Below are 144,179 nucleotides of genomic sequence, written 5' to 3' on the forward strand. Positions count from 1 at the left end.
CGGCGTTGCCAGGCTATACACTGAGGCAAATTTAAGTAAGCGCCAACTTATTAACAAAACACTGTACTTCTATTTCTGGTAGATTACAAGGAACTTGATAAACTGAATGTACAAATAACACATTTTAATTAATTATTAAAAACCCTGATTTGGTCTTTATAAGTGCTACGAATTTTTTATAGTGTTTTGCTTAGTCACTGACCTGTGCAGCCCTGTGCTTAGTCAGCAATTTTACTTTGTTGTCAGAAACTTTCCATTTTCTCCAATATCCATCCCTTCCAGTGCTTACTATGTCGCCATTGTGGCTTGTTAGTGACGTCACACCGTTCTTGCCATGGACGCCGAACGCGGTGCAAAGTGCTTCAGGTGTTCCTAAATAAGATTAAAATATCATCCATAAAGTTTTTCCATAGTTTATTTTTACAAAACATGTTTATTTTAATTTTTTTTTCAGGAACACGGTAAAATGATTTCTCGGAAAAAAGCTTTTCGGAAACACGGGTAAAATGATTCGGATGAAATAGTACGCAGAATTAAAAAAAATTATATATTTTTTAGGTTACCAACTTTTTATATTTAAATAATTGTACAATGTATAGGTCTACAAAATCGGATTGTTGGGTCTCACCTAGTTCGACCACATTGTTTATTTTTTTTGATTAAAAAGTAATGCAAAGGCAGAACACAATTTATGCTGTTTACAATGTCAATGTTTGTGATATTTAACACAAGTTAGTCTAAAAAAACAACAAAAATAATTACTCTCGGCAAACAGATGAACTGAGCCCCTTCTATCACCACACAATATATACAAAGATGTTGCATCCTTCACTTTTATTACGTCAATATGCCATCTGTGCTTAGCTTTGGGCAAAATAAACGTGCATCGATTGACAAGTTGATTGTCTCTAACTGTGAACCATTTCAACTGCCCATCAGGACCTAAAAAAAATTACAAAACCATATGATTTACTTAACAAAGGATTGTGGCAAGCCTTAGTTTTAAAAAGGAAATTTATTATCAATACATAGAAATTTAAATTGAAATTGGTAATTTTCTATACCTGATAGAAAAAGATCATTTTCAGACCATGATAGATTTTGAACTTTTCCATCAAAAACCTTAGTTTCTTTAGAACTTGTAACTTCATGCAAGTCATCCAAGCATAAAAGCATTACATCACCTATACATAAAATAATTTAAAAAATAAATAAATACTATTTTTTATAAACTAATTTTACCCCTTTTAACAAAAATCTTTTAGCATTCATAAAAATTATGATGGAAGTATCTTTAAAAATGTAGTCTATTTCATATATCTCAACAAAATAAAATACATACACCCAAAGGATGGTAACATTTCAAACACTTAAGTTAACAAAAATATACAAAAAAATTAAACATGTGAGTGTATTTTGCTTTACCTTTTGTATTTCCAATAGCAACCATAGACTCTGTTTCATTTAAAGTCAGTACGGTGTATGATGAATAGTTAGAACTGTGATGTAACAATGTCCACTGTGCAGAAGAAAATTCAAAAACAAACAAAAATCCCTTGTCAGTGTGAACCAGGGCAGAGAAGTTGCCATGTTGCAATATCTTGACAACTTTTGGGGTTCCAAAATCCTCTGTAAACAATTCAATTACAAAAACCACAATTGGGTTTAGATACGAAACGGAATCAATATGTGAGGCCCTTGGAAATTTTTTTTTAAATTTGAGACAACTATATGTGAATAAGAACATTTCGGTTTTTGTAGTTAGGTATTTTAAATTCAGTAGGGCCGGACGTATATTTCCTTATAACAGGCAAGTTAGCTTTGCCTTGCAGCATGAATTTCATTGTTAGTTCAGAAGATTTAAGTGGGTTTCTCTAAAGGAAACTTTTATTAGTAATCGCAGGACTCAAGTTACAATCACAAAAAGCTTACATTAAACAACTCAGTTTTGTTTTATGCTTGGTTACATAGTACTTCTTACCTTTAGAGAAAGAATCAACTTTAACTTCAATTAAACCTGGCAGAAGATTTGTGATTGAATACTGGTATATTGCTCCACTGCTGCATCCTATTGCAAAGTTGCCTGAAAACAGAATTAAATATAAAATATTCAACCATTTAAACATCTGAACCATTGCTATACACTTGCTTATCTGTGAACCAGTTCTTCTAATGTTGTACTGAACAATGAAAACAATTTTTTAAAATGATATTGTTTTATAGTTTTAGAATTAAGCCAGTCGTTTTTGCAACTGGTGACAGTACTAGAATGCCTGTTAATACAGTCTTTTTGTGAACTGTTTTTTTTTAACTTATACATTTTAGAAGGAATGTTTTTATTCCTTAATATCATTTATTTTAAATAACCTTTTCCATCCAATGAAAGACAGAGCAGATTTCCTCGCAACTTTAGTTTTCTTGCAACTGCAGCATTGCAGGATTCTTTTAAGTTGAGTTTGAGCTCCCATATAATACAACAACCATCCTCCGACACACTCACTATGTAGGGTTTGCTGTCTGTAAAAAAAAAATTGTAGTGGTTTAATACCATTTGTTTATTTTTACTTACACATATTAGTATTCAGTCTTATAAGACGATAAGCTCTAAATATGCAAACGTTAAGAGTGGTTACCCAGATATACTATGTTCCAATGAAAAGGGTATTTTTTCATAATATTTTTATGAAATTTGTGCCTTTAAGCAATTTGTGGACTGCAGCATGATCAACTTGCTTAACAAGCAAAATAATGTTCTTGTAAATAGGTTTACTAATAGCCACTGCTACTTTTAATTTAAATATCACTCAACGGTTTTCTAATTTAATTCAAAAACGAAACAGTATAAATGTAATGGTTAACAAACTAAAAATTACTTTAAAAAAATATTTTCTTAAATTGGTATTACTTAAGACATAACTTAAATTTGCATATAAGACTTTTAAGGATTTTGTGGCAACCATGTTTAAAGATATAATTTTTTTACACTTCACCATATTCAAGAATTCTGACTTTCCAAATTCTTGCTTCATGGGCGTAAAGCACACACAAGCGTCGCCATGGCAATAGCTTTTCCGAGGGCTGGTCAATAGTTGGACACGACCACAAACGGATGCTACGGTCATCGGAGGCAGTCAACAATATCTGTGAAAAAATGATTTTTCTATAAACTGTTGGAATTAAGTGTTGTTAATTCTTGTACCACATACACAATACACTTAGATTAAAATGTTTTTAATAAACTTTCAAAACCAAAACACAACCGTAACATGCAAATACAGTTTAAAGTAGTTTTTTTTTCACCTTTTAAACCTCTTTTGTTAGTGTTTTTTAACTACAGAGGCTCATCAATTTGCGTCATTTCAACAATTGTTATTTGTGCATTATATACTGGTAATTTTAATTGTTGATCCACATAATATGTAAATCCATAAAATCGACAAAAGGAATTACGATAATCCAGCCCTGTTGAAGTAGGACAGACCAAGAAGTACAACATACTTAATAATATACCAGCTTAGCAATTTTGTTAGGTTATGCCTGAAAATTACCGAAACACATCATGTGTTCTTACCTTGTGTTTCTCACAGTAGTAAATATCAAAGATCACCCCATCATGGCCGTCAATCCTATCAAGTGGTTTAACTTTTTCCAGCTCATTTGTCACACCTGGTTTCCATACAACAACTTGATTAAAGACAGTTCCAGCACAAAAAATAAGATTGTCCCAATTGGTTTGTCTGAATAGTAACAGAAAATGAATCAAGCATACTTAATAAACAACCGTGATCCATTTTTTTGGCCATTTTGAGAGACCTTGCAATTGGCTGAAAATTACTACCGAAAGAATTTAAACAACATATGACAGAAAGAAAAATAAACTGAAATAATTTATATGACCGTTGAAATAAATATTGTTTAATATTTTGTATGACAAACATATTAAAGGCCCAAGCAAAAACACAATTTAGGTCAAAGTATGTTTAGAACAGGTGTTACAAACCACGCTGTAATTTTAATTTTCCTAGTATTAGCTCCTGTATTATTCATCAATCTCGCGTTACATATCAGGGTACACCGAAAGCCTTCAAAAAACTTATTGAATTTGTCAATTAAATAAAGCTAGCTGTTTTTTAGCCTGGCCTTGCTTGCATCATTGATTAACTGGTTCAGTTATTTTGTCCAAGGCTTTCAATGTAACAACAGAAAGCAGTTTTTGCCAGTTTATTTTAAGATTTTGTGTTTTAAATAGCATAAACACTTGAGATATTTGTTTAAAGAGATACTGCATCAAGTAAATCACAAAAAGTTTATTTAAAACAATAAACATAGGTTACCTTGTTATTTTCACAAAATGTGCACAATACAATATACATTTCTCGGAGCAATGAACTTCCAAAATCTTGTGATTATTTTTCCAATCCAATAATGCACATGAGTTGTGAGAAAGAGCAATTGCAAGTTGTGTAGTGGACCTTGGAAAAAAAATAATGTTAGTGAACTAGTAGCGTAGGGTGTTATTATAGCATGTTAACTTGTGAAGTATATAATTAATAATCTGTTATAGTATATAATAAGTGGCGTATATTCGAATTCTGTTGTAGTATATAACCTAATGATTTTTTATTATGATGATCCCAGTAAGATTGTAGTTAAACATTACTTTTACTACTTGCCAATAAACATACTAAAACAATAATTCTATACTAACGTAAAGTTTCACATATAACATTCAAAAGTTAACGCCACATACTAGACTGGTACCAAGTCCAATTCATTTGAAAGTGGAACAACTACCAAGATATGCAATGACAAAAATAGTTATATCTAGGGCGAATATTTTTTGACCAAAAAATAGGAAATTTTGACCTGAAAAATTAAAATTCTGTTAGAAATACATTGATTTAAATAACCTAGGCGTTGTTAATCACACGTTTTTATACCGTATATTGCTCTAATAAAAATATAATACGGTTAAAATGACTTTGAACTTATATCAAAACTAATTTTTTTTTGATAAAATGAAAGATAAATTTCAAAATAACCGAACGACCAATTTCAAAAAGCTGACTTTAGTTTCAAAAAGCTGACTTTTAGTTTTTTTTTTAAATTTTGTAAGCGATTTATGTGCAATTTTATTTGATTTTAACTTACAAAAATATTGACAAATTTTGACGGACAAACAATATTCGCCCTAGTTATATCCTAGGCATAGACCTAAAATTTATATCAGATAAAAAATGATACTTTTAAAATTAATAAATAAATAACACACAAAATAAATTCCTGAGTGTAATTTTTAAAGCAATAAAATCTTTGCATTAGGTAGTAAACCTATATAAAAAATAATAAGCATTGTATTTGATATTTAGTTACTTGTAAGTTATTGGAGCAACGTCAAGAATCCAATCGTTTGCAGCAAACTCACAAACAACTTTCAAATCTAAACAAAACCAATAGTGAAAAGTTATTTTAAATTATTTTAAGGTGATTATAGTTGCTGCTAGCTACTTAATCAACAAACCTTCAATGCTAAGAACAACCAATTTCTTGCCACCGAATACAATCAAATATTGGTCTTTTTCATGTTTGAATGTCTGTTAAAAATCACAGTATGTTTAATAATAAAATAGTTCCTTATCAGTAAGTTTTATCAATAAAATACAATTTTTGGGAAAAAAGCATCAATATAAGAAAAACATGAAAATATGTACTATAAAAATGGTTACAACTTACATTAAGAGCAATTTTAGGCATTGGTCTAGAATCCTATCACTTTTTTAACGTACCAAAACTAGTTGTTAAAATTGAAACTGCAAGGAAAAAATAAATATGTAGGAATAAATATAATAATCATATCCACCCAAACCCAAACTCGCACCCTAACCCAAATAATGTTAGCAATATAAACACCCGGACAAAAATGTGTAGGATTCTAGACCAGCGCCCTATTTCATTTACTCTACAAAACAAACCTTGATAGCATGGATTACGGCATGTTTAAAAATAATTATCTGTTGCACGAAATCATAAGACTCATCTTTAGTCTTAAATATTTTCAGATTTCCACCACAACCTGAAGCAAATAAAAAACATGTGTCGTATTAACAACTTTAAACCAGTGTTGTAAACAATTTTTTTTAAAAAGACCAAGTCCCAGTATATTCATTTGAAATACAATTTAAGACAAGTCAAGTCTTTCTAAATAACAAGTCAAGTCCCAATCAAATCATAATTGGAGCCAATCCTAATCAAGACCTTGTCATAAAAATAAAACGTTAAACAAAACGCATTTAAGGAGAAAGTAGGTCTATGTGAAAAAATAAAGTGAATAATCAATTTAAAAACAATGTTTAATGATATTAATTTATTTTAATCCGAATCATTTGTCAAAAGAAATTCACGTCATTATACAAAAACTAAGTAAAGTCAATTGAAAACAGTGACTTGTGTGCACTTAAGTCAAGTGATCGATTCAGGTCATTACAACACTGTTTGTAAGACTCTAAAACCTATATTATTTAGTGCTTTACTGCTAAATATTAAATACCTGCATATATATGTTCGTTGTAGAGAAGTAACCCAGTAACAGGAACACCAAAATATTCAATTAAACTCATATTTAGCTCACATTTTACAATTTCACAATGCTGGATTTGAAAAATGCCTGACTTTGTACCGATTAAGGGGAATAACCATCACTTAAACTAAAAAGTCAATCATGCGTAACATTGGATCGGCAAATTTATTTTACTATATTTGTGAAACATAGTGCGAGTTAATTTATATCGAAAAATTGCCTGGTTTTATTTGTAACTATGAAGTGCACTTTTTCTTTACTTATATTGCTTTTATCGTAAAATAGAAGTTGTTTGTTTTCTGTGTAGCTTAAGTTGCTTGTATTTCTTAAATAATTTTGTTCATATTTTTCTTATTTGTCGCCATAATCTTGTGACTTTTTACATTTAATAAATGATCAATGAAGCGTGGAGGGGTCGTAGGGAGCTATAAGAAGGCTGCTGACCCTATAGACGAGGGCCGACGGCTGGCTAAGTCTCTTACAAGTTCTTAATCCGACTCCAAAGGAGCAGGCCGCTAGAATACCTGTCCTTAACTTCTTGTACTCTAAGCAAAGACAATCCACTCAGTAGATAGTTGCTCTTAGAGTATATTCACAAACCTCAGAAATACAGCGATAAACAGAGCGGTGATTCAAGCCGCTAATCAGTAAGACGTATCAAGTAGAATGAATTGTCAAATGCGGAAAAGCAATTCGCTAGGCGCGTCGGTCACACATCAGTGGACAATGGTCACGTGTATAGTGACGTAAAAGTAGGCTAAATGCTACAGAATTCCCCTTCCAATGAACAAGCCAGACGTAGAAAGGGTTGTTCATTAATTTGAAAAGAGATCTGGAAGATTGATATTAGGATTAGGTTTGGGTGCATGTCCGAAAGCTGTGGGACATGAAGAGAAATAGCATGCAAAAATGGCGAGCGAAAAACAAGCGTGGCGTTATAAGAAAACAATATATTTACAACTCAAGAGAGCAACGTTTTATGGGTGTTTTTATAATTTTTTGGGGGGCGATTTTGTAAAAGATTTTTCTCCGTGATATATTTGTACACAAACGATTGGAAATGCAATACAGGAAACAATAAATGTTTGGCCGGGCTCTTTCAAGCTGTGGCAACTCAAATGAACAGCTGAAGGCTGTCTGTTTTATAAACAAAGTTTGAACGATTATTTTTCTTGGTCGCTCGGACCCTTTGTGACACAAATAAAGTTATGACGTACATTGATGAAATGCGATACATCGAACAATATACTTGGCGATAAATTTCATGCACAATTCGGTAAGCTTAGCGTTTGGCTTTGAAGTATTTAGCAAACATATAATTTGGGCCTCTGGGTCGCTATATTAGCGCTGTCAAACACCAACTCTGTCAGCTGTAACGCTACAGTTGTTAGTTTGTTAGTAAGGGGGTTTTGGGTTCGTTAGAGGCAAGGAGGTATAGAAAAGCGTCGTCTAGCAAATTTGCGTAGTCGAATGCTCCCCGGGATATAGTCCATTCCCGAAGGATCTTCATAGTTAGCAGGGCTGTCTCACGTAGCTAGAGATTTCTTCAGTAAATCGACGTGATTCTTCAATAGAATTCACTTTACTGAAGCTGGTTGAACGGAAGCAAAGACGTGACATCACGTATTCTTGTGCTGTGAAGTTCAACGAAGTGTTTGATGAAGTGCGTTCAGAGTTGCACTTAAGACTGAGATCACATTCGATCCCAATGAGCGGGCGGAAAGCTGTTCTCGTGACGAGCTGGTTCCGATGCGTAGTTGAGCTGTGAGGACGCCTGGAATCTTTTGAAGCTGGGGAGCATGTTGATGTCAGTTTCTGTCCATACGTGTTGATTGGCGTTCCCGTTGTCGTCGAAAAGTCGTTTTTGTTATCTGGCTTTGCGTGAGGTTTTGGGCGTATGAAGGAGAAAGGGCTTCCGCTGTCGATTAGGTACCGTTGACCAGTCGTTTTGTCCATTACAAATGGCAAAGTGGCTGTATCATTTCCTGTGACGTTGTTAACTGATTTTTCTTTCACAGGGTGGTCTGTTTTCCAAGCGCAGGGCGGTATGCAACCTCTTGATTCGGCGCCGAACCTGTTGTGCTTCCAGCAGTAACGAGAGTTATTTTGGACTTTTGGGCGTCTTGATGTCTGTGGCTGATTCCAACTGCTGTTTCTTCTTGTTTGGTCTTGAAAAGTTCTGTTTCTTTTTGAGTTCCAACTGCCGCTTTTCGAGTTCCAGTTTCTGGAAAATTGTCGATGCTTCGTCTTGTCAGACTCTGGAACCTGAGTTGTTGTTTTCTCTTCTTTTATTCGTGAGAGCTCTAACATTATCTTGGAGAATTGTTTTTGTACTCCTTTTTGTTCTTTTGTCTTTGGTTTTGCCTCATTGCTGGTGTCGTCATTGGTGTCGTCAGAGTCGCTGCTTTGTCCGCTGCTCTGATTGTTCCATATGCGAGATTCCTTGCAAAGCTGGTCCGCTTTTTGTGCTCTTGCGGCAAGGTCTTGTGGATCCATTGCGGTTATTGTGGCGCGCTGCCATTCGGGAATTTCGTCTATGAATTTCCTGTTGACTGAAGCTTTGACTTTGTCGATGTTTAATTCATCTTCACCTCCAATCACCCGAATCAGCCTGTCAGCAAAAAGCGAAGGCCATTCCTTCTTTCTGCGTCTTGTCTTTTCCAGTCGATCCATCCAACCTGATTCGTCTTCGAAACCGTAGGCTTTCAAAAGTGCTTTTTTTAAAGTTCCATATTTGTCAGTTGGGTGTCTTCCTGCTTTCCTCACTTGCTCGGTGAGTGTCCAAAACATAGAGCTAGGGATGGCATCTGACAAGTCTTCGTATCGCATTTGGTCCGTTGCCTTGTGACGGTCGAAGGTGTCGTCTGCGATATCAAACCATTGTTTTACTTTGCCTTTTTTCATGTCAGGCACTTTGTAGTCGCGTTTGAGCCTCTTCTTGTGCTTTGATTTCTTCTTCTTCTTTTTCTTCGCCTTACTTGACTTCCTTCTTGTCTCTGATGATGAGGATGAAGACGAGGATGATGAGGCGGTGTCACTGTCTGCGGATCGGGTGTCTTTGTCGTTTTCTCCTCCTTCAACTCTTTGTCTGCTTTCTTCTGTTGATGTCGTTGTTCTCTCTGGTGTCTTCTGCTCTTCTCCTAGTTTCTCCCAGTTTGGTTTTGGAAGTGACTGCTGTCCCGATGTGCTTGGTTGATCTTCGTGGTTTTCCTCTTGTGTTGAGGCCTTGTGTTCAGGAATTTGTGACTTTTCCTGTTGTAGCAGCAGTTTGCTCATCTTTTGTGATAATTCTTCGGCTTCCTTTTCTCTTTGGAGTTGAGCTTGTTGGAGTTGTTCAATTTTTTCTTCCAGCAAGCGAGTTTGTTCGAGATGGTCGGCTTGCTGCTTCTTTTGGTTCATTTCCAATTTGTGATCTTGTCTTTTCAATGTAGCTTCCACTTCTGCTTGACGAACTTGTGCCTGCTGTTCAAATACCTTTGTTGCTTGAAGATTCTTTTCAAGTGATTCAACCTTTGCCTGTAAGGTCTCTTGGTTTCCAACTTCATCAGAGGGCTTTTGTTTTGGCATTTTGTTTGTGTGGTTAGTAGGGGGGAGGGGTTAGTAAGGTTTATTGGTTCGAGTTCGATTTCTGACAGAAAACAGAGGTCTTCTCAGTTAGCTATAGCGTAAACAAGCTTTTATGCCGGTCTCGGTTAAGCGCGGTTTAGAGCGTGAGAACCGGAAGCTATTTTGGTGTTAGCCAAAGTTCGCTGTGCCTGCCGTAACTGTTTAAGCGCTTTATATTAAGCAGTTTACTCGAAATATAAAAATGCCAATCCAACAGTCATTCAGCACAACACACAACACTCAATGGGCGTAAACTTATTAATGCAAATTATGCGATAAATTTACACAATTATTTTGCAGGAAAATTCGACGATTTTTATTTGAAAATTCGACAAGCGAACTATCAGTTATTTTCGAACGAAAATCCCTTGTCTATCTTACTAATTTTATAGTTGTGACGTGAAGAAAATCGCACGTCCTTCTGAAGTTCCCTGGGGACAAGGTCGTACACGAAGCCGGTTCCGTTCCTCCAAAATAATCCTTTGACGCTAGGTGAAATAATCCTTTTGACGCTATGTGAAGGAATCCTGGGCTGTTCGTACGAGAGGATCTTCCCGGGGGCCGTTGAAAGAGCGATGTATCTTCTTCGGGAGAGACGATTGACTGTCGTCTCTCTAATTGTCGAGATTTTTAGTCCGTTTTTTCTGAGACTTGCCTGCTTTTGATTGCAATGTTCTGTCTTCAGATATCTTCCGAAGAACAAGGGGGTCACCAGTGAAGCGTAGAGGGTTCGTAGGGAGCTATAAGAAGGCTGCTGACCCTATAGACGAGGGCCGACGGCTGCCTAAGTCTCTTACAAGTTCTTAATCCGACTCCAAAGGAGCAGGCCGCTAGAATACCTGTCCTTAACTTCTTGTACTCTAGGCAAAGACAATCCACTCAGTAGATAGTTGCTCTTAGAGTATATTCACAAACCTCAGAAATACAGCAATAAACAGAGCGGTGATTCAAGCCACTAATCAGTAAGACGTATAAAGTAGAATGAATTGTCAAATGCGGTAAAGCAATTCGCTAGGCGCGTCGGTCACACATCAGTGGACAATGGTCACGTGTATAGTGACGTAAAAGTAGGCTAAATGCTACAATCAATGAAAGATACACACACATGTGTGCAGATTCTATTGATCTGTCAATCAATAAAGGATTATCTCATGCAAGCCAAACCTGACTAAAAAACAACCCACCTCTGGTGAAGTTCCAACTCATAAATTGACCATACCGAGAATATGATATTTTATTTTAGCTTAGCAATACATTATTAAGCTAAATTTTATTTATTTTTAAATTAATTCATCTTATTTAATTTTTAGTGCTAGTCAGTGTTTAGTTGTGGTGATTAAAACCCATCAGTTTTGTTATATGTGATATTTTCTTGATATGCAAATCATTAAACTGGTGGCAATTGGTGATGATAAAGTTGGAAAGGAAACTCTGCTCGAAGCTTTTATGAAAAACAAGGAAAAGGTGCTGCAAGAAGAACTTCCTGTAAGTATTTTGGGCTATTGTTGAAGCTATAAAAATACTACTACTAACTACCGTACTGTTAAAACTAACTTAAACATTTGTGTCTACTGTGTACATGTGAAATGTTAATAGCTATCTTTATAATGCGTAAACTAAGTATTATTAATGCAATTTAAGACGTGATTGGCAATCAACCATACAAAGTGGTTCTATCCTGAACAGGTAATTAATAAGCCTTAAAATAAAACTGTTCCTAGGTGGGATTCTTTAAGTTTGGCCATACTGGTCAGGGCTGCGGACTCGGGGCTCAACGTAGTCGGTTTGTTTTTCTGAAGTCGGACTCTGGCCTAAGTAAGAATACATAAAACTATCCAGAGTTTAACGTGTGCATGCTCTGTACCAAAATCTAAAACTGATAAGGCCGCCCAATGTAAACTGTAAAGGTGGAATAGCATATGGTGGATAGGTCATACTGGGACAGTCACCTTAAAAACCTAAAGAGCCACAAAGTTTTACATATGTTTGCAAATGTTTTCTCCAATAAACAAGTTAATTTCCCTTTACAGTTGGAGAATATTACTATAGACTAAGAGCCTCTGAAATATCCACACACTGATGTATTTCTTGCTTGCTTTTCTGTTGTCTCACCTTTATCATTTGGAACATTTAAAAGAGGTAATTTGTAACATGACTTTATTTATCAATGTAAATACTAAGCCATGTATTAGTACGGTAGATATTTTCAAGTTTAAAAACAAATTTCCATATTTTTTTTCAAACATTTTAATGCTTTACAAAAACTCCAAAACAAGTTGTTTTTTGGTTTGCTTTAATATGTTTAAGACCAATTTTGTCCAGAGCTTTTTAGACAAAGTTTACATCATACAATTTTTAAATATTCAGAAATGAGAGATTGATATGTAGGTGCGATCCAGAGGTTTAGGAGTCTGCCCCTTAGGGGCTTTTGATTTGGGGACAAAAAAGCAATAGTGTTATGTCATCGTATAAGTTCTTTGTAGCTATGTTCTCCCATATAGTTTTCTGTTGGTTTCACCTGTTTTTTTTTTTATGTTTTATATTTAGTGGTTTGGGAGATCAATATTTATTGTCCCAAGACTCCATTTCTCCTTGTTGGAACACAATGTGATTTACATGACGACCCTAAAATATTAAAAAGATGATTAAAAAAAAGGAAAAACAATCAGCCAAGAAGTTGGAAACAAACTTGGAAAAAAGGTAGTGAAGTACCTTAAATGTTCTGCTATAACTCAGGTAAATAACTGTTTCAAATTATTTTTTTACTGTGTTTTCATTTTATCAATGCCTTATGTTAAAGAAAAGGTATTTTATATTTAAAAAAGTGTCACCATTACCGGATTCAACCTTTCGTTTATAGAATGATAGTAACATAACCTGTTTACATTAAACTATTGAAAACTGGGCTCTAAATATATATATAGTTTCTAGAAAGTTAAAATGGTATTTTGTCCCTACAATCTAATAATCAGCTATCTGGAAAGCCCAGTGGGTACATCATTTAATATCAGTGACCATGTTAAAAAGGACATTTTTTGTCTTAGACTTTTTTATGTACATTCACAATTTGGCTGATTTAATGTAGAAGTGTTTTTTTTTTTTAATAAGCTTTAATTGTGTTAGAAATAGTCTGTAAAACATTTTTTATGATGCTAGTGGTCTTCTAAAAATTCTTTAAGCACCAAAGTAAAAAGTTCAAAAACTTTTTACAATTCAGTAACTTTAAACGATTTTATGAGAATGGAAAACCAGATTTAGGTAAATTACAGTTTGTATTCACTTTGCAGTTTGAAGTTGATTATGTGAACTTTTATCTACACTTACAATTTGACTTATTTAATGTAAAAATGTTTTGTATTTTAAACAGACAATTTCATTGTGTTATAAAAAATGTAAACTTACAAAACACTTTCTATATTGTGGTAGGCTAAAAAAATGTGTAGGCACCTGGAAAAATTAGTAACTCCAGTAAATATACAAACTTTAAAATATGTCTATTAAAACTAATGTTTTGTTTAATTAAATTCGTCTTTGAATTACAGGAGTGGTTTAATAAGGTATTCGCTGAGGCCGTTTCAACAGCAATCAACCCCCCAGAACCTAAACTTCGACAAAAATGTGTCTTGCTATGACGCAATTATAAGTAAGCTATTTGGAGCAACATTTGCAAACGGAGCGAATAAATCAAAGAAGCGTTAACCAAGTTGAATAATATTCAATGACACAAAGCATTTACTCAAAACTGGTTATCAATACCTCAAACAAACTTTTGAAGTTGGTGAATTGTGAAAAAGCAGCCTTAAACTGGTGTAATCCACAATTTGGAGCAATTTAAAGCAAAAACTGTTTTTTTTCAAATTTGTAAAGGCTAAAGTCTTAACGTTTTAGGTTTTCATCTATAGTTTGAAGCATAAAATTTTGATAATATATTGTCATGATTTCTATAAACTATGTCTTTTCAGATTTGTTCTGTTTAATTGATTTGTAATCAATCCAATGAATTGTTTTAAATCTATCTCGGTTTCCAAAATAAACTTTTTAATTTAAGTTCAAGCTAATTCACAGTAAAAATAAAGTTAAAAATATAAGCTCTATTTATAATCAAAGTTTCGAGCAGCCATTTCATTTATTTTTAAGAAGATAGTCTCTAAAATGAAAAAGTAGAAAAATATTTGTGCACACGCTGCCCTGAAAATTTAATGTACAGAAAAAATGTCATCAAACCAGAAATGATCTTTTATTAGTTGATCACAGTTTTTATCCAATGACATATTTTTACGATGATATATTCTTTGAGCAACGATTTGATCAATTCAAAGAGAGTCTTTAAATTTAAACTACAAAAAATTAGAAAGGTGTCCAGTGAAATTAAAAAGTAAAACATCTCGCTGCACAAGGAAACAAGCGCACAAAAAGTTATGAATAATAATAAATTAAAGAGGGAATGCGTTCTAAGTTAACGGAAATATAAACAAGCGCTAATTTTCAATATATTAATTAAAAATACATCAGTCAAACCAATCTTTTGAAAAGAAAACGAAGTAGTAAAGAAGCGTAAAAATCAAAATATATTTTAGAAGCAAGATTAAATATAGAAATTTGAACGAGAAATTAGTATTGTTAAGGGAAGTATTAAACAAACAAACTTTAAAAAGAAACAATATTGTGTGACGATATACTTGTTTAAAAACAAATAAGCATAAAACGAAACTGCGTTTTCTTGTAAAACGCTTGAGAGGTACGTAGTTTTACCCCTTTAGTTTTACCATTCGTGAAACCCCACAACCTATAGCTTGTTACTGCCATAACATATACTTTTTGACGCAAAAGACAAATTTTATATGATTGCTTCAAACTTTAAAATTTTGAATTCGAATTTATCAGGTCTGAATAATGATTGTAAGTGTCAGTTGTGCTGAGTCAGATGAAATCGTAGGCGCTTTCGTCTTGCTGATTTTTGCTCGAGTGTTGGTAATTACTTCCCTGTGGTCTGGATGCTTGGTTGTGGTTTGGTCTGTAAGGGTTGCCAACAATTGGAACTTCGTAGTTTCTGAAATTTAAACGAAGAAAATAGTGCCAACTGCCACAACTGTGTAACAATTCATCAAAAGTATAAAAATTCAAAGCAAATGATTACGAAGGAAATAGTGTTAGGTGTCACAACTGTGTAACAATTGTTTAAAAGGGCTAAAAGTGAAAAATGTTAAGCAAATGAGGACGTATAGTAATTGGTTTAACGGGTTCATCAATATTTTTTCCTAAAGGGCCGGATACCTGTTAGGATTTTTAATCGCGGGCCGGATTTAAATTTCTGTCGAACTTCATTGACTGGATTGTCGTTAAAGGAAGGAAATATAAATAACTATGCAGTAAAATCTGTAGCGAGCTTTAATAAATTGTCGTAACGTTTAAAATGTCATTGAAATTTAGTTTTAAATTGCATCGGAAAACATTTTAAATGAACTTCGTTTTCATTCAGAAAATTGCAGCGAGCCTTAATGGCTTTAAACTAATAATTCAGTTGCATATTTATGCGCTACATCGAAGGATAACCTCAGTTTTCGTAGGTTGCTTGTTTTAGACGTACTGTTGTTATGACGTAACTTTAAAACAAATTTTCAAGTGCGTTTAAGTGGAACTTACCCAACATTCTCAACTTGACCCGGAATATCAGCATCTTTGTTGAAATGAACTGAAGGTTCTTCGGATTCTGTAACAACATTGCTATAGTTACTTCATACAACAACAAACTCATTATGTTTTTATACGTTGGCGTGGCAATTAACGAATAAACTGGACAAAATACCAGGGCTGCGGAGTCGGACTCCGGACTCGACGGAGTCGGTTTGTTCTCATAAAACTACCCGAGTCCCGAGTCCTACGTGCGCATGCGCAGTACCAAATTTTTTTAACTCAACTGGAAATTGTGAAGGTGGAATAGCATATGGTGGAATATTTTCAAACAATGTATTGTGAGTGAATGAATTATACGACACCTCAATCAGTGGATTGCTGAATTTCAACGTTATTTTAGTTACGTAAATTGGTGAAATACTGGCTATAGAGTGCCGGATTCGGAGTCCACAAAATCGCACATTTGACCGGAGTCGGACTCGGGAGTTGAGAGTCGGACTCGGGTTTATTTTTTCGGCTGGAGTCGGACTCGGGTTTATTTTTTTCGGCCGGAGTCGGACTCGGGAGTTGGACTCTGGTTATTTTTAACCGACTCCGCAGCCGTGCAAAATACGACCCAACAAGCCATTTGTTCGGCTGATTTTTCATAAACTTGTTCAAAACAAAAACACAGGCATAAATTTTTTAATTATTTTTATCTGTTTTTTACTAGAATATTTCATTGAACAATTTACTCTTGTCACACCCTTACATATTACTACTCTAAACTGACTAAAACTTACCCTTTTCTTTGAAGCAAAGAACCTGGAAATACTTCAGGGCTACGATAACCAAAATGACCAGCGATATTATGAGCAGGATACTGACAACAAGCAGCGATGATAGAGGCACAGAAGTGTTGGCTTGTGGGGGAGGGACTGCCGATGTTAAGCCACATAACGAAGTACTTGGCGCTTGTGGAATTCTTGCGCTGACTCGAACAAGGAAGTGCTGGCTTGTGTGGAACGGATGTCCCGAATTTATTGTGACGTTGTACTCGCCCAGGTCTGAATGTGAAGCCTAAAAATATGCAAAGCAAAGTAAACCGAATTATTAGATTTAACCAATCTTTATATTTTATTCTATGTTTCTAATTTAAAAACTAAAATTCCCATTTTTTTTGCCAAATATACGCATTTTTTTCGCAATACGTGCGATTGGACCTTATTTCAGCTGCTTATTTGCGCACGAGTTGACTTAATAACAACACGGGGATTGATTGTTTTATGGGTTTTTATGAACTCTGAAATCCCTAAAAATTTCCAAACCCTTATTCCACCCAGTAACTTAACTAAACAGCACACCAAAATGTGTTAGAATTGTTTGCATTTTTTGAAAGAAAAGGCAATGGATCTTTGTATTGTAACAATAAGATTTTACTTACGTTTCTAAAGTGGATTACGACTTTGTTCAAATGATCCTCATACGTTTTGTAGATGTTTTCAATATTTTGATCTAGACGTAGCAACTTTGTTTGCGACTAGTTTTATTATATACAAGTTTTATAACTTTATTTCATACCATGTTTGGTGACGATGACAGCACTAGAGCCTGAAATTGGTGGATTTGATTCAAATCCAATCTCCATATATCCATCGTGGTAAAGTAGAATAGATCGTTCGTATACCTTGTCAATAATCGGGGGATCTGTTTAGAAAATACGAATTAAACACAAAACACTTAAATTAAAAGAAGTTTCGTAGTTGTGTTTGCTGCAGTAAATTTCTCGGCTTTCTCGGTGACACAAAAAACTTAATGGCTGTCGTCTTGTTTGTAAATGAGTTATATATATTGAAAAAAAACTTTCCAGAGAAATAATTCTCTTTTTTAATAAACCGACTCAATTCAAATTCAAGTCAATTTGGTTGATTTTAAAATCATATCTTTACTTTTACTATCTTTGCAACTTACAAAGTATGTTCAGTTTTACCGATCTTTGATAACTCTGCTGTGACGTAACAGTGCTTTGATAACACGTCACTATCCGATTGTTATCCGCGTTCGAGAAGTAAACATAAGCCCACGCCATCTGTGTGACGTAACAGTTCAATAAACAATAGCATGTTCTATTTCAAAGCACACACGACACGTATTCTTACCTTTGTGCCATTCGATTTAACTTTTTCACCCCCTAAAATCGTAACTTTAGCCATTGTTTGATTGATGACGTCACAAAACATAAGTACTTTTACTCCTTGCTTGAATGTTTGGACGAGATTGCCTTTTGTTAAATCGAGAAACCAACCTGGAATCATAGTAGATGGTTGGTAATGATAAAAGATAATGTAGGTTTTTAAAAGTAACTTCAAGCAATCCATCAACAATTTCCTAATCCAATGGTACTTTTTTGTGGCGTTATTCCTGGTCATAAAAACATTTAATTTACGACATAAAACAATTAATCATTAAACCTCCTGTTGAAACCCAGCCGAATCTTGCGAAGTGCGAAAAAAGTGCGTTTATTTAGCGTCGACCAAACTTTTAATTTAAAAGTATACGTGCCACATTAGCAAATAACATTTACATATTGCTCAAAATAACAGTAATTATAGTGCAATGGCCTGATTGCCCACCCTGAATTTGTGCCTTAAGACGGTTTTAACAAATCTTACCATTCCAGCATTGTGGTTTTTGCCCAATCCACTTCGCTCTAGCTCCACATGTGAGGTTAAAGTTTCTCCCAATAACACTTCCATTCACATTATCAACAAACACAGTGTTGTTGCACTGAACAGAAGCCTGGTCGTTGTATCGGAACTGTTGCGTAGTTTTAGCGTCAACTATATCATCAGGCTTCGGACAATCTGGTAAACCAAATGTGAAAATGGATTAGCATATTTTTAGGAAATGTGTGCAGCTAAAAACAATTAAGCGAATAATATTTTCAAAGAACTTGAACTGCGGTCTTTTGTACCAGTTTATTTCTAGAAAATCTAATTTCGTTTTTTGTGAAATTCATTTAGGTTTTATGTAAATAACATTAAGTTCGCTATTTTGTTGCCATATCTGTGTTAAACACATCGACTATTAATTATCATTAATATTTAACTTACGTTTAAGTTGTATCGGTGATGTAGTTTCACATCTATAAGTTAGACCATCAGCGCTAATATTATGGCCGTCTATTAGGTCTGGCTTGAAGAAGGTCATAGTCAAGTTGTACATCGTTGAGTTCAGCACATTTTTAGAAACATTAGCGAGGGTTGCATTGTAGTTGCTAACACCACCGAAAGAGGACACGAATGCTAATATTGTGATTTCGCCAAATTTATTTAAATAAAGTCGTACATCGTAAATTCCACTGACATTTGATACAATCACAACCGTGATATTCGGAACACCAACAGCCCAAGTGAGAGATTCCAAATCTTTGTTGTCTTCAGAATAAATTGAGAAACAAGAGGCTGTCAAGTAAAGATGAGTTTACTTGATTTAATACATTTGCTTTGCTTAAAAAATGACGTTTTCAAACTAAACGTGTTGTGAGAATATATTAAAAAGTATGCTGCATCAATATGAATGCTATTTCTTAAGGTTTCATTAACTTTAATTGCCTTTTAATGCAGTTTAATATTCGTAAATTAAATTTCCACCTAGAATGATTAAATAAACATCGTGGTAGGCTAGCTAAACTTTAGTGTTATGATTCATATCAACTGTATACGACATGCACTATAATTATTTAACTGTTTTAAAATGTAAACTTACTTTTTATAGTTTGAACCTGCATAATAAAGCTCACACTAATAATCGTAAGTAACAGAATGATAAACATCTTTCAGTATTTCTCCAAACCCAGCTAATACTTAGGCTACACAGCAACTATATAAGCATTGTCTGTACGGTGAGATACCTCACATATAGAATTATATCATAACCACTGACCTAAGCAAGATAGTTTTTGGAATAGGCCTACATAAAGAGGCAGTTTATCGTGGGTTGTGGCTTGCGTGCAAAAATAACAACAACCTATATCTTCTATTCAGGCGTTTTAAAAAGCATTTGTAATAAGCTAAAGGTAAGATATCTTCGCACATGTATTCTATCACTTTTTTAATTTCAATGGTTGGTATTAAAATACTTTCTCGGAAATCAAATTTCTACTATCGTGCCGGGAAAGTGGAAAGAAATTGTTGGCAACCAACCAGAACACACAAGTAAGATACGAGTGGGAGATCCTTCTCTTGTTGAAACCTCCCTTCACTACTTCTAGATCCGTTCACTAAATGTACGGTATATAACAAATAGATATATACTAATTTTCTATTGAATAAGTAATAACTTATAACCATTCCGCATTAAACTTTGGTCATAATGTTCTGAATGTACTACAAAACTTTGTTTATTGCGCAATGATTAGAACTTATTACATCATATTTTACATTTCAATGGCGAAACCTTCAGTTTCATCTTAATTTGGTGTTGATATAATAAAACTCGCCGGTCTACGCTAAATTATAGTTGATATGATGATACCAAATAAATCATAAACAATATATATATCTGACAAATTTGCCGAAAAAAAGACAAAAGCTACCACAAGGACATATAGAAGAAATCCTTTTTGAATTATCAAATCCAACATTAAAAGAAACGAGTTGTCAGGCAAAATCGTGAAACGCCCTTCTTTAAAATAAAGGCAAACAGATGACGAAACGCCGGGCTGCTAAGTCTAAAAAGATACGACTTTTACTTTATCTTTCTTTTATGTTTGCTAATCTGTGTTTACAGTTTTTTAGATTCAACATGACGACACAATATTTCTGCGAAGGTTATTCGTCTTCTAAAAACAATTTTATTTTTCTTAGAAGCTTAGAAGATCTTAAAAAATAATGTAACGACATAACTCAACAAAAGACTTCACCAGGGCAACAACATACAAGAGAATAACCATCAGAAGATACGCGTTAAAAAGCGACATCAACCCTAAGAAAATAAAAGCCAATAGTCCAACTGAAATGCAAGCCAAAGTAAACCAAAGCACCACAAACCCAGAAAGAAACCATAACCAAGTCAACAAAGGACCTATATATTATCGTGGAATGTGCAGCGTTCGCTTTTATGATTTTTAAAAATATAAAAAATATGGGTAGCATATATTTATTTTGTTTTATAACCAAAAGTTTTTATTGTGATTTTTTGCCTATACACAGAAAAAAAGAGTATTGCTATATACTTGTCCTCGACATTGAACCTAACTTTGTGTTATTAAAAAAATAAAATGCATTTTGCGTCGTTTACGTGAAACGTTGTAACTATAACAATAATATTTAAATTTAAATTTCAACAAGAATCAACCAACAAACGAAAGTTTAAACGCAGATTACTTCATATCGAAAAAGTAATTTTTATTCATTTCTTTCGTGCCCCACACTGAGTATGTTGACAAATGAGTGTGTTGACTTTGTGCAGTGGCGATATCGTAGCTGGTTAGGTTTATGCGAGGCGCGATTCTTACTAGTTAAATTAAAAAAAGATAATATTAGTTGTTATACGACCCATTACATTCTAGACATCAAAAGGAGTGTTAAAGAGTATTTGTTGAAGTTTTTAGTGAACTATCATTTGCTTCAAACTGTGAAAGCTGCTACTGCAAAAATTTAGATGCGAAGAACAATAGAAACGAAATAAACAAACTTTACATTCTCACTGTCTGCTTCCTCTTACTAAGAAACTAAGCTCGTTGTCTGCAACCAACAAACGAAAGTTTAATCGAGGATTACTTAAAAGAAAATTTAAGGTTTGAAGATGTCTTCTTCAAGATCTGACGAGTCGTGCTGGAGGTCTTCGGCAAGCCTTGAACCTTGTGCTACAGGAGCTCGTCTGATCTAAAGAGTTAAGCAACTTCGAGCTTGGTTTGTACTTAGAAGGGCGATTGGAAGAAGACCACTCGTAGATGGAAGTGTGATTAAGGTTGGTTGCAGTTTGAATAAATTTTGTGGAGGAAGGAGGATGTTATGTTACTAAATCGTAACGAGCACAAATTGCAGAAAACGGTTTTGTTTTTTCATAAACCATTTTCTAGACATGCATCCGCCTATTTCTGTTTGGCAGACCACCGTACCACAAACATCGCGCCTACTAATTGCAACTCTAAAAAACACTACTAAAAAAAGTTAAAAAAGGACTCTCCGAAATAATCTAACTAAACATATTTTAGAAATAAACAAGTTTTATAATTTAAGAAATTTTTAGCGAGCCGAAATATTGGCAGTTTGTCCAAACACACTTGGAGAAACCGCGAAATATCATTTATTCATTCTGAAGTCATTTTCTCAAAAACAGTAGCGTTTGTGGATTCTGAAGATTGGTGTTTAAAAGACTTCTGGTAAATATACACAATTCATCTTAGGGGAATTAAAAAAAAACAATTTCCCAAAACGAGCTGATTTCTAAACAGGTTGACGATATGAAGCTTATCGCAGCCTACAAATATTTATAAGAACGAGATTTGTCCGTTTGATATAACGCTTAACTATTTGTAATGGCGCATTTCACATCATCAGTATTCCCTATCTTATAACATAGCGCTATATCGGCAAAATTGGCCAATTTCGACGCTCATATACCAGCGATTTTTTTCGAAATTTTTTCGACCTGCTTCGATTTGGCTGAAATTTTCACAGTAGATGAGCTAGGACAATATGAATCTAATGGTGCCACTCTTATAGTCCAATTCTTTATAATTAACGAGAAAATATACATTTTTAATAAAAAATATTCGAAAAAACGCGATTTTGGGTAATTTTCAAAAATCGACCTTCTCTGATTTGGATGAAACTTGGTGTGTAGATGCGCCTTGGGTGTAGAAACAACATGGTAAAGTTTCAGCCTCCTAACAACTAAAATAAATCCAAAAATCGACTTTAAAGATTTTTCGATTTTTTTTAATTTTTTTGGAATTTTTAGAAAAAAATACCCCCGGGAATTCCCCGGCCAGGAAAATCAAGATTTTTTTTCAATATTTAACAACAGATAATTTCATTCAGTATTCATCATTCAATCTGACAACATCAGATTTCCTACGTGTAGTTCACATAGATTAATTCACCGCCAAAACCTACAGCAATGAAGCAACAAGTGACAATGAGCACTTAACCGAGTTGCCAAATAAATTCCCATCCAGTGAAGCTCTTAACGGGAGCAATTTGCTGCGCCCAAAAGCCACAAGTCGGGTGTAATTAGCTGGTTACAATGCAAAAGCTTTATGTTAAAATAAAATCATAAACTGCGTGATAAAACTTTCGTTTGTTGGTCGAAAGTGTAGCAATAATTAATTGAAATACTGTGTCTTCTTTTTTTTGATGCATTAGATAAATTGTGATTAATTCAAAGTAAACCATCTGGTGAATTCAGGCCAAGATAGTTACAAACAAACCTCAGCTTACAGTTACCTCCAGTTTGTTTCAAAACGAAGTGCATTTTTTTATTTCAACTAGCTAAAGAACGTAAAAAATATTTTTTTAGCAATGCTGAACTTGCTGATAGATTAAGTAAAAGTGAGCGTTTTGGCTAAGTTTTCTCCATTGGCCAAAAAGAGGCCGCAATATTAGGAACAAGGTTAGAGTAATGATCTAAGCCCAGTCCTCTGACAACCTGTTTCCACTAGTGAGCAGCTACTCACGGAGGTAAAGCTAGCGCTAAACTGCGTATGACAGGTTCTTTGTTTGTGCTAGGTTGAGTATTAAGTAATTAAAGAGGTAAATGTTTCGACCTTTTGTTTGTGGTGGTGGTGGATAAGTTTAAGTAAGCAAGTAAGTATTCGGTTGTTATGGGTCCCCGTTTTAAAATTTAGTTATGCTGCCCCCAAAAAACAAGTTTCCCGAAAAAAGGCAGGATTCTACTCAATCATGTAAGACTCAACAAGGCCCACTAACATCACAAACAAAAGCTTAATATGTTTACCTTCTGCCTTGCTCAGTTTTAACTCGGGCTTAAACGAAACCTAAACGTTTAAATATATTTTTTCATAGTTATTATGTCAAAGTTTGCTTTAGCGACAGGAAGTTTAGTTACCTCCAGTTGTTAACCTATTTTTTAATAATATTATATTTTATGTAGAAATGACTGCGTTGGTTGGCAAATTATCGCGGAAATTCCAATGTCAATTCGGTATCGGATCGTCTCAGATCTGATATTATCGGACATCCTATTAACACTCACTTGGAAAACATGCCGCGAGTTGGAAAAATTAAACCAGCGGACAAAGAAAAGTAATCCAGTTACAGGAACGCCAAAATATTTAGTTAAACTCATATTCAGCTCACATTTTAAAACTTCATGTCGGATTTGCCTACATTTGTATCGATTGTGGGGAATAACCACTAATCAAACTAGAAAGTCAATCATGCGTAACATCGGTTCGGCAAATTTATTTTATTGTTTTTATGAAACATAGTGCGAGTTAATTTCCATCGAGAAAGTAAAACAAAAAAAGTTCTTTACAAAGTAGCGGCCAAAGTTTGGTTGTTGATCGCTTTGGCGTGTTTGGAAACTGGTATATGATGCTAGGGCCGTTTGTTTCGATCAAGCTGTCTACATATTGTCTAGCGCGTTATAGCTCATAGCTGCCTGATTTTGTTTGTAACCTGTTAACTATAAACTGCACTTTTTCTTTACTATTATTGCTTTTATCGTGCAATAAAGTAGTTGTTTGTTTTCTGTGTAGCTTAAGTTGCTTGTATTTCTTAAATGATTTTGTTCATATTTTTTTTCTTGCCATAATCTTGAGACTTTTTACGCTTTATATATGATCAATGAAAGATACACACACATATGTGCAGATTCTATTCTGTCAATCAATAAAGGATTTTCATGCAAGCTAAACCTGGCTAAAAAACAACCCACCTCCGGTGAAGTTAAAAACGCATGACCTTCACCATACCAAGCCCAGCGCGTTTTATAAAGTTGTTTTGTTCGCAGAATTTCCTGCCTGTTTTTTTAACCTGTATGGTAACCAAATAAATAATTTGTAAATGTTTTTAGGTGTAGGTCGTATAAGCGCATGCATATCAAGATCGGAGTGTTTACTTTTGTTTTTATGAAGTCAGATGTGCGTTTGTTCCAGAGTGGATTTTACTGGATTTATTGTGGGTTAAGTCTAAGTAGGCACTACTGATTTCTCTGGAAAATATTTTGACCAAGTGTTAGGCATGATAAGGTATGACGACTGACGTATTGCTAATTGCAGCTATTTCTATGGGTTGGGGTGGGTCATGTATTATTATATTTATTTTCCTAGGCCAATGGATGCTTAAAAAGTACAAGTAGCTGCATGTTTTGTATGAATCATTAGTTTCAATATTGCCTCCATACTTGCATTGTAAGTCATAATGTGAGACATTGAATGTAAAAACGTTCTTAGTGTTAACTGTTTTCTCAAGCACCTTATTGCGTGGCTAATAACAAATGATAAGTAGGCCTATATGTATAAAAAGGTTGGTGAAAGTAAGATGTTATACGCAAAATATATTAGGAACCACTGAACATTCGATGCTCTCTTAAAACTCTTGAAAGATAAACTTTTTTGCAACAAATTCCACAAATAACTACAAACTTCTCAGATTATCTTCTGTTTATTTCATTTACCTATTGTTAATTGAGTTTAAGGCCAAAACTTTTTTAATTTTTCGCCACCTAAAATCTTCCAGTTAAAAATTCCTGCAGACAATCAATCTTACAATTCTGATAAATATAATCATTAATCAATCATAGCAATTTCTCAGTCTTGTCGTTTCATTTGGTACGGACACGAGAAAATGAGAGTAAAACGAAATATAAAACGTTAAAAAGTGGTTGCACGGTGGCAGCACAGCGCACGATATTGTCACACCGCTTCATGCAAAGATAAATAACAAGAGTTGAGCCGAAGTATATGTTTGTGTTAATAGGGTGAGGCATTTAACTAAAACACAACGAAATAACGAACGAACGAACGAACGAACGAACAAACATAGTTACTAGGGATTTCCGATACTTGACATTTTATTTGGATACCAATACCCAATATTTTTGACAAAAAGGTATTCTCAAACGAGAAAAAAAGATGAAATTGAACGTTCAAAGATTTTTTCCAGGTTTTTCGGCGGAAATTTTCTTGCGCGATAAGTTAATTTAAATCGAATTGTTAACTGACCTTACAAGGTAATGGCTAATTTGTATCTCAAATCATGGCTGAAAAGCCCATTTTAAATTGGTATCGGACGAGTACCGATACTACCACTTGGTATCGGGTATCGGCTTCGATATTATCGAAAATCCCTAATGGTTACATAACGAAATAACGAAGATACAGTCGTGCAATTGCTACCTCTTTGAAAAAGAGCAACGCAGTGGGTAAAACCTTTACAAACACAAGATTATTGCCAGTTGTACCGATTATATGAAGAGCGTACAGAGTAGGGTACAGAAATAGTTTAACAATATGAAATATTTCGTTGAAATAGTGACGGTTCAGCTGTAAAAACAAATACAACTTGCAAAACAATATTACTTGGAAAGTTTTTTTTCATGCACAGGTTTATGTATTTTAATAGAAAATCTTGGAAGTCAACTGTCAATCACAAATAAGGTAAAAACAGGTTGTTTTACTAACAAGCTGAAAAACCTATTAATAGCGGAGTAACATAATTGTAAACAACATATTAGTGAAAAATTATCGGCGTTTTTCCACTGTTAGCACAAATCCAGTTGTTTTATGTTATTAACATACAAATATCGTTTCAATACAATAGAATACATCGCTCTATATGACAGCAATAACTTAACATGGACGGTTACATATCTAACACAGTGACAAACATACTATAACTTACTGCCACACACTAAGGACCCTATAAGGTCATAGGGAGATAATGGTTTGCCTACTTAAAAAATGTACCAAGAGTAGGTTTAGATATTTGAAGAGGTCATTTTTCAGCGGGAATCAGCTTCAGTGAACATTTTGTTAAATCTAACCTAGCTTTGAGATTTCAAAATAAAAGGGTTTTTCAAATAAAAGTGTTTTTGATGCCCATTTTTTACATGGAACTCCTATAAAGAGGTTACGGGCAACCGGGTTGGCATAGTTTTCAACTTCAGGAGTTTACGAAGTCTGAATTTAAATCTTTTCAATATTTTATCTACCCTGGAAATTTGAGTTTATTACGTACCAACCATATAAGAGCTACTACAAAATAAACATTTGGCTGTTTAGTAAAAAAATGCAAAACTATTTATATTTTATGTGATTTTCATAAAACTGCATTAATACAGAATGTCCTATGGACATAAAAACACCCCAATCGCATGTCTGTATAGCGACTAGGTATCCCCAAATTATAACCGATACCTGAAACATAAAAGTATCGGTACTTGTTCGATACTAAGGTGGTATCGATGACGACCCGATACCAAATTAGGAATTTTTAAATTTGGCAAGCGACCCAAGAGAAAGAATATGAAAAAACGTATATCGGCTGTTACATCGAGGTTATAAATATGATAAAGGTGACTGAAATGACCAAGTGAGACTTTTCATACTTGGTCGCTTGTCACGTGAGAAAAAGTAAAGCTGCAGGGAATAGGAGGTTTTAGAAGAACGGCAAAAAAGTAGTGGCAGTGGTAACAAGTGAACATGCATGATATTGGTCAATTGCAAAATATTCGCAGTAATTATCAAGCACCATACAGAAACGAATATTTCTATTAAAGTGTGATATGCAGTTTCCGTATTTCCACATAAGATAAAAAGTATTAGCTGCAACACTAAATTTTAAACCACAAGTTAAAACGAACGAGGCGCATTTTTTAAACAAAATCTAAATTTCCTGTTCGAAAATCCACCTTGCTTCTACAATACTTTTGAGAAATTACTTGCTTGTTGTATAAAGCACAGCTACAATGCCTGGCATAGTATCAAAATAATTGCTACTGGGGTCGGTTAACTTGCTACAAGACCAGTCACTGCAAATGCACGACATCAACAAGAAAAGTAAGAACATACGTACATTATTACTTTTTAAGGGACGGTATGGGAATACGGGAAGGGCTGTTAACACTTAACGCATGTGTAGTGCAGTGTTTCTCAACCTATGGGTCGAGACCAAAATTGGTTGGTTGTTTGTTTGATTTGGTTGGATCACCGACTGCAGTAGTTTTGTGGTTAGATTTATTGTGATTGGCTCTAAGCAAGATTTCTCCGAAATTTTGTGGACAAAATTCGAAAACACGGCTCTTGATAATTAAATTTGAACTTTTCTAATGCCTAAGTTGGCTTACAAAAAATTCAGTGAAGATAATTGTGTCGCCAAAGCTTTGCTTTTATAATAATGGTTAGTATACGGGTAACCGCGAAAAAAGGTTGAGAAACCCTGCTATAGGGAGCGAATGCTGGCCATACATCAGTCGTTTGTCGCTCTGCAGAATATAACACAGGGGAAAATGGTAGAAGGTAAAAGGTCCAAAAAACACGTGATTATGGCAAACCAATAATGCAAATAACTTCTAAGACCCCAAAAACCCTAACTTGCAAAAGAAAATACTTTAAAAATTGCACTGAGGCAATAAAAAACGGCTGTATCAGTTCAAAAGACGCAGTTTAAAAGCAAAACTGCCGAATGTGAAAGAACATATGAAGTAATCTGTATGCACCAGGCAAAATGTGTACACGCTGTCTGCTAGAAAGCCACAGTGCGAAGGAACCACTGACCATAGAAGTCCTGGAAAACAAGCTGGACCTAACAACACGCAGAGTAAGAGGGCAAGATTAAACGGGAAGTACAACCTATGGCCTACTGCAAATACTGCAAACCAGGGCCTTACGCCGAAGATTTTCGCGTGAAATGGCTAAAATTAGCCAGTGACGTCATCTGGGTATCAAATAATGCAGGCCGAGTGAATTTACAAGAAATAGCTTTCTGGTGTTTCTTTTTCACAATTTTGCTCCAAAAAATTTGGCGTGAATCTTACAAGTTATGGAATTCAGTCGGGAGCCTTGAGCTAAAAATACAGTCGGTAACGGACAAAGGGGTCTCCCTGGTTGTGGAACTCGTGGCGTTCGAATAACAAAGAAAAACTTTTGAACAAAATTGAAGTCGAGAAATGTTTTGTTCGTAAGCTTGATCGCGGCAGTTTAAAGTTTGAACAAACTGCAACAGATTGAGCAGGAACCGCTGGATTTATACCTAAACGCTCCCAAAACATGGAGATATGGAAAAAACTACACTTTGGGCACAGAAATCCTAAACGCTGCTCAAAAAGAAGAATTTTTTGAGATTTTTGTCCAAATCGGTATGACGTCACCTCCTGCAAAATCCGTCAAAGGTCACCACGTTGTTACGTCATCATCGCAGTCGTAACGTCACCAGAATGTCAGCAGGTGTAGGAGCGAACCTGCGCATCGCTGCTGGGCGCAGGCGTCGCCGTGGCAACGGTTGTCGTGGTTACAGCGGCGAGCGGCGAAAGTCCTTGGCAACCTGAAAAAATAAAAGTTGCGATTTTTTAGTGTTTTATTTTTCATTGTGGTAAAAAAGCACACGAACCAAAATTGTAAAAAAATTAAACGTGTCAGTACTGGAATGCTGTCAAGGTCGAAGGTCTTTCTTGCGGAACTACTGCGCTCTCAGGTAAGTTTGTTGCTTTTGCTTAGGTTTAGCCAATTATTTATATGCTCTATAATAGTTAATGATTATTTACCGAAGAATACCTGTATTTTTTTTAAACGCAAGCCTGTTAATTTAAATCCTTATTTAAAATTATAGGTCATCGAAGTAATGCTAAACTGGCGATATTAAACGTTAGAGCCTCCCGGAAAACTGTTTTAACTACAGACTTGGGTAAAAATTGCTTCATTCAAAAACTCCCAAGTTTTCGCGCTGAAATGTAAAACGACAGGTCGATGAACGATTTGGTTTGCGTGCTTTTGCATCACAATAATACGTCAGTGCTGTAGGGCAGTCAATGACTTAATTCAAGTAAACTAAAGTTAATGTTATAAAATACTTTGCACACGAAATAATCTGAACACAAGTATTTCTGGTAAATTGTCTTAACTTAACATAAGTCAATTAAAAGGCGGTTTTGACAACTTTGCAACCTGGAAAATTATTAGTATTTTTATTTTTTTTACAATTTAAAGCGGTACAAACTCTGCCAGCGTTTGGCTGCGGTTTCCTGCGATGAATTGGATTTCAATCAACAAATTACAAAGTTTAGTACAGTGGTTATTAAACATGAATATCATCACTGGGAAAGCTTTTTAGAGCTTAATGGTGAAAAGTGGGTTTATATTTAGCCATTTTGAGGAAAAAAACTAATACCAACTCAAGACTTATTTCCGTTTTCCGTTCTGTTCTACAATTCTTTTCTTCAAATTGTTTATAATTTAAAAATTAATTATAATTAAGAATATTTAAATTTGAATTATTTAGCTATTCTTATGGTATTTCCTTTTTTTAACTTAAAATTTGTTAATTTTGAAGACAGGTTGTACTTAGGCAACGAAATAAAACGTTTAGAAACAAGCTTAATACATTATGGGCACGAGCAAGCATTTCAAGCGTAACACAGGCAAGCAAAACATGTTTAAAACTAAAATTACATCTAAAAAGCAAAATCTTATTAATTACGACTTAAGCATCAATTAAATAATTAATTTGAGGTCGGCTGAGCCACTACCTGTTTGTCGACCAATCGCATGCTGACACGCCATCCTAGTGTCATCTATTCTTCTTCTTATTGGTTCCTGAACATGCAAAGCGTATGACGTCAAAATGTTACGACATAGAAACGTTATGCTGCGATGCAACGATCATTCAACAAATAAAGCTACAACGATGTGGAAAGTTTGCTGATTCGTTTACTTTCTTGGTATGGGCAAGAATTAATGTTTTATCAAATTAAAAAAAATGGTAAGTAAAATAAATTAAAGAAAATTGAAAAAAAGGAAATTGAAAAAAAAAAAAAGATATAAAAAAAAAACGAAACTACCAAAGAATTATAAAATAAAAAAGCTATTACTTGGAAAACAGCTTTATTTTTTGACTTAACAACTGGTTGTTTTTTGTTTTCACAAAACAAACACTAAATATATTTTCGTCTAACTTTGCAGGCGAATATTGAAGTAAATAGCTCAGCAAAAAGTCCACAAAAACAAGGTATTTTGGCAGGCAAACCACATTAAAGCATAAAACTAAAATAAAATAAACAAGGGCATTTACTAAAAATAATGGCACATGCCATAGCAGTAGCAGCGCCGCGTATAATAAAGCAGTAATTATCTGCGCTTAATTTGCGTCGTTATGATATGATTAGGGATGTTTTTAAAAGCATTGGAAGGGTTGTAACACACAAAAAGTTTCGTTATATTCCAAATATTTAACGAACTCAAGATAGTTTGAAAATGAATACCAACGTCAATGACTTCATCTTGATAAAGACATTTCGATACGCACTTGTATCATTATCAGTTAATAAGTTAAATTCAACCTGTTTTTTTATATCTTTAAGATAGGATTTATAGAACCATATTTATTATTCACCTAAAAAATGCCATAAAATAGAATTTCGACCATCGTTAGTTAAGGTGGAAATTTTTTTAACCTTGTCTTGTAGAAAAACAAATTGTCTCTATCTCATTGATTTTTACGCATTTAAACCTTTAATTCTACCCTAAAAACGCCTCCTGGTTGCCCAAACCATCCCTGACAAAAAAAAATTGCCTTTGATTCATTACAAAACGCCTCTAGGAAAAAAAACCCAAATTAAAAAAACAAAAATAATTGATTTTCCACAAAACCTCAAAATCCTTTTGAAATCGAAATTTCACATTTTACAAAAACAAAAATCATTTTATCCCTAAAAATGACCCCACTTTCTTCCACCCCAAAGTCGCAAGATTCCCTTGAAAACAACAAAACACCCCAACCGGTGGGAAAGCCCCTAATTTTACCCACCTTCTGTTCTCCTGCCCCCTGTTTCGATCACGTGGTGTGGGGGGCGAAAGGGGCTGGCGGGGCGCAGGGAGGACCCCCCGAAAACAGGGGTACTTCCGTGGTTCTCGAGTCGCTGCCCCACCGCAGCAGAATCGGAGTTAACCCCTGCTAATGTGGACGGTGAGGTGGTGACCACTGAAGCGCGGCCTTTCTTCTTGCGCCAAGATGGACCTCGGCGAAATCCTTTCCCGTCAGCCTGTGGTAAGCGGTGTTTTAAAATAAATAAAAAAGCTAAAGATATAGTAACCGTCCGCCTGTGATTGTAAAAAAATAGTAAATCTTATGTATGTTTATAGCATTTTAAAGATGTTCTATCGTGAAAATTAAAAAAAAAATCTTGTAAAACAATCAAAAAATGCCGTTAGCCTGTGGGTAAAGTAGTAAATGTATATATAAAAAAAATAATTAAATACTCGTAGCCATCAGCCTGTGTTGAAAAATATAAACTTATGTATGAATATAATATAATGCACTTATATAATACAGAGTTAAAGGCATGAGCTAAAAACCCCTATAAATGTAGAATAAATATCAAAAGCCTTTGCCGTCCGCCTGCGGTAAATGGTTCTTTTTTACTATTGCAAAATTTTAATAAGTAACATTTCATTTACTATTTTATTATTCTACTACCGTATTTCCACCTTACCTCGTCACCCTCTAATTGTCTTTCCGTGCCGAGAGCGATCAAGTTGCTGAACTCACGGTCGAGAATCTGACGAGCCTGGAACAAAAGAGAAAAATCAGTATTCCAAATAAATTAGGTTGGTCTCAGGTGCTTCATTAAAGAGGCTAAGAACCATTTACGTATCACGCTATTAACAGCCTGTGCATATTTAAATATGCTTTAACGGTGAGATTATACGGAAAAGGTTCCCTGTGCCGTTAATACAGGGCTAACCTACAATTTTATAAAAACAACATTAAAAGATTTTTTAAAGAAAATCAGTAGGTGTTTTAAAGACCTTAAAATTGGATAGCTCGAAGTTTTCTCATAGAACTCAAAAACAATTCAAGAAACATATGCACACACATATGTGTGCTAACAACTGAAATCTAGCCCTTTCTGAAGCTGATTTTTGACCAACGATTACGGCTTACATATCATTAGTATACCGAAAGCCATTGTAGACTCACCGAATCTGTCGATCAATGATGCAAGCAAGGCAGGCTAGAAAAACAACTAGCCTGCAGTGAGGTTTGAACCCACGACCTCCGGTTAGGCCGGGACCGTCGCTCTACCAACCGAGCTATGCAAGCTCAGAGAGAAGCGAGTCGAGAAGTCGAACAGTATAAAAGCCATGGTTGACACAATAACAAATATTTAAAAAATGTTTTTTAAACCACACTTACTAACACATAACTAACAGCTGCACATAAAATAAATTCGAAGATGAATCAAAGAATTCGGGAAAAACATAAGGATTTTCAAAAGACTTTTCAAAACGTAAATCAACTCAAAGAAATTTTAAGACTTTTAAAGTTTAAAAAATTTTGTCGCAATCCTGGAATATCAACAAACAAGCATTTACCTGTGAGCTCTTACCATTTCTAACCAGGGTACCATGTTCGGTTTAAATCAACAAACATTGGGCTTTTAAAATACTTTTTAATACGAAACCATTTCAACGACATATAAACATATTTAAAGTTTAAAAGACTGGTAAAAACGTACGTTAGCAAGGTTTATCAACAAAGTGTTGAGAGTCCATCAATTGGAGCCACCAATCATGGAAAGTTGACAATCACTGCACTCGCTGGTTTATATCAACGGCCACTCACCTGTGCATTTTGGTTTGATATCTGCAGCGCCAGCGCAAGGGTGTCAGAATCAAAGTCGCTATCGAGCGCTATAACTGCTCCGTGGATGCCAGAGTCGGCCAAGCGATGCGCGTATTCACGCAACCCAACCCCCTGCAACCAACGTATTACGCGCTGGTTGCTCCACACCAGAACGTCTGCAAGCCAAGGAGGTTTGTTACACATGGTTGCGTTAGGGATAATTCTAAGTTTAATGCAATAAAGCAAACATAAATATATTGTCGTCTGATCAATAGCAGTAGATTTTAAAGCAAATAATTTGAAAAAAAGCGTGTGCAAGGTTCGAACTACAGACCTTCGACACCTTGGTGACCGACTTCTGGCGTTTCTCAACCCTTTACGCTGAAACTTAAATACTAAACACTAAGTGTGAGTACAACAGAAAAGTTTAAACCAGCCAATTTTCTTCACTTTCAATTCTCTCGTAAATAAAAAATTAAAAAAATTAGTTCGAGATATACAATTGTATTGAAAAATAATCCTGTAACCATTACAACAGGGGTCGGCAATATTTGCTAGTCACAGGCCAAAGCGGAACTCAGAAAGGCTTATGCGGGCCGGTAAATTTCAACTGTGTAGACTTTATCCTATTATAACAACGGCAACTGGATCATGGATGGAACTAGGGTATTTCGCAATTTACACCCGATGGAGGAATAAGATTTATGCAAAGCGCAAAAAAATGCTTTTACGTTGTTGAAAAAGCCAAAAAAATATGACGAATGAAGTACGAGCAGTTTGTGAAATAGGCCGCGGGCCGCATGATTTGCGTTGGCGGGCCAAATCCTGCCCCACCGCACGTCAGAAGGAGATCCAAAGGTACGAACAAACTACCATATTGAGTTCTGGATGATGTTTGCCAAAGAAGCCAACCACTTATATATAGTTGGGTATACATAAACTGTTGCTACCAGGCATGGTAATATAAATCAAAAACAGCTCCTCTGGTAATTGTAATTGTTAACCAACGTTTCGGCAACCTATACAAGCCGCTTTCGTCAGGGTGACCCTGTTTTTGATTTATATAGTTGGGTATAATTGTGTTCTCACCTTTAACTTCGTCAGCCGACTCGTCCCTTCTTTGCTCGAGTTCCTTCTTGTTGTAGTTGAGCCGTTTCAAACTCAGGATTCCGAACTGAAGGCTCGACCTAAACACAACACAAAACACATTGAATAATAGATAAAGTTGGGCATTTAATCAGATTTTGACAACTGGAATGATAACTCGTGCAAATTCCTTGAATTTCGGTTGAAAAAGCAAAACAATAAATATAATTTTGGAGCATAATGATTGGAGGCAGACTTGGACAACTAGATAATTCTAGTTTTCTAATCCAATGAATTAGAGCAAAATGCGGCTAATTCTAATTCTAAAATAATTTGTGAAATGCTTGTTTGCTCTAATTCTAGTTCTAATCTAATTCGGATTTTACCAAAAATGCTACTTTGTCCAACGACATTCTTAGTCTCTTAGTTCAAACAAAGAATTTGAATTAAAACTCTTTGGTTTGAACTTAATTTTTACAGTCTGAAAAACATATGTTAATCTAAAAGACATGGAACTTAGCACAAATATATTGACCATTCACACTCTTACTAGAATAATACTCGATTTAAATGGAATTGATTGCAAATAATCAAATATAATTCTAATTCTAATCTAATTTGAGAAAACTCGAAATGATCTAATTCTAATTCTAATCTAGTTTTGAAAAACCGAAATGATCTAATTTTAATTCTAATCTAATTTTAAAAAGCTAAAATAAATCTAGTTGTCCAAGTCTGATTGGAGGTTCTAGTAAGACGGAACAAGAATTTCAAAGCCCATACAAAAGTAGGTATCATTTTGAACGTTTCGAATAAATCTTTACTCATTTCTAACGATAAATTTAATATTTTTAGATGTCGCTGAAAACTGTAAAATTGAATATAAGACATTCATTTAATTTAAACAAAATTGTCCAGTCAAATCACGTGTTTAAACTAAAGAATACAGAGCAAAAAGTATTTTTAATAACAGTTAAAGCCAAAGCGCATTTCCTGCAAGCAAGACAAAAAACATTTTTCATTCATTTGCCACTTAATGTCTTGAATAGCGCACCGCTTCGAACAAAAAACAGTCAGCAAGGTCTTAAACTTTTAATGTAAATGGACATTTCGCCATATAAAAAATGGCATCATCAGTTTGGTATGTGTTTCCACAAGAGAATCTTTCCCTCCAACAGAACACATAATGCCGACAATAAAAGTTCTAAAGTTCTATTTTTTTATATGGCGAAATGCATATTTGTATTAAAGTTTTAGACCTTGCTGACTGATTTTTGTTCGAAGCGGTGCGCTTCTCAAGCTTTTATTAATAAATTTTAGAACTTTTATCGTTGACATTATGTGTTCTGTTGGAGGGCAAGATTCTGTTGTGGATACACATGCCAAACGTTCATTTGCCACTTATTCCATTTATTCAAACATTTTCCCAAAACCCTTTAAACAGTGGTATCCTGACCTGTGAAATCCGTCGACCATCTTTAGGTGTTGTCTGAGGTCCTTCTTAGTGAGGTGGTCCAGCATACGGGCGTCCACCAAACACTCCATGAAGTGGGATCTGTACTGAGCCAAGCCAAGACTCGGAAGCCACTCGTTGCCGATCCATTCGTGGTTCATGTCGCCGTAAGCTAGCGTCTGTTCAACAAGAAGTAGTCGTTACTTTGAAGCACAATGGTTGGAGGTTGTAGTTAGAAGTAGAATGAATATCAAAGCCCATACAGAAGTAGGTTGCATTTTGTGAGCATTTCGAATTAAACTGAATATAACAGTTGGATGTTGTAGTTTGGCGTACAATAAATGTTAAATCGCATACAGAAGTAGGCAACATTTTGTAAGTCCAAGAAGACCAAATTCTAGATATATCATTAGATTATATAGTTTATTTAAATAACGGGGCAAATAAAAAGCAGATACGTCGTTATAATGACTTTTGCCGGAGTAACTGTGCGTGTAAATATGAATACAAATAAAGGTGGGCATATATGTATTTTTTACCCAAAAAAAAACATCCCGTATTTTACTTTACTAGTTAATCATTTTTGTTTAAATTACAATCCAATCAGTATTTGTTCTTTTATATTATCTACAGTTAACCATCGTCAAATTATACCGGGTACACACATGACAATATGCATCAAAACATTTTAATGGTTGGTGGTTGCAAATTAACCACAGCCAAGAGCAAAGATGCAGAAATCCAATTTCAACGAACAAAACACGTCGTCATATTGAATTATAATCAAATTAAAACGTTGTCCACTTATGGAAGCGGTTGTAAATAACGTTCGAGCAAAAATTAGAATTGCTCACCTCGGCCCAACCACTGCCATCGTCCTTCTTGGAAAGCAAAGAAAAATATAACAAAAGTTTAGCGCAAAATCAGATATTAAAAAAAAAATGTAAAAAATATTAAAAAACAAATATTAAAAAAAAATGTTACTGCGCCTCATTTTTGCATTTTGACGAAAAGTGAGACACTTTGTTAACTAACCAAAAATTTGATAATAAATTGCAAAGCCAAAAAGGTCGAGTAGATCGACATCATCTTGACTAAGACGTTTCGATACGAGCTTGTATCAACTTTAGTTAATGTGATGCTGTCGATTTACTCGACCTTTTTGGTTTTGTAATTTATTATCAAGCTACATTACAGAGCATAGTGGACCCAAAGTGCATAGTGTACCCAAGAATATTGAAATCAAAAAAATATATTAATATTACGCATTAAACCTTCAAGGTGTTAAATTAATTTTGTAAATTTACAAACAAAAAACAATCTAAGTAACCAGCAATAAAACCAAACAACTTTGTTGTTGCCAATAATACAAAACATACAACACCATCCACTAAATGTGCAGGTTTTAACATATATAAGCCAACCCGTCTTGTATACGCTTTACTTATACAACAGTTCTGTCAATTGTACAATTGTTCTTCCGGCAAACGTTTATTAAAGTGCCAACGTTTCGACCACCTGTTCGAGAAATCTTTTTCAGGGCAATATAATGTAACTAAAGGCGAAAACATATATATATATATATTTATATACCAGGCGAACAAAAAACACGACAGTGAAAAACACGTGTTTAAAAATTTTTGCCGGAAGGACAATTGTACCATTGAAACAATGTCTGGCAGCAACAGCATACTCAGTTCTGTCTATTCCAACAGAAAATGTTATATCAATGGCTATTTTTAATAACCTGTTGGCAATGAGAACGCATGCATTATAACAAAATATCTACAGACAAATTCCATTTTCCAAACTTTAACTTGGACACATGAAACAAAAGTGAACAGATAGGAATCTTTGCGATTTAAAAAAAGCAACATCCCTCTAAAACTTGCTGCTTGTCTTATACAGTTTCAATAAGAAAACAACAACTTTGACAAAAAAGTTGTAACAACCATTACATCCATGCTGCAACTTTAACCTTTGCAAATTCTATACAGATACAACATTTTAAGCAAGCACTAAGTGCGTCATACCGGCATTGCGATCTGATTGGTCAAATTATCAATTTCCTCGTGCGTCATCCAAATATTTCCCGTCGTCTTGTTACGCGTGGAATAAAAGGTTATTTAGAACTAGTTTGCAGTCACATATTTACTGTAGGTATCATAATGGTATGAGCTCTATACCTCGTTGCTTTTATTGGAAGATAGCTTGCATATTAAAATTTAATGGCTATGATTATAAAACATTGAATTGGAGTACGAAAATCCTATTTTAGATCAGACTTTCAGTCGTTTCTTTGGGATTTTAATTGATTCTTATTGGTTTATATGTAACGTACAAAAATCTGGGGTTTGCGTAAGTTTCCAAAAACTGAAAAAGGTTCGCAAAAAAAATCATTCAACGTAAAATTTTTTTTTTATCTATTCTGCCTTGTCTACAATGGTATGTTTTCCCCTTCCATATTTAATCATATAATACAGTGTTTCTCAACCCATGTGTCGCGACCCAAAAATGTGTGGCCGTTTTATTTGCTTAGGTCACCGAGTGCAGTAGTTTTGTATGGTTAGATTTATTAAGATCGGGTATGAGCAGAATTTCTCCAAAATTTGTTACGCGTGGAATAAAAGGTTATTTACTAAAACTGCTTTACATATCTACTATCGATTACATAATACATGTGTAATTATGAAATTAGGCATTTCGTGCGCTTTAATTGTCGTTGAAAAACGTAAAAAAATTGTTAAAATTTGTTATACGACAATCTTGCCTAGTTTACGTGGCCAAACTCAATTTATTATGATTTATGAAGTGGTAATTCTGTTGTTTTTCTCATTTTGAAATAAATTAAGAATGGGAGCTTTTGTCAACGGACTACCATAGTTGATAAATTAATAAGTGGTACACTAAAACACACAAAAAAAATATATATATTCCCCATGTTATGTTGTTTAAAACTTTTCTGATTTTCCAAATTAGAGTTTCCAAACTCGTTAAAACTAGAAATTTAAGTACAATCTGAATTAGAATTGCCTTTAGCACTAACCGAAAACCCAATTAGCTTTGAATTACCAAGGCAGACCGCCCCGTTTAGCAATGTAACAACTGTTGTACGTTGTCACTATATGCTTAAATCCTGCTAGCGACCATAAATACTCACGGTGCGTGATGTAGGTGGAGCCGACGGGCTCGTGAGACTGATCATCTCGTGAATGGCGAGTCTCAGCTTGAGTCTGTGAAGCGGGTTGCTGATGCCGATCTCACGTTGGATCTCGGTGTCCGATAAAGCCGACATTATCGCTCCTGACTTGACGTTGGCTCGACACGCGGCAACATACCACGCTGGCATGCCTACCCATAACTGGGATAAAAAATATTGTCAGGGTTAAGTGTATTATTAACAACTATAAGTAAACATCCTGCATCAATACCTACTGGATACAATATCCAAATATACCACGCTGGCATGCCCACCCAGAGCTAGAATAAACAATGTTTAAGTTAATATTTATTACTAACAACTTTGTAAATACTTATATTGAACAATACGTAAATATACCACATTGGCATGCCTACCCACATCTGGAATAAAATGTTTGGGTTAGTGCTGTGCTACCTAAAAAACACTTGTGTTCATAATATAGCAAAGCTGCAACAAAATGTTAAGTTTATATTTCGAAAAACGTTAAAAAAAATAGTCTTGCGCTCATCAAACGTTACGTCACCATGAGTGTCCTGAACAAAGCTTGAGCAACAAACCAATTTCCCTCCACGTCACAATGCTTATCGGATCGCGCGCGATAACCAGTTGCAGGGTTAAAAAAAAGTAAAATCAACAAATATACTTCACATTTGTTACAATTTGTTACAAGAAGACATGAGCTTGTGTACTTTGAAACTAGTGTGTGTTACCTCGAGCCATGCGACCACAGTTGGTCCACTCCACGCTGCAAACGGGGTTCCAGCTCTTCGCACATCTTCCAACATCTTGTGTCTGTGAAAAGATAACCAACATTTTCATCCCAGAACATCAATTTAATGGAAAACAACGGTGATAATACAGACTATATGCATATTGGAGTTCCACAAGAAAAAATCATTTTCAATAAATTACCAAGATATGTCCAGAATACTTTTTTTTTGCACCATATAATAAATATTATGCTATCATTTAAAACATTACTTTTTTTTAATAAAAATTTATTAAAATTATTAAAAATGCCTATTAAATCACTATGTACTGAAACAGTTTTGAAAAAACATGTAAAAAATGCACCATTAAATTATAAGCCTTAGTTTAATGTCAAATTTAGCAAACAAACAACATTACATTAAAGGTGCCTTAAAATAATTTACTAAAAACGCAAAAAGTAAGTTGACCATAAACATACATAATTTATCTGGTTATATAAAGAATAAATCACAAAAAATGTCAATCTTAGCAAATGAACACACTAAAGTGCATATAAACGGGTGTAACTGATGTGGCCTTCACTGATGATGGCATGAGCATCATTTGCCGAAACGTTTGAATAATAAAGCAGGTCGCTTTTAACGTCTATTTGGGCCGTTACCTTCACCATTAAACACAATACATCTTCATAAAAACATGCTTTTTCTAAAACCCCAATTTAATAGATCTAATGAAAATACCTAATACTGGAACACTTAAAAAAATGTAAATAATACACCATCGAATTAACAGGTTTTGTTTATAAAAATAAATCACAGAAAACGTCAATATAAACAAAGGAACAAAAATAAATCTTCACAAAAAACTTACTTTTTCTTAATTCGCCTCTCTTGCTCCCTGTGGTGGACAGGGCCGCCTACATCCAATGAGTCGGACGACATGGAGCGGTCATCGGTGATATTCGAACCCGACCCTCCAGATATTTGGTCGCTACCGTCCATCGATGCAGATGACACCATCTGGTGACGGGACATGCGCATCTGTGACGTCATAAAGCGATTTATAGCACGTCTCTGACGGCATAATAACATATTGCGCCTTAAAAATAATAACATACTGCGCCTCAAATAATGCAATTTTAAAACTTTAGCTTGAGTGTTGGGAAAATAATTTTATTAGTGTTTATTAAAATAATGATATTATAGTTTTTTGGGCCTAAAGAAGGTTTGTGACGTCATAATAGCATATAGTAACGTCGATTATAAAAAATGCGATTTAAAAAATAGCGTTTAAAAATTGGCCGGTTGATTTATGCGGGTGTGTAATGTCATATAATACTATATAAGGCACTATTTTTTTTAAATGCCATTTTAAAACTTTATTGGGGAGCTCGTGGTAAGGTATTTCCAAATTATTTAAGGAAGTACATAAGTAAATTAAAAAAAAAATAAGATAGTCAAAAACTCGTTTAATATTCCCAAACGAACTAATAAGTAACGAAAATTGTAACAAACTTTACATTTACCAATACAGCGGTGAAAATTCTTTATAAAAAAAAATAAAACTTGTGAAGCTGTACTAACTTTATCTTTTTTTCCAAACAGCCTCCCTATGGACGACTTTATAGTTCCCTTCTTTTTTCCTTGTGCAGCTGGAAGTTGAGTCGGATTTGTTCGTTGGACCGAATCCTGGCTGCCACAACTACTACTGGGGGTTCCCCCTGAACCATCCAACGATCTGCGGAAATAAACAAGTTTTAGTTGAGGGCTTGAACTAATTCAGGGGTACCCACACAACATAACATAAAAATAAGAGCTGCATAAATGTAGGTGAAAAGTCACGGGTGGGCCAGCACTGGTCGAATCAATTTACGATTTGTACACCCCTAATCAGGCGCGTAGCGTGACCATTTCAAAGGGGAGTGTCCCGAAATTTCAACTGGGAACTCCCCTATTTTCCGTCTGACTGTAATGAATAATGACGTCATAAAAAATAGGCAGAAACACTTAACGTCTAGCAAAAGCGAACACGTGCATTGTATGAACACCCTTAGCGGGTACGGGCGGAGCCCGAAAAAAATTACGTTTCGTGTATTCTAGACGCTAAAAACGGCGATTATTAGGAGCTTACGGCTCTTTAAATTCGTCTATTTTACGCTAAAAAAATATAAAAAACATAATTGTATGTTCAATTATGATTCTTGTGGTTAGCCTCCTTTATAGACTTAACTTGTAAAGTTTGTAAATTTGTTATAATGTATCGCTGTGATATACTTTAGACTTTTTTGTCTCAGTCAAAATCAGTCGCTATAGGTTTTAATTAAAAGAGAAATATATTTCGCCAATCACGGCAACATCAGTCTCTAACAAATGAATAACTAGGTGGTAGAAATTAAAAGTCATAGGAAAATAATCGTAGAACGAAGAGCAACGAACTACGCGACCAGGTTAAAAATATATAAGATAAAAGTTATAGGTATAGGGCTATAGAAAACCGGACCATCCTGCTACCCAAGTCTTGGGAAAAACAACAACCAGCTGTGTTGGTAAAGCGACTAGAAAAAAGGAAAAAAGGGGTGGCAAGAGGTGACAACAAAGACGATAAGGCAAACGGTAGAAGCCCATTGCAACTAAAATAAAAGATAAAACAATGCAAATTAAAAAGTAAAAACAAAGAAGACGTTTTTACTTTTTATTTTATTTTGCATTGTATCACTGTGTTTATGTTTTTCTGGTAATAAACTTGCGTTGTCGTTGATGCTTTTTCGTTTGTTTGTGTTATATTTCTTGTTTATCAACGGATCATTGTTACTTGTGTATAAAATGCTTTCTATTAAATGTATGGGAACAAACAAGCGTAATTTTATTCGTAAACTTTGTACTGCGTTCTAGTTTTTTGAGTTCCAAATAAAATTGTTACTTTACGGGCAGCGTATTTGGTGGGCAAGCTATAACTGCATATTTGGCATAACATTGAATAGCTTTCTCACTGAAATATAATAACCGACAACATATGCATAGTTCAGTAGGAATCACTGTATGTTTTGTTCTTATTATACAACCCACCCTTTAGATTCGTCAGGTTCCAGCAAACTTTGTCCTTGTTTCTCTGTGAACCTCGTTGAAGGAGAAGATGTCTGGAATATAAAAATAAGGAATATTATTTTTCAATAATAAAAAAAATATATGTAAAAACTTGATATTTAGTAAAAAACGAACATTTAGAAAACGAGTACAGAAAATTAGAAATCATGTTTTTTTCAAGAAAAGCTATGCAAATGTTAATTTAAATTAAGGAGACTATCAAAGAAAATAAAACAATAAAAGCAATGGACATTAAATTGAAAAAGTCATTTTGTATGACAATATTAGACTTGGAATAAAAGACAATGTTTGTAGTTAATGTTTGTTGCAAAATAGTATAAGATGTAAACAACAATTTGTGATGAAAACAATTTAAAAATATTCCCACGATCTCAACAAAAGTTCAACCCTAAAAAAACAAAAACAAAAAAAAAGCTTGAGAAGTTATGTGTTCTGTTGGAGGGCAAGATTCTGTTGTAGATACACATTATAAGCCTAAAATAAAACACATTTCTAAAAACAACAAGCACAAATAGTTGTGCGAAAGTAAACACCAACCCAACTAATTGATTCCAGGCACTTAAGATTTGATGGATAAGTAGCAAGTTACGAGTTGATACAGTGTGGAAACTGAGCGGCAAGTAAGACAAAGGTTTGGCCTATTGACACTTGGTCATCAAATTACAGGGCAAGTGGCGCTCCTTGTTTGAACAAATACAACAATTCGATTATGACAGAGAACAATATGACCACACAATGGCCATTTTGCTACCACGCAACAAAAACTGTGCAGAGGGCCACTGAATGGATGGAATATATATTGAATATGAGCCACAACAAAACACCTAGGTGCCTAGAATCATAACCCACTATACAAGCATAAAAGCTGGATTCAGCAAGGCTTTGAAATGTTTTTTCAGCTGTTTTATGTGAAGGTTTATTAAAAATTTAAACCTGTAGTCTGGGCAATATTTAAAAATCAATATTATATAATAAAAGTTAGTAAATATCAATTATGTATTTCAATTGCAATTGTTCTATAAGGTAAAGCACTTAGCTTAAAATGTAGGCATTTTAAATTAAGTTATTTATGAGGAAATATTGACAAACCAGTCCAACAAAAGCTGCAATTTGAGCCATGTCAGTTCCACAAAGTGTAAAAAGAGCGTCTAGGCCTTTAATTGACTTCAATTTACCGGCAAGAAATGATACTTTACCTACGAGGAACTTAACAATACAGAAGCCTGTTTTCACAACAAACCAAGAGGTTCCCGAATTGTTACGAGGGCCACGACGTTCGGGGGCAATAAGCAGGGCAGGGAAGTTTAGATGGCCCCAGGCTACTATGGTGGTAAACGACGGGGTCGAACGACAGGTTTTTGACACCGAGATGTTGACGGTATCAACACGCAATCAAAAGGACGATATGAAGGATTTAATCGGAGAGGTCAACAAAACAAAAGATGAAGCTGAAAAAATTCACCTTCCTGATATCGTGCCAAGATCGGACACCAGCCACACAAGATTGGAAAGTAGGGTTGTGTTGAAAAGATCGCCGATCAGAACTCCAGCAACAAATACTACGCTACCAACTTTCCACAAAAGGTGGGTGATAGGATATATAAACAATATATGGATATATAAACTACTTGTGGTTTGGTTTTAATAATCCCAAAGAGGGATTTAACTTATGAAAATTAACAGAGTATTGCAAAAAGAAACAACTCAGTTTGGAACAATGTCTATATCTTGACTGTAGACCCTAAAACATTAAGAAAGGTTCCTGTAAAAATGTTTAGTTGTTAAGCTCAGGTAAGCCTAATTATTAAATTTAAAATGGTAAGTCTGCAATGGATTCCACTGTAACTTAACTAGAGTTAGATTTGAATATTTCATTCCATTCAAATCAATTTCATTATTCAACACAAAAAACATAAAAAAATAGCCTCAGTTAATATGTTTTTTTCAGTTCTGCGTTTTAGCTCAGGCAACATAACTGGAGTTAGGTTTCAATATTCCAATAAATCCAAACAGACTCTGATTTATTATCAACATTCAAAACAGAACAGTTCAATTACATTTAAAAAGAACTACAACAGTGTTCTTTCTATTAATATTGTTTTTTCAGTTCTGCGTTTAACGAAAATAAGCAGAAACGTTCGGAAGAAGAAGGAAAAGTTGTGTGTAACATAAAGTTCTGGAGAGGAACGACTCCGGCACCTAGAGAAACGCCAAAGATAAAAGCACAAAAAGATCAGGATGAAACAACAATCGACCCAACTTTCATCACACAGACGTTAGAAGAAGTCAACAAAAAAGAAACGTAAGTACTAACTAATGTCTGCTGGTGCTGTTTTTACTGTAATTTTTTTTTAATACATGTTATAAAATGCAGAATTCAACAAAATACTTAATGTTTATTTCAATCAATATTTCTTAAACTATTCTGCCTAAAATCTGTTACTGGAAAAGTTGTAAATTTATAATCTGTTTTACCCAACATGGCTTTTGTTAAACAGCTGGAGTATTAATGGTTTTATGTTTACTTAACGATATTAGTGATATAAAATATAGAATTCCATACTTTAATGCAGTTTGAAGTTTATTTTTTAAACCAATAAATGTACAACCCTTAAATAAAAAAATCATATTTTGCAAAATCACTCTTAAAAAACAACGCCCCCTACACCCCTAAAAAATATATTTTAAACTCCCAACAGACCTTTACTTTTGTATATTAAGTGTTTAAACAAGAGAGTAGCAAATATTGTTTTATTAAAAGTCTACACTTGGATGCTCTTTTAACCGATAACAGTATTTAAAGAGTGTATTTTACCTACAAAGCCATACATACCAAAATATTAAAAATAGCCGTTAAGTTATTCCAAACTACCCACAGGCCTGACTACAGTTGGGCCGAACAACTTTCAGCGCTGGAAGAAAGTGGAAAGAACCAGTACTTTACGTGGCACATGGCGCTGCGCGAGAGACTCCTAAAGCATGAGAAGATGCGATACCACGAGGCTGTTACAAGGATCAGCAAATACAGGTGATACTGTAAGCTAGGCAAGGTAAATATGTGAAAATAGACTTTTGCCCAGATACTTGCAACTAAGGAAGTCTAATAATAACAGAGGCGATACCCAATACCTAGTGGTAGTATGGTACCCATCCGCTACCAAATTAATATAGTTATTTCGGTCATGTTTTGCAATCAAACGCAGTGTTCCTATCTTGAAAGGTAGATTTTATTAATAAAATAGCAGTTTAACAACTGGAGGTAAATAACTTTTTTAAGCCAATGCAAATTTTGAAAAACAAATTTCTTTCATTTTGCTTGTTTGAGTATCGAAATGGAGTCTTTCAAATCTAACCGAGATTCTTCTTCTCTGAAATATTGGGTATCAGAATAAAATGTGTCGGACATTCCTACTTTGCAATGTTTTGCACTAAATTTGTGGTATTTAAACATTGAAAATAGTTTTTTACCAGATATTTACAAAGTGGTATTTAAATTGTAATTCTTGTCTACTATAACCAGTACAATTTTACAATGGCTGACAATAGTATACATCCACATGTGAAAAAAAACATAGAAAAAGTAAAACAAGTTTCATTGCTGCAACAAGAGTTAAAGACTTAAAAGGGCCCATATGCCCATATACACACATGTTGAAGTTAACAAAACCATGAGGTATTTAAATAGTAATTCTTGTGTACTGGGAATATATGGATTATATTGCAACCTTTGAGTAGCTAGTAAATAGTACAGTAGAAATCCGCATTGCACAGTAAAACTTTACCTTTTACAAAAAAAAAATTGTAAAGGGTTAAGTAAATTTTACTGCTGCAGTGAGAGTATAAGACTTAAGAGCCTGACCAGAACACATGTCCACAGCAATTAATCACAAAACCATAGCAATTAAACCAAAGCCTTTTACCAACAGTTAAACTTAAGAAAACCAAAGCAAATGTACACAAAAGCTTTTCATCCACAGACAACGTCTGAAGCAGCGACCAACGATGCTAGCAAGCCAGCGTGACAACTTGATGCACCAGGAGGTTCAGGCTTGGAAGAATATGCTTCAGCGGCACGAGGAAAGCAAAAAGCGTGCCGTGGCTTCAAACGTTCCGGCCGGCATAAGGATGTCGCCAACTAAAGAATGGAAACCTTACGTTCTCGGCGATACTATCGATGGTATGGCACATGTCAGTGTTGTAATGACTAGTCAATGACTTGACTTAAGTGCACTTCAGTCATAATTAAATTTAAAAATAGTTGGTCAAACAAAAAGTTTAAAATTTAAATTATAGCAGTTGTTCAGGTATCTTTTTTTTTATTTGGTGAAAATTATTTGGTGATATGTTCTTTGCGGCAATATGGATGGTATGACGCATGCTAGCGTTGTAATGACTTGGTAAAGAGCTGTACTTGGCTAGGATCGCCCGAAAAACATTTAGATTTTCGAAATCAACTGTTTAACACTAAGTGTTACTTAAAAACTAAAACTCAACAAATTTTATAAAGAACTATAAAAGTGTAAGTCACTGTTTTTTCTTTCGACAAATAACTTGGGTTAATACAAAGTGTAAGCAAGTTATCATAAAAGTGGGTTAATTGACTTATATCCATTTATTTGTTGCGTTTTTCTTATTTTTAGTACAATTAATGCTCATAATCGGACAAGTTTTTAAGTCATTTAAAAATGGCACTGCCACATAGACTTGTTAATAGGGAGGAAACTAGAATTGAAAAACATGAAACAAACAATAAACATAAAAGATTTTAAATAAAGTATTTTTTTTGGTCTTAGCAGCCTTAATTATGTAGTGTAAAGATTGTAACTCGGACAAACGCTCTACACCAAATTACTGCATGATTATCTGTTCCTACTGATAAAAGTTAACAACCTTGATTTTTTAGGTTTTTCGAGAAACACCATACATAAAATATATTGTAGCAATTTATTAAAGCTAAAAATAAAATCCCAAACTTTTTTTCGTTGATGCAATCGATGATACAAGCCCTTTTTTATTTGGTTACACTTCAAATATAATAATTGAAGTTTTTATTAAACTACCAGCGCCATTCACCAAATCTATTAACATAACCTTAGAATGAAAAAAAATTCTAATGTAAATGCAAGTTTTCTAAAAAAAAAGATTTTTAATGCAGAGCATGTGAAGAAACTTCCATTCTTTGGCAAACCCGCAGCAACTGCCAACGACAAAGCAAAACGTCAGTTCTCAAAGCAATCGAACAACAACCTTAATTCGTCAATATCAACACATAGAAACCTCCCTTCACAATCCGACAACGAACCCACGACCCCTAATTACCCCGTACATGGGGAGGGGTTACTCAAGGATGACAAAGACGTTCCGCAATCCACAGCAAGTAATCAACAACCTACCGGTAAGAAGAGAATATTTTTTGAATGATTAGGTTTTAAACTCTTAACTACTGTTGTTTCAAAATTTAAAATAACTGCTATTTGTTTATAAAATTAGGTTGTATTTAATATTGGCTGGTTGAAAAGTTTTTGTACAAGTATTTAGTACTAATGGATCAGCTTAAAGATATAGATCAGTGATTTTTAAACTGTGTGCCGCTGCACATTATTGTGGTTTGACAGATTTTAAGTGTGCCCCTTGTAACCTTTTGTTATTTTGTAAAAATAACTTATTTGGAACACTATATACGGATCTATTCGTAAGTTTAATGGTGAAAATAATCACTGATGATGGCATGAGCATTTGCCGAAACTTTTGAACAATAAAGCATGTCGCTTTTTATGTCTATTTGGGCCGTTATTTTCACCATTAAACTGATTTGTCTTACAAAAAAAAAATTAAAAGCAGCCAAGTATGCAAGACTTAAATACACACTAAAAAATGATAATATTAGCACTTTTATCCAGTGGTATGCCATGTATTAAAGGCAATTTTCAAGTTATAAAAACTTTGTTTTATAGAAAATGTGTCACCGATAATTTTTAATTTTTTTACTGTGCCGCAAGCTAAAACGTTTGACAACCACTGGTCTAGACCCATGGGGGATGTCAACTTCCAATACTTCCAACCTAGCTAGTATGAAGAGATAAGTAGGATCACATTATGTTAATTGCAAAGAGATTGAGAATTTTTGCAGGTAAGGAGATAAATTAAAATAAATCAGACACTTTCTCTGTTTTCCTCTTATTTAGAATCTACTTTTGAGGATGACAGCAAAGCAGAAACTCGTGCGCTCCTAATCGACCTGAAACAACAACTGAAAAACCCAGGAGACCAAAACGTTCCCGTAAGCAGCGCCGGAACCACAAAACGGTCAAGTAACAAGAGCGCCAAGAGGGGCAAGACGGCGCCGCACGAGGCCAGGACAGACCTTGGCGCCAAGTTGAAGCTGCTACTGCAAAATACTAGCCCGGGGCAGCAGAGAGAGGATGGGGACGAGGGTCGAGTTGGAACCGGACGACAAACTTCTACAAGATCGAGAATGAGAAGCAGACAGAATGGCTACCCAAGGCCGATGTGAGTTGGATTTAATGGTAAAAGTCACATCTTATAGGAACTATAGAGTTTCATTAGGTTCTTATAATAATAATACACAATGCTGCTAGCAAGGAGTAAAGCTGTTTGGTTTAGATTTTCAGAAAAAATCACTTTATAAAAATGCCAATAAACCATTAAGTAAAATCCCAATACACCATTTATAAATGTTTGTACCGAATTGGCTAAATTTTTTGCTCGCAAGTAAAGTGTTCACAAAGCAGGTTTGGGTCTTACTCAAAATAGTTGGGTAAACTAAACACTGTCCTACATAAAATACGAAGTAAAAATATCAGATTCAAATACAATGGTTAAATATAACTTTTTTAAACTATGGCTGAAAATTCTATATAAGTTGTACAACTCATTGTATGGTATTCAAAACCATACCAACATAATAGTGGCGAAAAGTAAGGTATGTTTTTTTTAATTTGTTATTCAGAACCCGTCCAAAAACATACGGGGAAGGAACTCTTCCAAAGATCCACAACATCATCGCCACATCGCTATGGAAACGCGGCAGAGATCACAACGAAGCTAACGACGAAACAGAAGACATGAAAGTGAAGCACCGACTGACGCTTAACGGCATCGCAAGTCGTGAACCCTTCACCCCTGGGGTCATCGGAATTGCTCGGAAGCACATGACACAGCCGAATGTACAAGAACAACCAACACTAGGGGGCAGCAGGGAGATGGATAAAGAGCTTCATACGAGCGAGGAAAATGTTGATAAGGGTCCACCTGGGGTGATTACCCAGCTAAAAGCCCCAGGGGTTAAGGAAGTGGAGGAATTGAGTGGAATGAATTCTAGGAATAATTGGAAGAGGCGGGCGGCTGCGCAGAGGCTCTACACGCCTTCACATGCAGCCCAACCCAAAGTTAGCACGACAAGGTACATGCACATGACAGAATGCTAAACTTACTATTTTAATGATAGCTTATGAGTCTACAGTTGGTAGTTATGTTTACAGCTTTTCTACTTAAAATGTAAATATTTGAGAATTTTATTTTACAAATCTAAATATCGAAACCAAATTTAACAGAAATATGCAACAATTTACAAGAAAAAATATTTAGTAACAAGTAAAATGTTACTCACAACTGTTACAACTTACCCGCTTAAAAAAACAAACAAGTTCACTTAGCATAAAGTTTTAAACAAAACTAAATAATTCAAATTTACATCTAGAACATAAATAGAGTTTTTAGGTTTTCTAAATAACAAGTACATTTAACATTTTGTTAAATATACAGCTAAATGAAATTTTGCCAAAAACACCAGTGAGTCAACATCTAACACTTGAAGCTAAAATACAAGAAAAAAGCCTAATGTGATTTTTAATCAAATATGAAGTTTTTTTCTTTATTTTAAACTGCAGTCATCATTTGTTAAATGTTAATCTACGTACAATTGCCACCTCCCTATCAAAATATCAATAAAAACAGCAAGCTAAACAAATCTGATATAGTCTCACACTGTAAGCTACAAAAAATATCTAATAAAATAATTTTTTTAACCTCGCATAGTAAACACAAAGCATAAGCTAGACAAAGGAAATTCATAGAATACTTTTTTCTAAAAACATTTTAATGACTTTGTATAACACCATTCAATCCAAGAACATTCAAAGACTTTGACAAATAGCTCTTTAACTTTCAGCGGTTCTAAAACCCTCAACAAGACATGGCGTGAAAACCCTCAACACAGAAGTCTAAAACTTATAACGAGTCTAACGAGTCAGCAACAAGCTTTGAAGCCTCTGGACAGTGAAGAGTCATTTGCCAACCACCAGAACATGAGGGGTGGAAGAAGGGCAGGTTAGAGCCGCTCATTGATTAAATTAAACTTTAATAAAACTGGAAAATCAATAGAAATTAGGTTAGATCAATGTTTCCCATCTCTGGAGATTATGGGCCTTGAATTTCCAAAGCTGTGTAGTGGTGAATTGCTGCAAATTGCTCGCTGCTCGAGATTGTTAATAATTTACAACCCTGATTGAAATTTGACAGCATTTTAAAACAGAAATAATATAGTCACTGCATACTTTTTGGCAGGTAAATGCATAACACATTGCTAATTGACAGCTTGTAATGAACTTTTGACATTTAATAGTATTTTAAAATAGAAATAACAAAGTGACAGCATACTTTTAACGGCTACATACATACCAAATTGCTAGTTAATAGTTAATAACCTTATCTCAATATAAAAGTATTTCATATTGTTAAAATGAATATGTATAAAAATAAATCTTCTTGACCTTACAGGTAAACGACAAATAGTTGGGAATCACTTGTTAAATTTATTTAATCTCGTTACGAGTAATTGTAGATTTTGAGGTAATTATGGGAAGGATATGGTTTTTGGAGCGGAGAAATTTCGCATGAGTATGTTTACTGTTTTTTTATAGTATACAAAATAATTTTACAGTGATTATATTAAAATGCTAGAAACTGTTCTTTTTGCGACAAATTGTACTATGAAATTTTGAAGGCCACATCAGTTACACCCGTTTATATAGCACAAGTTGAAGCAAATATTCTTTACCTGTCCAACCAAAGTCATTTTTTTTATAAGACTTCAAAAGAAAAAAAATTTTATAAGAAAAAAAATTTTATAAGAAAAATATTTTTTATAAGAAAAAAATTTTTTTAACCTTTACAGTAGAAGGGACTAGCTTTGGTTGAGACAGGAAAGTCTACATGTTCAGGTTCATATTATTATTAAATACAAACAACACAACTTTTGAAGTAAACCTACGCCAAAGGTTTTATCCACCATGAAAAATTTCTAGCCGGAAAACAAAAAGTTCTTCGAATTGCTGTCGTCGAACCACCATTGACCGCTAGAGAGCGCCAAAGAAGACAACAAGAAATCGAAAAAAGTCGACAAGAACGACTGACCTTCAACTCAACCCACGCAGCCGTGTCAAACTTCACAGCAGCAATGTTAAACAGGTTAACAATATTTTTAACCACTGTTAAATTGGTATAACATCCTTAGAGCATAATGTCTTAAGGTTGTAGTTAGACTAAGAATGAATGTTTAAGCCCATCCAGAAGTAGGTAGCATTTTGTAAATGTTTCAAATAAATCTAAGATAATGGCTGGAGGTTGTAGTAAAATGTAGAATGAATATGAAAGCCTATACAGAAATAGGTTGCATTTTATGAACGTTTCAAACAAAACTTTATTAGTTTTCAAATTTACCATGGGCCTTTATACTCTTACTTCAATCCTGTTTGCTAATTAAAACCTTATCTATTCTCAATTAAGTAATAGGGGTCAGACATTACTTAATTATTTTGTGACAATCAGTTTTTATTATGTAACTGAAGTGCCTTTATGTTTACCTAATTAAGCAATTAACAAGTTGACAATAATGTTATTTTGTAGTGAGCAAATGTTCCAAAACATCACATTTTTGTTGAATAGTTCACTTTCTGGTAAATATAACTGGGCAAGCAATTCACACGTTTACAATAATGTTATTTTGCGGTGAACAAAATAAAATCAAATATCACATTTTTAATGTATAGCTTAGTTTCTTGTAATATAAGTGGTCACGCTAATAGATGTTTTTAGATATTGTCTGATCTTGCATTAGTTGATAAAAATTTTTTTATATTAAATAGCTTAGTTACTTGCAAATTTAACAAATCGAGCTATTCACAAGTGGACATTTTACAGTTAACAAACGTCCAAAGTATCACATTTTAATTCAATAGCTTAGTTTTTGGAAAATATTAAGCAAAAATTGACAATCATATTATTTGTTTAGTGAGCTAGCACTTCGTGCCCCATCGAGCAGCCCGGTGGACATGTTCTTCCGTAGTTTGTATCCTGGAAACTTTAACGAGCCAATGACACCAGAACTTTGGAGCTTGCAGAAAGCAGGTCGGTGGTCGACTAAATAACCTCTACATCTGGATTTCTTGAAACTTTTTTTAATGCGGACAAAAAAAAAATATTTTGGTTTGTGTCGAAACAAAAATCCTACTGTTTTTGGTTTAAAAATGTGAAAATAAAATTTAATACAATTTTAATATAATTCCATTTATAATGTCAAAGTATATTTTTTGTGGGGGCCTGGTACTCCCACCTTTTTTGTTGGCTTTTTTTATGTCAACCTTGTGAAATTATTTATTCAGCAGACATTAAAATAACCAGGGCTAGAAATAGTAAATTCTGTCAAATATATATTTTCCGGGGAGGCATGACCTGGTACCCCAAACCCTCCCAACCAGCATCGGAGCTGTTAACTGACATATTTACTAAACTATAGAGTTTCAATAAAATGTTGTAACCAACTAAACTTGACTTGCTAACTTATACATAGTTTATTAAAAAAAAGTTGAATTTTTTTACGGCCAAAACTGCCTACGAAGCAATAATTCACTTCAACAAGGTGAACTAAAACTATGTTGGGGTGAAACAAAATACAATATATTTTCGGCAGATTTGAAATGTCCCTGCACAACCCACCTTTTACCCTTTATGACCCATCCATTGGGAAGAGCTGTTAAGATGAACAAATCAACACTACTCTGTAATCTAACAGCGTTTTAAAACAAATGAACATTCCAGATGGAACACTGCAAGCTCCTCCCAATGGTTTAAAGCCAGAACACCAGCACAAGTACGAAGAAGCGCAAAAATCTGAGCAACATAAAGAATATGTTACCGTTCCTATCAACACTTCAGATGGACTGGGCCATATCGGGTTCGAAGGTGAGCACAAACATAAAATTTTAGGACAGAAATTCAAATTATACTTATACAACATTAACATAGATACAAAATTGACTTTTGTTTTGAGGAAAATTCAACATCAAACTACCAAATATAGCAATTTTAAGCAGCAAATAAATTTAAAGCTTTTTTTCAAAATAATAAAAAACTTAAACTCTTTAATTTAGGTTTACTGTTAGGTACAATATGTAGAGATCCAAAATGTAGCTTTATTGTGTACAGTTAGTTCTAAAATTGACCAAAAAATAGAGTTTCTCATAAAAATGTCATCTTAGACTATCCTGAAGATGAAGCAATGTCAAAGCTTGCCGGAATTTACAAGGTCAACACCAAATCAGTTTCGGCACCCAAAGTGAAGGACCTTATGGATTTACAGCGCCTGTACAGGGTCATGAAAAAGCATGGGGATGCTTACGCAAACGGAGGCGCCAGTTACTACTACAGTCCATCACCAAACAACCAATATGAAATGAACAAAAACGCACTTTTCCGGCGACATATGCATCAGAGAAACCTACAGAAACAACCCTATTACTATTACCCCTACCCGGACCCAGAAACAGCTAAAACCGGGGCCCCGTTGTACGTTGTTACCGGGGCTCGATCGCTTGCAGATCAAAGGATCGGCAAGGATAACCACATGAATTCCGGCGAGGGTTACTACCACTATAAGGAGCCACAGAGCAGTGGCAAGTGGGGCCAGCGAAAAGCGCTGACTGTAATGATGCCAAAAACACCTGGTATTAATCTCACTTCTCAAGTTGGGCAACTTGAACAAATTCAAGAACACATGCTTCACTGAAGATTCACTATAGGTGAAAACTGTACTGCCAGCATAAAGCCACAAATGGCTGAGTGTTAGAAATCCCTTTCAACATGTGGGAAATATTGTTTGTGGTATTTGCTAACTCTCTATTTGTTTACATGACAACCCTTTGTTACAACGCAAAAAAATCATATCATGATTATATCAAGGTTTTGTCATTAGTTCAATCAAACTACAGCCATGGCATCATTTGTATTTATTGCATACTTCTTTTAAACTTTTTTTATCCTCAAAATAACTTCTATAAAATATAACTTGGTCTAGAATCATTGTTGAAAACAGTCTTTTAAATAAAACAGCTGAATTCTAAAAAAAAATTTTAGCCAATGTTGACAGACCAAACTATTTGCTTTTTATGACTGTAGGCATTCAACAAAGATAAAAAAAAAATTAGTAATTCTGCCATATTTTATTTGCGCCACCAACGAATTACTCTTCTATCATGAAGTTAGTACTCGCATATGTTTCATATTGGCCTTTTATCACTGCAGCCATTCAACAAATATCAAAACTTTGTCCTCATTTGATATACACAATACAACCACTCAAGTACCATCATAAAGTTTAAAATTTACAACAAATGTGAAAAGCAATATAAACACTTATTGAACAATACACAGTGTTTTACCAGCTGCATACTTTAATATTGTTTATCACTGTAGCCTTTGAACAAAATTTAAAAAAGTTTATAATGCCACCAATGAAATACCATCATAAAGGTAATTCCAGGCCTCACATTAACAGCAAGTGTTTAAAAGTTCTTTGAGAAACCTACATATTGCTAAGTACTTGAATATTTTTTATTTGCTCTCTATCACTGAATCTTTTTAACCAAAAACTAAAAAACTTTGTCCTCATTTCAATTTCTGCCAGCATTCGAACACTAAAAAAAATCAAGGCAACATTCACACAGATAAGCAATTACAGCTTACCGCAAATGATGATTGGCTTCTCATTGTGTTGTTACCCCCGGGGTACGCTACGGTTCCCCCGTCGAGTTGGAACACCGGTCTTCTCGTCTCCCCGGTTCCGACCACTCGTTGTTCGATTTCCTCCGCTTGCCGCTCTGTTGTTATTTTTTCTTCCTGTAATATACTGAGAAAAAAGAGTTTTATGAGGCTGTGATTATAAAATTATGATGCACATTTTTTATGATAAAAATAAAAAAAAAGCTTTATAAACTTTAGAACACAAAAATTACATTATGACATTATAATATGACCAAAAATGTTTTTTTTTCGTCATGTGTTTAATAATTAATTTGGGTTCAACGGTACTGGCAAACAAAACAGAATTTTTAGGAAAGTACACTTTGCCATGTTAGACCACATTTCCACTTTTTTATTTTTTTTATATTTTGTTTACTTGTATAAATAATGAAAAAGACATGGTTATTTACTTTTAAATATTTTTAAAATTCATTTAATCGCATTTCTTTCATTTTTTTACGATTTTTCTACTTTTTATTTGTTGAGATTTTGTATTGCAAATAAACCTACCATTGGTAAAATGAATTCAGTTCTAAGATATTCAATTCTCTAATTGTTTTTTTATGCAACAAAAAATAAGATGTTCTGGTTTACATAAAACTAAGTAAGAAAGTATATCTTTCATTTTCTTAAAGTAAAATAAACAGTTCGCTTTTATTGTCATAATACGGACTGAAAAATACCTAATCTCTTGGTTGATGGCGTCTAGTTGATCTTGGAGCATGTAAGCTAGCGATTGAGCGTCAGGTTGACCACCCGGTGACAGCAGATCAACCGCAGAATAAACGCTGTCGTCAAGATCTTAAACATAAGTTAAAAAACTTTAAACTAAGAAGATTATTAAATTAACGAATAATAGACAAGGCAGACAACAAAGAAAGATAGATAAACTAATTGGGTTTTCAAGTATTTTATGCACTTTCAAGTCTATAAATGATTATCAAACTGCAGGCTTTGAAAGATTCTAAGTGTGCTACAAAAGTTTTTCTAATTTTGTGAAAACTAAGTTATTCATATTTTAATAACAAGGACTTGAATTATAACTATCCTATTTTACTGTGCCTGATATTAAGGTTTTTTGTAAGTTTTATTAATATGTTTTGTAGAAAGTGAAGCACTTACTACAAAAAACTAAAATAATTAAATTGGCCCAATCAGAATTGCAAGCAAGGTAAGGCTAGATAAACAACTGGCCTTGGATGAGGTTCGAACCAGCGACCTCAGTAATACCGGGACTGTCACTCTATCAACTGAGCTACAAACGTTCAGAGGGGAGCAAATCGAGAAACAACCAATCACAGTTGCTTGCTGCATCCTGTTCGTAAACAAGCCTGTGGTGAGGTTCGTACTCACGCCCTCTGGTCATACAGGGACTGTCGCTCTACCAACTGAGCTACACAGGCTCAGAGGTGATCAAGTCGAGAAACAACCAATCACAGTTGCCTGCTGCATCCTGTTCGTAAACAAGCCTGTGGTGAGGTTCGTACTCACGCCCTCTGGTCATACAGGGACTGTCGCTCTACCAACTGAGCTACACAGGCTCAGAGGTGATCAAGTCGAGAAACAACCAATCACAGTTGCCTGCTGCATCCTGTTCGTAAACAAGCCTGTGGTGAGGTTCGTACTCACGCCTTCTGGTCATACAGGGACTGTCGCTCTACCAACTGAGCTACACAGGCTCAGAGGTGATCAAGTCGAGAAACAACCAATCACAGTTGCCTGCTGCATCCTGTTCGTAAACAAGCCTGTGGTGAGGTTCGTACCCACGCCCTCTGGTCATACAGGGACTGTCGCTCTACCAACTGAGCTACACAGGCTCAGAGGTGATCAAGTCGAGAAACAACCAATCACAGTTGCCTGCTGCATCCTGTTCGTAAACAAGCCTGTGGTAAGGTTCGTACTCACGCCCTCTGGTCATACAGGGACTGTCGCTCTACCAACTGAGCTACACAGGCTCAGAGGTGATCAAGTCGAGAAACAACCAATCACAGTTGCCTGCTGCATCCTGTTCGTAAACAAGCCTGTGGGGAGGTTTGAACTCACGACCTCGGCCATACCGGGACCGTCGCTCTACAACTGAGCTACACAGACTTAGAGAGGAACAATTCGAGAAACAACCATAGTGCTGTTGCCTGCTGCATCCTGCTCGTAAACTAGCTTGTGGTGAGATTCGAACTCACGCCCTCTGGTCATACAGGGAACGTCGCTCTACCAACTAAGCTACACAGGCTCAGAGGGGAGCAAGTCGAGAAACGAGGCTCAAAATGTTTAAAAACATTTCAAAATACAAATGTTCAGAAAAGCCTATAGTATATATATTATATAGTTGAGTTTTTTAAAGTGGCTTTGAAATAAAGAAGTGAATTTACCGTTAACATTGGTGGATCCCACAGTTTGTGACATCAAACCGGGCGTGCCGTCGAAAGCTTGTTGCACCTTGGATAATATCGCCACCTGTCGTTCTTTCTCCCAATCCTGGTCGCTCAAGGACTACACAAGAATAAGCGATATAAGTTTTGTTACCACAGTAAAAATAATGATAATTAGATTGGTTATTATGAAAACAGGTATAAATCATGAAATTATTTCCATTTTACATAAATATATATTTTGCCGTATGAATAGGGATCATCAGTTTCTGTACGAAAAACAAACTTAAAAAACTACAAAGAAATACCAACTTTTCATTTTTTAAGACAAAACAGAGAATATGACAATCATAGACATATGTTAAGACAATTTTTTGCATATAAAGTAACAAGACAAATACTGTTACAAAGCACATACTGCTCAAGGCACATTAATTGTTATCTTAACTTTTAAGTTAAAAAAGTATTTATAAATAGGTGAAATAAAAATCTTACACTGTCAGGAAATGGATCGACTCTATTTTTAGATCGAAGGTATCCATCGCTTGGTCTGTAACAACATAAAGAGGTTGCTAGATTATAGTTAGGAGTTGAGAGATCTAGACACAGTTGTTATTCTAAACACTTTAAGAAAAAAAGCTGCTGAGAGCATTTTGAATATAACGTTGAAAACATAACACTAAACGAGTAAAACGCACTTTTTTGTGTTCAGTTAACTTATACTTCTTATCAGATTAAAGAATGGGATTTAGACAAAACTTTATTCAATATAAAAAAAAAACAAGTGTTCAAGCGTTCCGACGATAAATTTAATCTACTTTCACCCTTGCTGTGATGTTACACTAAACTAACTTAAAGCAGAACACACCAAATGTTAAAAAAAAATTCTGGATGTGTTGTACTTCTTGTAGAAAAATTATACCAAGAAACTAAAGCAAATCTGGAATCAAAATGATTTTGAAATAATTCTTGGCATTCTTGAGCGTCAAAAACAACACGTGATTTGGAATAACTGATTTAAAGTTTGTGTGTACAGATCATAAAATAAGAGTTATAGGGAAAAATGTATGTATTTTAATTAGTTTTAGCAATCCTGTACAAAAAAACAGAAAATTTAAAAAATTGCTTTTCTGATGTCAAACATTGAAAACCCAGTCTGGCAAGTCTGGCCCGAGATTCGCCTTGAAACCGCATTTTAGTTTTTGCAACAAAACTGTTCAATGCTGAAACAAGCTTTTTTGTTTAACTAACCTGGAAGTAAAATCTAACCATTAAAGTCAAAGTAAAGTTTTTACTTTAGCCTTTCTTTTAGCAAAGAACAACCGCATTTCCCTTTTGCGAAAAACCTTCAATACATAAATAAGCTTTTTTGTTTAAATCAATAGTCATAAAAAAAGTAGAACCATTAAAGTAAAAGTAAGCTAACCATTACTTTAGCAAAACAACAGACTGACCTGTAAGTTGCATAATGAGGGATGTTGCTTCCATCCATATCAAGGTAATGGTCGGTGGAAAGCATCGGAACCGCTGATGCCGAGGTCGGGAACACCCGCCGGTGCTGGGTCAGGTCGGGGGTGGAACCGGCAACCTGGGGAATTCCCCTGGTGCCACGGCCCGTCATCGAAGTGTGGGGAGTGTTTCCGGAACGATCCAAAGAAGCAGACTTTGCAAAAAAAATTAAATTTTGTTATAATTTAATTTATTTTTAGTCAATCTGAATATATTACAGGATCAAACCTTTGAAAACAGTAAAATAATAGGTAACATTAAATAAAATTTTACCTTTTTAGGATAAAATAGACATAAATGATAGGGAATATTAACAAAAAGAAAAAAAATGTTTTTTATTGGTTAAACAATATGTGAAACCTATTCTTACTTTGGATGATTTAAAAATGGTCATTTCAGCTTCCAACTTTTGAGCACTTCGTCTTGCTTGTTCCTGCAAATATTATCACAATGGTTGCAACTAACTCTCCTAGTTGCTGTTTTGTTATCCAACTTTTTGGTGTTCTATACAAGACCCCTTATTCAGGGTGAATGACAAAGGACACTCTCATATAAATTAACCTTCAAATGAATTTCCAATGTATTTGTATCCGGGCTCCATTATTTAAACTAGGTTTCTAAGATATAAAACCGTAGTTCTAAATTAAACCAAATGAGCAAAAATTGTATAAAATTTAAAAAATAGATATCTTAGATAAATACACAAATTCCCCAAGGCAGATTTTTTAAGTTTTCAAGTTCATTATTTAGAAAATCTGCGTGCAAATTACAGAAAAAACACTAAAAATTAGGATTAAATAAATCACCTTTTCGAAAACCACTTCTTCCAATCGTTTCTTAGTTTTGTCCAAATCATTTGTGAGAGAATTCTGTCGCAAAAATCAATGGAATCACTTTTAGGAATTAAAAACAACAAACATCATTGAATTAGTGCAACAGTAACAATAAATGAGTTGATTTAAATGGAGCAAACAATCCACCATCACTGAATCATTTTTTGGGTGATTTTGGGCTCTTATTAATTAAAAATATTTACTTATTAACAATATTGTCTAAGAAGAAAAACATTGACAAAATTATTGGCAATCACTCTATAAATTAAAGACTGTCTAGAAACTTGTATTTCTGATCATCAGTGCAACTGTAACATTTAAAGCATTTCATTTTATTCACTGGGAAGCCAATTCAAAAATTTTCGCATGATTTAGTTAATGTTAATTGAAACACTTGACAACTTACTTAGTTGCCCGTCAGTTATAAATTAAGAAATTGCGGGCTTTTTTAAGGAAAACATTAAAAATTAAACTTTTAGTTGCTAAACCTGACATACCTTCTCCTCCAAAGCTGACATTCGTTCCTTCAAATGTTGCTGGAGTCGCTCGTTTGACTCTGCTAAAAGTCGGTCAACCGTGCTCGATAAACGCTGGTTGTGTTCCTCGTTCATCTTTTCACGCTGCCGAGCCTAACATAGAAACGGTATGCGACTTGAAAAACTGTTTAATTTTTTTTATTTGGCGTTAGTTTATTAAAGAGTAGAGAATAAACCCATAATAGTATAGTTTGAGCTCCTGCTAATTTAACGCAAATCAATCATATTTTGGAGCATAATGGTTGGAGGTTGTAGTAAGACGTAATAAGTATATTAAAGCCCATACAGAAGTAGGTAGCATTTGAACGTTTCAAATAACTCTTTATTCATTTTCAACATGAATAAATCATATATTTTTTTTTTTTTTAAACTTTTTATTTATGCAAGATTAATTTTTTTAACAGGCATCAATTTTTACCAGATATAAACAAAAACAGCAGGGATACTTAGATTTAGAAACAACCTTTGTTAATAGCTGTATTTGTCTAATTCAAAGTTCACCATTATTTTCATATAGGGCAGGTTAACTGCAATAATTAAAAATTGCGGGCAGGATTTAAAAGTTTCCCAGTTATTATTTATGTTAAATAATTAATTAATCAAAGAAAATATTTAAAAAAGTTCAAAGCTATACAATAAGCGTTATGAAATTTTTTAATGGTTAGAAATTCTTAGATTTGCACCCATTAAATATTACGGTTAAAACACTAGTAATCACCAGATTTTTAGATCACTAAAATATATACTGTAAACCAGATGAAATAAAATGGAGGGTCACATCTAGCCCACATGCAAAAGTTTGGTGACACTTGGTCTTGCTGTCTTTTGTTTAATTCTATTGACTTTTCGAGCTATACATTATATATATATACTATAAATGGTTTATTTTTTATAAAGTTTAGCTTATATATTGTCTTAACTCACTCTTGCGATTTCTTGCGACTTTTCTTCGAGTTGTGACTCGAGTGCTTTCAATCTTTCCTCGACATTTCCGTGACGCTCTTCAGCCTTGCTCAGTGCTGCCACCCGCTGGGCAAGCTCAGCTTCAACCTGCAAAGTTAGAAAATTGTCGTTTGTTGGAACAATGCTTCCTAACCAGGAACCTGTAGCACCGGTGCACCATGGAACGTTGCCATGGGAAAGTGGAAAAAATATTCTAAAATACAAATTATGTTTGGGTACACTGGAATATGCAAGGATCTGTAATGTAGTTTGATAATAAATTGTAAAGCCAAAAAGGTCGAGCAGATCGACAGCATCTTGATTATTAAGACGTTTCGATTCGGTCAAATTAACTGAAAATGATACAAGTTTGTATCGAAACGTCTTAATAACCAAGATGCTGTCAATCTACTCGGCCTTTTTGTCTTTGCAATTTATTATCAAGCTACAAAATGTTTTTTTGTTGTTTTGTCTTTTTGTTACTTTCTGTTGGCCTAGCCAATTCATTCCACAGTTATTTAAAGATAAGGCAATTATGAAACCTTTTATAACAAATAGCCAAAATATGTTTCTAACTAAAATAACTAGGAGGCTTTTTGGTGCACCAAGAAGTTTTTGAAGGTCTACAGGTACACCGTGAGGTAAAAAATATTAAGAAACACTGCATAGATCAAGGAGGTAAAGATTTTTTGTCAATTATATGATATTAAGTGATAAAAGCACAAATATAGACATACTTAAAATGAGCTAATTTGTTTAAATTGCTTTGGTATTATTTTGAAAATAGCAAAATTAAAAATTTCTTTTTGTAACATTTAATTTGAGTTAGTCTTATTTTATAACTTGATATATTTCAAATTTCCTAGTATACCTTCACTGCAGATTTGGGGGCATTTTTAGAATTACTTGTTTGAATGAATTGATCACAATATATAATTCTGAAAAAACTCATACACAGTTTTGCCATTACGGTGGAATCAAGATGATTGATTAGTGGATCAAAGCACAATTTTAAAAGACAATATTCAGTCAGATAAGAACAGGAGTAGGCAATTTTTTTCAACGGTAGCATGAGAAACAGAAAATATCTTGGGGGGTAGGGTCAAAAAGTGCATTTTAAATACACAGAATAAACATGGGACACATTTCAAAAGAAATCTCTAAATATATATCGCGATTTTGAAAAGCTGGTAGCAGTAGGAATAGTTGAGTATGTCTTGCAAGTGTATTTTATTCAATACAATATGATTAAAAGAAAAAAATACAATTAAGCTGTTTCATGCTTTAATGAAAATGTGCCCAAAACAATTGTTGGTCCTGCTGGATCCCACTGACAAAGTTTGGCCCGGTCTGGATAATTTGGCCAGGCATGGATTAGAACAAACCTCAGGAAGTGCTTCAGCTCGGCGAAGAGATTGCTGAAGTTTAAGGTCGGCCGCTTTTATCCTTTGCTGGAACATTTCATTTCTTTCTTCCAACTAAAAGTTGTTAAAAACAACGGTTTACAAATCATTGATAATGTTAGTTAAATTTCCACATTCTTTTTTTAAAGAAAACAGAAAGTTTGTACATTTTCAAGACCTAAAATTATACCACACAACATTTTTGTAATTTAACTCAAAGACGACTGAATAAATTCCATTTTCAACGGCACTAAAGAATTGTTAAAATCTATGTTGCATCACATAACATGGCTAAAATGCTGATAAAAAATTTAGTATAGATTTGGCGACCATAGCACTGTGTAGTGTAGTATTGAAACAGATACCAAAATCTGGAAAATTATCAGATTTCCTCATATTTCCAAAAAACAAAACTCTCCAAGGTTGTTTATGCAAAGAAAACTCAGGGTTCTACCTAATTACCTTTCATATTTCAGTGTTAAGTTTATGACCAATTTGATTAGGCATGGCTTAAGGTCAAAGGTCATGGAGCACATGGTGCCTTGACATTGCAGTTGTCCTTACTGTAGTTTGTATTACTACCTTGTCGCGGTAGGAGCTCTGAGCTAACATCGTGGGTTATCTGTAGGTGTTTGGCAATGATGATCAACTTACACTTATGCGGTTTCTGTTTTAATAATATTTTTTGCATTTACTTAAAATCATTTGAATTAGGATACAAATCAACTGGTGTTAGCCATTGTGTTAATAATACAATCCTGCACTTCAGTATCGGATCGGAGCCATTAGTTTTAAACACCTATCTCGAGGCTTTTAACTGTTTGGCAAGTATGTTCGGCTTAAACTGATGCGGTTTCTGTTTTAATGACATTTTTTTGCATTTACTTAAATTAATGTAAATAAATTTCTGCACAATGTTAAAGACTTCAGTATAGGATTCACTAGTTTTTGATGAGACTCACTAAATACCGAATCTGTATATCACACTTTTGTAGTCTATTTGAAATAGATACGATCCACTTGTGTTAGCCATTGCGTTAGTAATAAATCCATACAGACTGATAAAGACTCCAGTATAGAATCACATCCACTAATTTCAATTACCTGTCTCACAGCTTCCTCTCTGTTCGATATCTCCGACTCGAGACGGTCGTTCAACTCGTGGACAGAGGCCGCTTCACGTTGTGCATTGAGATATCGACGTTCCAACGTCGTTAAACGTTCCTCTAATTCCTGGCGCATTTTCTGGGCCTAAATGACAAAAAAGGTGGGTAAAGGTAAAAATCAAAGTGTACCTGGCTCAATATGAGGTTGCTTGTACTAACAGAATGTAGCAAGCATTGGCGTATGGTTGTTTCTCAACTTGCCACTCTTTTAGTAAAAAAATTTAAAAAAAAGTTGGGAGTAAAAAAATAAAAAAGTGTACTTTGCTGTTTATTTTACTTGTAAAGGATTCAGTGTTTTTAAACTAATTCTGCTCAATTCATGGAATAGTTATTTTTACATTGATATTTGCCCCAATGTGATAGTTTAGTGTATTGAGTCTCTCTTTTTTACCAAGGGGACCAAATTTGCTGTTTTGAAATAATGGGTGACCAATGCGTTAAAAAAACAAGATATAGTAAAAGAAAAACATTATGTACAACAACTACTCTTAAGGTTTAAACTAATGAAAAGAATGTTCTTAATCTCAGAAATGTATGCGACCTAATTACTTAGCTTTCAAAGACTTTGTGGCTAGAAAGAGACTAGAAAAAAGTTGCAAATTGTTTTTACCTCTTTAAAATCTTTCTGCAGTCTGCCGTTGATTTCTTCCGACCTCATCAAATCTTTGCGAGCCGTGTCAAGACATTCTTCGAGCTCGGATATGCTAAAACATAGAAATTATACACCTTCAACACGATACAGCTCTAAAATTAAATAATTTGAACACATCAATACAATACTGCAAACAGTCAAACAACAAATTTATTAAGACAACAAGGATATTGACCTTAAAATGTACATGTTACAGCTATAAAAAAATCAAGAATCTAGGGAAAAATGTTTTGGAAGGCATATGTGCATTAACAGTTGTTAATTTACAATGACAGTTACGAAAATTTAACTCTAAAAAATAAGCCTAGAGAATGAGGTCAATATCCTTGTTGTCTCAATAAGAAACGAACTTTGAAGGTTCATGTTAGCATTAGGAAACTCTTGCAAACATGAACTAATTAGCTTCTGATTTAAAGCAAATATTTAAACTGGAAACGGTTTGATTAACATTAAGTCCTCAACAGAACAGTTTACTGGTAAAGATTAACCAAATGATGTCCATACACACGCAAAAGTATTTTTAGATATAATTTTAGTTTTCTAATAGAGCTCAGTACAAAACCCTACGAGTGAAATGTGTAGCATTTAAAAAATATATTTTTTTTTATACTTTGGAGTATTATGGCTGGCAGTTTTAGTTAGACATAGTAAGAATGTCATTCTCATACAAAAGAAGGTAACATTTTGACGGTTTTAAATATCTCTTTTAGTAAAAAGATTTACTAAAGAGATATTCATAACATTCAAGTTGTTACCTACTGCTATATAGGCTTTGAATTTCCTATACATATTTCGAAGGGGCAGACAAATATGTTGGTGAATCACGTGTTTTGAGGTTCGGAAAAACATAAAGACATTGATGTCTAAGAAATCGCGTTGGTCAAAATACAATAGAGGATTAACTCATGGGGGAAAAATGTTGTGTGTTTCACGAATAATTCCACCACCCTGAGGTTTAATTGAGGCGTATTACTAATTAGATGAATTCACGATCAAAATACATTTATTTTAAAGCAGTTACTGGGTTTATAAAGCTTAATAAAGCCCAATTAAGGACAAAGTCATTTTAATATTTTTATGTATATTTGCGGTTTCCTTACAAAAGTAGGTATAAAAACTGGAAGTGAAATGAGTAGCATTTTTGCAAAATTAGTGTTTGGCATTTGTTTAACAAATAAATTTTTAAAACATAAACTTATTACAACATATAAGTATATAATCATCTGACACACAGCACATATCTTAATTTACACCAACCGAATTTATAGATAACTATCGTAGAGCAAAGGTCAATTTAGAGATTATCACTAAATTATTTATGTATGCCCACTGTCCACTAACAAACTTAGACAGTTAAAGAAATCTCCCTAACATTTTTAAAAAAACATAGCAAGAGGCTGTATTCATGCAAAGAGGACTTTATTGCTTTAACATATTGAAAGGAAACATTATTTTTCATGACAATTAATTTGCTATATGTTGTGTTTTGTGTTATTTTTCTAGTTAATTTACTGGTCATAATAGGAAAAGTTAACCAATTTTAGCAGTTTAATGTTTAGTTTTAATGACAACGCCTTGACTTGAAATTGACGTGAACTATTTGCCACTTTACTGGGTTTGCAACACTGTCTCGCATTTTCCGGCATACGCAAGAAAATTGTGCCACTTGATTTTTCCGCTTAAAAAGTATTTGCAATGTTGCTTCTGCGACGCTTAGAACTCATGGTCAATTATGTAGTTTGGGTTTTAAGCGTAATGGTTGGAGGTTGTAGTTAAACGTTGTAAGAATATAGAAGCCCATACAGAAGTAGGTATCATTTTAAACCTTCAGAATTTTGCTAAAAAATAAATAAAACATGTCAACAATATTTTAAAAACATAAAGGGATACTTGAAATCTTGCTGCGCACTTTCATATGGGCTTGATATTCCTAATTTCGGTTTATGATTAGTTTTTAAATAAAAAAAAAAATTAAGAACATTTTTTCACATGCTTCTGTGTTTAAATATTATTATGATATAAAATTAAGAAATAAATCCACTTCGGAAATAATAATGTGCTATTTTCAAATTCTCGCACCCTGACATAAGGCAGGTGTTTATTTCAGAGAGGATTTTGCACTTTCAATTTACCAACAAGAACTACAACCACTAGCAGACCTTATAAAATATGACAGATTAAGCGGTAAATTAAAATAAAGAAATAAATCCACTTCGCAACACAATGTAGGATTTTCTCAGGTTTACCGAAATTAGTTAGCCTGATCGGGATTGCAATTGAAGCAAGGCAAGGCGAGAAAAACAACTAGCCTGTGGTGAGGTTAGAACTCACAACCTCGGCCAAACCATGACTGTTGACCGGGGGTCATAAGGTCGTACGTTGCAGCAGACTAGTTGTTTTCCTAGTCGGGCCTTGCTTAAACGAAATTCTGACCAGGAACTGATTTTGGTAAACCTCCTGAAGGCATCTTGTGTCTGACCTGATTGATTTCAGGTGTTTTTAGACTGAACTATGCACAATAAATATATCAGCAAAAGAGAATACCACCAGCCGACTCTATAAAGTTTACCGATCACATAAATGTGGCAGCCAAGGCTGGCAAGATTTCCTTTCAGTACACCTACGGCAAAGTCCCACTAGTAGACCCTAAAAACTTTACCGATTAAGCGATGAATTAACTCGCTGTCGGAGGTGGTGCAGTTCATTGTTCTGTTTGTCGTGCGTTTCCTGAAGCAGAACGATGCGATTTGCTTCCTCTTCGACCTCCCGACTGCCATTTGTTACCTATGACAATTGGAAACAATGGAAGTATGTGGGATGTCATAGTTCGAAGACACAAACAAATATTTATTAGGATTTTTAGGGCAGGAAAAATGTATAATTGATAAGTTGGGATAATTCTATTAAAACCTGACCAAATTGCCAGCATATTTGCTACATACTTGCTCATTATCCTAAAGCAGTAGTCGGCAAACTGTGTGGGAAAATGTGGGGAGCGAGTTACTTTTGGATAGTTTAGTGTTATAATGTAGTTGTGGGCCGCGTGATAGTCGTACATTCATTGCACTTTATTTTAAAAGTTGGTGTTGCATAGAATGTTTAAATTGGCTCAGCTTGGAAAGCCCTACGGCCTACGTGTTAAATGTGGCCCTGAGAGCAGAACTATATTTTTTGCCAACTTTAACTATATATATAAACGAAAAAAATTCGCGCTTCGTGTGTATAACATTTCTTTTATAATATGTTTTACATTATGACACGGCACTGTTTCGGGAAGGTAATATGTAACCTTCAAATTAAATAGTGGTTTACGTAGTGGGCCTTCAGTAGCTCTGACTTTGGGCCGCAACAAAAAAAGTTTGCCGACCACTGTCCTAAAGCAAGACTTAAAAAGTGAAAAGAAAACATAAATAGTTTCATCAGCTTAACATAAAATTTGAAACTCGAGGTAATTTGTTCATAATGGTGGTTCGTGGCTCACTATAAAACTTATAAATTGCAGGAGAATTCAAAAGTTTTAATAAAGTTTTCTGGCATGTTTCAGGACATTTAATATAATATTGTATGTTTTAATTAAAAACCAACAATACCCCACCTATTAATACTCATTTTTATGGACGAAATATTTACTCTTTTTTATTATAAAGAGTAAAAACGAAATGCACACTTCATTAAAGCACAAACTCACGTCGTTTGAAAGAATTTTGTTGTTCACAATCTTGTCAACTTTCAGGCTATCATCACTTCCCGTCTGGGTTTGAAGTTTTAGTTGATTAACTTGCTCCCTTAGCACCTTGCACTACACAGTGAATAAGACAAAAAATAATAGTTTTAGTATTAAAAAAGAAGACTTTCAATGATTTTTATAAACTCTTGTTTAGAATCATAATCAGGGCTGCCATATCATCTATTTGTCCTTGTTTTCAAGTTTACATTTTAGAAATTTATTGCTTTTTCTTCTAAAAAGTGTAACCAATTCCATATGTAAACTCATTTATATTTATAAAAATATCAATTTCAAAGGGCTTTTTACTATGAATGTTTGCTGTGTTCACTTCACATCTTGTACCACCCAGTGAATAAAAACAAAAAAAATTTGACAAAGAAAGATTTCTATGGTTTTAATGAAAGATGCATAACTCATTCATGTCTTCAACGGACTAACCGAATCAGAACAAATGACATCCATAAAAGCCAGGCTCGAAAATCAACTAGCCTGCCGTGAGGTTTGTCACTAAAACGGGATTGTCACTGAACTTCAATGTAGTTTAAATGATTTTGATCAATTTTCGTTTAGAATTAGGGGCAGGACTGCCAACTATTTGTCTTTATTTTCAAGATTTACATCTTATTTCTTTTTTGAATTTATTGTATTTGAAAAGAAATGGACTACGCAGCCTGATTTTAAATGGACTATGCAGTATGCAGCCTTCTTTCAAAGAAATGTGAATATTGACATATTTTTGTTTTAAAGCAACAATTTTAAATGCAAACTCATTTATATTTATCCAAAATATAAATTTCAAGGGATTTTTTGCGATGAAAATCAAAGTTGTTTCACATGCCGGCATTAAATGTAGTAAATGGGTGGGAGCCTGGATTATTTTTGATAAATTGTCACAAAGGAAACTGGTTCATTGACCAAAAGTGAAAGTCAGATGTTACAAGTGAAACTTTTACGATTGAAAGTTCAATTCTATGTCAATAACCACATTCTTAGAACTGTCTTGACAATGTTTATAGTTTGAACTAGACAAGTGTGTAAATATGGCTGGCCCACTTTATAAGCAGCAAAACATTGCAAACCATGTTCAATAATAGTTTCCAATGGGACCATAAAAAGACTAGATCAATAGTGATTATTTGCTAATGCTGTGTATTGCTTGCCGAGTATTTCAGTGCAACAAATAGCTATGCATTTAACTCTGAACTAAACATTCTCATAGGCAATCTAAAAAATAAGCCTTTACTGAGCAGAGGAGAAAATTGATGAAAAGCTTCGTCAAACAAGACAAAAATTGCAATTATATACCAATTTGTTTATCACAGGATTCTGCAGCAGAATGTAGCTGACGAAGATTAATGTTCTTTGTTTATTTTTTAATTTTTTTTGCTTTAGCACACAACATGGCCAACTATATAAGTTTATTTATCTTATATATATAAGTAATTAAAAGCATGAGAAATGGTTTACTAATCCAGTGGCTACCAAGCATGGCCTGCATAACTGTAAAGAGTGACAATCGAGGACCAGATTTAAAATTTGTGTCAAATTGTCGGCACCTGATTTGACCAAACAAGACGAGAAACATAAAATAATGGCAAACAAAATATAGTTATCGTTATAAAATTGTTTAGAATATGATTTCATGCAAAATTTAGTTTATATTGGCAACAGACTACTAACCTTTAGTTAATAAGGAAAAAAATATTTAGATTGATTAGAAAAATATGCTGTGAGCTTTACACCTGATTTAACAAACTTTAAAAAATAATATTTAAAAATATATATAGAATAACAAATTTAATAAATCATTAATATTTTAGCTTAATTAAGGAAATATGTGGTGAACTGTAGTTTGGTGAGCCCTCATTTAACCAATTATAAGAAAACGTAAAAATGATGTGAACTAACTTCTCTGTTCGATGCTTCCATTAATTCCTCGAGGTGCATTTCTCGTTCTAAGGCAGCTTTTAATTTCTCCCTCACCTTAGTGAATAGAAATTTGTTTTATTTAGCAACTTACAATCTTGCATATCTTAATCAAATTTATTCAGAAAAACCTAGAAATGCACAAAACGATTCATTAGGTTAGCAGTCAAAACTAATTACCCAACTTTATAATTTTGTTTAATATATTTAAAAGGCCAAATTTGAAAGTATGAACACTAGCTTTATTTACTTGAAACATACAGTTTAGGCAATAAATAACATTTTTTTTATTAAATAAAACACAAAAACATAGGGATGTACGACAATCAACATTTTATTCCAATTAAGCTAACCAACATTTTGGACAAAACTATCACAATCTAATACAAAATGGAGTCATTACTATGCTCAAACAACCACAATAGATATAATCACAAAGTTTAAAGGTTTTACTCCAGGTTCTGGCTAAAATTTTTAGCGTTAAGAACTTTAATTGTCTCAATTTGTTAATTGTAATTTTTTCAAATTTCATTTGAAAGTAAAAATCGCTGCATTTGGGCGTAAACCATTGCTGAAATGCCTATTAATTTGGTATGGAATCCGCAATGAAACTAACCATAGTATCGGCTGAGTACTGGTACCACAACTTGGCATCAGGTATCGCCCGAACCGAAAATATCAGACACTCCTTATAAAACCCGATGTATAAAAAACCTGGACAAATTTACTTCTAGCCCAAGTACGAACAGAACAAGTAAAATGTCACCTTTTCGTCGAGAGCTTTGTGATGTTCGAACAGAGATTTCAGGGCCTTTAGAACTTCTACTTCGCTTGAAACGCCGGCGTTCTGTTGCTGCTGTCTTTTAACCACAGTCATGCGTAACGCACGTTCGTGCCGAGCAACCAACGTCTCAAGATGCTCCAGAAGTAACTGAAACAAACAAGAAAATAAAACTTTTTCATGTCTTTTCAAAGATTGGTGCTCAGCTGCTCGCTCATATTGCAGAAATGCTACAAGGTTGCCACTTATTGTAATGAAAAATGTTCAAAAACATTTCAAGACTTTTCAAAGACAATTTACAACTTTTTGAAGACTAAAAATTTGATTTGCTTGACGCATTTTGAGTATAATTTAAAAACAGTATGGCGGACACATATGCTATTCTCAAGACAAAACAAATAGTTAAAGAATTGGTTTTACAATAGCACTTTATAAACACATAACTTGAGCTGCACTTTACGGGAAAGAGTGAGGTAACTTTATCATTGAGAGGCCAAAATAGCAAAATATCACCACAGTCTGTTAACCGACATATGCTGTTAAAAAAATATTACTAAAAATTATTGAAAGTTAAAACAAATGCCAGTTTGTGGCAGTTTTACAGCAATGCAAGCATTATAACAAAACATAAAAAATAACAAGGAAAACAAAAAAAGTCCCAAATATGCAATTACATGGGGCTTCTTCTCCAGAATTACATAAACAACAGAATGAGAGAGTGAGTCACAAGAAAGCAAAGCAATCTTGAGGTCCCCAAATCTAAGCAGATAATCAGATATGGCATAACATGATGCTTTAGTGTCTAAAGCTTCAGGCTTCATGTGTATTTCAAACTTGCTTTTGTGTTACAAAATGGGCCAACTTACCCACAGATATAAAAAATTAACTTTTATTACTCCAGGAATCAATTTAGGAGAACACTTATACATTTAAATGCAAACATTCAGAACTATCTTTAAACTGATTTATAAAAATGGTATAAATCATTTTTTTTTTTCTAAATTACCATTAATATATATTTAGTCGTATAATAACAGGCATGACAAGTAATTGAAAAAGAAAAAAAACACAAATTCTTCACGCCTCGTAGCCGCTCTTTGTTAAAATGCACAATTGCACATTCAAGTGATTTAAAAAAAAAAAACTTTATTTTACAATGATTGTCTGCAAAGACCTCTTTTTTATTTCTTATATACAAAAAAACAACCTTATTTTAGGAGTTCTTTTGTGAAAACAAATTTTATTGCAATGACACTTTTTTAGATCAACTTATCTTACTCTTGTGTTATTTCGTTCCGATTTCATGTCGTTAATTTCGTCAGCATATTCCAGTATTCTTTCTTTGGCATGGTTTAGTTCTTTGGTCAGGGCTGCGTAATCCTACAATAAAAACAATGTTAAATTGCAACTGGAACTCTTATAGCTATAACATAGTTTTACTAATAAAGGGTTTATTGAAAAAACTATAACTGAGAGCCTATTCTTTTTTCTGTGAAATATACTTAAAGATTTCAGCTTGCTGTTAAGCAGTTTAATGGCAATATAGGTATGATTTATTTGCATATAGGAAAATATATTGTATCCTGAACAACATACATATATTATAGTTATATGATTTAAATTCAATAAAAGATCTTTAACATTTATATTGGTAAGAAATCAATTAGTAAATCAGGTTAGACATGACCTCCTCTATAATAATTTATTCATGACTGATCAAAATTTAAAAAGGTTTCATATCCATCCAGAAGTGATATTGACCAAATTGTATTTTTCAGCAGATGTTTGGAAGCACTAAATACAAGATTTACTGCCATATTGTGCACAACTACTATAAGATTCCTGGCGTAATTGGTAAACAGGGACTGCAACTGCAAGCGTGCATTTACATTTATAATGCTAATTACCACAGCAAGGCACACCAGGCCTGGGAAGAAAACATGCTTATCAATTTTTTATCAACTTGTAAAGCACGCACAATGCAAAATGCACAATGTCCATTTCAGCACACATGTCTTGTAATCTGCAAATGAACCTCAAGGCGCTTTGCTGGTATTATTTTAGTGAAACCAGCACATATTAAAGTTGATAATTTACAGAAAAAAAGACAATCACAACAGATTACTTATTATACATATGGCAAACTATTTTTGACTTATCTTAAATTACCACTTAAAATTAGAAAATAATTTTTAGCTGAATACACGCAATTTTTTTATGATGACAATTCTATCTGATTTGACCCAGTTCTTAGAATTAAATCCTTTTCTTTTGAAGTTTAGACACACAGAGGTATTTATTGCTTATCCATTATGGGTGATATTTTAACAATAATATTATTTATTACATGCAATGTTACCCGTGTTTCAGTTCAGGAGAATCATGGCAGTTACTAACTACATATACTGTATGTCAAATTATATACTACAATTTTTTTTAGATTCTTTCTTTTAAACAAAAATGTGTTTAGCTACATCTACTGCATGTAACTATCAAGGTGTATCAATTTCCTTTTAAAATGTAAGCTTAATATAGGACAAAGGAGCCACGTACACCTGGGGTTTGGCAGCTGATACACCACAAGAATACCAGATATTCTGCTAATATTTACACAATTCATCAGATAATATTTACTGGACAAACTTTGCTGAACCCAACAAGCAAATATGATCGGTATCGCTCAAATCATACCTTGCTCTACGTTTTATTTCAACTTAACACTAATAATGGCAAACTAACAAATGACAGTAGAATGAATATAGAAGACAATACAAAAAGCAGTTTTTTCAATTAATAAGGAGTGATTTGAAACTCCACAAAATACAACCCTTATGTATTGGTTTTGATATTCATTCTCTGTCTAACTACAACCTCCAGCCTTGATTTTAAGATTTATTTGAAACGTTCACAAAATGTAATAAGAATATCAAAGCCCATACAGAAGTAGGTATCATTTTGAACGTTTCGAATAACTCTTACATGATGTGATGTTGAAAATGAATAAAGAGTTATCAACATGATGTTGAAAATGAATAAAGAGTTATTCAAAACGTTTAAAATGATACCTACTTCTGTATGGGCTTTCATATATTCTTATTACGTCTTACTACAACCTCCAACCATTAGTTCACAAAATGCTTCCACTTCTGTATGGGCTTTGACATCCATTCTACATCTAACTGAACCTCAGTCATTATTCTTAAAAAATATCTAATCTTTTAAAAAATAAAAATTTGGCTGCTGTAAAATTTATACATGCATAAAATGAGTTTGTTTTTAAAGCGAGTATGTAAACCATCAATTTTAGTTCAGCAAAAGTAGTGTCAAAAAACTTCTTTTCTAACAATCAAATATGTTTCATTTAGAAACCTTTAGAATGTACCAAAAATAATTAGAGCAAAACACTTACTGCAGGCATTGTGTTGCTAAGCTGTTTTGCAAGAAAGTCCCGTTCCTTTTCAAGTTCAATTAGCTTTGCATTCGATCCAGAGAGAATGTCTTTCGTTTCCTGAGGATCAATAAGTGCATGGTTAGGGCCAGAGACAGGTTTCAGGAGTTTAAGAAGCAGATAACGCAAGTTTACAAAATGCAAATACTGATCAATATACATTTATAATTGATAAATAATCACATGCAAACCAATAATTTGATTCAAATGCACACAGATCAAGGTATTGGTGATTTAAATCATTTTTTTTACTTCAATTCATACGTCAATACAATATTGGATCAATGTAACAGATGTCTTGAGTGAAATACAAATGAATTGTAGTTCAAAGAAACTGTTTGTGGTTTTTTTAATAAAAGTATAATTTAATGTAAAATCTGACAACATTAACATTAAAAAGCTTTTTATAAATATAGGCCCAATGTTGAAAAGTTTTAATATAAAGTTTTAATATAAAGACATTTGAAGACGACTGAACAAAATAAACCCATTATTAGAGTTTTGTTGGGCGCCTGATGAAAATATATTCACACAGCTAAAAGTTTAACATATTTTGGCTTTGCACAAGCACCCAGTTCTTAAAACAAACTTTCTTTTTTTTTTGTGGTTAAATATTCTTCGGCAAACTGCCTTATATTTCATAGCTATTGTGATAAGGTAACAAAAACACTGTTGTTACAAAGTACTACTAAAATGCACAGCCATTATAAGCGGAGATAGACCGATACATCGATTTGCCGATAATATCGGGTGATATTTGGCTTCTACTGATGTTTTAATATCGATAAAGTTTGGCCAGCAAAATACAAGTTTTTAAGAATAGGTTTATAAACTGAAATACTAATTGGTTTTTATTTTTAATTATATAATTCAATTTTTTTATTATATTGCAGGTATAAAAAATCAGTATCTGTATCAGTTGGCCTAAACATTAAAAATTGGGTATTGCAAAAATTAAAATTGAGTCAATCTCCAATCATAAGGCTCTCTTATTCAGACATCAGCAATAAGATAAAATGGTACATTGGAACCTTCACTACAATGTTATCTTGAGACAAACCTGCAAATTTTCAGCCAGTTTGTCGCGTTCATCCAATACTGTCACCATCAGTTGCTCCAAGTTGGCCTGGAATTGACAAACAAAGAGCATTAAGCTGTATTTGGGTGAAAGTTCAAATGGCAAGCAAATTGATTTAGAGCAGCATCGCTGCACTTGATAAATTAATAATCAAGTCTTAATTTTAATTGACACTCGTTTACACAGCTTGTCATAGCCAGTATATTTTTTTTATTTTTTTATTATTATAACAAAATCTCAGAAATTAAAACAAATAAAATATATAAAAGAAAAAAAATCATGGAGGGTTGCATTTCACTTCATTATTTCCATAACCACTTCGATTACTGTAAGTCATTTGCCGAAATAAATCCAAGTCATCTCAAGTCGAGCAAGTTTGCTCAAAAGACTAATTCAAAAATAGCCATTTAACTTCAAGTCATTGAAGTGTCTGCAGAGTCGGAGTCAGTAGTTGACGCAGTGGGTTTATTTCGCTAAAGTCGGACTCGGAACTCGAGTAAGACCACCACAAACCACCAGAGTCCGACATGCGCAGTACGGAATACGAAAGGTATAGTGCCACAATCTATAAATTGTAAAGGTGGAATACAATATATGGTTGCATATTTTTTCAACCATGTATTGTGGGTGGATGAATTATATGACATATGTGTATATGTGTAGATTGCTGTATATCCATCTTGACTAAGCTAGGTGTTTGTACTGTGTACTGCAAACCGAAGCAAATATTGTGATAAAAGAGCAAACTTGACTTAACTTCATGTCATTGATAGGTATTATCACATACTTTTTATGTGAATTGTATGTTCTACTGATTCCATTTTTTTAAGCGAGGCTAGATGTATCTACTGTGTACACCCCGGCAGTAAATATTGTGAGAAAAGAGCAAACTTGCTCCCACTCGTCCCACCTTATCCTCCTCCTCTTCCGCTCCGTCTGCCCCAATGTTGCTCGCACGATCCTCGCAGATCGTCGGCATGATGTCGCACATCATCTTGCCACAAGCCCGATTCTTACTCTAGAAATAACAATAACTGGAGATTATGCTGCAGCAACCAGTTGTAAATAAATGCCAAACTCAAGCTTGGATAGCAGACTATGAGCTGGCACTATATAAAGACAAATTATTAGAGACAGATCGATATATTGGTTTACCGATAACATCAGCCGATATTTGGTTTCTACCGAAATATCGATCTCAGTAAATTTAGGTCGATACTTTTGCTAAAATTGTAGTAAGAAAATAATAAATTATGATATAATTTTTCCTGTACAACAAACAACCTACCCATTTTTTGATTAAAAAAAATTGGGTTTAGTATCACACCAAGTTAATTTGCAAAATAATAGTTTAATAAAGGTTTATAAGCTAGAACGTTATTTGGATTATGTTTTTAATTATTTCAAGTTTTGAACATTCCCACGGTATTTAAAAAAATCGCACATCATCTTGCCACAAGCCCGCTTCGACTCAATCTGGAGGTGAAATTTTTTATTTATTTTGTGCAGTTATACTCTATTCTGCCGATGCGTTATTATTGTGGAATTCCAATATATCCTGTAGAGTGTTATGCTGTTCTCATATATATACAGTATTCTACAAGGGGGTTATTTTGAGATTATATAAAATTATTTCAATCATCTTGCTTAACTGGAGATTATGCTGCAACAACAACTTGTAAATAAATGCCTTTCCAAAACTCAGGATTGCCATACATTTCTGGGAAAATAATTTAAAAACTTTTCATGGAAATTTGGTGTTGGGAGTTTTTCATTGCTTTTTAATTTGTCATTTAAAATAATTTTAATCAACATTTAAATGAATTTACATCAAGATTGCAAACATAATAGTCCATTAAGCATTGTGTAACATCACACAAACAAAATTTGACATGTTAAGTAAATCAAGCTTATCTAAAAATGTATCCTGAAAGTCATTAAAATTATATCCTGGATGTCTGTAGATAACCCCAATAGTGTATACTTGTTGATTAAATTGAATATCAATCCACATGTTTTCACAGTTCGTCACATTTAATTGTAATTCTTGGTTGATATTGTACAGGTGTGGTTGCTTTATATAAATTCCTACACCACCACATTTTTGATCGGAGTTGAAAAATGCTTGTAAGGGTTATAGCTAAAATGGATCCAGTGCAATCAGAAAAAATCAATTTAAAATTATCTTGCTTGTAAATCAAAACTCTTTATGGTAGATAAGCAGCTTGAAATTGTTTGCATCCATGATAAAGTTAGTGCTAAACTTTGTCTGGCTGTAACAACATTATTTGCTGTAAATGAATCCACTGCAGGAAACTGTTAGAATGGCTTGAGTTGTTTACATTCTCACATAAAAGCTTGTGTGACTGAGTGTGCATTTGGGTGGTAACAGACTAACTCAAGCGTTATTTGGAATAAGATGGTTTACTTAATATGGGTTTGTGTAAAGTTTTTTTAAATATAATTTTTCTACACAGCAGCAAGAAACAACATTCAACTATGCGTGTTTCAAAATACCCAGGTTTAAACTTTTCACCATGAGATAACACCAATAAATTTAATCTGCTAAAACTATTTGCAAAAGAACTTGAATCAATACTTACAACACAGAAGCAGGGTAGACTTTTGGAAAAACCTTTTACATGTCCATTTTTGTCTGTAGTTCCAAGGTAAAATTTTATTCAAAGTTACGTATCCAGATAAAGTTTAATATTCTGATAAATCCAATGGTTTTGTCTTTGTCTTCTAAATGGCAACTTGTAAAAAATACTCAATTCAAAATCAGATCAAGACCTCTTCTTAAATATCCTACACTTATATATAAAAATTATAAGTATAAGATTAAAATTTAACCAACAGCTTGCTTGAAATGCTTCTCAGTCGCATTAACTGAAGATGATACAAGCTTGTATTGAAACGTCTTAATCAAGATGATGTCGATTTACTCGACCTTTTTGGCTTTGCAATTTATTATAAAGATGCATTACAGATCCGTGCATAGTGTACCCTAGCTTGATATTCATAGGCAATTATATGTTGTGTGCGACTTAACAGTTTCAGTAACTTTCAATTATTAAAATGTTAATTTTGTGCATAGATATAGCATTAAAATAAGCTAGAAACATACACCACAAACTGACATATTTGCATAATCAATATATACACTTTTACTACATCATTAGAGCTCTGAAAGTTTTAACTAAATGGTCAATAAGTAAATATACTTCAAAAAGGCACAAAACGTAATTAAAGGGAGCTATTTAGCAACTAAATAAGAACTAAAAAGGAATTTAAAACTTTAAATCTAGTTAAAATCAGGTTTTCGTTTTTAAGTTGACAATACATCTTTGTAGAACGCAGTGTATCAAGTTAATATGCAAACATATATTCACGTAGACTTTATCGACGCCTTCTAGCCTGGCTTTGTGCTGCACTTATTCATTATTGATCGCAACTTTGTTTAAAAAATGAAACTCTGCTAAGTAGTTCAATTCGCCGGCGGGGGCGCTAGAGACAACACAACAAAAACGTTAATTAAAATCAAAAGGATATAAAAAAAATGGGACGTTTTTACGATAATAGTTTATTTTTATTATAATACAGATAAAATTACCTAGCTTTCGGCTTTAACACAATTTTTGTATAAGTTGATAAATTGTTCCTTAAAAAATCATCAAAAAACAAGAACCAACAACGGACATTTTTATTAGATATGTTTGTCGCCTGCACTACATTTTGCTCGTTTGCTTTATCTTCTGGTGAAATAAATGAATAATGGAAAAATAATTACAACTGTTCAGACTATTTGACTACAAATCTATTGTATAATGTTTTTTGTTTTGTAGTTTTTGTTTGCCTTGATTTACGAATAATTTTATTTTGTGATGTATCTTGTTTCGCCTTTTGTAAAAATGCTTAACACGAATCGAATCACAGCTAGAGGCAGCTAACTAGATGACTTAATCCTCTTTTTTTCCATGTTAAATCTATCTATCTAAAATTGCTTAGATATCAAAAGCTGTAGTGTTTAGTCTTGTTGGCAAAATAGGTTTGTTGCAACGCCTATAAGACCTTACTATTATTAGGTAGCCGACTATTTCGTTGGGGACAGAGAGACTTACGGGATAATATGTTTCAAATTTATACTTGTATGACAGGCTAAAAAATAGTTTTATAAGTTTTAAATTTTTTTTTGTCACTTTATCTTACTTCAAACAGGACATTTAGCTAAAATTCCATTGTTTTTCAGAAGGTTTTCTTACTTATTTTATTGATTTTGAAAACCAGCTTACATTTTAAGATTGATGTGTTATTAAAACAGTAAAAAATAATTTATTTTTACTTCTGTACCAAAATATTTAAAGCATAACATTTCTTGAATTATTACCGTTGAAAAGCTTACATCACAAGTGCATATATCAGTATAATATTGTCATGATTAAAACACAAACCATACAACTTACAAAAAAGTAAAACAAATAATTGATGAACTGTTTGCAGGGTTATTTGGACAGCAAATATAAAATAAGCCTTACTTTACAACAATAAATTGCAAATACTACTCAAAAATTGGATTTAAAAAGATGACACAATACACACACATACATAAATAGCATCGAACTCTTTTCCTTGTTAAGCATTTGTCAGTAGTAGGACATCATTTGCTTGTGCATTACTATGAAGCATACATCAACATAAAACCAAAAATACATATACTGCATAAGCACAACATTTCGATATTACATATATAGCAGTTCAAAAAGTTCTTTTAAAAACAAACAATGGAAAACAGCACCAAATTAAAAAAAATAGAATTGTTTAGTAATTTCTACAATATTAAAATAAACTATGGTATCTCAGAAGGAAGACCATCTCCTTATTCTGCTGGATACAGCTGGAAATAAACAAGTAACAAGTATTAAAGTTAAAACACAACTTAATGCATGTTAAGAATTTAAAGTGTTGCTCTTTTTGCTATACCTTAAAATATACCAATTTAGGTTTTGTTGTATTGTCGCTAATAGCCTACAAGAATTCACAAAGCAAACAGTTATGTAACCCATGTGTGTGTTATTATTTGAAATAGTTAACAACTACTTTTAATTATGGCAGGAGATGTTTTATATGTGGAATGCAAAGCTATTGTTATAGGCTTGAACTATTAATATATTTTTTACATGTTATATTCATGAGTAGTTCAATTAAAAAAACATAACTCTATGTTTTTTCGTCAAAATAAATACTTGAATGTCCTTTGTAGCCATATTTTGTAACAACAATAAGTGTGCAGGTTTCTGGATTAAAGTAAAACAACTTTCTTACTTGGAACATAATATTTTCTGCGACGCTTTTTTGTGTAGATGTACCATCCAATCACGATAGACATTACTATGACGACAGGCGCAATCAGTAGAAAGGGCCATGCTGCCAACACTATTCCAAAATAAATCAGCATGAGTCTCACCCTCACTTGTAAACATTTTTTTATAACCAGCTGTTATATAGTAAGTATAGTATATACTAATTTTTAAAATAGAAATATTACATGAAATGAAAAACATACAATGTTAACAGTTTATCAATTATTCTCATAAATAAATTTGGACCCAGATTCTCTCACAGCTAAAAATCATTGAGACCATTTTCAACATTTGTTCATAAAGAACTGGAATAGATATATGCTGCCCATCTTTACTGTTACAGTCCTATGCAATGACATGTCAACAGGTATAAACTATTTTTTATTTAATATACAATCAGTAACCCAGTTATCCTCAAAGTGTGGTACAAAGCACAAGCAGCTTTCCAGTCTTAGATAGAGTTAAGAAAAATAAACACAACTGTATAATTATTGAGGCTAACGTAAGTTTAATTCTCTCTGATTCACAATAATTTAATCTAAAATATGTGGCTAGTGCTGGAAGCAAGGTTTTATTTCATTTTTTAGCCTTGGCAAACATAAGTCTACTTAGGCGAAATGGTTTAGGTTGAAACCAGGTTGAACTTAGCACTATTAAAAAGCCTCTGGGTGTTATGCAGACAAAACAGGCAGAGGCCACCAAACTTTTTTTGTTAGGGGCCGGAGAACTATAAGGCTTAACAGAAAAGGATTTGACAACAGCCGGATATAGAACTTTATTAACTTGACTATTGTTAATATAAGGAACTATAAATAACCATGAAACGCAGACTGTAGTGAGCTTTAATACAGAATTCGGTTTAATATTTCATGACAATTGCATTTGGATTTACAGAAAATGTTAACTCTATTTTTTACCTTAATTGACAAAATATGCCATAGCTGGTAAAATTACCGGGCCGGATCTAGCCCGCGGGCTGTAGTTTGGTAACCCATGAGTTAGAGGCATACTATAGCACAGGGGTTCTTTAACTTTTTTTACCTCGGACCCTAAAATTTTATTTCATCTCGCGTGGACCAATTTAGGTAAAAAAAAATTAAAAAATGACGTCATAATTAAAAATTGACGCCACAGTACAAATAGACTTAAAAAATTTGCTGATTTTGGCCTAAAAATGTGAAAGTGAAATGAAGTCTAAATACATTTGGTGCAAATCCGTTTTATTTTTATTTAGATTAATTTCTTTAATAAATTGATTACTTCTTAAATATACACTAATATTTCAATTAGACCTTTATGGACCCCTACAACTAGTCCATGGACCCCAGTTTAAAAACCCTGCTATAGCAATAATATAACATCTAATATATGCTTTAATTCATCTCAATTTAGGTAACTATTTTACAAAAAAAAACAAAAAAACAGTAAAATACCTGAAGTGCATTCAAGAGTATCACTGGTAAAAGAAGATCCATATGGACACTGGCATGTAAAGGTAGTCGAATTGTCACGATTACAAACAGTATTAATATGCTTGGCACAAACATTAATCGACTCATCACAGTAGTTTGCCGGACATGTGGCTGTGTTGTTCAAGCCAATGCATGGATTTGTGCGAGTTACAACGCAAGTGCATGTGTATGAAACAGCAACTCCATCTAAAAACATATTCGTAATAAAAATAAAATATAACTATTTATAAAAAACAAACAAACATTAAAGGCCACATACAAGTATGCACCCTTTTGTAAACGTTTTAAAAAAGTATTTACCATGTTGAAAATAAATCAGGATTTATGTAAAATGTTTACAAAATTCCGTCTACTTCTGTATGGTCTTTAATATTTGTTCTACATCTAACTACAAACTCGAGCCTTTATGTTCCAAAGTGATCATTTATTATGAAAGTTGGCCAACAAATTAAATCTATTTTCCTTTAAGATAATATTTATAAATTAATGAGGCCTAGAAATGAAACAGTATTTTGCTTTTGAACAAGTCTATAATAGGTTAGGGTTCAACATATTAAATATATATATATAGACAGAAAAACAAGATATTTTGTGTTTTAAACTGTTAACCTAGGGGGCACCTAAATTTTAATAAATTAAAAGAGGCCATACATTGAAAATTTTGAAAAGTACTGCTAAAAAATTATATATAATAAATATTTGCCTGTTTAAATAAGTTATTATCCAGAGTCATAGGTTGTCCTTAACTAACATAAATAATTAATTACTACCTGGTTGATGTTGTTGCAAGCATGAATCCTGGACAGGACAAGATTGACTGAACTGTGCTTCTGCACACAACATAAGGTCAGTTGTATTGCTACAAGTGCACAGCGCATTATCAGTAGTGTTTGGGCAGTTGCAGAAGTAGCTGCCAGGCGTGTTGATACAAAGTATACCACCAGGACACGGAGAGAATAAGCATTCGTTTATATCATTACAGTTAAACCCATTACCTGTGTACCCTTGCTTGCATTGGCAGCTAAAACTACCAATGGTGTTATTACACTGACCGTTTAAATGACATGGAATTGGGAGGCATTCGTTTATGTCGTTGCATACAACACCATTGCCAGAAAAGCCTTTCCAACATTGGCAGCTGTAACTTCCATTTGTGTTTGTACAATTTGCATTTCTACTGCACAAGTTTGAAGAGTTTGTACATTCGTTATAGTCTGTGCAATTATACCCATCCCCAGTAAAACCTGGCTCACAAAGGCAGTTGTAACTACCTTGGGTATTTAGGCAGCTTGCATTGTCACTGCAGTTGTGTGTATTATTGCATTCGTTAATGTCAATACAAAGGTAGCCATCACCAGAGTACCCAGTGTTACAACTGCATAGGTAGCTACCAACGATGTTAGCGCATGTCGCATTAGCACTACAGTTGTGCCCATTTGTACATTCGTTAATATCTGAGCATAGGTTTGTACAGTTTGCCTGGGAGTGGCAATTGTCAGTGTTGATTTCACACTCATTGATGTCCGTACAGTTGGTGTAATTTCCACCAAAGCCACTTTCACATTTACATGCAAACGACCCGATTGTGTTGACACATTTCAATTCATTGAAACTCGTACACATATTGGGTTCGTCACATTCATTGATGTCGGAACAAACTACTCCGTTGCCGGTGTAGCCCACACTGCAGTTGCACTGAACACTTTCACTTCCATTTTTGCAAGTGGCTTTTTCATCGCATGGCCTGTACGTGCAATCTAAAAAAATGTTCGTAAAATTAGCACTTATACAATAAAGTGCAGGTAAATAGTAATACAAGTTACAAAATAAGACTGGAAGTATTTTAGTTTGTCACACAGTTTTAAAAAAGTGAGAGAGCTGTGTTTTTTGGATGCAAAAATGTAGTCTTAAGAAATTTTTTAGACAAAACTTTCTAATATTTAATAAACCACAACATGTACAGCATTCTTTTAAATATAATTTTAAAACAATGAGTATGTTAAAGAAAATAAGGCACTTAGTGTTACTATAAAATAAGCTTAGTATGTGTTTCTATGACAGAATCTTGTCCCTCTACGGAACACATAGTGCAGACAATATTTAAATAGCTTGAGAAGTGCACCGCTTCCAAGAAAAATCAGGTAGCAAGGTCAAAAACTTTTAATATTATTATTCATTTTCAAACATTAACAAGTAAATGGCTTAATCAGTATATATATCTTAAACTGATAAGTGCCATTCATTTATGTGATGAAATGCATAGTTGTATTAAAAGTGTTAGACCTTGCTGACTGATTGTTGTTCAGAGCGATGCGCTTCAGCTTTTATATAAGTTGTTATTTTTCTTATACTGCTTTGCATAAATATGTAAACCCACCTGGAATTATGATGACAGTCTGGCTGAGATTATCACTACAATAGTCCTGTATATTACAAGCTACAAGTACTATAGCATAAGCAAGTGTCTCATCCAAGGTATGGTTGTAATAAGTGGTACCTAAAAAAATTAATAGGCAAAATTAATTGGGTCCAATGTGAAAGAGATTAAATTTTGTGTTTGTTATACAGACTACATTTCACAATAGAACATATTTTACAAAAAACAAACTTGAAAATAGCCAAGAATTCAACACTTGAGTTCACTAAATATATCTTTCCATATTACCTACATAAAACACTGCTTACTTAATAAAAAACAGAAAAAAAATTAAATCAGTGGCCTTACAATTTTTCAAATAGAGCGTGTTTACCAATTTTGTAAGTTTAAGTTACAGACAAAATTACTTAAGTAGAGCATGTTTACCAGTTTTGTAGCATTAAGTTACAGAAAATTACTCAAATAGAGCATGTTTACCAATTTTGTAAGTTTAAGTTACAGAAAAATTACTCAAATAGAGCATGTTTACAAGTTTTGTAGCATTAAGTTACAGAAAATTACTCAAATAGAGCATGTTTACCAATTTTGTAAGTTTAAGTTACAGAAAAATTACTCAAATAGAGCATGTTTACCAGTTTTGTGGCATTAAGTTACAGAAAAATTACTCAAATAGAGCATGTTTACCAATTTTGTAAGTTTAAGTTACAGAAAAATTACTCAAATAGAGCATGTTTACCAGTTTTGTAGCATTAAGTTACAGAAAAATTACTCAAATAGAGCATGTTTACCGATTTTGTAAGTTTAAGTTACAGAAAAATTACTCAAATAGAGCATGTTTACCAGTTTTGTAGCATTAAGTTACAGAACAATTACTCAAATAGAGCATGTTTACCAATTTTGTAAGTTTAAGTTACAGAAAAATTACTCAAATAGAGCATGTTTACTAGTTTTGTAGCATTAAGTTACAGAAAAATTACTCAAATAGAGCATGTTTACCAATTTTGTAAGTTTAAGTTACAGAAAAATTACTCAAATAGAGCATGTTTACCAATTTTGTAAGTTTAAGGTACAGAAAAATTACTCAAATGGAGCATGTTTACCAGTTTTGTAAGTTTAAGTTACAGAAAAATTACTCAAATAGAGCATGTTTACCAATTTTGTAAGTTTAAGTTACAGAAAAATTACTCAAATAGAGCATGTTTACCAGTTTTGTAGCATTAAGTTTGGAAAACAATAACTGGGACTGTACTTACATAAGTTATAACTTGGACTTGGTATTTTACTTGGTATAAATGACTAACTTAAAACAATGATGTTTATACACAACTTACAAACCACAAATCACCTGATACATTGACGGTTACATTTTTTGTTGGGTCCACCAGTGGGACAGTAGTGACCTTAAAATGAGAAGTTCCAAAAGGTCGATCCCACTTTGTACTAACACTGCTTCCATTATAGAAGGTTACATTGTAAAAAGTAGGGGGTTTCGGAGCTAGAAAAGGTAAGTTGTACTGGTTACAGAACAACATTAATTCATAGAACTAAAAATAAGATGTGTTTACTAATTATAATACCAGAAAATGTTGATGTTGACAATTAGACATATGTGGATAGGAATGTAAGGTTATATACAAGACAAGTTATACAGCCACATTTTATCTTGTTCAGCCATAATTTGTATCATAGCAGGCACTTAGTGGCTATACTGTTTTGCCAAAATATTTATATTTTAGTATAGGGAAAAATACTACTGGTAGTTCAATAAACAATGCCTATCAAAAGTTACTTTAAATGGCCATAATCAAAATTAGTTTTGTTGACTTTTTCCATTTACATAGTGACAATATTGCCTAAAATATGTTGTCCAAAGCAGGGATTGAGGATCTTTTGGCCAGCTGTCACCAAACCATGGCTAGCCAGGTTAGTTAATTTGGCAGCTAATTCAGTGCTTCTCAACCTTTTTTCGCGGCGACCCAAATAATAAGCGTAAGTATAACAACTAAGCTTTGACGACCCAAATATTTTTGTTTGTAAGCGAAAGAAAAACTAGCTTCTTGTAGGTGAACAACAAATAGGCATTAGCATAAAGATTTTGAATTTTAATAATTATTATGAGACATTATTTGTATTGCTTCCTTAATTTTCTTAATTGAGAAATCTTGCTCGCATGATTTGAATTGCGCGCGAAATCCTATGGAATTGCGGTGTCAGGAGTGAACACCAGAAGCGGTTTGTTTTAGCCGCGTGCGGAGCTAGAGAGGCGGTTGGTTTTACAAATATTTCTATTTTTTATATTTTTCTTACAATTCGTTAAATGTGGCATCATTTGTTGTCAAACGACTTCATGAAGTACTTTGTTCCGTAATATATCATCAAGCAAACACGACTTACTATTAACAGCGACTCAATTTTGGGTCGCAACCCATAGGTTGAAAAGCACTGGGCTAAGATAATGTACAGTTCAAATGCTTTTGAACGCAATTCATAACTAAATTTTAATGAAATTGCAAACTATAAGCCCAGTACACTTTTTTTTGCATGATGTTTATATTACCTTTGTATATGGATAATCAAGGTAATAAAGGTTTATATCTGGTCTATGACTGTTATCCTACCATTGTGAAAAAAAATTGATGAAACCCCCTTTTGACTAATAGAGCCATAAAAGTTTTTTTTAATGACAGACTGGTTGCCGCGAAAAAGTTTTATAAATTACCAAGGTACACACAGAGCCTTTGGACTTTAAACAAAACCTCAAAACAGGCTTAAAGTTACTACAAAGCCAAATGCAATTAAGCATGGAAAAATTCCTAAAACACATTTCAATTGGGCCAAAAGATAGTTTAATGGGGTCATGGCAAATGTCTGAGCACATTCACACAACGAATTGTTGTGAAGTAAGACACCGTCATTTAGATCGCCAAGTCCTGCACACAAGCAACAGGTTTTCGACTTCTGGTTGAAAAAGAATACCATGTACTCCTTAGGTATATTAGTGGTCACACAACCCAACTTTATGAACATTGCCCGAAAAAAACAGTACAACCTAAAGCAAACAAAAAATCATCAAGGATATCACATGAAAAATATAATTAAAACTTAAATCTTTTGAAAAATATTCTGAATAGTTTAATCAGATTATAATCAATAAATGTTGTGGCGTACACCTAAACCTAAATAAATATATAAATATCTCCCTTTTTTAACCCTTATATTTAAATCATTGTAAACTATTTTTTGTGTGCTTGCTCGTAAAAATAGACAAATTAAGGAATTTGGTTTTTGTTTTTGTACAAAGAAACAAGATTTGAATTATTATTAAGATACAATCTTTACCTGTTATTACATTCATTGTAAAAGCAGTTCCATTTCCACCGTCATTAATAGCAGAAATAGAAATTTCATAAGGAGAGCCCGACTTGAGTTCTGTCAAGGTGACTGAGGTTGTGGAAACCTTGACAAGAAAAACAGGTAAAACTAAAACTGCATCTAGATACACCGAAAAGCCATCGCAGACTCGCCGAATCTGTCGATCTATGATGCAAGCAGAGCAAGCCAGAAAAACAACTGGCCTGCAGTGAGGTTCGAACTCACGACCTCCGGTCAAGTCGGGACCGTCGCTCTACCAACTGAGCTATGCAGGCTCAGAGAGGAGCGAGTCGAGAAACAACCATGCGCCAATACTTGCACATTTTGTTAGTACAAGCAACTTCACACTGGGGGATCATCAGTCCGTATCAATTAATGAAAGACACACACAAACATATGTGTTTAATAACATCTGTGATCTAGCCCCTCGGAAGTTGCTTTATGACCAACGATTACGGCTTCCATATCAATAGTACACCGAAAAGCCATCGCAGACTCGCCGAAGTTTTTTCTGGCTTGCTCTGCTTGCATCATAGATCGACAGATTCGGCGAGTCTGCGATGGCTTTTCGGTGTACTATTGATACGGAAGCCGTAATCGTTGGTCATAAAGCAACTTCCGAGGGGCTAGATCACAGATGTTATTAAACACATATGTTTGTGTGTGTCTTTCATTGCATCTAGATACCTTAGAAAAGTAAAAGTTAAGAAAAAAAACAGTGATTATCAACCTTTTTTAGTGCCAGAGCCGCATTTCAAACCTAAGGTTTTGCAAAAAACAACAGTAGGCATATAATTAAAAAACATTACGAAAGAAACAAGAAAACAACTAATATACATTACATGAGCCTGGGCTAACTAATTAACACTGTTGAAATACCTATTTCTTACTGCCATAGCTCAGGGGTTCTTAAACTGGGGTCCATGGACCCCTTGAGGGTGCGTGAACTAGTTTTAGGGGTCCATGAAGGCCTAATTGAAATATTAGTGCATATTTAAGAGGTAATCATCTTTTTAAAGGAAACAGTTTGATTAAAAATAAAATGGATTTGCACAAAATGTATTTAGACTCCTTGTCACAAACCACAAAATTATTTTAAACAGCAGGACGGAAGTAACCCGCTAACATCAGTACTTCGTACTCAGGATCCTTGCTGATGCAATTTATTAATTCTTGATTTCTCTTACTTCATTTGTTGCAATTCTGCTACTTCTAACTAATTTTTCACTCCGTTAGTGAGAGCCGCAAAATGTACAGTTGAGAGCCGCATGCGGCTCTGAAAGCCGCGGTTGAGAATCACTGGTCTAAAACATACAAAACCAAAAAGAATTGGTCTAAAACAGTGGTTCTCAAACTGGGGTCTGCGAGACAATTTTCTCTGGGACCGCGAAGCACCTAACAAAAAATCAACACAACCCTTCTGAAGAAGATAATTTTTTGTGCAATAAAACTTTTCCAAACCAAACTGATTAGTTGTTTATTTATGTTATTGCACACTATAAGTAGTATTGTACATTGTGACGTCATAGTGTTGCGTTGTGCTAGTGAGAATTACGTTTTTACAGCTTGCTGCGCTGACACTGTAGGCTGTAGGGTCACGCTTTTAAAACTGTTCGTGTTTGCTTCACTTAAATAAAGTGATTCGTTAGAGGTTAGCCGAGCTGATAGCAAAGAAAAAAAGTGCGCCCGTCTCATTAATACCATAAAAAACAACGTGTTACTTTGTTTATGTCTGTATATTTTTAAGGGAACCGTGAGCAATTAAAAAAATTGCTGGTGGACTGTTGCATAATTTGTTTTTAAAAGTTTGAGAACCACTGGTCTAAAACCTACAAAACCAAAAAAACTTCGACAAAAACAACATATGTCCCTAAAATAACTTTTTGGCTCACATAGATATTTTAGTCGTCTTGTATAATTCAATTAAAGATAAAAATGTATGTAAACCTCAGGGTAACACAACTTTTCTTAAAACTTCCTTTATTTGACTGATTTCTTGACTTTAAACACATGTTGATAATACAATGAAAGACACAGACAAATGTTTAACAACTGTGATCGCTAGCCCTTCTAAAACTGTTTTTTGACCAACTATTGTGGCTAACGTATAAATAGTACATCATAAGCCATTGCAGACTAACCAGTCTATTTATGATGAAAGCAAGGCAGGCTAAAAAAAACTAGCCTGCGGTGAGGTTGAAACATATATACATAAATAAGAAACGTTCTCATGCCGATAAGCTATCGCGCGCTCTTACACTGATAAGAGTTGGTGTGAGTTTTTAATTGCACAAATTGTTATTGTCGATTTACAAGGAATCTGTTTTGCATGATACGTGAGTATCCTGATGAAGACGTTCTGTATAGCACATCGAAACGTCGATCTATTATATATACTGCTGGAAGAGCAACACTCCGTTATATATTATGCGTGGCAGCAATAGCTTATTTCATATATACATATGTGTGTGTTACTTTTTTAGACCCCTTTTAACATGAAGTTGCTTGTACTAACAGATTCAGGTCTAACTAACTTTGAATACAAGCGAAAATATTATTTTCCTACCTCGGTGTTACGGACCGCAGAGGTCTGACGTTTTTTCCTGCCAGCTGTTAATGAAACTTGGTACTCCAAGTAGTAGGATGTCGCGCCTGCAGTTGGTTGCCATTGTAGCGACATGGAAACACTTTTAACCTTTCCCACTTCGAGTCCAGATACACTACTAGGTTCTGTAGGGATTTAATGTTATTTGCAGGTTGCTCATTAAAAATGTGTGTTACAAAAGGTATTCTTTACATACATAAGACTGCCGCTTGACCTTAAAATAATTTAAATAAGAATTTAACCCTTTCTTTAAATTTAAATCTAAATTTTTATATATATTTAAAACAAATTAAATTATTTGATCAGCACTAAATTTTGTGATAATAAAAATGGTGGGTTTTTGAAAATACTGAGGACATTAGTACACTGAAAGCCATTGCAGAACTGAGGACATGTGAAATTATTTACTGTTAAACCAGCACTTAAATAAACTTTAATTTAAAAACCTAAATATCAGCTTGTTCAAAAAATCTTGTTCAAAAAAAATATGTGATTTTTTGGATATAGTATTTACAGAGTCACAACCAAAACAAATACTCTGGCATGGTAACATAACCTGCTGTGTTAAACCTCAATATAAATAAAGATATTTGCAGAGTTATAAACAACTTAAACTAAAATAGAGAAGCAAAAACACAAAATGTAATATGCAGACAAACACAAACAACTCTAATTAAATACATAACGACCAAAAAAATAACAAACTTGTGTATTGAGTTATAGTTGGAGAGTGGACAAGAGATCCCTCATAGTAGGTGGTTGTCATATTCACAAAATACTTTGCCCCAGCAGTTAGGTTAGAAAACTTTGCAAGGGAAACAGTTACATTCTGAACTTGCAACAATCTGTTTTCAGTAAAAATCATCACCTAGAAATAAACAAATATAAATAATAGGCAAAACACTTTCACATTCAAGGAATCTCCCATTGAAAATACAATGTAAAAGAAATATTCTTGCTATCGCATCAGATGACGTTTACACTTTTTATAAAAACAGGCCTAAAACATAAAATCATTTCTTAAAATTTTACAGAATATATATTTTGCTTTATGAATAGGTATCATCAAAGATCATGATGATAGCTTCAATGGTGCCTATTTATAAGGCGAATTATATATTTTTGTAAGATTTCAAGAAACGATTTTAAGTTTTATACTTCTTTTCACAAACAGCCTAAACATCATGTAATAAGTGATGGTTATATTTAGGGATGTTCAAAGTAGAATCCCAAGGTATTCTAGAATAATAGGTTTCGAATCTAGAATAACGAATCCAGAATAGCGAATCCTAGTATATTTTTATTAAATTATTTATCCTCGATTTTGTTTGGGGAAGGGATTAATCTTAATCTACCCTACAGGGCCCACAATCACAGCAAAAAATAGCCCAAACAATTTTCTAACATGTGAACATTATAATAAAAAAACTCTCTCATATGTTTAACATTCTTAACAAAGTTCTGTCATCTTAAGCCGTTCTGTAAACTGTAATATGTCAACTGCCCAGGTTGTGTCCAAAACTTATATTTTTGCCAAAAGTGAGCAAATGCAACACTGCACATAAAAGTCTTAAGCAATTCGGTCCTGATTTTGAAGGCATTATTAAGTATTATTGCTTCTTTTTTGACTAACATGATCTGCTATGCAGTCATATGATGTACTGCAAAGAATACAAAGTTATTATTGACATAACGAATTCTTGACAATTACGTGGTGCATAACTACATAACTTCCCTGAATATTGGCCTAAAGTTGACCTTAAGTAACCCCATAGGGCATTTTGTGGACGGCCAGCACGTTTTGCAACGCTATGTTACTTTTGCAACTTAACGCATTTAGGGAAATTGCAAACTCCACACCAGACATTACACGTTAGCCGCTCGCCCAATAACGCTTGATTGACACTTTATTATTAGACGAACGTTATCGCGAGACGCGGTAATTGGTCGCCCGAAAAAACGCTGACAGTGCACTACAAGGTTACATTTAAAGCAAGCACTGTAAATTGGTCGCCGCGGCGACAGGCCAACTTACCACACGCGTTTGTGCAATTAGGCGCAACAATCCGCGGTAAAACATTAAATTATATCGGTTCCAATTACCCGAAATAAATGGCAGAATTGGATTCGAATCCCATCTGGATTCGAATCCAAGGATTCGATATTCTACTTTGAGCATCCCTAGTTATATTACTTGGTTTTCCTACAACTTAAACTGAAGAATCATCTAGCGCAAACTATTTATCAGAAAACTACTTTACAAGACAAACATATAAGAGGACCTATCAAAAAATTAAAAATTGCTCTACAATAAATACCTTTATAATTAATAAGCTTATAAACTTCTAAATAAGCCATTAACTCTGGAAAAGTTCTTTCTTATAGGGAGTTTTCAAAAAGAGTTTTGCAAAGTCATAACAGCATTGTCCAACAAGACATACATTGGGCATTATATGAAAACAGGTTTATACAGCACAACAAGGAAAACAAAACTACAGAACAATCACTGACCATAAAAAGTAATCATTTTAATAAAAATTAAAATGTTTTAAAATTTTACAAGGTAATTAAAAATTTAGAAAAAAATCAATAAATTCGAACTTTTATAAAAACAAACAACAACAAATATACCCTATAATTGATTGACCCTTCAGTTTCATTCCAATTAACAACAAAAAAGCTTTCAGAAACCTCCTTCATTTGCAATATTGGAGACAACAAGCCTAAAAACAACAACAAACTATCAATGTCAATTAAACAGCTTTATTGCAACTGAAAGTACTAACCAACGCAGTATGTTCCATTTCCAACAAAACCATTTTGGCAAGAACAGAAATAAACACCGGGAGTGGGACTGTTGGAACAATTTGCATTAGGATGACAGTCATTTAAAAGAATATCGAAACAATCATTAATTGCATTGCATATGATTCCATCACCCGAATAACCAGTCTTGCAGGCACAAGTGTAACTACCATTTGTGTTGGAACAAGTTGCATTTGAATGACAAGAATTTGAAGCATTAGTACACTCATTAATATCTAAACAAGTATGACCATCACCAGAATAACCAGTCTTGCAGGCACAAGTGTAACTACCATCTGTGTTAGTGCAAGTTGCATTTGAATGACAAGAATTTGAAGGATTAGTACACTCATTAATATCTAAACAAGTGTAACCATCACCAGAATAACCAGTCTTGCAGGCACAAGTGTAACTACCATCTGTGTTGGTGCAAGTTGCATTTGAATGACAAGAATTTGAAGCATTAGTACACTCATTTATATCTGAACAAGTGTAACCATCACCCGAATAACCAGTCTTGCAGGCACAAGTGTAACTACCGTCTGTGTTGGTGCAAGTTGCATTTGAATGACAAGAATTTGAAGCATTAGTACACTCATTTATATCTGAACAAGTGTAACCATCACCCGAATAACCAGTCTTGCAGGCACAAGTGTAACTACCATCTGTGTTGGTGCAAGTTGCATTTGAATGACAAGAATTTGAAACATTAGTACACTCATTAATATCTAAACAAGTGTAACCATCACCAGAATAACCAGTCTTGCAGGCACAAGTGTAACTACCGTCTGTGTTGGTGCAAGTTGCATTTGAATGACAAGAATTTGAAGCATTAGTACACTCATTTATATCTGAACAAGTGTAACCATCACCCGAATAACCAGTCTTGCAGGCACAAGTGTAACTACCATCTGTGTTAGTGCAAGTTGCATTTGAGTGACAAGAATTTGAAGCATTAGTACACTCATTAATATCTAAACAAGTGTAACCATCACCAGAATAACCAGTCTTGCAGGCACAAGTGTAACTGCCGTCTGTGTTGGTGCAAGTTGCATTTGAATGACAAGAATTTGAAGCATTAGTACACTCATTTATATCTGAACAAGTGTAACCATCACCAGAATAACCAGTCTTGCAGGCACAAGTGTAACTACCATCTGTGTTAGTGCAAGTTGCATTTGAATGACAAGAATTTGAAGCATTAGTACACTCATTTATATCTGAACAAGTGTAACCATCACCAGAATAACCAGTCTTGCAGGCACAATTGTAACTACCATCTGTGTTAGTGCAAGTTGCATTTGAATGACAAGAATTTGAAGCATTAGTACACTCATTAATATCTAAACAAGTGTAACCATCACCAGAATAACCAGTCTTGCAGGCACAAGTGTAACTGCCGTCTGTGTTGGTGCAAGTTGCATTAGAATGACAAGAATTTGAAGCATTAGTACACTCATTTATATCTGAACAAGTGTAACCATCACCAGAATAACCGGTCTTGCAGGCACAAGTGTAACTACCATCTGTGTTGGTGCAAGTTGCATTGGAATGACAAGAATTTAAAGCATTAGTACACTCATTAATATCTAAACAAGTGTAACCATCACCAGAATAACCAGTCTTGCAGGCACAATTGTAACTACCATCTGTGTTAGTGCAAGTTGCATTTGAATGACAAGAATTTGAAGCATTAGTACACTCATTAATATCTAAACAAGTGTAACCATCACCAGAATAACCAGTCTTGCAGGCACAAGTGTAACTACCGTCTGTGTTGGTGCAAGTTGCATTTGAATGACAAGAATTTGAAGCATTAGTACACTCATTGATATCTAAACAAGTGTAACCATCACCAGAATAACCAGTCTTGCAGGCACAAGTGTAACTGCCGTCTGTGTTGGTGCAAGTTGCATTTGAATGACAAGTATTTGAAGCATTAGTACACTCATTTATATCTGAACAAGTGTAACCATCACCAAAATAACCAGTCTTGCAGGCACAAGTGTAACTACCGTCTGTGTTGGTGCAAGTTGCATTTGAATGACAAGAATTTGAAGCATTAGTACACTCATTTATATCTGAACAAGTGTAACCATCACCAGAATAACCAGTCTTGCAGGCACAAATGTAACTACCATCTGTGTTGGTGCAAGTTGCATTTGAATGACAAGAATTTGAAGCATCAGTACACTCATTTATATCTGAACAAGTGTAACCATCACCAGAATAACCAGTCTTGCAGGCACAAGTGTAACTACCGTCTGTGTTGGTGCAAGTTGCATTGGAATGACAAGAATTTGAAGCATTAGTACACTCATTAATATCTAAACAAGTGTAACCATCACCAGAATACCCAGTCTTGCAGGCACAATTGTAACTACCTCCTGTGTTAGTGCAAGTTGCATTTGAATGACAAGAATTTGAAGCATTAGTACACTCATTAATATCTAAACAAGTGTAACCATCACCAGAATAACCAGTTTTGCAGGCACAAGTGTAACTACCGTCTGTATTGGTGCAAGTTGCATTTGAATGACAAGAATTTGAAGCAATAGTACACTCATTTATATCTGAACAAGTGTAACCATCACCAGAATAACCTGTCTTGCAGGCACAAGTGTAACTGCCATCTGTGTTGGTGCAAGTTGCATTTGAATGACAAGAATTTGAAGTATTAGTACACTCATTTATATCTGAACAAGTGTAACCATCACCCGAACAACCAGTCTTGCAGGCACAAGTGTAACTACCATCTGTGTTAGTGCAAGTTGCATTTGAATGACAAGAATTTGAAGCATTAGTACACTCATTAATATCTAAACAAGTGTAACCATCACCAGAATAACCAGTCTTGCAGGCACAAGTGTAACTACCGTCTGTGTTGGTGCAAGTTGCATTGGAATGACAATAATTTGAAGCATTAGTACACTCATTTATATCTGAGCAAGTGTAACCATCACCCGAATAACCAGTCTTGCAGGCACAAGTGTAACTACCATCTGTGTTAGTGCAAGTTGCATTTGAATGGCATAAATTTGATGAATTGGTACACTCATTAATATCTGAACAACTGAAACCATCACCAGAATAACCAGTCTTGCAGGCACAAGTGTAACTACCATCTGTTTTGGTGCAAGTTGCATTTGAATGGCACAAATTTGATGAATTGGTACACTCATTAATATCTGAACAACTGAAACCATCACCAGAATAACCGGTCTTGCAGGCACAAGTGTAACTACCATCTGTGTTGGTGCAAGTTGCATTTGAATGGCACAAATTTGATGAATTGGTACACTCATTAATATCTGAACAAGTGAAACCATCACCAGAATAACCAGTCTTGCAGGCACAAGTGTAACTACCATCTGTGTTGGTGCAAGTTGCATTTGAATGGCATAAATTTGATGAATTGGTACACTCATTAATATCTGAACAACTGAAACCATCACCAGAATAACCAGTCTTGCAGGCACAAGTGTAACTACTATCTGTGTTGGTGCAAGTTGCATTTGAATGGCATAAATTTGAAGCATTAGTACACTCATTAATATCTGAACAATTGAAACCATCACCAGAATAACCGCTCTTGCAAGCACAAGTGTAACTGCCATCTGTGTTGGTGCAAGTTGCATTTGAATGACAAGAATTTGAAGCATTAGTACACTCATTAATATCTGAACAAGTGTAACCATCACCAGAATAACCAGTCTTGCAGGCACAAGTGTAACTACTATCTGTGTTGGTGCAAGTTGCATTTGAATGACAAGAATTTGAAGCATTAGTACACTCATTAATATCTGAACAAGTGTAACCATCACCAGAATAACCAGTCTTGCAGGCACAAGTGTAACTACCATCTGTGTTGGAGCAAGTTGCATTTGAATGACAAGAATTTGAAGCATTAGTACACTCATTAATATCTGAACAAGTGTAACCATCACCAGAATAACCAGTCTTGCAGGCACAAGTGTAACTACCATCTGTGTTGGAGCAAGTTGCATTTGAATGACAAGAATTTGAAGCATTAGTACACTCATTAATATCTGAACAAGTGTAACCATCACCAGAATAACCAGTCTTGCAGGCACAAGTGTAACTACCATCTGTGTTGGAGCAAGTTGCATTTGAATGACAAGAATTTGAAGCATTAGTACACTCATTAATATCTGAACAAGTGTAACCATCACCAGAATAACCAGTCTTGCAGGCACAAGTGTAACTACTATCTGTGTTGGTGCAAGTTGCATTTGAATGACAAGAATTTGAAGCATTAGTACACTCATTAATATCTGAACAACCGAAACCATCACCAGAATAACCAGTCTTGCAGGCACAAGTGTAACTACCATCTGTGTTGGTGCAAGTTGCATTTGAATGACAAGAATTTGAAGCATTAGTACACTCATTTATATCTGAACAACCGAAACCATCACCAGAATAACCAGTCTTGCAGGCACAAGTGTAACTACTATCTGTGTTGGTGCAAGTTGCATTTGAATGACAAGAATTTGAAGCATTAGTACACTCATTAATATCTGAACAACCGAAACCATCACCAGAATAACCAGTCTTGCAGGCACAAGTGTAACTACCATCTGTGTTGGTGCAAGTTGCATTTGAATGACAAGAATTTGAAGCATTAGTACACTCATTTATATCTATACAAGTGTAACCATCACCAGAATAACCGGTCTTGCAGGCACAAGTGTAACTGCCATCTGTGTTGGTGCAAGTTGCATTTGAATGGCATAAATTTGAAGCATTAGTACACTCATTTATATCTGAACAAGTGTAACCATCACCAGAATAACCAGTCTTGCAGGCACAAGTGTAACTACCATCTGTGTTGGTGCAAGTTGCATTTGAATGGCATAAATTTGAAGTATTAATACACTCATTAATATCTGAACAATTGAAACCATCACCAGAATAACCGGTCTTGCAGGCACAAGTGTAACTACCATCTGTGTTGGTGCAAGTTGCATTTGAATGGCATAAATTTGATGAATTGGTACACTCATTAATATCTGAACAATTTAAACCATCACCAGAATAACCGGTCCTGCAGGCACAAGTGTAACTACCATCTGTGTTGGTGCAAGTTGCATTTGAATGACATAAATTTGAAGTATTAATACACTCATTAATATCTGAACAATTGAAACCATCACCAGTATAACCAGTCTTGCAGGCACAAGTGTAACTACCATCTGTGTTGGAGCAAGTTGCATTTGAATGGCATAAATTTGATGAATTGGTACACTCATTGATATCTGAACAATTGAAACCATCACCAGAATAACCAGTCTTGCAGGCACAAGTGTAACTACCATCTGTGTTGGTGCAAGTTGCATTTGAATGGCATAAATTTGATGAATTGGTACACTCATTAATATCTGAACAACCGAAACCATCACCAGAATAACCAGTCTTGCAGGCACAAGTGTAACTACCATCTGTGTTGGAGCAAGTTGCATTTGAATGACAAGAATTTGAAGCATTAGTACACTCATTTATATCTGAACAATTGAAACCATCACCAGAATAACCGGTCTTGCAGGCACAAGTGTAACTACCATCTGTGTTGGTGCAAGTTGCATTTGAATGACAAGAATTTGAAGCATTAGTACACTCATTTATATCTGAACAAGTGTAACCATCACCCGAATAACCAGTCTTGCAGGCACAAGTGTAACTACTATCTGTGTTAGTGCAAGTTGCATTTGAATGACAAGAATTTGAAGCATTAGTACACTCATTTATATCTGAACAAGTGTAACCATCACCAGAATAACCAGTCTTGCAGGCACAAGTGTAACTACCATCTGTGTTGGTGCAAGTTGCATTTGAATGACAAGAATTTGAAGCATTAGTACACTCATTTATATCTGAACAAGTGTAACCATCACCCGAATAACCAGTCTTGCAGGCACAAGTGTAACTACTATCTGTGTTAGTGCAAGTTGCATTTGAATGACAAGAATTTGAAGCACTAGTACACTCATTAATATCTAAACAAGTGTAACCATCACCCGAATAACCAGTTTTGCAGGCACAAGTGTAACTACCATCTGTGTTGGTGCAAGTTGCATTTGAATGGCATAAATTTGAAGCATTAGTACACTCATTTATATCTGAACAAGTGTAACTATCACCAGAATAACCAGTCTTGCAGGCACAAGTGTAACTACCATCTGTGTTGGTGCAAGTTGCATTTGAATGGCATAAATTTGATGAATTGGTACACTCATTAATATCTGAACAACTGAAACCATCACCAGAATAACCGGTCTTGCAGGCACAAGTGTAACTACCATCTGTGTTGGTGCAAGTTGCATTTAAATGACAAGAATTTGAAGCTTTAGTACACTCATTTATATCTGAACAACTGAAACCATCACCAGTATAACCAGTCTTGCAGGCACAAGTGTAACTACCATCTGTGTTGGTGCAAGTTGCATTTGAATGACAACAATTTGATGAATTGGTACACTCATTAATATCTGAACAACTGAAACCATCACCAGTATAACCAGTCTTGCAGGCACAAGTGTAACTAGCATCTGTGTTGGTGCAAGTTGCATTTGAATGGCATAAATTTGAAGCATTAGTACACTCATTAATATCTGAACAACTGAAACCATCACCAGTATAACCAGTCTTGCAGGCACAAGTGTAACTACCATCTGTGTTGGTGCAAGTTGCATTTGAATGGCATAAATTTGAAGCATTAGTACACTCATTTATATCTGAACAAGTGTCACCATCACCAGAATAACCAGTCTTGCAGGTACAAGTGTAACTACCATCTGTGTTGGTGCAAGTTGCATTTGAATGACAAGAATTTGAAGCATTAGTACACTCATTTATATCTGAACAAGTGTAACCATCACCAGAATAACCAGTCTTGCAGGCACAAGTGTAACTACCATCTGTGTTGGTGCAAGTTGCATTTGAATGGCATAAATTTGAAGCATTAGTACACTCATTAATATCTGAACAACTGAAACCATCACCAGTATAACCAGTCTTGCAGGCACAAGTGTAACTACCATCTGTGTTGGTGCAAGTTGCATTTGAATGGCATAAATTTGAAGCATTAGTACACTCATTTATATCTGAACAAGTGTCACCATCACCAGAATAACCAGTCTTGCAGGTACAAGTGTAACTACCATCTGTGTTGGTGCAAGTTGCATTTGAATGACAAGAATTTGAAGCATTAGTACACTCATTTATATCTGAACAAGTGTAACCATCACCAGAATAACCAGTCTTGCAGGCACAAGTGTAACTACCATCTGTGTTGGAGCAAGTTGCATTTGAATGACAAGAATTTGAAGCATTAGTACACTCATTAATATCTGAACAATTGAAACCATCACCAGAATAACCGGTCTTGCAGGCACAAGTGTAACTACCATCTGTGTTGGTGCAAGTTGCATTTGAATGACAAGAATTTGAAGCATTAGTACACTCATTAATATCTGAACAATTGAAACCATCACCAGAATAACCGGTCTTGCAGGCACAAGTGTAACTACCATCTGTGTTGGAGCAAGTTGCATTTGAATGACAAGAATTTGAAGCATTAGTACACTCATTAATATCTGAACAATTGAAACCATCACCAGAATAACCGGTCTTGCAGGCACAAGTGTAACTACCGTCTGTGTTGGTGCAAGTTGCATTTGAATGGCATAAATTTGAAGCATTAGTACACTCATTTATATCTGAACAAGTGTAACCATCACCAGAATAACCAGTCTTGCAGGCACAAGTGTAACTACCATCTGTGTTGGTGCAAGTTGCATTTGAATGACAAGAATTTGAAGCATTAGTGCACTCATTAATATCTGAACAATTGAAACCATCACCAGAATAACCGGTCTTGCAGGCACAAGTGTAACTACCATCTGTGTTGGTGCAAGTTGCATTTGAATGACAAGAATTTGAAGCATTAGTACACTCATTAATATCTGAACAATTGAAACCATCACCAGAATAACCGGTCTTGCAGGCACAAGTGTAACTACCATCTGTGTTGGTGCAAGTTGCATTTGAATGGCATAAATTTAAAGCATTAGTACACTCATTAATATCTGAACAATTGAAACCATCACCAGAATAACCGGTCTTGCAGGCACAAGTGTAACTACCATCTGTGTTGGAGCAAGTTGCATTTGAATGACAAGAATTTGAAGCATTAGTACACTCATTAATATCTGAACAGTTGAAACCATCACCAGAATAACCGGTCTTGCAGGCACAAGTGTAACTACCATCTGTGTTGGAGCAAGTTGCATTTGAATGGCATAAATTTGAAGCATTAGTACACTCATTTATATCTGAACAAGTGTAACCATCACCAGAATAACCAGTCTTGCAGGCACAGGTGTAACTGCCATCTGTGTTGGTGCAAGTTGCATTTGAATGGCATAAATTTGATGAGTTAGTACACTCATTAATAGCTGAACAACTGAAACCATCACCAGTATAACCAGTCTTGCAGGCACAAGTGTAACTACCATCTGTGTTGGTGCAAGTTGCATTTGAATGACAAGAATTTGAAGCATTAGTACACTCATTTATATCTGAACAAGTGTAACCATCACCAGAATAACCAGTCTTGCAGGCACAAGTGTAACTACCATCTGTGTTGGTGCAAGTTGCATTTGAATGACAAGAATTTGAAGCATTAGTACACTCATTTATATCTGAACAAGTGTAACCATCACCAGAATAACCAGTCTTGCAGGCACAAGTGTAACTACCATCTGTGTTGGAGCAAGTTGCATTTGAATGACAAGAATTTGAAGCATTAGTACACTCATTAATATCTGAACAATTGAAACCATCACCAGAATAACCGGTCTTGCAGGCACAAGTGTAACTACCGTCTGTGTTGGTGCAAGTTGCATTTGAATGGCATAAATTTAAAGCATTAGTACACTCATTAATATCTGAACAATTGAAACCATCACCAGAATAACCGGTCTTGCAGGCACAAGTGTAACTACCATCTGTGTTGGTGCAAGTTGCATTTGAATGACAAGAATTTGAAGCATTAGTGCACTCATTAATATCTGAACAATTGAAACCATCACCAGAATAACCGGTCTTGCAGGCACAAGTGTAACTACCATCTGTGTTGGTGCAAGTTGCATTTGAATGACAAGAATTTGAAGCATTAGTACACTCATTAATATCTGAACAATTGAAACCATCACCAGAATAACCGGTCTTGCAGGCACAAGTGTAACTACCATCTGTGTTGGTGCAAGTTGCATTTGAATGGCATAAATTTAAAGCATTAGTACACTCATTAATATCTGAACAATTGAAACCATCACCAGAATAACCGGTCTTGCAGGCACAAGTGTAACTACCATCTGTGTTGGAGCAAGTTGCATTTGAATGACAAGAATTTGAAGCATTAGTACACTCATTAATATCTGAACAATTGAAACCATCACCAGAATAACCGGTCTTGCAGGCACAAGTGTAACTACCATCTGTGTTGGTGCAAGTTGCATTTGAATGACAAGAATTTGAAGCATTAGTGCACTCATTAATATCTGAACAATTGAAACCATCACCAGAATAACCGGTCTTGCAGGCACAAGTGTAACTACCATCTGTGTTGGAGCAAGTTGCATTTGAATGACAAGAATTTGAAGCATTAGTACACTCATTAATATCTGAACAATTGAAACCATCACCAGAATAACCGGTCTTGCAGGCACAAGTGTAACTACCATCTGTGTTGGTGCAAGTTGCATTTGAATGACAAGAATTTGAAGCATTAGTGCACTCATTAATATCTGAACAATTGAAACCATCACCAGAATAACCGGTCTTGCAGGCACAAGTGTAACTACCATCTGTGTTGGAGCAAGTTGCATTTGAATGACAAGAATTTGAAGCATTAGTACACTCATTAATATCTGAACAATTGAAACCATCACCAGAATAACCGGTCTTGCAGGCACAAGTGTAACTACCATCTGTGTTGGAGCAAGTTGCATTTGAATGACAAGAATTTGAAGCATTAGTACACTCATTAATATCTGAACAATTGAAACCATCACCAGAATAACCGGTCTTGCAGGCACAAGTGTAACTACCATCTGTGTTGGAGCAAGTTGCATTTGAATGACAAGAATTTGAAGCATTAGTACACTCATTAATATCTGAACAATTGAAACCATCACCAGAATAACCGGTCTTGCAGGCACAAGTGTAACTACCATCTGTGTTGGTGCAAGTTGCATTTGAATGACAAGAATTTGAAGCATTAGTGCACTCATTAATATCTGAACAATTGAAACCATCACCAGAATAACCGGTCTTGCAGGCACAAGTGTAACTACCATCTGTGTTGGAGCAAGTTGCATTTGAATGACAAGAATTTGAAGCATTAGTACACTCATTAATATCTGAACAATTGAAACCATCACCAGAATAACCGGTCTTGCAGGCACAAGTGTAACTACCATCTGTGTTGGAGCAAGTTGCATTTGAATGACAAGAATTTGAAGCACTAGTACACTCATTAATATCTGAACAATTGAAACCATCACCAGAATAACCGGTCTTGCAGGCACAAGTGTAACTACCATCTGTGTTGGTGCAAGTTGCATTTGAATGACAAGAATTTGAAGCATTAGTGCACTCATTAATATCTGAACAATTGAAACCATCACCAGAATAACCGGTCTTGCAGGCACAAGTGTAACTACCATCTGTGTTGGTGCAAGTTGCATTTGAATGACAAGAATTTGAAGCATTAGTACACTCATTAATATCTGAACAATTGAAACCATCACCAGAATAACCGGTCTTGCAGGCACAAGTGTAACTACCATCTGTGTTGGTGCAAGTTGCATTTGAATGGCATAAATTTAAAGCATTAGTACACTCATTAATATCTGAACAATTGAAACCATCACCAGAATAACCGGTCTTGCAGGCACAAGTGTAACTACCGTCTGTGTTGGAGCAAGTTGCATTTGAATGACAAGAATTTGAAGCATTAGTACACTCATTAATATCTGAACAATTGAAACCATCACCAGAATAACCGGTCTTGCAGGCACAAGTGTAACTACCGTCTGTGTTGGTGCAAGTTGCATTTGAATGGCATAAATTTAAAGCATTAGTACACTCATTAATATCTGAACAATTGAAACCATCACCAGAATAACCGGTCTTGCAGGCACAAGTGTAACTACCATCTGTGTTGGTGCAAGTTGCATTTGAATGACAAGAATATGAAGCATTAGTGCACTCATTAATATCTGAACAATTGAAACCATCACCAGAATAACCGGTCTTGCAGGCACAAGTGTAACTACCATCTGTGTTGGAGCAAGTTGCATTTGAATGACAAGAATTTGAAGCATTAGTACACTCATTAATATCTGAACAATTGAAACCATCACCAGAATAACCGGTCTTGCAGGCACAAGTGTAACTACCATCTGTGTTGGTGCAAGTTGCATTTGAATGACAAGAATTTGAAGCATTAGTGCACTCATTAATATCTGAACAATTGAAACCATCACCAGAATAACCGGTCTTGCAGGCACAAGTGTAACTACCATCTGTGTTGGAGCAAGTTGCATTTGAATGACAAGAATTTGAAGCATTAGTACACTCATTAATATCTGAACAATTGAAACCATCACCAGAATAACCGGTCTTGCAGGCACAAGTGTAACTACCATCTGTGTTGGAGCAAGTTGCATTTGAATGACAAGAATTTGAAGCATTAGTACACTCATTAATATCTGAACAATTGAAACCATCACCAGAATAACCGGTCTTGCAGGCACAAGTGTAACTACCATCTGTGTTGGAGCAAGTTGCATTTGAATGACAAGAATTTGAAGCATTAGTACACTCATTAATATCTGAACAATTGAAACCATCACCAGAATAACCGGTCTTGCAGGCACAAGTGTAACTACCATCTGTGTTGGTGCAAGTTGCATTTGAATGACAAGAATTTGAAGCATTAGTGCACTCATTAATATCTGAACAATTGAAACCATCACCAGAATAACCGGTCTTGCAGGCACAAGTGTAACTACCATCTGTGTTGGAGCAAGTTGCATTTGAATGACAAGAATTTGAAGCATTAGTACACTCATTAATATCTGAACAATTGAAACCATCACCAGAATAACCGGTCTTGCAGGCACAAGTGTAACTACCATCTGTGTTGGAGCAAGTTGCATTTGAATGACAAGAATTTGAAGCACTAGTACACTCATTAATATCTGAACAATTGAAACCATCACCAGAATAACCGGTCTTGCAGGCACAAGTGTAACTACCATCTGTGTTGGTGCAAGTTGCATTTGAATGACAAGAATTTGAAGCATTAGTGCACTCATTAATATCTGAACAATTGAAACCATCACCAGAATAACCGGTCTTGCAGGCACAAGTGTAACTACCATCTGTGTTGGTGCAAGTTGCATTTGAATGACAAGAATTTGAAGCATTAGTACACTCATTAATATCTGAACAATTGAAACCATCACCAGAATAACCGGTCTTGCAGGCACAAGTGTAACTACCATCTGTGTTGGTGCAAGTTGCATTTGAATGGCATAAATTTAAAGCATTAGTACACTCATTAATATCTGAACAATTGAAACCATCACCAGAATAACCGGTCTTGCAGGCACAAGTGTAACTACCGTCTGTGTTGGAGCAAGTTGCATTTGAATGACAAGAATTTGAAGCATTAGTACACTCATTAATATCTGAACAATTGAAACCATCACCAGAATAACCGGTCTTGCAGGCACAAGTGTAACTACCATCTGTGTTGGTGCAAGTTGCATTTGAATGACAAGAATTTGAAGCATTAGTGCACTCATTAATATCTGAACAATTGAAACCATCACCAGAATAACCGGTCTTGCAGGCACAAGTGTAACTACCATCTGTGTTGGAGCAAGTTGCATTTGAATGACAAGAATTTGAAGCATTAGTACACTCATTAATATCTGAACAATTGAAACCATCACCAGAATAACCGGTCTTGCAGGCACAAGTGTAACTACCATCTGTGTTGGAGCAAGTTGCATTTGAATGACAAGAATTTGAAGCACTAGTACACTCATTAATATCTGAACAATTGAAACCATCACCAGAATAACCGGTCTTGCAGGCACAAGTGTAACTACCATCTGTGTTGGTGCAAGTTGCATTTGAATGACAAGAATTTGAAGCATTAGTGCACTCATTAATATCTGAACAATTGAAACCATCACCAGAATAACCGGTCTTGCAGGCACAAGTGTAACTACCATCTGTGTTGGTGCAAGTTGCATTTGAATGACAAGAATTTGAAGCATTAGTACACTCATTAATATCTGAACAATTGAAACCATCGCCAGAATAACCGGTCTTGCAGGCACAAGTGTAACTACCATCTGTGTTGGTGCAAGTTGCATTTGAATGGCATAAATTTAAAGCATTAGTACACTCATTAATATCTGAACAATTGAAACCATCACCAGAATAACCGGTCTTGCAGGCACAAGTGTAACTACCGTCTGTGTTGGAGCAAGTTGCATTTGAATGACAAGAATTTGAAGCATTAGTACACTCATTAATATCTGAACAATTGAAACCATCACCAGAATAACCGGTCTTGCAGGCACAAGTGTAACTACCGTCTGTGTTGGTGCAAGTTGCATTTGAATGGCATAAATTTAAAGCATTAGTACACTCATTAATATCTGAACAATTGAAACCATCACCAGAATAACCGGTCTTGCAGGCACAAGTGTAACTACCATCTGTGTTGGTGCAAGTTGCATTTGAATGACAAGAATTTGAAGCATTAGTGCACTCATTAATATCTGAACAATTGAAACCATCACCAGAATAACCGGTCTTGCAGGCACAAGTGTAACTACCATCTGTGTTGGAGCAAGTTGCATTTGAATGACAAGAATTTGAAGCATTAGTACACTCATTAATATCTGAACAATTGAAACCATCACCAGAATAACCGGTCTTGCAGGCACAAGTGTAACTACCATCTGTGTTGGTGCAAGTTGCATTTGAATGACAAGAATTTGAAGCATTAGTGCACTCATTAATATCTGAACAATTGAAACCATCACCAGAATAACCGGTCTTGCAGGCACAAGTGTAACTACCATCTGTGTTGGAGCAAGTTGCATTTGAATGACAAGAATTTGAAGCATTAGTACACTCATTAATATCTGAACAATTGAAACCATCACCAGAATAACCGGTCTTGCAGGCACAAGTGTAACTACCATCTGTGTTGGAGCAAGTTGCATTTGAATGACAAGAATTTGAAGCATTAGTACACTCATTAATATCTGAACAATTGAAACCATCACCAGAATAACCGGTCTTGCAGGCACAAGTGTAACTACCATCTGTGTTGGAGCAAGTTGCATTTGAATGACAAGAATTTGAAGCATTAGTACACTCATTAATATCTGAACAATTGAAACCATCACCAGAATAACCGGTCTTGCAGGCACAAGTGTAACTACCATCTGTGTTGGTGCAAGTTGCATTTGAATGACAAGAATTTGAAGCATTAGTGCACTCATTAATATCTGAACAATTGAAACCATCACCAGAATAACCGGTCTTGCAGGCACAAGTGTAACTACCATCTGTGTTGGAGCAAGTTGCATTTGAATGACAAGAATTTGAAGCATTAGTACACTCATTAATATCTGAACAATTGAAACCATCACCAGAATAACCGGTCTTGCAGGCACAAGTGTAACTACCATCTGTGTTGGAGCAAGTTGCATTTGAATGACAAGAATTTGAAGCACTAGTACACTCATTAATATCTGAACAATTGAAACCATCACCAGAATAACCGGTCTTGCAGGCACAAGTGTAACTACCATCTGTGTTGGTGCAAGTTGCATTTGAATGACAAGAATTTGAAGCATTAGTGCACTCATTAATATCTGAACAATTGAAACCATCACCAGAATAACCGGTCTTGCAGGCACAAGTGTAACTACCATCTGTGTTGGTGCAAGTTGCATTTGAATGACAAGAATTTGAAGCATTAGTACACTCATTAATATCTGAACAATTGAAACCATCACCAGAATAACCGGTCTTGCAGGCACAAGTGTAACTACCATCTGTGTTGGTGCAAGTTGCATTTGAATGGCATAAATTTAAAGCATTAGTACACTCATTAATATCTGAACAATTAAAACCATCACCAGAATAACCGGTCTTGCAGGCACAAGTGTAACTACCGTCTGTGTTGGAGCAAGTTGCATTTGAATGACAAGAATTTGAAGCATTAGTACACTCATTAATATCTGAACAATTGAAACCATCACCAGAATAACCGGTCTTGCAGGCACAAGTGTAACTACCGTCTGTGTTGGTGCAAGTTGCATTTGAATGGCATAAATTTAAAGCATTAGTACACTCATTAATATCTGAACAATTGAAACCATCACCAGAATAACCGGTCTTGCAGGCACAAGTGTAACTACCATCTGTGTTGGTGCAAGTTGCATTTGAATGACAAGAATTTGAAGCATTAGTGCACTCATTAATATCTGAACAATTGAAACCATCACCAGAATAACCGGTCTTGCAGGCACAAGTGTAACTACCATCTGTGTTGGAGCAAGTTGCATTTGAATGACAAGAATTTGAAGCATTAGTACACTCATTAATATCTGAACAATTGAAACCATCACCAGAATAACCGGTCTTGCAGGCACAAGTGTAACTACCATCTGTGTTGGAGCAAGTTGCATTTGAATGACAAGAATTTGAAGCATTAGTACACTCATTAATATCTGAACAAGTGTAACCATCACCAGAATAACCAGTCTTGCAGGCACATGTGTAACTGCCATCTGTGTTGGTGCAAGTTGCATTTGAACGGCATAAATTTGAAGCATTAGTACACTCATTTATATCTGAACATGTTGTTGTCAAACAAATTGATGAATTAAAAGAATATCCAGAATTGCATTGACATGAATAACCTAATGTTGAATCTATACAATCTGCATTAGATCCACATGTGTTTGTACCAAGAGTGCATTCATCAACTGGTGTGCAATTTGTTGTGTCACCAGAATAGTTACATGAACAAAGACAATTAAAACCTCCATTTGTGTTGCTACAAAACCTGTTTTCAGGACAGTTGTGACTTCCATATTTGCATTCATTCAAGTCTGTGCAAATAATTCCTGTTCCTGTGTAGCCAGCATTGCATAAGCAGGTGTAACTGCCATCTGTGTTGGTGCAATTTGCATTTGCGCTGCATGGATTGCTGGTTGTACACTCATCTATGTCAGTGCATGTTGCACCATCGCCACTGTAACCTTCATTGCATGTACATGATGCTGTAGTACTATTGGTGGTGCTGCATAATGCATTGGTGTTGCAAGAACATGAACTCCCACTGTCTATAAAAAATTGCATTTATTGAAGGTTTATTCTATTTATATTTGTAGAACACGAGTTGCTTGTTCTGTTATAATTATGCTCAAATAAAGTAATTAGTAATTGTGTTTAGTCACAAATATTTGCTCTTGTCCTAATTAATCACATGTGTTGCCGCAAAAATAAAGTAATTTGTCATTTAATGTTATCTATTTAAAACAATTGTATTTGTATTACTAAATTAAATATAATAATATTGCTGTATAAATCCTGGTACATATGGTGATCTTAGAAACTAACAGGAATTATTAAAATATGTTCAAATACATAAGTAGACAGGGTTGTGGCTGTTGTGTATTTTGTCAGGGGGTGTTTTTCCGGGATTCACTGATGGACATATAGTCATATACACATCCCAAAACTTTTCTTTGACTTGTTATTGCAAGCAAAAACAGATATGGGATACGTGGCATTATATTCAAAGACCAAATTCGTTTTATAATCGCCCATTATATTCTACCATTGTAAGCGAAAAGTTTTGCAGTATTTGTGTAATTTAATTAATTTGCCCAGTTAAAATTCAAACATTTAATCACTAGAACCACTTCACTGCACTTCGTACGCGAAAATAAACAGAAACTAGATGGGGTTGCGGTTGTTGTATATTTGGTCATGGGGTATTTTTAAGGGCCTTATTTCATTGGTTATTCAATAATTGGGTCATTATTAATAAGAGTTCTCTACCAGGTTGTTTTTGTAGTATTACGTATTATACTTTGGTTTATTCGTTTTACGCTTTACATTAAGTTGTACTTTCTCTTGTCTTGTTTCTGCAAGCAAAAACAAATATGGGCCGAAAATCTCCTGCCTTCACTTCTGACGTAGATGCAAATATTTTTACAAAACAAAAATGCCTATCGATTTTACCCCCTCCACCCAAACCAAATAAAACTTTTCCCCCCTATTAAAAAAAAACCTGCAATCCATTAAAAAAATATTTTTGATTCCCCCGAAACCAAAGATAAACGATAAACAAAACTAACATTCTCCACCCGGGAGTAAATATTTCATTAACAAAACAATATTCTTAATTTTTTTTTCAAATGCCCTTCAAAAATGCTACCCCAACTCTTGGGCCAAAACCACAAAAATCTACAACCTTCTTCATCATCTTACATACCGTAGTACGGGTTTTGAGAGTAACATGATACATTTCAAAGAATGGATTATATTGTGGTTTGCCTAATGCATTAATGAATAAAAATACACAAATCTATAGGCTTATAAAAACATAATGGACAGTTTTCGTAATTGCAGATAACAGCCGATGGCAGGATATATGTGTAGGTTTCGGCTGTAAGTATTGACATACTTGTGTCTGGCGTTTCAAAGCAGAATGTACACCCTTGGCGGAATCTGTTTCGCTGCTTTAACAGTGCCCCTTTGTCGCGTATCGCGAGACAGTCTGCCGGTTTCGTTTTAACCATATCCTTTTTGGGAAATATTGCTACCGCTAGGTGGGAGTACAGAGCTATAACCAATTTTGCGATGACGTCATATTTTGTTTGCAATTTATACCCTCAGCTTAAGGCCCCTGGGTAAATAGACTTCTAAACCTTTAAAGGCTCATCTACATATACGCCTTCATCTTGTATGGACATTTGAAGTCTCTCCAAATTATAGTTTTCCTGTAAAACTCTGAACAAAAAACGGTCTGAAAAAAACCACAAAAGAACTAGACGGGGTTGCGGTTGTTGTTTATTTTGTCATGGGTTATTTTTAAGGGCCCTACTTTCATGGGTGATTCAATAATTGGGTCATTATAAATAGAGTTCTACCAGGTTATTTTTTGTAGTATTACGTATTATACTTTGGTTTATTCGTTTTACGCTTTACATTAAGTTGTACTTTCTCTTGTCTTGTTTCTGCAAGCAAAAACAAATAAAATTTCCTGCCTTCACTTCTGACGTAGATGCAAATATTTTTACAAAACAAAAATGCCTATCGATTTTACCCCCTCCCCCCAAACCAAATAAAACTTATTTCCCCCTTATTAACAAAAACCTGCAATCCATTAAAAAAATATTTTTGATTCCCCCGAAACCAAAGATAAACGATAAACAAATCTGACATTCTCCACCCGGGAGTAAATATTTAATTAGCAAAACAATATTCTTGAATTTTTTTTTCAAACGCCCTTCAAAAAATGCTACCCCAGCCCTTGGGCCCAAATCACAAAAATCTACAACCTTCTTCATCATCTTTTTTTATCTAAATTCAAATTAACTTTTTGTATTAATTTCCCACAAAAGCACCCGATTGTTGGGTTGTTTAGGCCTGAAAAACAAACAAGTGATTCGTAGTATCATTTTTATAGTTTACTAGCGGTTTGATTTACATAAATAGCAACAGCTGGTCCAAATATTAAAGTTGTACCACACTTATAATGGATCTTGCCCAGTATTCGACTTTCAACATAACTTATGCCAGCCTTTGCGTTTTAAATGATAATCCTGGTAATGGAGATTGTAATGTTTCTTTGAAGTGTGTGTTTTGGCTAAAAGTGAAATATTTTGCTCTGTGCATTAATAAAACATGTAGTGTAAGTTCCACTTAATAGATGGCGGCAAACTCGTTTAGCTTTTTTAAAACAGAAAACGAAATTTCCAAAACCACAAAAAACACTGATTTCGTTTTATAATTGCCCATTATATTCTACCATTGCAAGCAAAAAGTTTTACAGTTTTTGTGTAATTAATTTTTCCAGTTAAAATTCAAAATTGTAATTTTTCCTAATCCTTGCGAATAATTATATTTTTATGGTAGTGAAGCAATAAATAAACGTTGTTGGGTAATCGCAAGCGCGTAAAAGGTTCCGGTTCTGATTAATCGTAGCCTATAATTCGGTTTGATTATTATGTTTCGCTATCCATTACGTATTTTCGTTCCCATGAGGTGCATTGGAGGTCACTAGAACCACATCACTGTAGTTTGTACGCGACAATAAACATAAATTATATTGCGTTACGCGGTGTATGTTTAGGGCGGTCAGGCATCAGTTTCAATATAATGCAGCCAACCAAAGATCATTTCACTACAGAGCAGTAGAAACTCCCCCAGACTGCAGCTGCAAAAAAGACGTTAAACGTTTGTGCGCCCAACTGTGACATAATAGATGAAAGACACTGATAAATTGTATTTTTGTTTTAAAAATGATTTTCCTAAAATCCCAAGACTGCAATTGACATATTATTGTGACATTAAATTTGAAAAAATAATTTTTCAATTGAAAATCGTTTTTTAAACGTTTAAACCAAAATGGGCAAGTTTGTTACAAAGGGCCACAAGAGATACAATGTTGACTTTTGTAAATCTTATAGAATTGCGCAACGATTCCATTAAAACGAGCTAAATCATACTAGGGCTGCAACGTTATACAATGTTAGCTTTTAGTGTAGAATTCATAACATACCGTAGCCACTACATACCGTAGTACGTGTTTTTTAGAGTGACGTTATACGTTTCAAATAATTGATTTATGCTTTGCCTAATGCATTAATGATAAAAATAAAAATATACAATCTGAAGACTTATAAAAAAATAATGGACAGTTTTCATAATGCATATATCAGCCGATGGCAGGATATATGTGTAGGTGTCGGCTGTAAGTATTGACACTTGTGTCTGGCGTTCCCAAACAGAATATACTTCCTTGGCGGAATCTGTTTCGCTGATTTAACAGTGCCCCTTTGTCGCGTATTGACGCGAGACAGTCGGTAGAACCGGTGTCGCTTTAACCAGATCATTTTTGGTAAATATTGCTGCCGCTAGATATGAGTACAAAGCTAAAATCAATTTTACGGATATTTTACGGACTAAAATCAATTTTACGGACCCCCCCCCCCCCCCCCCCCAAAAAAAAAACATAAAATAATTCTAGCAAAAACAAGATATGTCCCGAAAATAAACTTTCGGCCCATATAATTTTAGTGATATTAAAATGTGTTTTCCACTATGTAAGTTAGTTACTTAGATATCCAGTAAAGGTTGTAGTTGGGGAGTTGATTAATTGTCCGAGAGCAGTTTTGGCAGATGCAACAACGTTAATGTTTCTGTCGCTTCCATCAGGAAAGTTTGCTGCTGTTGTCTGCAAATTTCAAGTTTTCAAGAATTTTAAAAATTATTATTTTTTGTTATGTTTAATAAAAATCTTAAAAAAGAAAATGTGAAAAAGACCCATGCAACATGTTAAATTTTTTGTTTGAAGGATTAGGTTGTAAAATTTTAGGCAGTCTTTTTACAACTTAAAATATCATTTCAATAAAGCCAAAAGTAAAAACATTACAAAAAAATAGTTTTCTGTTTTTTAAAGTGTTTTAGTTGGACAGCTTATTATTTTATATAAAACAAAGTCGACATTTAATGTTTACCAAAGGCCATTGACAATAAACTGGATATTGCAATTATTTAGGTATTCGGAATTGATAACTTTAACCTTTGTGGTCTATAGGAACTGCAGTTAGATAAGTTAAGTAAAACACAAGGTTAAAGTTAAAAACAATTTTAGACAACTATGTTTCAGCATTAGAATAAAATGCTTACGGCCTATAAAACACCCAATGCAATAGAGTTGTTGTAAAATTATCTAAATCGACCCACTAAATTTCACAATCGTTATCACACAGAATATAAGAAATAATGTAATACTAAGATAATGTGTATTTACTGTTAAGTGATTGACTTACTACTCGAAAGATATTTGAAGAATCCATGAACCCCTCATTAAGCGTTTCGGTAGATATTACACCATCAACATTTGTGTATGTAAATGTGAATTGGGAAGCTCTTGCAACAATATTGGATTGAAAGCGAATAAAGGCTATTTTATCAGCTCCACCAATTACCTTGAACGCAGTCGATGAAACTGAAACAGCTGCGTTTAACAAAATAAGTGTATGTTACCGGAAAGATTTGAAAAATATTTGATTGTACACCAAAAATAAATTTAAAGAACTGTATAGAAATCTATCTACAGAAATAATATTCCAAGACTACATGTATTATGTCTTCTAGTAATAATAATTTTCCTAAAAGAACATTTTTTTCTTGAATTTAGAAATAATTTTACTGAATTAATAATTCATGTATTTCACCTCTTGGCTATGTATCAAGTCATTTTGCATCTTATAACATTTAGCCTTAAAATTATTTCAATACAATACCCAAAATGACTTAAAAAAATGATTTGATTTAATAGAACAGCAATTGGTATGTTTTTAAAATTTTGACGAACGTATGAACCTATTACTTACAAAGTATAAGGTCACAACTCCTGTCCTAATCATTAGTTATTAGAAAAATTTAAAACTCCTGCTTACCGGAAGTATATAGAATGACGATGTTGTCAGGTTCAAGAGAACTATTAGAAGTAAAAACTCGGTCATAATATGCGAGTCCACCAATGCAAACTCGAACCAGATAATTTTGCTTCAAAGCATAAATTGTGTTTGGCTTCACAGAGAGGATTCCATTGTTATAAGTTTCAGCAGCAGCTACAGAAACATAAAAAATATTTTTTAACTTTTAAAAAATATAACCAAAGACAATTAGGTTAGCTTAATCTTGTAAATTTACTTTAAGATAGTCGACAACTTGCACTAAAATTATTTCCTTTAGCCTAAAATATCAAGTAAGTCATGGTAAAACAGCAGTACATTATTTTTTCATAAAAAAATAAAAAATTAGTACACATGCTGCATATATCTTGACCCCCTGGAATATAAATCACAATTGTTAATTTTGCACGGTTGTTCAATGGCTAACCCAAAAAAATAAAAATAGGCAAACTCCTATTTATATTAAGTTTACCTTCATTTACTTGAAATGTTATATTTGATACTTCTGTTACTGTTGCAGTTGAAATTGTAAAACTTGTGACTTGTCCATTTTTGTTGTAAACAACAAACTGTCGTTCAGTTGACGGAGCGCAACTATTGTCAGCTGTTGCACTTTCACTTGCCGACACTTGGACAACATTAATTTGTGCTCTCACAACATTAAAAGTTACAATCTCACTTGATGCTACAAATAATGTCAGTATTAATAACTAACACGGCTATTTGAGAATATAAAAAACGAACCTCCGGATCTAATACTTCCATTGTAGAGGGTTGTATTTGCTAGCATTAAGCTGGTTGTGGTTGGAGTGCTAGAAGTGTCTGAGAGAAAAATCTCAGCATGACTCACAATAATGCTGCTAATGCATTCGAGTTTGACAACACTCAAAGCAGTAACATTGCTTGAAGCCGAGCTATAAGCACAAAGAAGTTCAGAACCAATCTCATTCGCCAATGTTGAATTGGTGGCGATGTTAAAGCTGCTGGAATCACAACATCGGGTTTTTAATTCCACCCTCGCAAATACCGATGTTGAATCTGATAAAAAACGTTGATATATATTGAGTGATTTTAGTCAACTACATAAAGCAAGGAACATTATGGTTTGTAACTGTTGCTTTTATAGGCATAAACTTAAGGGAAAAAACATATGCTGTCTCTCAAAGTCAGTCAGTTGTTCAGAAACACTAGCTTACTTTAAACCATTCACTTTATGACTACCCATGAATACTATATCGCTTAGTTCATAGGCGCCGAACGTGGGTGTGCAGAGCGTTTTTTGACGCCCTGGATTTCTTGCAGGGCGTCAAAACGCCCTGGAATTCGCCGTGCAATTAGTGTGCAACTTCACTACTGTGAACACTATTTTTCAGCTAGTGCAATGAGCACCACAAGTAGCACAATCGTGGTTCACTAACAGTATGCGCGACTTTCCTGAGCTACATGGGGAGAAGTACCTTCTGCGAAAGTGTTCGTTCGCACCTATTAATAAACCGAAGCGGCGCTGAAAAACAAAACAAATACCAGGTCACGGTAAACTAGAGCATGCTTAAGCTGATAAATTTGTGTTTAGTGAAAAACTTTCTGTGATAAAGATGCGTCAAGCCAATTACCGAGGCTAAAATAAAGTGTTAACCTATTTCCTAACTTTTCAACGCCGTATAACTCAGTGCTTCGTCTACCGTAACAATTCCTACTGTTTAATATGCTGAGACGTTTGGTCACTCAAATCGATAAATAAACGTAATATTCTGAACAAAAGCTTTTAGACGCCAAACACATAAAAATTTGTTCAATAACGCCGACTCCTCTCGCACAAGTCTCTTTCATTTTTAATATCGGTATAGCCCAAAATACCCCCCTCGCTTTGCTCGCTCCATCTGCACGTATGCCTGATAATAAGTTACGAACACTGCTCAAAGTAGATTGGCACTAACCTTCGTCCTTCATAATTTTAATGCAGGACAAAGCACGCATTAGCTTAAAGTACAATTAATTCTGACGAAATTACAGGAGACATAACGCTTGTTTCAAACATAATATACGAAGTTGAAAAATCCGTTTGCGAGACCTGCTACGTTTTGTTTGTTATGAGCGGTGGCGTTTTTGTCAGGGTTTAACTCACTGTCTAAAGCGGAAATGTTTTCGATGCAATTGGCTCACACGCCTCAATCTAATGCGAAACCAAAATCAAACGCAAAACGCCGTTTTCGTGTCTTGTGTGGTCGACCGTAAACACAGGATGTTTTTTCTCTTTCGCCTTTCGTTATTCGTCCATGTTCGTTGATCAGCAAAAATGTATTCGACCATTGACAACCCTAAGTCAAGCGTTCTTCCCTTTTTCTCTCTAATAACATCGATTTTTCCCGCTTGGTGTACAACAGAATTTTTTTAACGCACATTCTGTTGATAAGGTGGTCTAACTGTGACTGTTTAAAGTCACCTTTTTTATGTTATGATAGTTACCGCAAAATTATTTTAATATCCGGGAAATGTTGCGCAAATCGTGGCATAATAACACCGGGAAAAACGATCTTCGTTTTACAGGTGGCGAAAGACGTGCTTGTAATTTAGCGTGGTGGCTGGTCCCGTACATAAAACTTGGGAAACTGCGCGCTGCTGATAGTCGAAACAACATGATTCTTGGTTTAGTTTTTCGCCTGAAGTTAACGATTGCACAATAAGCGGTTTCAAAGCACAATTCGCTTTGCGTCTTAAAGGTTTACTTTGCTGGACGTTAATTTGCTGTGTCTGGTTATATATTTATGACGTCATTCTTCGTTAATGTTAGACGGAAAATAGGGGAATTGCCTATGTTGAAATTTCGGGAACCCCCTTTTTAAGGACTGGTTCAAAAAACGCCCTGGGATTTTGAAAGTTCGGCGCCTATGGCTTAGTTAAAAGCAGTACTTCAATCTTCTCTTAATAATTGCATGTTTTTTTTGTTTGTTTTATTGATTTCTTTTTATTGTTTGTTCAAATATACTGCCGATACCTTTGCCGGTAAAATATACAAATACATTTTAACATCTATAATAGTGTCTGACTTGAATTAATAGATTTTTTATTCTGCTGTTATACCAGATCATGTATTATTTAAACAAATAGGAATAAAAAAAATATAGTAAAAAATTGCAAACCTGTCTTGGCAGTAAAGGCAGCTCCATAGGGACTTTGAGTTGAAGAGTAAGTGGCAGTCCCATTTCCTTGCGCAGATTTAGCAACTTTTGCTTGGAATGTGAAAGTTGTACTTGGGTCAAGGTTTGCAATTCTAAAAATGTTCATAATTATTAGGATGGGTGTAATTTAAATGATATTAAAACATTTCAAAAGTTGAAATCACCAACTTACATAGCTACATATGCAGTGTTAAATGTATTGTCTGGAATGGTGGCTGTGTCTTCAACATTGGTCAAAGTGTTTGTGTATTTAACTTGCCACTCGGTTGCGCCTGGTGTTTGTTCCAGGAATAAAGTGATGGAAGTTTCTGTGGTTATTGCACTCAACACTCTTGGTCCAGATGGAGCTAATCATTAAAATGATGAATAGAAATGGCAGTATACAGCCACAACTATGTATGAATGTTATTTTTTATCATCAGTGTAAGGAAATACAACTAACTACAACACACCTGTTCTTGCATATTGAGTAATAGTCGTTTCATTAGCATCATCAAAATTTATTTGCACAGAATACACAGTGTTGCTCACGAGTCCAGTAACCTGTAACAACATGGGTATGTTTTCTACAATTCAACCTGCAGAAAAATCACAAACTAAATAAATTATCCGCTTTTTATTTTTAGTTTTTATCCTGTCCTCTTCCCCAAAAAATATTAACAGTACAATTTTAAAAACAAGTATACATGAAAATTCATTGTGTAGCCTAAATTGAGATTACCGTGTAAAAGGATGCACCAGAAGTTACATTTTCAAGAATATCGTTGTTACCCTGAAACGTTTGAACAATAATCGATTTGGCGGAGTGGTTAAATAAAACCTTGAAACTTGTTGTGGTTTGCTCCGAAATTGTCACTGGGGGAAAACAAATTTTAATAAATCAGTCGTTTAAGTGTTTGTCAATCAGCCCTGGCATTATCGAGCAAGCGAGAGCAAAATCCTAACCCTGTGTCTATAAAGTGAGTAAAAATATCTTTATGCAACTTAATTTTTTACGGATTAATCAAATCCAACTGGAATCTATGTGACGACCAATACTTCTTCATTAACACAAGAAAGTTTCTTAATTTTAGTGTTTTTTAAACTTAGGTCGGTGGACCCTTGGGATATAACAGGAAGTTACAAACAGTGCGCTCAACATCTTTCAAAAACGTTAACTCACACCCTGAACCAAATCTTTAATTTTTTGAGAAAAAAATAATTACCAAGACAATAAGAATGATCTATATTTTCTCAATTGAAAAAAAATATATTAAAAATCAAAATAATATTAATATTCGCATTAAGGTTAGCATTATAAACCCAGGTTTCTAGACAGGCGCCGTATTTAAAAAAAAAATTTAATTGTTTAAAAAAATTGGGCGCTCTTTTACTTATGTACGTAAAAAGTTATGCAAGAAACAAAATAATATGCATACCACAACGCACATTGCTTGGGTTAGGGTTTGGGTGAGGGTGGGCCAAGTAATATTATGTTTATTATTAATAATAACTTGACCCACCCTCAGCCAAACGCTAACCCAAACAATATGCGTTGTGGTATGCGGTATTTGAAGAAAGTTTTTTTTATTAATTTTCACGTACATAAGTAAAAGAGCGCCAAAATTGTATGTCCTTAACTATTTCATAAAAGCGTGTTCTTCAGTTCAAAAAACCAGGAAATTCTCAACCTACACACATCCTTACTTTCTTCTTTACCCATGCTTAACTTAATAAAGAAATGTTAATAGAAAACTTCAAGGAACAATAAAATGCGTTTGCAATGTTTTTAATTAAATCTCAAGTGAAATCAATAGTTCTAGAATGGGGCTTACCCTATATAATCTAACTACCATCGTTAAGGCTGGTTCACACTAGACGTGTCTAGCGTTAACGTAAAACGTTTTCAAAAACGCTTTCGGTTGAGGAAAAGTTGAAATAGTTTAACTTTGACGCTTTCGGTTAGAAGCGAGGAAATTTGCCGTTAACGTTGGCAACGCGTTATGAGACGACTAGAGGTTAACGCGTCCAGTGTAAACCAGCCTTTAGCTTTGATTATTTTTTATATTTTGCAAAAATAAGTTATTTATAGCTTTGCTGTTGCAACCTTACCGTTAAATTGTGCGTCAACCGTTGATGGAAAAAATACATTCAAACCAAATAAAAGTAAAAATATTTCCAAAACTCTCATGTTTGCTTATATCGGGAACACAGAATGCTTGAAATCAACAATTCCATGTTTTCAACATTTAAAATTTGCTATTTGACAGCTGGAAATCAAAACAAAATAAACTTGTACTATTTAGCGCCTGAAAACTAAAATAGTAGGCATCTTGTGGGTATATATTTGTTGCGATCGGTAGGCCTACCGCAATACGAATGAGATACTGTGGCACTGTTATGAATTGGCCATTTAGCGACAATACGGGACATCAGGACGCTATATAATGGTATGCGTGGTATGCGTGGACAATTTAGCTCAGGCGCATTTTAAGCCAAAATGATATTGAATATAGTTGTATTGAGTGGATTAAAGTGTCGTGGATTGCAACCAAGCCAGAATACACCGGAGTTGAGCTTTGGAGCAGTCGTAAATGTTAAACGGTTCCGGCTCCAGCTCCGGAGCTTATTAATACCACTGCTCCGGCTCCAGCTACGGCTCCATTACGACAAAAACTGAGGTTTAGGGCTGAACGCTTAATTTGCCATATCTAGCGTTTAAAAATAATTACAAACGAAACACCACAATGGCTAGTTAGAAAAAGGTGCGCCAAAGAGGCAACAATTCCTAATTTTGTGAAGAGTTGTTGCTGTTAAATTATGTGAATTCAGCTATTAGTGGAAGTCTAGTAGCATATCATCTTATGAAATACATCGGAGCCGGACCAATTTTTTAAACAACTGGCTCCAGCTCCATTTCAATTTCACGTAGAGCTCCGGCTCCGTTCAAAATGCACGGCTCCGGGGCTCCGGCTCCAAAGCCCTGGTTGTAACCAAGGCTGCGGAGTCCGACTCGGTACTTCCATATTTCGACACTGACAAGGCCGAAAACTGGAAATTGGAAAAGTGTAATAGAAATGGGGGGATAAGACACCTCTATGGAAAGATAGAGCTTTATGTTCACCTTATTTTACTTACTGGTACGTAAATGAGTGGTAGCCGGGACTCGGGAGTCAGCCTCGTGTTTATTTTTTTGCCGAAGTCGGACTAATTTTTATTTAACCAACCCTGCAGCCTTGGTATATTAACACAGTGAGTTTGTAAAATCATGGTCGCAAAGGATAGACATTGTGGAGTTTTAGCAAAACTTTGTTTTTAAACTCTGTAAATTTTGTATAAAACTCTTCAGCTAAGTGAACCTCAAAAACATGTCGAAGAGCCACAGGTTGTGCAAACTTTTCCTGAAGATACGTTTTTTTTAGAACACGAAATATTGTGAATTACTGCGTAAATATGTTTTTACAAATCGCAAAGCAATTATCGCGGTTTGATAATGTTGTTTACAAAACGTGCTCAGAGAGAAGAAAGTTTAAAAATATGTCCAGTCGGAACACAATACACGGGTTTTCTTAGTAATTTCAATAACAATATCAAAGCCAAGATATTCGATAAAATCTTTATTTCGTTGTTTAGAAGCTTTTCGGCAAAACATCATGCCATCATAAATGTAAAAAATCAAAAAAGATAGCTTTTTTATTTGTTTACGTCGTTTTTATCTTACTTTTTTTACATTGATGATGGCATGAGGTATTGCCGAAACGTTTCCAAACAACAAAGTGTCCATTTTATTGAACATTATGGCTTTATCATTATTTTTATTGAAATAACCAGCTTTTGTTTTTTAATGCCTATATACAAACGCCGACAAATACAATTACAAAGTTGCATCGGATACAAACAAAGAGACTTTGTGAAACGAACTGCGGACCGCGAGGCCCATATTTATTTCAGGGAGCGAAAATCCAAGCAACAACTTGTGCAGAAAACCACAAAAACGGCAAGTCATGCTTCATGTATGATTTGCTTTCAGCACAGCGAAGCCCAGAGTTCCTTCTCACGAGAAAAAACTTCTTTAGCTGGCATGAAAAATTGTAAGCAAAACAAAACCCTTTGGGCAACAAATTCTCAGTGGATATTATACATTGCGACCGCCAGTCACCGAAAAACATCAGTTATTGGAGTCTGGGCCATTTTACGGTTCCAAGGTCTTTTGGAGACTTTGGTGTATTAAAAAAGAATACAAAACGATGCAAAAGAGAGACTATTCTCTTGAAAATAAACGAAAAACGCAGGTTCAAGCAAATTCTCGGCGGGTATTTTTGCAGGCGCATACCGTGCAACCGCCAGTCTCGCCAAAAAACGAGCTTAGCAAAAACGTAAGCTATTTGCCCGAATCTGGGCCATTTTCAGGACTCCAAGGTATTTTTTGGCTTTGGGTGATCAAGGGATACGAAACGGTGGAAAATATTTTTGCTTAATGAACTTCAAGTTCTAATTGTATGTTTTTCCAAAAGAAATAAAAAACTTTACTAATAAAGAAGTGCGGTGCTTTATCCCAATACAGTAAATAATATTTCAGTCAAAATGTATCGTCAGCCGATACCAAATGACGTCATGGTTACATAAGCAATATTTTTCCTACATTTTGAAAGTTAATTTTTCACAAAATTACCCTTTTAAGTAAAAAAAACCTCTTCGTTATTCTTAAAACAAGGCTGCAATGCCCAAATCAATCTGGTAACGGATAATGTGCTCTCATTACAGCAACGTTCACCTTCTCACGAAAAAAAAGTTCTTTAGTTGACAAGAAGAATGGATTGTAAGCAAAATAAAATCTTCAGCGGAAAAAACGCAAGTTCAAGCAAGTTCTTGTGGATATTTTTACATGCGCATACCGTGCAACCGCCAGACCCATCGAAAAACAAAACTGTTTTCTGCGAATCTGGATCATTTTAAAACTCCAAGTTCTTTGGGAAGATTAAGAATATGAACGTCCGATAATATCGGATCGGAGCCGATAATCCATACCAAGTAGTAGTATCGGTTATCGTCCGATACTAGGGTTGAATCGGTGCCGATCCGGTAAAAATTTAATTTAGGAATTTCAGCCGAGATTTATGATTAAACGCAGTGATTTATACCTTTGAGAAAAATTTATAAAAAAAAACACTACTTTATGTTATTTTTAGAGTTGACTAAACTCGGCTAAATAAAATTCAACCCAAATCAAAGGCCTTGAAAGTTTGATTTTTATCTATATTGCTTGTTTGACTATCTCCATATAACAGCACAAAATGACTTATCAACTGAAGCTTATGCAATTTCGCGAGTCCAGAAATATAAAGCTACAAAAGCACAAAACACAGTCACCAAACTTTTGTACTTATACAATCAGTGCAAACCGACTTCACTATCATTACAATAAGCAAAAAGAAACCTTAATATTAAACTGTGTATTGGGTTTCGAATAGCAAAAAAGTAAAACGTGACCGACTAGCTGAGAGTGTTTAGTTACTGCTGCTATGCACTGCGAGTCATGGTAAAATCTTTTAACCTCGACGTAGAGCCAACAACAGCAAGTCAAATTACTTGAACGATTTCTTGCAAAGATTGCTTTAAAACATCTCACAGCCAGTAGTTTTGTTTGTGTTCTGGCTTTAACGCAAGTGTATCCGTTTGAAAATAGACAAGATATCAAAAACATTCTGTAGGGGCGGCTGCTTTTACACAATAGACATGGGGAAAAGGCAGTGTTGTAAACAAGTCATTTGCAAAATAAATTAAGAACTCACATCACACACAATGTAAGAAAACACTTTTTTAAATAGCTAATAGCTAATATTTCATGCCTTATAGAAACGATGTATAGAGACCATTTTTTTAATTTGAAAGTTTTCTTTCCTACAAAATCACCATAGAAAAAAAATTATGCGCCACTCTCAATTGCTGCAATGCTAATTTCTTTGCAGAAATCCACTATCTCTTCTATTATGTAATGCTTAACGGCGTAGTTAACATTTTAAAACGTTTTTTACCCTAAAAGTTACGGCATCACAAAAACATTCCGTTAAAATTGTAAAAGGTTTTTGCCTGAGTTGCATTAGTAAACAAGATTCCCACCTTAGAAGCAAATTTCGAAAATAACAAAACAACTCAATCTAATCGTTTTAATCCCAAATTTAAGATAAATAGCTGTCAAGTCTAGTTACACAGTTTGATAAAAAAATTTGTTAGTTTTTAGTGTTCTGAAGACCGAAGAAGTTGGAGAACCACTAGTTCTGATAAACGCTGAAGGGCCGGGATATTTAGGCACGATTGAAAGGCGAGGAACTGGGAAATTCAATCCTGGGTAAATAAGCCGCTCACCCCGTGTGACCCCGTGTGACTACGGTGCGTTTATCCTTCGATCGACTTGAAACAACCTTTAAAGCTTTTCTCCTATCGGCAAACCGGTCTCTCTTTAACTGTTTTGTTTTGACTTTTTATCGCAGCATTGCAAGCAATGCTTGTTTGCCATTTGTGCCAAAAATATTACTTCACACCAGTGTTGTAAACTAGACATTTGAAATAGGAGTCTCAGTCAAGTTATTTGAAAAAAAGCCCAAGTCAAGTCTTAAATAAATACGAAGTCAAGTCTCAGTCCCAGTCATCAGTTGCCCAAGTCAAGTCCCACTCAACCTTAAGTCAAATCCTGATATAAAACTACAACGATAAACTATTAAAATTTCTTAAATATTGTTAGATATAAAAGGACTTCTTTTTAACCCAAGTGTTTTCATGACAAAAAATTATCTCATCCAAAAGTCAATTCAATTCATTTTACAAAGAAAGACATAAGTCAAGTAATTTTAGATGTTGAAAATGAATAAAGACTTATTCGAAACGTTCCAAATGCTACCTACTTCTGTATGTGCTTTGATGTTCTTATTACGTCTTACTACAACCTCCAACCATTATGCTCCCAAGAAATTTTAAAACAGTGATTTTTAGGAACAGCGATGGATTACCAAACTCTTGAAGTCAGCTGCTTCTTAAAAATTATTTCAAGACAAGCGTTTTAGTTGGCAACAAAAAGTTCACCATAGAAGTAAAATTGTAAATTTTCGTTATAACCTAAGTTAGGGGGGCTTTCTCATCAATAAAAGTAATAGCACTATTTGATTGTAATAATATTCGGGCTAAACATGAATAAAAACAAATGTTCGTCCTTAGGGATGGTCGATCTGTGTCCGTCCGATACTCTACGCTGGTATCGCTGTCGATCCAATACCAAATTAATATGGGAATTTTAGTTTATTTTTTGACCTTTAAAATAGAAAATTTTGACCTAAAAAATTGAAATTTTGATAAATTTTTGACCTGTTAGAAATACATGGATTTAAATAACCTAGGCGTCGTTAATCACGCGTTTTTTATACTGTATATTGCTCTAATAAAGATATAATACGGTTAAAATGACTTTGAACATAAATCAAAACTACATTTTTTTGATAAATTTGAACGATAAATTTCAAAACAACTAAAAGACCAACTTTAAAACGCTGACTATGGTTATTTTTTATTTTTAGACGATTTATGTGTATTTTTATTCGATTTTGAAAATTTTGACAAATTTTGACCTAACGGGTAAATTTTGACAAAATTTTGACTTTTTTTGACAAGTCCTAGTTATCCTTCTTATGACGTTTGACATTAGACAAAGCTAATTTGTGTTCCACAAATTGCAAACCATGTACTGAGTTTATGTAGTTTAGTTATACTTTATTTACCATTAGAGATAATTAATTATCTTACAAAGCCACAAGATAAAATAGTTTTGTAATTTATCGGTTATTGATTAACACTCTTGGTCAAACAAAAATTTGCTTCAACGGAAATTATCCTTTTTTTGATAGAAGCGCCAGAAATGCACGTGAAAAATTTTATTCAATGCACAAACAAGTGTCGGATAAACACGTCGCAAAAAAACCCTACTTGAAAAAACGCACGCCGCTAACCTTCAACCTCTAGCAACCCGCAAACTAACCAGGCGTGGAATAGATGCAAGCTTGGGCAACCAGACACTTCAGTTGTATTGTGCAAAGAATAGAAGCGAAATGGCGATGGTTGCAACTCTAAAGCAGTGGTGGCCATTTTTTTTAACCATTAAAAAAAACGACCCTAATTGAATTAAACTGAAATCAGCATTTACATACGGCCTTATTTGGTTTTCAGATATGTAATGTCTGAACTAAATAGACGATTGACGATTGATTATGCCTAAATTGTACACAAGAATCTTGTAGTGCTGTCGCCAAATTTTTAATGTACCTTAATAAAAGAATTTAAAGCCAAAATGGTCGAGTAAATCGACCTCGTCTTAATAAAGACTTTTAATTCAAAACGTACTTGTATCATCAACAGTTAATGACATTAATATTTATTATTAAGTTCTATTACGGATCTGTGCATAGTGTAAAGTGTACCTAAGTGTATTTTAATATACAATTTTAATATACGGAACCACTAAAACAGTAGGAATTGGTGAGTGATGGCGACCCCATAAAAAGGTTTAGGCAACCCCACATTGACCGCCACCTTGGAGGCCTCTGGTCTATGTCAGATACTTGATACGCGATATTTTTTAATCAGATACCGATCCCCTATATTTGGCCAACAAAAAGCATCGCGATACGATACCATATGCGTTGTCAACAACCTTTACAGTACGGCAGGTTTTAAGTATTTCCTGTTTTCACAATGAATGTTTATAAACTGAACAGTGAACCGTGTAAATAAATGTCGACGTTCAACGTGAATGAAAGCAAAAACATTCAATATACGTAAGTCAAACCAACGAAAGGAACAACTTTTAATCTTAACAAATCAATATGTTGCAGATCAGCCTATGAATCCGATCTAGCAATGATAGGCAATGCAAGAGAAAATTTGTTTCAAGATTTAAATGTTCAGTCTTGCCCAATCTGCCAACTATTATGAAGGAATTAAACGTAAACCAGTCAAAACAACGAAATGAACAACTGTTGATCTTACAATACTCAATATGTTGTATGTTGTGGGGATGCCACAATGTGTAAACGTTTCATCTATTCCTGCTTATTCGGTTGAGCGAAAAAATACAGCGTTACCGAAACTAGATCGAAACTAAATGTCGTGCAGGAATTCGTGATGATTTAAGCACATGGAATCTGTCTAACATGGAACTCGTTTACAAGAATGCAATCTAGCAACGATAAGCAACATAAAATAAAAATGTTTCAAGGTTAAACAAGGCGCTTTTTGAAATTTGAAAGCATATAACTAAATTAAGTGATTTTTAGCTCTCACAGGTTCATAATACAATGCAACACAGTACAACACGTGCAAATACATAACGTGGTAATGTATCCTACTGATGGTTTGCTGGTAAACGCTTTAAAAAATGGAATCAGAAAGGGTTTGTGTCACATATGTAGTAGGTAGTTTTACACAGTGTTCAGCCTTACCCAATCTGCAAAGGGCTTAGAAGCAATTAAACCTATAAATAAACAATTCCACGATAACAAGAAATCTAATCTCAGAAATTAGAAATGTACCTAAAACGCAAATACAGCCATCGCTCAATAAAATGTGAACAGCGGCACTTGATAAAATATGATTTTACTAGCTTTTAATATTAAGACAAAGAGAATCATAACTGAACTAACAAGAATTACAGTAAAGCTTTTCACGGGAATTTCCAATATTGTTAAGTTCGTTATAATGTAGATAAAAAACATAATACATAAGTCAAATATTTTACGTCCTTATAGTATTTAGCCTTTGCTTGAAAAATTAAGAAATAATGTGAAACAGCTCGACTATAACCAAACAAAACAGTTTCCTCAATTTTTTTCAAACTAGAAAAATATTTACGAAACCTGACGAGCTCTAGCGAAACCAAACAACACTACTTCCAGGTATTCCCGGTGTTTTCAAACAACAGTAACATCGCTTCAAATGAATCGCTTCATTCGCCCCAAACTGTCGAGATTGGCGTTTAATGTGGCGCTCGAATTTTCCGCCAGCTTTAGTCACTGCTACAGTTTCCAGTAAACCTGGCTTGTGTGCATCCCACGCCTAAACGCCTCAACGACCAGACACCACTGGCAGGGTTTGATGACTTACGGCTCTCTGCTTGCTCGATTATCTCAGCCTTAGTTGACTTGCATTAAAATAGCGCCCAAAGCAGCTTGAACTTGAAAAAATTGCACATAAAAAGCTCATACAGAAGATCTCAACGCCTCAGCGACCAGCCACAGACATAACACTTTTCACAACTATCGTCCAATTTGCCCTTAGTTCTTGCTGCTAGCACACGAAATCCAGCTTTTCCTAAAAAAAATTGGACGCAAACCCAAATCACAATACAAACATTTAAACAACACTGTTACAAATCTATATATTGGCACTGCAAAAAGAACCAAGCTAAACCATAAAAAACCTAGGATTTTCCGCTCAAGACGTCTGTCTTATCTCATACACATCTCCTCAAAACTCCAACGTTATCGTGGAAATATTTCCATTCTTATTTCCACATGTGGTTCTGGGCCCAGAATTCGAAGCATGTTTCACCCAAACGTCAATCATCTCCTCACAAGCCCAGTGAAGCGTGTCGTTGGTACTTTCACACAAAGTTATTGGTCACGCCTCCAACCAAGGATAGCTGGAAGTGTGCCGCCAAGCAACGCTCGTGTTATTTACATTTCTACTTTCTTGGCGCTTAATACACGTTTTATAAAGTACCGGGAACAAATTCAACCGTCTCATATCAGACGTTATTTTGTCGATTTTACAATATCGTTATTTCGTCAATTTAAAATCCCTGAGGAAGAATGAAAAATCGTGTAAACGCACGAAATAAACTATATTCTTTTCCTACCAACAGCTTTGCTAACTGATTTTCCAAAGGTTTCTTGGTGACCAAATAGATTTTATATTATAGGTCTAGTTTTAATCGAAAACGACTTAAATTCAAGTCAAGTAATTTTGCGTAAAAAACAGTCATTTCAAAACAGTGACGTTAACCATACCAACACTTGTTTAGTTTTTTTAAGGTTCTATAAAATGAAAAAATGATCGAAAAATCGACCCATATTCGAAGAAAGATCATATTTCGAAGAAAGATCATTTGCTTTACGCATGAAGGTTTACGCGCCTGGTATTCTGTTTAAATTTGGGCCGGGACTCAAATGTGTTTTTTCCTAATTGAAATAATTTAAAATCTTATAAATTTTTATAACAAGAAAATCTTGACCACAATTTATCCTCATATTTTATTTGAGAGTTGAAAAATGAGTTGAAAATTGACCCATATTCGACAGAAGATCATTGCTTAGTTTAAGCGTCTGTTATTCTGTCTAAATTTGTGCCGAGACTAAAAAGTTTTTTTGTTTCTAGTTGAAATAATTTAAAATATTATAAATTTTAAAGGAAAAAACACTTTTTTTTCGCACTGTTTATCCTCATATTTTATTTGAGTCTGAATCTGGCTATTTTTTAGGCCAGACCGTGCTCGGTAGACAAACAACCACACGCAGAGATATCAGGTCAAAAATCAGGGCTTGGTCCTTCCATGCCTCATTCGATCTCAAAGGAACAGAAATTTTCGATAGCTATGCTATAACGCCGCATCAAGGCATTTATTAGCTTGTGGTGGAAAACTGTAAAAATTTGGAAAAAAGTTTTGTGTCCAGTATGGCAAACATACGTAACTGGTCAACTGGGAGCCTATGATTGTCATTTATTTATTTTTCCTCGTTCATTACGCTCGGTTAAACTTGGATGGACAGCCGGTGGTCTATTAGTTAATCGATGTGAGTAACTGATAATGTTGGATCAACTTAGCAGAAATCATAGCAAATAAAAACACGAAAAAATAAAATGGTACTAAAGAGCAATAATAAGATGCCAAACTTTATCAATGTATTTTTTTAACTTCCCCTAAAAGATCTATGTTTAAACGAAAAACGTAGAGTTTTTAAAAATTATCATACATGTACGGTGTTTTTTTACAGTAAATTCAAACTTCCAATATTAAAAGCAAAACGTCAATTTTTGTGTCTTAGAATTTATGTAACGTTTCCATTCAGTAGTCTAAGGTCCCACAGCTATTAATGGCTGCACCCGACACACCCTAGCCTAGCCCAATTGACGTTGCCTAATATGTGCGGTGTTTTTACATTCAAACTCCCTAAATTAAATGCAAAACAGTAATATTTGCGCCTTCAATTTTGATACAGCAGGGTGGTCCAACTTCTTTTCATCGCGGGCCAAAAAAAGGTTTATTTTATCTTGCGGGCCAATGTTTTTAAATAGCGATTCTTAGGCTTATTGCTGGCAAATTATACATAGCCTATGGAATATACACCAACTTTATGGAATGGATACCTTTGTTCAGTTACGGTAGTTATGAAATAATTTCAACCTTAAAAAATTAAAAAAAACAAAAATTGGGAGTGATGTTGCCAGATTGAACCAAAGCTGACTATTAGTTCGCGGGCCAAAAAAGCTGAACTCGCGGGCCTGCAGTTGGACCACGCTGTTATACAACGTTGCCATTCATCAGCATCAAAAAGTCCCACAACTATTATTAGCTGCATTGGACACCTTCGCCCATTAAAGACCCAACACAAATATTATGGTGTGACATTCAATGGTTGTCCTTTGCGTTACAACTTAAATGACTCGTGTGAAAGCTTAAACTGGCAACTAAACTATGCAAAAATTCACTCTGTTTTTTGACCAGTCAAACAAAAGTTGTTCCTATCGGTTCTTTTAAACCACTATCATTTGAAACTTTCACACACTGCAACCTACCTTATATTTTAGTATAATATTCTATATTGTGCAATAACGCTAAACTAGAATAGCGTCAATACATAAGGTCAATCTAACAAACGCGTTTATAATAAAAAGTAATGTCAAAGTCGGAAATCCCAGTTTTTAACCACGAATCATGTCAAAATAAAATTTATTAAAAGTACATAGATTTACGTAAAGTTTTTTTTTTTAATATTACTGCATAAATAGACATCACAACGTATCGCAACAAATTAAAACCAACACGATCCTATATTCAGTAAAGCAGGGATTCTTAAACTTTTTTTACCGCGGACCCCTAAAATTTTCTTTCATCTCGCGCGGGCCACTGTAGGTAATTTTTTTTAATGACGTCACAGTACAAATAGACTTCATAGATTTGTTGATTTTGATCCAAAAAAGAGAAATTAAAACGGAGTCTAAATACAATTAGTGCAAAACCGTTTTATTTTTAGTTAAATTGTTTTCTTTAATAAATTGATTACTTCTTAAATGTACACTAATATTTCAATTAGGCCTTCATGGACCCCCTAAAACTATTTCACAAACCCCCAAGGGGTCCACGGACCCCAATTAAGAAACCCTGCATTAATTAAAGTAATTATAAAATATAAACAAAAATTTCTATACATCTCTTCACTTAATCACGGTGAAAACAATTTTTATAGAACATCGCCAACCACTAAGAAAGTCTCAACGTAGCTTATTAAAAGCGTTAACCCATGCTGCGATTTGCAAGTCTTCAAAATATATACGACAGCGTTTTTCTGTTAAAACCTTATTCATCATAAGACATAAAAACACGTGGCATAGAATTGCAAACCAAGACCAAGTTATTTGCGTAAACTTTTCAGATGAAAACTTATTTTCAACCACATTCTTATCTGTGCTATAAATACTGCGTATTCAAGTCACTTCATATGTTACCGTATATAACGCTCAGAGCAACTACACAATATATATGACCAATTCACGGCAAACCTGGCCATTATTTGTGCCAGTTATAACCACACCTTCCACAACCTAAATGCAGATCTCATGCGCTACACAACGCTCGATATTGCGCCTTACACTCAGAAGGTAATTTTAGCACACAGCACCACTGGAATCCACCAACTGAAGCCGTTCAAAGTCAGTCAAGCCCAAAATCAACCTTGAACGCAACATTTTTGTTCTGTACAGATGATATCCTAGCGTGAAGTTTATTAACTTTTTAGCGGCGACCCAAATTGTAAGCGTAAGTATGACAACCAAGCTCTGGTGAAATATGGCCCGCCAGGCAATTTAATCCGGTGTATATTAAACTAACACTCAGCGTTTTGCAATCCAATAAATTACACTTTTAGTGTCAAGCCACTTATTCGTTCCCTAACCAGTATGTGAAGATCATAATGTTTACAGCTTTAAAAAAAAAAATAATACTCCATATTGCCCGTATTACAGATCCCGCTTAAACCCGATCCTTCATAGTATTTTCTTATTCTCGTGAGGCTCACTGCCAAAAACAGATTGACCCTAATGTATTCCACTTGGCAGCGAATAGTGGTGTGAAATGCGTATAAATAATAACCGTTTTCTTTAAACCTTGCATATAAGTACCGTAGCCCAACAACTTCATTAGTCATTAGTTCGTTATTAGTTTTTTTTTTATCAAATCTGCCTATTCTACAACTGGGTCCACTCGTACATTTACCTAACAACACGCATTGGGGGTAAGGTGAAAAAGCATCTTTTAAGGGTAGGGTGAAAGCGGGTTTACCTATACAGCGATAAAGTATCACATGAAAGAAAAATATATACCTTCAATGTAAATTAAGGTATAACACCTCAAAACAAAATAAAATGTTACCGGTGCAACAAAGTAAGAACACTATTAAAACAAACCAGTCTGGAAAAAGCAAACATCAGGCTAAAGATGCAAAGATATTTGCAAACCACAAAAAATTTATCATAGGTACACAAAAAATGTTACATTAAACTCGCCGAAATATAATTTCGTATTTCCCTGCACATAAAGCCGAACACACAAAATAGAAACGTCAAGTTGCTACGAAAAAACATATTGTATCTAAAACAGACCAGTTCAAGGTGTAGCTTTTCTCGTGATACGAGACGCGGCGGAACACGGGCGTAACGAGTTGCGTTTTTTCCCACAGTGAAGTACTTCTGAAAACACTTGTGTCAGCCTAGACCAGGGGTGTACAACAAGCGGCACGACCAAATAAAAAATGGCACGCAAGCCCCCCTAAATTACTTAATTTGCTATTCAGCCAATTGTTAAAAAATAGTTAATTTTAGATACAGTAAATTGCCTTTGTTTATTCACAATATAAAACAATCGCTGCAATCACGACAACTAACAATTACTTTTAATACTATAACATTATATTGTAGTGGGGGCTAGCATTCACATAACTATAAAGTTTGGTGTGAAGAAACAAAAAGCAAAAGTCAGCACACCGACGTACATTCAGATGCAATAATGCGCACAGCTAACTACACGTTTTTATTTTTTGCAAAAAAAAACGCTTTTATTATTAGAAAGAATTAGCTACTAAACTTTGGCACGGGAAGAAGTTATAGGATAAAAATTGGCACGCCGGCATGTTTGAGTTGGGCACCCCTGGCTTAGACGGACAGTCTAAAACCACAGGACAGGTGACTCCATTCATGTTCCTCTTTTATCCTTTCCACTAGGGAGATGTCCGATACCGATACCCCCAATGTTGAACAAAAACTATTGCGTTGCGAATAAGAACGTCCGATATTTGACATTTTATTCCGATAGCTATACGCGATATTTTTGACAAAAGGTATCGTGATTTGATACCAGAGGGGCCGAAAAGTCACTCAAAATATCGCTGTAACTTCATCAATTTTACGGTTGTTTTTACACAATTATATTAAAACTCAAAATCTGTCAGCGGTCACACAACCTTAAAAAATTCTGTACAGAAGCTTCAAAATCCTTGAAATTTACTTTATAACCAAGCAAACCACGGTGCTGCTTACTTGCTAGCGGGTGCTGGCTGCACTATGCTCAAGCAAGAAAAATAGATGAATTTAAAACGTTTAATTTTATATTATTCCAAGATATTAGGCCAAACTTTATTTAGCATTAAAAAGAATAGTTACCTTCAGTTGTTAACCTCCCGGAACTACATTTTGTGTCAATTTACCTTTCAAGATCGGAATCGCTGCGTTAGATCACAGATCATGCGTCTAATTCATAATTAATTTGCTATCGGATCGGCCCCGATACCACCCTAGTATCGGACAAGAAGATTATAGCACTTGGTATCGGGTATCGGCATCGATCCCATATTATCGGACGACCTTATTTGATAAGAACTTTACTTAGAATAACGCCTAGTATCGAAATCTCGTTTCACAATTAGCATAAAAAAGATATGAACAAGACAGCCAGTTTACCACGCTTTATCCTTTACCGGTAATAATTTTACTTTTTTTAACTCAGTGCAAAAAATGTCGACAGGTAAATTATTGTGTCGTAAATCACAATACAATGGTTTTTTTCAAAATAAATTGCATGTCAAAAGGTATATACAGTCGCACTTCATCATTCTTTTATTCAGCAGACAATATTAGTTATTAACAAATAAATATGCTGTTGCTACTAGACGGTACAAAAAGCTCTTTCGGAACTTTTCTTTCCACTTCTTTACTTTCTATCCGGCACCTTTATGTTAGTAGTTGCATAAACCAAGGCCGGAAGAGCTTATTTTCAATATATGTGATCAACTTTACATTCCCTTTGACTTCTAAATGCTTCCACAGCTGAAAACTAAAAGGCGCAACGTCGTTGCTTCGGCGCCTTTTTCTGGAGTCAACAGCAGCAAAGTTAACAACGACATATTTTCAGGTTTCGATTCTAAGGAACCGCAGAGGATGTTGAACGAATATCAAAGCCCGAACAGAAGTAGGTAAAATTTTGTGAACTATTCGGATATATTTCTATTTATTTCCAACTTTGGAGCATAATGGTTGGAGGTTGTAGTAAGACGTAATAAGAATATCAAAGCCCATACAGAAGTAGTTAGCATTTGTAAACGTTTCAAATCTCTTTATTCATTTTCAACACTAATTGTTGAAAACGAACAAAACACTTTACGGTACACCTGTGTTTGGCGAATGGGCAGGTGAAAACACAGGTGTACCGTAAACCGTCTTGCACTTCACATCTCATCACCCACTTGGTCACAAACGTGCGGTCGTGCATACCTTGATAACTCGAGCCAGACGCCTCACAAGCGATCCGACAGACCTGGTCCACGAATTATCGCACGTACGCGCAGCTCTACGCCGTAATGGGTACCCCAAGTGGATACTAAAATAATCTCGTCGTAAATCAGAGACTCGACGCCAAACGGATGGATTAGTAGTTTTACCGTACATTCCAAATTTAACAGAGGTCGTCCAGCGCATGTTACGCGATTTTGGTTTAACAGTGGCGGTAACACCATATCAGACCCTGGGCAGGATGATTTCCCGACCCAAAGACCCCGTGGATATATTTGACACAAAGGGGGTGGTTTATTGTATTCCCTGTGCAGAATGTTCCGCAGTGTACATTGGGGAAACGGGACGAGCATTTAATACGAGAAGGAAAGAATTCAACGAGATGTCCGGCAACATGATGCGTCGAAATCTGCTTTGTCCAGTCACGCGACAAAGCAACGTCATGACATCGACTTTGGATGTGCTTCGATTGTAACTAGAGAAGGAGAATACCACCGCCGTGTCTTCTTAGAATCCTGGGCGATTCACACTCATTCTAACACCATGAACGTTAAGCAAGATACATTTCTTGCACCTTCCTATCACTTTTTGTGCAGTAGCGGCCATTAGAAGGCTACAGCCGGTTTCCACGTTTTCACGTTATTCGCGCCTTGTTTTCTTTTTCTTTTTTTTTTCTTTTTCGCCTCGTTTTGCCACATTGTTTTTTCGTCGTTTTTCTTCACTATATATATACCTTTGCAAGGTTACAAGTTGATATGCCCTGATGAAGATTACCTGGATAGGTTATCGAAACGTCGGTACAGAATAAATAATTGTCGGAAGAACCTTCTTTATAATTAATACAATGCCTGGCAGCAACAGTATATTCACTTTAAGAAATGTTTGCAAAATGCTACCTATTTGTGTATGGGTTTTGATATTTATTACACGTCTAAAAACAACCTTCAGGCATTATGCTCAACAGAATATTGAGCGGCAACTCGTGCGAAACTTCGACAGGGTTTTAAACTTTCCAGGGTTTCAATAAAATTAAGAGAAGCCAAGACTGTTAGTATGCACGCGTGCCTCAATGTATCACAACATAACAGGGGCTGGAACCCGAAGTAAGCGAAAGAAATTGGCGTGACGGGGATTTGCGTAGAATAAGCCACATGACGACCTTTGTCTTTTTCTGGGTTATTCTGGATTCTTTCAAATATTGTTCTAGGAATCAAAAAAACAAGTTTGAGGCGCTTTTCAATATATTTTTTACTTTTATTCTTAATAAATTTTTTTACTTTTATTCTTCGTAGTTTTTGTGTTTTAATAATTTGTTTCTTTGTGTTTATTAAGCGTGCTGGTCTTTAGGTAAAATGACTTGACTTAGCTTAACTTGAGTCTTTAGGTAAAATGATTTGACTTAGCTTAACTTAAGTCTCTAGATAAAATGACTTGACTTAACTCTAGTCTTTAGGTAAAATGACTTTACTTTACTTAATTTTTGGGACAAATGACTTGACTTGAAGTGATTGAGTAAAACAAGTTGGGTTCGAATAAAGATCTTTCTCCAAACATTTACTTATGATCTTAAGAGAATGGTTGGAGGTTTCAGTTTGACGAAATAGAAATATCAAAGCCCATGTTTTTCCAATTTTTGCACATAAAACGATTTCCATGCTATATGTTGCGTTTTTGTTATTGTTAGTGGAGTTGTTGCTCATAGTTGGGGCGAGTTTAACAGTTTTAATGGTCTAGCGTTTTATTTTTATGTCAAGGCTCGATGTTTCGATAGCTTGAAAACGTTTGTAAACTAACAGCCAATAACAACATCACTATACAATGTAACATACATCTGGAGATAATTGACTTATAAAACAACTGACAACTTGTTACTGTGCAATTTGCGCGACAAACTACTTTCACAATTTTAGGCTCCAGTGAATTGACAGCCCCGTGCAAGTTCACGCTTGACTGCGCAGCACTTGGCAAAGCACGGTCACGGTCGAGCGCACACAGACGGGTAATAAACTTAACGAGTTGAACAAACACGCAATTAGGCTAAAGCATGGGTCACAAACTGGGGTTCATGGACCAGTTTTGGGGGCCCAGGAATACCCTTATTAAAATATTATTGTCTTATTTAAAAAGTGAAGGAATCAATGCGACTACTGGGACTTTTTGAGTAAGAAAATTTGCACAAACAATAAAAAATATTCCGTTTAAAATCCCTTAAATATAATACACTAGAGAAAAAATATTTTTCCAAACAATGCTTAAAACAGTGGTCGGCAAACGTTTTGGGTCACGGCACAAAATACTCTTTCAAGAGCTATGAAGGCGCACTAGTTCGAACTACTGCTGCAACAGGGGAGGATCAAGAAACGTCTGGGGAGTCATGACCTGGCGGCTCTGCAACGATACCATGACCCAAAATAAAAACTTTTAGCTGCACCAAAAAATACAGTACAATGAAAATGTTGTACGGCTGTCACGCGGCCGTAAATTAAAGATATTTTCTAAAAAAATTTCTAAATTGCAGATTTATTTCTAAATTGCAGAGTTGAACATGATTTGCTTTCTTTACATCCATTTAGTCAAAAAGAAATAAAAAGTACAAAAAGCATTTGAAGCATAATGAACAAGTTATGCCACTATTGAGATTTAAAATCGCAAAAATGATGAAATTATTGAAACCTATCAAAGAACTTTATCAGCAGCGTTTTATCTACATGATACAACTGAAATAACAATTAAACCAATGTTTCTTAACCTTTTTTACTTGGGGGCGCACCTCGAGACTTATGAAAACGTGGAGGCGCACCTTACGAGCGAAGCGAGCGCGAAATTTTTGAGGTGTACCGATATATCTCTTAAACTGCCTGCATTTTTTATTATATGGGATTTATAGTTGCATATCTTTAAAGAGACTTCCAGCCTTTGAGACTAAAAACGTTATTTTGTCCATTAAGGTCTTAATCCATTTAATTTTGGACTTATTTCGACATGTTTTTTCCTTTCGCTCGCGGCGCACCAAGCAGCCTTCCATGGCACACCAGTGCGCCGCGGCGCACCGGTTGAGAAACGCTGAATTAAACAATAGCTTGCCGCCCACTAAAAATCGCTAAATGGCCCAGATTTTAAATGTCCAGGTGCAGGTACAAAGCTGTTCAACGCAAAAGCCCATTTTCACCATTTTTTGCAAACTAATTGACGAGAAATTAGAATTTATTTTGATCATTAAATACTCTAGGTCTAGTTAATATCCCGCTTTCCCATAAGAGTAAAGTTAACAGAAAGATTTTTTGTAACAGTCCATAAAATAATAAACGAGTACGCAAATAAAATGTGTGGTAAAAGGCGAAAGATTTTTACGACGTTGATAAAAAATTCCAAGGGCTGCGCCATACGTCACAATCTGACGCAAATGTAAGCTTCGAGCAAAAGTTTGCACCACAAATGTCCACTAAATGTCGCTAAAGAGTGGTTGCGCTGACAGATATTTTGTTTTTAAGCCATCCACAGCCCGGGGTTTTGCCCAGCAAACACAAAAAAGTATGTAAAGCCCGAACGAACTTGTTTTCGAATGTGGCTGCGACGACATAAAAACTTGACGATCCAATTAAACTTAGTACCTGCAATAAACTGATCAAATATAACCGAGCCGCCGAAAGGTCCGTTTTAATGAGCGCAATTTGTTATTTGTTTGTCAGTAATAAATCAATAAAAAAAGTATATAACCGAGTTAAAAGAAGTGCGACTGAACCACACCACATTGTAAAATTCATGTCGTCAGTAGAACATACTCTTAACAATGTTTTCGATTTATTTTTAAAATTATTCAAAAAAAAACGTCGTATTACAGACCGGGGATGTCCGATAACTTTGGATCGTAGACGATACCCGATACCAAGTAATAGTATCGGTACTTGTCCGATACTAGGGTGGTGAAAATCTTCATCCAAAAGTGAAATATTTTTTAATTTATCGTGTTTTAAAAGCCTAACGACTCAGACAATGTCCCTCGAGAAATTTTATTACAGCAGTCGACAAACGAGCCGATTAAATTTTATTCTGGCCGTAAACAAGCCATTTGTAGATTCAATCCGCTTTCCCGAAACTATCGGGCGTAATTGGTGCAATTCCAAGTCCTAACAAAACAAATAAGGAGCAAGAGACGGTAAAATGACACAGAAAACCTAGTTTTTACTTGTTGCTTGAATTTGTCGCAGTCGGTATATGTTTTGTTTCGAGTTTTTTTTTAACATTTGTAGTAAGTTCTGGTGCCTGCATTGGAAAAACTAGGTTATGCGTTAAGTTACAACAACTAGATTATTAATTATAAATAGTTTTATGGATTTGTTTGTTAGAATTATTATGGATTAAACAATAAGTCATATACCATAGCTCTGTCGTTTTCTGATTTTCTTTTAAATTGCTTGAGTATAATATCGCGTACATCGCGTTGCTAGTAAATCTGTTGGAAGGCAGGAAGGTAAAATCAGCTTGGTTAGGGACAACAAAAAAATCTTTGACAAGAGATTGCATTTAAGGAAAGCTCGTTAGGGCAGTCAATGCAATACTTGATAAAAAAAAAATTCCTTGATTAAAACAACTGTTATTGAAAACTATAAATTTTTTAGTTAGATTGTAAAGCACGTCTGGTTGAACTTAGTTTGATATTGAACCGGCGATGATACCCTTCTATAGTATCGGACGAGTACCGATACAACCGCTTTAAATCGGATATCGACTTTAATCTGTTATAATCGGACAACGTGAGACGCGAGTTCGAACCCTATTTGGAGGCAAACTTTATCGAATATATCAATTCGATTTCTACGCAACAAAATAAGACTTGCAAAGAACACGCTTTTGTGTATAAATCGAACAAGTGGTATTCCGTTAAGGTAAATAACCATTGCCGCACACTATCAGCATGTCGTCACAAAGCATAGTTTGTTATATAATTCCAGATAAAAAATCGATTTAATTAAAATTTATTCTCTTTTTAGTGGGGATGATTTTACCTACAAGCTTTTAATAAAGATAAAACATCGTAAATATTTAAATAGGGACTTTGATTTCTGCCTGAAAGGAATTAAAAAAAAATAAAACCTACGATTGTCAAAATGTAGGCTACAAACTTGAACAGATTTAAAGCAAAAAAATGAAGCAGTTGAAATTATTTTGATCCACGACTGTCAATGGTTTACATCAATACAGGTTTTGTTGATATAGCGTAGTGGCGCTGTTGAAGTACAATAGGCGTATGCGAATGCACATAAAAGCACTCTTGCAAAATACACACAGCAAGTAATAGAGGTCTGGGACTTTTTGGTCTCGCCTAGTCCAACTCTTTGTTGAATTTGCGGAAATTCCACCCTTGAGCCTTCGTGTTCGAATTTAAACATAACTTTAAAGGCAGAAATATTGCGGCGGGGTTTTTACGTTTGGGGTTGGCATCTAACCAAAGCCACTACAACGCTGGCACGTGATGAAAACCCATTGTTCGGTATTAAAGGGCCACAGCCCAACCCCAGATTAACTTTTATTGTCGACGAACGTCAATTTATCTTGTATTCAAACTTTGTTTTTCTTATCGCAGATATACAGACGGTGAAATATGAGATGTCAATAACTTTACTTTTGAATGGATCAATCATGTTTTTTTTTATTTGTATGTGAAACATATGAACTTTGTTGCATCATGGCTTGGGGTTGTAGTTGGACTTAATAGCAAAGCCTATACAGAAGTAGCTAGCATTTTGAACGTTTCCAATAAATCTTAAGATAATGACTGGAAGTTTGTCGGTAAGTTATTTGCATCAAATTAAAAGTTGTTTTGGTCAGCAGACAACACAAACGCAACATTAAGCGAGCAAATTGTTTTTAAGAAGAAATCGATTTAAAAAATGACCTTATTTTTGAGGGTTTTGACAAAAAAAAACATCTGTTGAAAATGAATAAATGAATAAATAATAAAGAAAAAAAGAGTTATTCGAAACGTTCAAAATGATACCTGCTTCTGTATGGGCTTGATATTCTTATTACGTCTTACTTTAAAAAACAAATTGAGTTATTTAGCATTAATGGAACATTTAAATGTTCTAGTATTTATTATTGTGAAAAGCCTAAGTTTAACCCGGGTTAGATGATCTTATAGGATTCAGCAAAATAGCGGTGGGCAGACGAGAAAAAATGGGGTAAACACGGCACAGGTGTCATAAGGTCAAAATGTCGGTGAAGCGTTCAGCTATGTAGACAACCTGCGCGGTCACACTCTTTGCAAATGTAAGGGTTCGAAAAATTTCCAGGAATATTCCTCAAAAGCGTTTTTCACTGAAATTGTTCAGTTGTTGTACAAGCTTTAGTACACGCGTGTTCTTGAACTTTTTTTTGAGATGAAGTCATAAACTGAAACGTAAAACGAGTTGACATGAAACCTGCTGTTTTTGATTTAAAAAATACAAGCATTAAATACAATTAAGGAGAATGCGTTTTTATTTCAACTTTCAAATTTTACACAACGATTTTAATAGAGCATTTATGGACCCCCTAAAACTTGTCCACCTACCCCGAATAACGGGCCTCAGCTTAGCAACCCGCTTGATGAAATTGTTCTATTTTCATGTAATATTTAAATCGTTTTATAGTAAAGCACACATAAACATTTATATACAGAACTAGTTTTTCAAACGTTTTAAGTTAAACAATGTACCTTAAATTATAACTATTTAAGCTCTTTGCAAAATACAACTTAAACTGGCCTAAATTTGTTAAAGGGTTATCATAGTAAAGCAGTCATGTGGAAAGTGCTTAAAAAACATAAACACGCGTCTGAGTAAGAACAGCGCTCCAGCATTTTGATAAGCTATTGATTTGAGAGATTCTCAAGTGTATCGTGACTTTTGTTGGTTCGGAAGTTATTCATATTACAAACATGGAATGCAGGCAAGCATGCGAAACTTGAATGTATACTAATATAAACCATCGATGTTGGATGCTTAACATTTTATTCCGATATCAATACCCGACATTTTGGACATATAAACGATCGCGATCCGAAACCAAATGACGTCATTGCTCTGCTCAAATAAGCAAAATTATTTTTCATGTAATATTTTCTCAGAAATTTATCGTTTTGATCGTGAAACATGGCTGTTAATTTGGTATCGGATCGGCACCGATACCCGAGTATCGTCGATACCACCCTTGTATCGGAGGAGTACTAAAACTACCACTTGGTATCGGCTGCGATACGATATTATCGGACATCCATATTCATAAGATAGTTGATAGATTTGTGGCATTTGCCGAATGGCTGGTCTTGCATGAAGAATGACCAACAAGTAAAATTGCAGAGAAAACTCAAGTTATAAATGACAAAGTTGTTACGCGTAATGAGCGACGTTGGTCTTTTCAAAAAAGTAGGCCGCATTTTTTCTTGTGTGTCGCAAAATTAAAAAAAGTTTA

The 144,179-nt window shown here is 34.7% G+C and overlaps 5 protein-coding genes, 1 long non-coding RNA gene and 1 other non-coding gene across 7 annotated transcripts in view; 1 reads left to right on the forward strand and 6 right to left on the reverse strand.

Moving 5' to 3' along the window:
• LOC146157583 (tRNA (34-2'-O)-methyltransferase regulator WDR6-like) overlaps positions 1-6,617 on the reverse strand; it is an 11,013-nt gene extending 4,396 nt beyond the window's left edge. Inside the window, exons 1-13 of the mRNA XM_083388262.1 lie at positions 6,548-6,617; positions 5,973-6,073; positions 5,522-5,594; positions 5,374-5,440; positions 4,335-4,472; positions 3,572-3,737; positions 2,991-3,141; positions 2,368-2,517; positions 1,982-2,083; positions 1,426-1,629; positions 1,065-1,184; positions 751-942; positions 203-360 (exon numbers count right to left, since the gene is read on the reverse strand). Of these exons, the coding sequence (XP_083244388.1) occupies positions 203-360; positions 751-942; positions 1,065-1,184; positions 1,426-1,629; positions 1,982-2,083; positions 2,368-2,517; positions 2,991-3,141; positions 3,572-3,737; positions 4,335-4,472; positions 5,374-5,440; positions 5,522-5,594; positions 5,973-6,073; positions 6,548-6,617 (1,692 nt within the window). The remainder of the gene's footprint in view (positions 1-202; positions 361-750; positions 943-1,064; positions 1,185-1,425; positions 1,630-1,981; positions 2,084-2,367; positions 2,518-2,990; positions 3,142-3,571; positions 3,738-4,334; positions 4,473-5,373; positions 5,441-5,521; positions 5,595-5,972; positions 6,074-6,547) is intronic.
• Positions 6,618-15,103: 8,486 nt separating this feature from the next.
• Positions 15,104-19,586, reverse strand: LOC146157584 (uncharacterized). Its single transcript, XM_083388263.1, has 10 exons — positions 19,565-19,586; positions 18,910-19,260; positions 18,469-18,660; positions 17,956-18,101; positions 17,768-17,885; positions 17,378-17,503; positions 17,241-17,311; positions 16,600-16,876; positions 15,827-15,893; positions 15,104-15,233 (listed from the first exon to the last, which is right to left on the reverse strand). Exons 1-10 carry the CDS (start codon positions 19,584-19,586, stop codon positions 15,104-15,106), a joined length of 1,500 nt encoding a protein of 499 aa, XP_083244389.1.
• Positions 19,587-28,088: 8,502 nt separating this feature from the next.
• Positions 28,089-77,624, reverse strand: LOC146157585 (liprin-alpha-1-like). Its single transcript, XM_083387274.1, has 34 exons — positions 77,541-77,624; positions 76,613-76,678; positions 75,514-75,612; positions 73,383-73,484; positions 72,090-72,254; positions 71,306-71,380; positions 69,359-69,469; positions 68,330-68,454; positions 65,629-65,722; positions 64,957-65,103; positions 63,835-63,927; positions 62,432-62,557; positions 61,469-61,600; positions 60,945-61,007; positions 60,509-60,571; positions 60,084-60,292; positions 59,125-59,179; positions 58,630-58,750; positions 56,944-57,061; positions 56,204-56,366; positions 43,124-43,194; positions 41,642-41,795; positions 40,929-41,098; positions 40,058-40,139; positions 39,306-39,506; positions 38,179-38,244; positions 37,000-37,023; positions 36,149-36,324; positions 34,696-34,793; positions 33,607-33,782; positions 32,474-32,548; positions 31,789-32,023; positions 30,512-30,578; positions 28,089-29,310 (listed from the first exon to the last, which is right to left on the reverse strand). The coding sequence occupies exons 1-33, from the start codon at positions 77,622-77,624 to the stop codon at positions 30,553-30,555; spliced, it is 3,765 nt and encodes a 1,254-aa protein (XP_083243400.1). The 3' UTR covers positions 28,089-29,310; positions 30,512-30,552.
• Positions 44,280-56,582, forward strand: LOC146157586 (uncharacterized). The gene is made up of 12 exons (XM_083386806.1): positions 44,280-44,746; positions 45,270-45,464; positions 46,041-46,190; positions 47,140-47,339; positions 48,318-48,557; positions 49,348-49,672; positions 50,133-50,585; positions 51,354-51,511; positions 52,489-52,651; positions 53,475-53,590; positions 54,281-54,424; positions 54,721-56,582. The coding sequence occupies exons 1-12, from the start codon at positions 44,280-44,282 to the stop codon at positions 55,245-55,247; spliced, it is 3,138 nt and encodes a 1,045-aa protein (XP_083242932.1). The 3' UTR covers positions 55,248-56,582.
• Positions 77,625-80,946: 3,322 nt separating the features above from the next.
• On the reverse strand, positions 80,947-115,513 carry LOC146157587 (uncharacterized). The gene is made up of 13 exons (XM_083388265.1): positions 115,504-115,513; positions 115,103-115,213; positions 94,603-111,096; positions 94,448-94,539; positions 92,522-92,684; positions 91,778-91,941; positions 89,179-89,296; positions 87,185-87,334; positions 85,840-85,959; positions 84,233-85,219; positions 83,424-83,648; positions 81,953-82,063; positions 80,947-81,524 (listed from the first exon to the last, which is right to left on the reverse strand). Exons 1-13 carry the CDS (start codon positions 115,511-115,513, stop codon positions 81,487-81,489), a joined length of 18,783 nt encoding a protein of 6,260 aa, XP_083244391.1. The 3' UTR covers positions 80,947-81,486.
• Positions 89,412-89,486, reverse strand: Trnav-gac (transfer RNA valine (anticodon GAC)). The gene has a single exon. It is a non-coding gene; the product is annotated as a tRNA-Val (tRNA).
• A 311-nt stretch (positions 115,514-115,824) lies between the features above and the next one.
• On the reverse strand, positions 115,825-117,148 carry LOC146157589 (uncharacterized). The gene is made up of 3 exons (XR_014494825.1): positions 116,942-117,148; positions 116,452-116,625; positions 115,825-116,006 (listed from the first exon to the last, which is right to left on the reverse strand). It is a non-coding gene; the product is annotated as an uncharacterized LOC146157589 (long non-coding RNA).
• Positions 117,149-144,179: the final 27,031 nt, after the last annotated feature.

The sequence above is a fragment of the Ascidiella aspersa genome, chromosome 4 (assembly GCF_963924565.1).
Source record: "Ascidiella aspersa chromosome 4, kaAscAspe10.2, whole genome shotgun sequence".
In the NCBI taxonomy this organism is placed as follows: domain Eukaryota; kingdom Metazoa; phylum Chordata; class Ascidiacea; order Phlebobranchia; family Ascidiidae; genus Ascidiella; species Ascidiella aspersa.

Excerpts from the sequence above, each read along its gene's own strand:
- LOC146157586 (XM_083386806.1), top strand. The coding sequence starts at position 44,280 with ATGTCAGTTCCACAAAGTGTAAAAAGAGCGTCTAGGCCTTTAATTGAC. Across the intron at positions 47,340-48,317 it reads TCTCGGCGATACTATCGATG|AGCATGTGAAGAAACTTCCA; the intron begins GTATGGCACATG and ends TTTTTAATGCAG. Across the intron at positions 54,425-54,720 it reads GGGCCATATCGGGTTCGAAG|ACTATCCTGAAGATGAAGCA; the intron begins GTGAGCACAAAC and ends ATGTCATCTTAG.
- LOC146157585 (XM_083387274.1), bottom strand. The coding sequence starts at position 77,624 with ATGATGTGCGACATCATGCCGACGATCTGCGAGGATCGTGCGAGCAAC. Across the intron at positions 65,104-65,628 it reads TGCAGAAAGATTTTAAAGAG|GCCCAGAAAATGCGCCAGGA; the intron begins GTAAAAACAATT and ends TTTGTCATTTAG. Across the intron at positions 32,024-32,473 it reads GACAATTAGAGGGTGACGAG|GCTGACGGGAAAGGATTTCG; the intron begins GTAAGGTGGAAA and ends CGCTTACCACAG.
- LOC146157587 (XM_083388265.1), bottom strand. Across the intron at positions 87,335-89,178 it reads TACAATGAATGTAATAACAG|CTCCGAAACCCCCTACTTTT; the intron begins GTAAAGATTGTA and ends TACCTTTTCTAG. Across the intron at positions 85,220-85,839 it reads GACTGTCATCATAATTCCAG|ATTGCACGTACAGGCCATGC; the intron begins GTGGGTTTACAT and ends ACATTTTTTTAG.
- LOC146157584 (XM_083388263.1), bottom strand. The coding sequence starts at position 19,586 with ATGCAGGTTCAAACTATAAAAA. Across the intron at positions 19,261-19,564 it reads GCAGGTTCAAACTATAAAAA|CCTCTTGTTTCTCAATTTAT; the intron begins GTAAGTTTACAT and ends TTTACTTGACAG. Across the intron at positions 18,661-18,909 it reads ATCACCGATACAACTTAAAC|ATTGTCCGAAGCCTGATGAT; the intron begins GTAAGTTAAATA and ends TTGGTTTACCAG.